At 36.9% G+C, this 128,720-nt stretch overlaps 1 protein-coding gene across 3 annotated transcripts; it reads left to right on the forward strand.

Moving 5' to 3' along the window:
* The first annotated feature begins 48,197 nt into the window (after window positions 1-48,197).
* LOC145684114 (rhodanese domain-containing protein CG4456-like) lies at window positions 48,198-98,820 on the forward strand. 3 transcript variants are annotated; one of them, XM_081756034.1, is made up of 4 exons: window positions 48,198-48,492; window positions 88,704-88,874; window positions 91,572-91,731; window positions 98,471-98,820. In XM_081756034.1, the coding sequence occupies exons 1-4, from the start codon at window positions 48,330-48,332 to the stop codon at window positions 98,532-98,534; spliced, it is 558 nt and encodes a 185-aa protein (XP_081612160.1). In that variant the 5' UTR covers window positions 48,198-48,329; the 3' UTR covers window positions 98,535-98,820. The 3 variants fall into 3 exon arrangements, with proteins under 3 accessions (XP_081612160.1, XP_081612159.1, XP_081612161.1); XM_081756033.1 differs by having other exon boundaries at window positions 48,201-48,492; window positions 94,029-98,820; XM_081756035.1 differs by lacking the exon at window positions 48,198-48,492 and adding an exon at window positions 83,584-83,733 and having other exon boundaries at window positions 94,029-98,820.
* The last annotated feature ends 29,900 nt before the right edge of the window (window positions 98,821-128,720 follow it).

Consider the following 128,720-nt stretch of genomic DNA (forward strand, 5'->3'; position numbering starts at 1 on the left):
TGTACAGAGTTCGAGACCCAGGACACGGTGTGAACAATTTTTCGGTTCCCCGGGATTTGTCCTGTGAACAACAGTATCGCGAGTGAGTTGTACACAATTTCTTCAAAAACATGAAATAGTCCAGTGACAAACAGTGTGTTACTTACACATATTTTAAGTGATACGTCAGTTGTGCTTATTTTATTTCAGTGACAATGGAAGTTTAAAATTTTGAAATCATTATTTAACAATTCGTCCATTGCTCTGAGTGCTACAGTCACTCAGTAGAGCTCACCTAATTTGAAGCTCATTCGCAAACCCATTGTTAATATGGGACAACCCATGTCACCAAATATGAGAGAAAGATACATCCTAACATATCTCAAGTAGAGATATATAACCAAGGCCGGTAAAGCCATTACACCGTGCCTGTCCTTGGACATTTTAGCACAAGGCTGCAAGTAATTAATTGCTTGCTTTTAAGTTGGAGATACTAAACATTTTTTCCTTGAACGCCTGAAATTCAGCATAACTTACCTTCTACAGAACATTTTCGTATAGTGGAATGCCTATCTAGGAGGACACTGTGTTCAAATCAAGTTCAATACTTGTGAATGTCAAGTGAAGTTTGAACTGTGCTTCAGCATATAAAATTATTATCATTGTGTATCATTAATCTGTGTTTGTTAACCCACAAATATAGTGAATATGTTTCTTCGACAGTGAAAATACATCTCTCCTTTAATAAAACAGTTAGAGACAAGAAACTAAAATGATGAGGAGATAATTTATATTGTAAATATTTATACATATTTTTTTTTAATTCTAAAGGTCAGACAGACCTTTCAAAGTTTCGATTCATTCTACTTTATTTCTCATGCATTTTTTTTTCTTCAAGTGTATCAAAATACAAGTAACGAGTTTATGTGATAGTGCACTACAAAGGTGATAAGTATTTAGTGTATAAAGTGTGATATGATCCTTTCATCTACCATGTTGAATGTTCCTGATCCCTCTGTCGGAAATAAATCTGTCAGCTCTTTCCAGAACATCTGTTTATTCAATTGCTGTAGGGTGAGTACCTGCACTAATGATATCTTTGTTTCAGGAGTGTGATTCAAGGAGACATTATCCCCTTTATGTTGTATGTTTGACCATCTCTCTGTATGGGGCTCAGAGAGAATTCTGCCCAAAAGAACAAACTAACAGCCATGTATAGTGAGATCAATACAGGCTGCTACCTGTAAAAATTTAAAGCATAGATTTTTTTTTCTTTTAACCTATTTGAAACTCATAACTGACTCACTATTATAGCATCCTTGAGCATGGTTGTTATGCAGATTGCCCTGAGATCTGCTGTTCTACAGAAATAAATATTTTTGCTCTACCGACCTCATAAGAGAGTGGCAGCCCTTACAGGAGAGAACCTGATCTCCAAGAGGGAATAAATAACTTCTTATAATTTTGATATTTGCATTTTATGTAAATACTTCAGTTAATTAAATATTCCTAGCCACTCTCCTTTCAACATTTTTTTTTTATTTATTGTGTTGGTTTTGTTAGGTAAACAGTAGCTACGGCTCTGGCCACCTAGCACCTCACAGACTCAATTGGTGATTTTACTGTTAGCAACCCTAAACTATTTTGGACTGTAATTAAATCTCGATTGAAATCTCCCGGCATACCAGCAACAGTTCATGACGAGAATTTTGAAGCTAGTGATGGTGAGAGACCCGACTTTTTTTTAATAACTACTTCTGTAAAACATTTACCGCCTTTCCCCCTACAACCCATCTTCCCCCTCTCCTCCCCATTTGTACTAGCACCTTATCAGACCTCTCTACCACCCCGGGTGAGGTTTTGGTTCTCTTGCAGTCGCTTTCTCCACATAGATCTCTTGGGCCCGACAACATTGGCTCTCTCTATCTTAACAAAACTGCTTCATCTATTTCAGTTCCTTTATCCATCCTATTCAATAGATGCTTCAGAGAAGGATATTATCCCACCAGCTGGAAATTAGCTCATGTGACCCCAATAGATAAATCAGGACTTAAAGATCAAGTATCCTCCTATGGGCCAATCTCTCTTCTTTCTGTAATATCTATTATCTGCGAAAAAATAATCAAAGACAGGCTTCTCAAATTCACATCGCCTTACATTCACACTTCTCAGCATGGTTTTCTACCGAAAAGCTCAAATCTCACAAACTTAAGTACTCTTCTTTCCTGTGCAGTTCAATGTATAAATAACAATACTCAATTAGATGTCATTTATTTTGATCTCTCAAAGGCCTTTGATTCTGTCAGTCACATTCTTCTTCTCCACAAGCTTTCCAATAGGTTTAATGTACATGGTAAATTTCTCTCTTTAATCACCAACTATCTAAAGGGACGTAAACAGAAAGTTCTTCTTTCAGGGGCGACTTCTAACCCCCAACCTGTGATCTCGGGGGTGCCTCAGGGAAGCGTACTAGGGCCCCTGCTATTTGTCCTGTATATGGACGATCTCTACTCTCACCTATCAGTTAATCCTAGTGGCTTTTTGCTTTTTGCTGACGATTGCAAATTATATAGAGAAATATCATGTTTCCATGACACAATTGCCCTACAGGAAGACATAAATTATCATGTAGACTGGTGTGAAATGTGGCATTTGAAACTTAACAGTAAGAAATGTGACGGTATTACAATTACTCTGAAAAAGTCTCCTGTTCCCTCCAAATACCATATTAACGATTCCTCTATAACACATTCTGCCAGTCATAATGATCTTTGTGTCATCTTTGATTCCAAACTCTCGTTCTCTGACCACATCTCATCAATAGTTAAGAAGTCAATGCGTATGCTGGGGCTTCTTTACCGATTCACTGAACTACGTACTGTGGCATCATTAACAACATTCTATAAAACTCTTATAGCACCCAAGATCGAATACTGTTCTCCCATATGGGCCATGGCCACACCTACACATCTCTCTAGACTTGAGTCTGTTCTCAATTTCTTTATTGCAATAGTACGTTTTCGTGTTCCCGCAGTTCGAATATTACCTAAGGAGGAAATTTTGCGATATCTTAATATCCAGACGCCGGAAGTACGCAGAAATAACTCTGATTTGAAGTTTCTTCATAAGATTGTAAATGGGAACCTAAGATATGAAACCCTAATTCAACAACTATCCTTACATGCCCCTTCCCGCAAAACCCGGAATACCCACCTATTCCATCTTGCACGCCCTAGGTTGACAATTATACAGAGGTCTCTTTTTTCATCGAGTACCCAACTATTATAATAATCTAACCAGTGAGATGGACATTTTTTCGAGCTACCCGGTGTTTGAAAGAGCAATAAAACGCGTGCTGGCTAAATAATATTACTTGTGCACCCTTTGTTAATACTATTGATGTTACTGTTGTTGTTTATTTTTAAATTGTTTTTCTTTTTCTTTTTTTCCTGCTTGTTCATATTTCCCTGTGTAAAATGGCACAATTATGCTGTAACTGGGAATTTGTTCAATAAATAAATAAATAAATAAATTGATTCGTTTAGCCAGGATTTCGTAACGGGGGAGGGGCTTGAAATTCTGAAGGCCCAAAAGCTCGACCAATCTAAACTATTTTACTATTAACAAATATTGGTTAGCTAGGACAATAAAATGAGGATATGTTGGTAAGTATTTTAATAAACTATGAAGAAATCTCGAGTAAAATAATAAAAAAACGTATTAAAAAAGATTTTACAATATTTACGTCATTCCTCTCTTTATTCAAATATAACAATTTTCCTTTTATTATGACCTCAACTATTATAAAAAGTACATACTCAATAATGTTTTGTAAAATAGTTTACAATATCTGCGTTCCTTTCTCTGTTGAATCAACTGTTAACAATTTTTTTTTCACATAAAATTTTGTTTTTATTATTCCGTCAACTACTGTCGGTTCCAAATGACAGGTTAAAGAAGCACTAGAAAATTGTTTTTGAAATAACATGTTTGATACTGGAAGGATGCGATGACAAAAAAATATGATAAAAATTGTCTTTTATTATGACCTCAACTATTATAAAAAGTACATACTCAATAATGTTTTGCAAAATAGTTTACAATATCTGCGTTCCTTTCTCTGTTGAATCAACTCTTAACAACTTTTTTTTTTCACATAAAACTTTGTTTTTATTATTCCGTCAACTACTGTCGATTCCAAATTACAGGTTAAAGAAGCACTAGAAAATTGTTTTTGAAATAACATGTTTGATACTGGAAGGATGCAATGACAAAAAATTATGATAAAAATGTCCACGCTGTTACACAACGGCATTGTGCTTTCGGAAGTTTTCTAGAAATTTCAAATTCCCTGACTCTTCCAGGTTATCTCGCTCACCTCGCCATCATATATTGCATGTAATAAAATCTCCTCAAAAGAAAGAGTATCCAAAAGCTTGCTGTAGCTTCTTACTTTGCAAGGCACACTTTGGTGGTTTAGGTATTTTATATATAAATGTATATATCTTTTAGAAATAATATGCAAATAGAACTAGTAAAAATACCAGGCCTGGTCTTAGTTATATTTATATTTAATATATATATATATATATATATATATATATATATATATATATATATATATATATATATATATATATATATATAATTAGTAGTAGTATATTTAGGTAACTTGTGTATTGAATTGTAAATTACTTGTATTTTATGTATGTCTAATAATTTTCTTTGGGTGGAAACACTTCTCACTGGGGGTTGCAGAAACGAAAAACATTTTTTTCTCTCAATAGGAACTTTGGTTCCCCGCACTCCGCGGAATGTCCCATAGTTAGTCGTCGTGGACTGCTATAAATACGGACGAGAACTGGGTAACAGGGTTACAGGTTTAACTTAGATGGGTCATTCCTAAATAATTAGTTAGCTTTTAGTTAATTTGTTTTTGTTGAGTTACTTAATGTTTGAATTGTTAGGATTTAGGTTGGGTAATTTCGAGAAGTGTTTAGACGGAATTTAGCTAGGGACTAATTAAGTTTGTTTTGTTTTTAGTTCACAATTCCCAGAAGAGAGGGATTTGGGAAAATATAGAGAAGATTGGACATAAGTTATATTCAGTAGAGTACACAGCGAGTGCTCGGTTTGTAATATTGTGTGTAAGAATTCTATAGTCGGGATTCTACAATATAGAAGCCTAGTCTTGAGACACAGACGAAGCTGACAGAGAATTTCCTTAGTTAAAAATTTTACCTGGGATTCACTGTACGGGTCCAAATTATACCTTTTCTCTAACCTACATCTAACCCAAAGAATTAGCTAGTCTCCTTATGTGGAACGGAATTCAGGTCAGATGAGTTCTACGACAGGGATTTAGGTGAAGCACTCTATAAGTGACTAGTAGTGCTGATAGAAACTAATTAAGGAGTGTACTAACAGCTTGTAAGTGAACGCGAGTTAGTAACTCCACAGGCCCACCCCAGTTTGTGTCTAAACAAATTAGAGATACAAGATAAATTAAGAATTCTAGTCAGGAATAATTAGACACATCTTAGGACTTTCATAAACAAAACACTTTTATTTAGTAAATAAACATATTAAATCTTGAAGTGTTCTATGATTTCTATAGCTAAAAATCGCACCCGAGAGGTTAAGATAATTAAGAGATAATTTTCCCTAGACATTTTAGTATATTAGCGAGTCTAAATGCATACCCCCTTCTCGATTAGTTAAAAGAAGGAGAAAGGAAGTCCACAAGAGAGAAGGTAAGACGGTAGATCAATTTATAATCTCATAGTGAGGACTATTGGGATAGTACTGTGGAAGGTAAAGGAGGGAGAAGAAGAGGAATTAGGTAATTTATAAGAATACCAATTTCTAGATACTAGGTATATTTTCAGTTAATCTCCTCCTTCATTTTGGTTATGGATTTAATTGTGATTCTCTACATAGTGGATTTATTCATTAGATAAGTACTGGAGGCTTATTGTACCAATAGGAAGAATTGGTCGCAAGGTGTGGACTTCATTTAACAGTAAGCTACGCCGCCGGTATATTATATATATTGTGTGTGAGAGAGGGGTGGTTAGCAAATTCTGAGCTCTATGCCGGGATATAGAAGTTTTATGAATAGTTTATGATACTAAGATCAGGCAGAAAAGTTAGGAAAATGGCGAGCCAAGTAGACATTTCGGCTTTAATCGAAGCATTGGGGTTAGGAGAAGAAAGCCAGTTTTCTCAAGAACAAATTTTAGAGAAAATTAGGCAACTAAGATTGAGAGAGCAAGAGCAAAATCAAAGACAGTCAACTTGTTCTTGTAAAAACTTAGATTCAGATTTTAAGATCCCATTACCTAAATTTGAGGGAAGCGATGAAGATGGCCCGTTCGAGTTTATTTCGTCGGTCATTGAATTTTCCAAGAGAAAGGAAATATCGCCGGAAGAAGTGCTGGATAAAATAGTTTTTATTTGCTGTTGAAAAGTAACAAGGTTTGGTTCAATTTTAAATCGCCTTTTGCGGGTTTTGGAGAATTCAAACACCAGTTTTTGCAGGAATACTTTTCGTTTGATTACATTAGCCAAATTCAAGAGGAAATTAATAGTAAATATCAACAACCAAACGAATCATTAGCTAGATTCATTAGGGAAATATAAAATTTATTCTCGAGGTTGAGGGAAATACCAATTGAAAAGGAACAAATTAAATCGATCATGACAAAGATACATCTGAAATACAAGGTGTATTTACACGATAAAGAATTCGTGTCTTTGAAGGAATTTGAGTCCAAAGAGTTAGAAATCCAGTCGGTACTACTGGAAGAATATAATTATGTGAGGAACCAAAATGGCGTTAAAACGAAAACTGAATTAGTAGCGGTGGGTGTTCAAGGCCCTAAGCTAGATAGCGTTCCTTCAATACAGGCAGAAAGTTTAGACCCAGCATTCTTTTCTAGGAAGAAAAAGGAGGCAGGATCAAAAGTAAGCCAACGTAAAGAATTAGTATGTTACGCCTGTGGCATAAAAGTCCATACACGGGCTGTTTGTGTAAGGTTAAAAAAGAACAAAGGGGAGGAACAGAAAAAAATAAGTGCCTTCACGAAGGGGCATAGTGAGAAGTCGGCAAAAAGACAGTTAGAACCTTATGCTTATGGGTTTGTGAATCGTAAATTCACAACACTGTATTTTGACACAGGTTGTTCACTAAATATAGAATCAAAATCCCTTGCACAGGAGTGGATAAAGAGGGGATGTAAAACAGAGAAAATAAACGAAAAAATTTCGTTGGCATCAGGTTGTACATTTTCACACCAAGCGGTTGTGGTAAACTTGTACACAAAGCATAGAAAGTTTAGAACAATGTTCTGTTTTGGAGGATTTCCCAGTAAAAGCTTTACTAGGGGCTCCATTTTTACAAAAGGCCAAAGTTGAAATCCTACTCTCAGAAAGAGGGTGGAAGTTTAAATCGGAGAAAAGAATTTACCGATTTATAGAAGCGGATTTTGTTCTGGTTAGAAAAGGTATGGGGGAAGGACCAAGCTCTAAGGAAAAGAAAGAAAAACTCCAGTCTTCTCATAGTGAGGGAGATGGAGGAAAAAACGGAAGGGCCCATTCAGCGTCAAAGTGGGTCAATAGGAGTAAAATTGACAAGGAGAAGGGAGGGGAGTCGTTTTCTTCACAAATAAGTGAGAGACCATCTTCATCCCGAAGAAAAAAGAAAAAAGTCGAAAAACAAAGTCATAAACCGCGTGCTGGGGAGACACAAGGAAAAAGAACAAAGGATACGTTTTCGGAACCAAGTGAAGTGAGTGGTCAGGGTGAGGTTCAAAAAGGAGGAAGGTTTTCAAATAGGACAAAGACACACCCTCGTAACACAACGAAAGATCAGAGAGAGGATATTACAATGGATCTTTCTGTGAACAGCACGGCTGACAAACAGATGAGAAATTCGGCACAAGCTCATAATTTTTTATTGGTGCTGCAAAACAATCACAAGGAAAGATGGAGGAACCACTCATACGTGTAAACATATTAAACAAGCCGGCTCTTTTATATATCGATACTGGGGCGTCTTGCAGTTATGTATCAGATAAACAGGTTTTGGAATGGGAAAAAGAGGGATGTATTTTGCACAAAGCAAACTTATGTATAGACTTGGCTCCTGGTTCAACAGCTTCCGATGCATATGTGGTTGTTGACGTAAATTTTCTGGGAAGGAAAATAAGGCAGAAATTTTTTGTGGTAAAAAATTTGTTCTAAAGAATTATAGCCGGAAGAGATTTTATTAGGAGAAGTCGTCTTGTTTTATGTTTGTCTCTAGGTGGTTATAGAGTCGAAGATGATAACTCACCGGTGTATTTATTTGATAGATCTTATGATGTAGAACAAAATGAAGAGCTTTTAATTGTAGAAGATAAAGATGTCTTAATAGAAAAATTATTGGCTGATGTTAATATAGACATAGAAAATAAAAGTAGGTTAGAGCAGGTCTTAAGGAGGAATAAGGAAGTGTTTTCCTTTAGGCCAGGGACAACACATTTAATTGAACATAGAATTTTATTAAAAGAAGATAAGCCTTTTTATTCTAAATTAAGACATTTGTCGGATGATAAGAAGCAAATTATGGAAAAATTGCTAATGGAAATGGAGGAAGCAGGTCAAATAGAAAAAATCATCTTCAAACTATATTAGCGCTCCAATTTTACACCATAAATCTAATAGGACTGGATGCGAGAAAAATTAACGAGATTTCGAATAGGGAAAGCTTTATGTTGCCTAGTATTACAGAGTCATTAGCTGAGTTGGGTAGGGAGAAGTTTTATGGAAAGTTGGATCTTTTATATTCGTATAGTGAAGTTCCGGTCCATAAGGATAGCCAGAAATATACCACGTTTATTACCCATAAGGGACTGTACTTCTTCAAAAAATCGTGTTACGGTTTGTCCGGAATGCCAGCTACCCTTGTGAAATTAATGCAAAATATCCTCAAAGAATTATATTTTACTAAGGTGATTGTTTTTTTTTTTTTTTTTGATGACCTGGTGTTTTCGGAGGATAGCCCAGAAGAATTATTGGATGTTTTAGATTTAACCTTGGAACGTATGGGAGAGGCAAGTCTAACTTTAAGTCCGGAAAAGTGTGAATGTCTTAAGACGGAAATAGAATTCTTGGGATTCCGTATTACTAATGGGTGCGTGAGATGTACTGAAGAGAAATTGAGATTGGCGAATCAATTTCAACCTCCCAAAAATTTAAAGGGACTTCAAAAGCTTTTAGGGTTCTTTATTTTTTTCGATTTAGAATTAGACATGTCTTCTATCATTGCCCTCACTAACCTTTTGAAAAGAAGAGTTAAATTTAAATGGGGAGAGGAAGAGAATAAAGCTCTGGAGAGACTTAAGACTGTTTTAGCAGAGGACCCCGACTTGTTAGTTCCAAATTTACACAATTACTTCCACATATATATAGATGGATCGTCGTTAAGCTCGGACTACGCTCTGTCAGAAAAACGAGGTAGGAGAGATGAGGATTATTGCATATGGGAGTAGGAAACTGAATAACGTTCAAAGGAAATACTCTTCAAGCTACCTTGAATTGCTGGCGATACATCTTTTGAAAAGTTCGAAGTGTATTTAGCATACACGAAGAGTGTTCATGTTTATTCAGATCATAGGGCAATTATGTACTCCCATGCGCAAAAAATATTGCGCGTATACTGTAACTCACAATTTTTCGCAATTATTTCATTTTCCATATGTTTATTGGTAAAATTCAGTTATTAGTACGTGGAGATAATAGAAAGCAATCCATCTAAGGAGATATTTCCAAAAAATATAATAAAATAATAAAAATATAAGCAAAAAACAAAATTATGTTCGGTTTTGTGTATACTGGCAATAATGTTTTCGAGGGAATTTTTGGAGTAGCACAGCACGATTGCAGAGGGAATAACAAGATTAGTAGGAGAAGAATTGAATGAAGGAACTGGAAATTGGAGTAAAATATTGCATTTATTGGCTTAAATCTAGGGTGTAAATTGTCTGCCAAATATAAATTAGCTTCTGTAAGCAAGATGTTATAAGGAAATATATAAACAAAGTGAAAAACTGTTGTCTTAAGTTCGGAAGTGACATGCTCTATAGCCATGAGCATTTATTTCTTAAGAAAAAGATAGGCAACAAAAGAAAATCTGTGTGGTCAAGTGGGTAGAGTGACGGACTAGTAATTCTTATACTTTTTTGACACCAGATCGAATCCCATCCGGTCCTGTTCAATTTTTTTTCTTTACAAAACATTGTAGAAAGTGTATAATTTTTATGTTAATAAGAAACGAAATAATATAATAATGAAATAACTTTTTGTTTTTCTGATGACGTATTTATTCAGAATTAGCTTACTATTTATTACTAATAGCGATTGTTTTTAGTTTATGGTATGGTATGCTTAACCGTTCCCTCTCCGTTTTTACACAGCTTCAACTCACTGCGAGTGTCTGTGAGTCAGGACCTGGAAAAAACAAAACAAGAGCAACCTGCAGCTTTACACACAGCGTGAGGAACACAGTCACAGCGATAGCTCGTTGTCATGAAGAGAAAAAAACTGTTCTAGTGTTTCTGTGTGTGTGTTTCTTTGACTCTCTCTTTCTCCTTTGGTTTCATATCCACAAGAACAGCAAATGCAAGTCTGTGTGAAAAAAAATCAAGAGTGCTTTCTTTAAACAAAACTAAATTTTACAGCTCTCTTTGTGAGGAACGCGAAAGCTTCCAAAAGATGCCATGAATATTAACTATAATCGTATCGAACTATACAGTAGCGTGAAAAACTGATAATAAAATGATGTAACATGCATAAGCTTTTTTTCCTAGAGTAACCACACATTAAACATAACAAATTAAATTTTTGGGATTACAAATTATCACATTACGTGTCGGTGTAGGCCTATTCGTTTTCACATTCGAGCGACGAAAGAAGAAAGTGTGGTAATAGTTATGAAAACCGAATACCAGATTTCAATAAATTCAAGTTACATGGCTCCTACATATCGAAAAAAAAAATGATTTTTCGATGTCTGTCCATGTATTTGTCTCTCGGTTCGTCACGCTTTTACACGCACTCAAATAGAGGCCATACTGTTCAACGTATCTGCACCGAATTCTAGACATAACGTTTTAATAACATAATATCTTTCGAATTTTATGTCCTTCGACACCTAAAAGCAATGTTAATTTACTGAAGGATTAAAATTTAAAATAATTCAATTTTCTCAAATAAAAAAAAGCTGTGACGATTTTATTTACTTTTGATAAATATATATTTTATTAACAAATCTCCACCACATATGAATAATTTTTCTAAAAAAATATATATGGTGTAATTTACTGTATGGTATGCGTTCTTTTTGCACAATTTTCTCAACCACATTTCATAAATAAACATATCATTAATTACCTAACAATATGACAACTCGTTGGAAGGAGTAGCTTAATCTTAGGGTGAGCTTTCCCCAGATGGTTTTCCCATTAACGCCTCAGGCAATTTTCTTCATATTTCGTAAAGAAATATTTCATTAATAAACTAACATAGAGCATAAATAGTTTATTCCGATAACATACAGAAGAAGTGGTTTTCTCAAGGGTTGATTTTTTTGGACAATTGTCTCAGTAATAACTGAGACAAATTTGTTCTAATTTCAGTAAAAATATTTTCTGTAATAATCTTACAATATGGTATAACTCGCTTGTTCCGAAAAGAAAAATCCAAAAAAAAAATAGTTTACTTTGACAGTGAAATTTTTCCCGACGATTTGCTTAAAAATTACTCGATATACTGTCAAAATTACAGATAGAAGAGTTTACCTTTGGGGGTAAGCTTTTCCCGATGACCTTCCTAAAAACAACTCAGGATATGTTTGTTGTTCATATTTTATAAATACGTGTTACATAAATAACCTAGCTATATGGTATAATTCCCTCATCCGGAAAATCTAGAAATGGCATATTACTTTTGACAGTAAGTTTTACCCTGCGATTTTCTCAAGAACGACTCAGGCGATTGTCTTCGTATTTCATAAATAAATGTTTTATGAAAACACTAACAATATAGCATAGCTCGTTTGTACTGAAAAGATTCACAAGGGATAATTTATTCTTGGGGGTGATTTTTTGCATAATTTTCTCAGAAATTACTCAGACGCTTTTGCTTATAGTTCACATACAATTATATCCTTTATAATTCTAATATATGGATCAAGTTATTTCTAACGGAAATATGACCAATGGGTACTTTACTTTTGGGCCTGAAGTTTCTTCTAGCAAAGTTTTCCAAAACATTATTTTATTCGCAATTTCCCAAATAAAAGTTTCAATAACAGTTGCAGCCTAACATAAGTCACTGTAAAAAATTCGAGCGAGAAAGTACAGTGCGTTTACTCCGTACCCTCTCTTAAATATATTTTTAAATGTTACACCTAATCACAATTTTCCGAACAAAATCGAAACTTCTTTTTAAATGTGCCTTGTTGTGGTCAAATGGTTCATGTGCATTGGATCTGGATTAGATTTCCAGTGAGAGCTAGTGTATCTTCATCCAAGAGATGCGACACGTCGGTGCAAAGAAGAAAGTGTTTAAATAAGCCTAACCAAGCTAATCAACAAAAGAAATAATACAATGTTACGAAATTATCGTAGAAACGTTGTTAATATTACGTAGGTTCGACTGGAATGTCCAAACAATTGTCAATTCCAAAGGTCTTTGTTTTCGTCCGGCGGGAGCTCATGTGGTTCGGATTTCACGTTAATCAGTAGGTCCACGTCTCATATAGCCTCGCTGCTGAAAGGGACGATAAATTCAAAATCACATCACACATCTTTGTTTTCGCCTTTGTTTTAGCTCATAAATGTCTCTGTTCATAAGCTCCTTAGTGGTTAGCGTACGCGCCTTTGGCGTGGAAGACCCGGCTTCGATTCCCGGCCAGAGCTCACGTGGTTCGGAGTCCACGTTAATCAGTAGGCCGACGTCTCATATAGCTTCGTTGCTGAACGTGACGTTAAACTCAAACTCAATGTCTTTGTTCATAAATGTCTTTGTCTATGGTTTTGCATATACGTGGCATGGACATTAAATTTTGATTTCTACGCCATATGTATCTAATTACATACACACCTATAGAACGAACACAACAAACTTGGAATATCTACATTGTTTGCGTATGGAAAATAATCACGCTCTACTGTACAGGACAGCCGTGTGTATGGAATTCCATACACATGGCAATCAACGTATTAAGAAATGTATAATAATAAGAATTATTATTATTATTATTACTATTAATAATAATAATAATAATAATAATAATAATAATAATAATAATAATAATAATAATAATAAACAGAAAACGATACGATCACTTACATAATTGATAAATATAAGTTAACATTTAATAAGCATATAACTGCAATGGAATTAAGTTGTTTCTCTCTGTCCCTGAACGCTACAGCCCTTATTGTTCTAAGGCGTAGAAGAGAACTTGTGGCACCCACGATTTGGGGCGGTGTGTGGTCACAACTTGGTATCCCTTTGTTGTTAGTCCTAGCTTTCTAAACGGATGCAGTTATTACCGGTAGAATATACAAGCAACTAGGCTTTTGTATTACTATTAAAGTAAATAATTACACTCATTCCTTCAATGTGATACTTGTGGTTGCTTAACCGTATACAGACAGCTGATCCATGGAAAAATCGTTAATAATAATAATAATAATAATAATAATAATAATAATAATAATAATAAATAACAGGAACTCGACAAATATTCTTGCAAATAATAGGAAAAAGTTTGCGTCACACTGTTCACTTTGCTGGACACACCAGTGTGGCGCGTTATACCGATTGTGGCACACTGGAGTATAGGGTATGTTTTTTTTTTTTTTTTTTTTTCAACTATTCCAACTGCTTCAATTGAAATGGATCTATAATAATAAGAGAATGAATTTAGTCTTCTTACCCTTCAATTTAGAAATAAGGTTCGCGAGAATTTCATAAAAAAATAATATACTCAGAATTGTATATAGTAGTTTGTTTTATTCGAAATTACATACTTCCTGCAACTGTTTTTTGATTGAAATGATTTGAAACGAAATTTTTAAGTTTTACGTCCCACGATTATGCCGGATAGGCTAAAGGAGACAGTGATGATAAGAAAAGAATGAAATGGTGGAATGAAAAAAGTGGGATAAAACGGGAGAACCTCGAGAAAACCCACGCACACAGTGTTTGTCCAGCACAAGGTTCACTTGGCGCGAGCATAGATCGAACCAAGGACTCCATGCACCAAAGGTGAACGCTCTACCACTGAAACACCGTGGTCTCTGAAATTACTTATGGAACTACCGAGAACTATGCTGTAATATTTGAATGTGTTCCAAGTTTACAATAATTAGTTTAGTTAAATTCATTATTAACAATTAAATAATTGCATTCATTATTAACAGTTAAATGCTGCTGATGCAAAGACTTAAATCTAGCGATACCGCGAGCGTAAGTATTAAACAGAGGGATTTTAAAGAGCCCCCTGAGCTGGGGGCCCTGGGCTCCATTGGCTCCGCCCTTAATCCGCTAATGCCTATAGATTATAAATTAAAGGGGACGGGCCAGGTCCGTTCTAAAAATTCCGGCTCGTGACGACCTCTAGCTCCTGTGTATATGCTATCTGAAAATACAGTAGAGTTTCGCTTATCCGACATAAAACAGGCAGGCAGAACGCCGGATAATATGGATGTGTTAAGGAAAGACCTATAAAAAGACAAACTATGATATAATTTTACACATTACGCATATAATTATCATCTTTGCAAGAAACAAATATAATGCATTGACTCAGTAACGTATCCAGCGTGAGGTCCTGGAAGCTGTCCCTTACCAAACCTCAAGCACTTTTTTAATAAACCTACTTTTTCCCTTTTGAGGGTTTTTTTTTTATGTCAGATTACTTTGAGTCAGTGTCCAAACTGTGGACAATGCGTTGTTGTTATAATTCTAACAAGTAACACTTCCCAAGTGTAATACTCCGATTTTGATAAAATTTGGCAGGTAGATACTATACATAAAATAAACAAATAAGTGCTTTTTTATATTTATTTTTTTTGGCTGAAAAACGGTTTTAGGGGGCAAAAGCCCTCACCCAAAATTTGAAAGCTGACGCTCGAAAGGCAAAAACAAGTGGACCAAAGTGAACGAAATTGTGAACAGATATTGCGGACATAAAATTAGGGAATACGTGTTTTGTATTTTCCTGGAAAAAACGGTTAGGTGGGGCACAGATCCCTCCAAACCTTTGATCATGAAATATCAAAAGTGCTAATAACAGTATGTCAGAAGTGCCTAAATTTACATGAAGAATTGGAACAAAACTTTGTGTTAGGACAATAAGCAAAAAATAAACAACTTCGGCTTTTTTATTTCCTGCGAAAAAACGGTTTTAGAGGACAAAAGGTCCCCCCCCCCATGAATTTTGAAATTTGACGCAAGAAAGGCAAGAAAAAATGTACCGAACTGAATGAAATTGTTCACAAATGTTGTAGAGGTAAGATGAGGAAATACGTGCTTCGTATTTTCCTGAAAAGAGAAAAAAACCTTTTGAGTGGACCGAGGCGTTGAGTGTCGGAAGGATTGGACCGAAGCGAATGAAATTGTCTGTAAATATTGGATATGAAAAATAAAGCCTCTCGTGTTTCACAAGTGTCTCCATCAGATTTCTTCAAATTTGGCAGATCAACAACAAGCACAAACAGTATAGCGTATTTTGTAGTATTTCACGAGGCAACTTTAACCCTTACAATGTTTTTCCGCATAAACAAAAACACGTGCCGATTAATTTCCTGTTTGCTGTTGATGTGCCAAAATTGATAGGGACATTTTTAAAACACGAAAGTTCTTATTTTACATACAGTCTATACAATATCTACACACAATTTCATTTGCTTCGGTCCACTCCTTCCTGCACTTTTTTTTTTTTTTTTTTTTTTTGGAGGGGCTCTAGGCCTCAACACTGTTTTTTCATACAAATTAAAATGCATTTCATTTATTGTTTTGCAAATTGTCCTATACGAAGTTTCGTTGCAATTCTCCATACTCTTTAGGAACTTCTGACGTATACATACTTATTTGCACTTTTGATATTTCCTAATCAACAGCTTAGAAGGTCCGTGTCCCACTCAATCGCTTTTTTCCAGGAAAATACGAAACACAATTACCTCAATTTACGTCTAGAATATCTGTGCACGATTTCAAAATTTTGGGTGGGGAATTCTGCCCCCTAAAACCAATTTTTCGCAGAAAATAAACCCGTTTTTTTTTTTTTTTTTTTTTTTTTTTTGCGTATTGGCCCTACAAAATGTGTCGTTCCAATTCTTCATGTCCTTTAAGCACTTCTGACATACTGTTATTAGCACTTTTGATATTTCACGAACAAAGTTTTGGAGGGGTCTGTGTCCCACCGAAACGTTTTTCTTTTTTTTCAGGAAAATACGGAACCCATATTCCCTCATTTTTCGTCTACAATATCTCTGCACAATTTCATTCATTTCGGTTCACTTCTTCTTGCCTTTCGGGCGTCAACTTTCATCATTTTGGATGGGGGATTTTGTACCCTAAAACAGGCATTCGTTTAGTTTTTGCGTATTATCCATACACAAAGTGTCATCGGAATTCTTCGTCCTTTACACACATCATTCATATTGTCACTAGCACTTTTGATATTTCATGATCAAAGGTTTGGAGGGGTCTGCGTCCCACCTAACCGTTTTTTCCAGGAAAATACAAAACACGTATTCCTTCATTTTACGTCTGCCATATCTGTGCACAATTTCGTACACTTTGGTTCACTTGTTTTTGTCTTTCGGTTGTCAACTTTCAAAATTTTGGATGAGTGCTTTTGCCCCCGTAAAACAGTTTTACCGCAGAAAATAAAAAACATGTATTCGTTTATTTTATGTGTAGTATCTGCCTGTCAAATTTTATCAAAATCGGAGTGTTACACTTGGGAAGTGTTACTTGTAAGAATATACCGTAATGCCATTGATACCAGATGGAATTAAAGAACACTTTTAAATGGGATTACAATTTCGTTTCCGGTCTGTTTATAACATTACTGTATTAGAACGATACACTCATTGCCATTTGCTATTTTTGTTATGTGATATACGTAGCAGACAGTTTTCCTTACATGTCTCTAGCAAATATTTTTTGATTTCATGTGAGTTAGAATTAAGGTTGACCGGTTCATAAATGACAAGTAAGAAACGTTTAAGAGAAATACAGAACTGTTGCATTATTATTATTATTATTATTATTATTATTATTATTATTATTATTATTATTATTATTATTATTATTATTATTGATATTTTTGAAACATTAGAATTACGTGCTTACGAGGATTCGTGTTGGGGCCCCTCCGAAAAGAAAAGCTGGATATGTGCCTGCACTGAATGATAGACGTATGAGTCAAGGTATAGACGAGCGTGCTAGGCGATCGAGTCCGGAGCATCAAAAACAGACTAAGACCACAACTTGCAGTTCTTCTTGACGATTGATGCTGCTTTTTACCTGCTATGATATGTCGGATAATAATGTGAAATAAACGAAGGTCAAGACCATGGCGTATTGGTGTTTCATGCACCTAAACCTGTAAAATATTTGTGCCGAAAACATCTTTCACTCACTAGCTAAATTTGAGGGTATGATCGCCCATCTTGTCTTATAAAGTATAGTCTTATAAAGAATATATATAGCATAATAAAAACCTTAAGACCAAATTCAATGATTTTCTATAGTTTTCTTTTTTAATAACGGGAACCTTGTTTATTTCATCACGATAAATCACGTTTGATACTAAGATGTCTGTTTCTGACTATATATATTTTTCATACTTTATTAGAGACATTTTTTATTCAAGAAAAGAGGATGATAAAGGAAGCTATAAAACACCATAAACTGAAAGCAATCGGTATTACTAATAGTACACTAATTCTAAATAAATACGTCGTCAGAAAAACAAAAAGTTATTTCCTAATTGTATTGTTTCAGTTTTATTAACATAAAAATTATACACTTTCTACAATGTTTTGTAAAGAAAAAAAAAATGAACAGGACCGGATGGGATTCGATCTGGTGTCAAAACAGTATGAGAATTACTAGTCCGTCACTCTACCCACTTGACCACACAGATTTTCTTTTGTTGCCTATCTTTTTCTTAAGAAATAAATGCTCATGGCTATAGAGCATGTCACTTCCAAACTTAAGACAACAGTTTTTCTCTTTGTTTATATATTTCCTTATAACATCTTGCTTACAGAAGCTAATTTATATTTGGCAGACAATTTACACCCTAGATTTAAGCCAATAAATGCAATATTTTACTCCAATTTCCAGTTCCTTCATTCAATTCTTCTCCTACTAATCTTGTTATTCCCTCTGCAATCGTGCTGTGCTACTCCAAAAATTCCCTCGAAAACATTATTGCCAGTATACATAAAACCGAACATAATTTTGTTTTTTTGCTTATATTTTTATTATTTTATTATATTTTTTGGAAATATCTCCTTAGATGGATTGCTTTCTATTATCTCCACTTACTAATAACTAAATTTTACCCGTAAACATATGGAAAATGAAATAATTGCGAAAAATCGTGAGTTACAGTATACGCGCAATTTTTTTTTGCGCATGGGAGTACCTGTTGAAGGCTAAGAACTTGCATGCTATGATTCACCGATGAGTCACCAGAATATCACGTTTTCCGGCGATTATTCATTTTATTTAAGGGAAGAAGCAAGCGGTCGATTTACCAAGGAGGATAGATTCGAATCATACGGAAGGGGAGGACTTTATCGGTTCAAGAGAGGCTGAAGAAGCCCTCCCAATAAATGCTCCTGATACAGGATTTATTAAGATTGATATGGGGGAAGATGGGTTGGTGGAGCTAAGTGAGCTTCCAACTCCTGACCTTATGTTAATAGATACTAGATACTGTTAGTTACAAAAGAATCAAGGAAGACAAAGGATGAAGAAATTGAAACAAGAAACTTCTCTTGCGTCAGAAACAAAGGAAATTAAGATAAGTAAGGTAGAAAATAAGAAATTGTTATCGAATCTACCTTTCTGGGAGGAAATAAAAGAAAAGGAAGAAGAGGAAACCAATCTGGAGGTAGAGATATCAAATCTGAGAAACCCAAAATGTTGGTTAAGAAGACAGTTGGAAGATAGCTTTCTTAAAAAATTAATATAATATAAGAAGAGCCAAAGGAAAGGAGTTAGAAAAAAGAAAAGGATGAAATTAAAGAATTTCGACGGATTAACTTTCTTTTCCTCAATTGGAATTTTGATGCGTAGAACTTGAGTTCAAGGCCAAGAAGAAAATGTCATATGGGTTCCGGATTCCATCAAAGCTACTTTATGCTACGCAGCTCGTATTATCCCAGAATCGGGACATCCTTCCTTCGAAGAAACGCAGGGGAAACTTCGTAGCGAGTACCATTGGCGCAACATGAGGAATAATATATATATGTTCACTAGGGCGTGTACTCCTTGTAGGGTTTTTAAGGTGAACCTTAACACAAAGATGGGAGAAATGCAATGCACAGTGTGCCGCCGGCCTAACGCAAAACTGTATATTGACAATTTAGGCCCTATTGCGACCAGTAAAACAGGAGGATACAGATTTTGTTTGGTTATGATAGATTCGTTCACTAGATACGTGAAACTTTATCCTATCAGGAAGCTAACCACGAATATCATGATTAAATCTTTACTTAGTTTTTTCTTTGAGTACGGTTTTTACTCGTATATTCTGAGTGATAATCCTGGAATATTCACAAGCAAAATGTGGAAGGTAAGGATGGAATCCTAAAGGTCAAGTACGGTTACATTAGCGCTTACAGAGCGAAGGCAAATAAGAGCGAAAACTTCATAAAACATGTCAAACAATTGCGTGGAATGTATTCGAAGAGGCATGAGGACTGGGAGGATAAGGTAAAAGTGATAGAATATGCCTTGAACACCAGAAGATGTAATATGATGGGATATTCGACGTATCACCTTCAATTCGGAAGACCGGAGGAGCATAGATTTTTGGAAAAATCGAGGAAGAGGAAGAAAGAGAAAAGGATGATGAGAAATTGTATTCCAATTACGTCGCAAAACTGCAGACTGAAATTGAGACGGTTTACAAAAGGGCGAGGTCTCCAAGAGAAGAAACACATGGAATACAAGAAGCAATACGATGTAGCGCCCCAGAGGGCCCTAATCCCTGGCAGCCTACGGCTAAGTTGAACGCTCAGTGCCGGAGCACCGAGTTAATAACTGTAAAAACAGGGTCGCCACCTGTGAACTGCTCAGAACACAGGAAAGAAGTAAACAAACACCAAAAGGGATGAACTTGCGTTTAAACGATCTAAAGAAAGAGACATAACACAATAATACAACGGTTAACGAATCCAACATGTGCGAGACTGCACTCTGTACACTCTACGAGTGCACGGAGAACAGCCCTTTCCTTGTGTAGTGATTTCCTTACCTATAAGTGATCCAAGAAAACTCAGCCGCTAAAAGGAACCTGTGAAGTTTAGTTTTATGGAATATAACACTTGGGATTATATGGGTGGTAACATTTTATTTGCCAAGTATATTCTCACAATTAAGATTATTCATTATTCATTGTACACAGACAAGTGGAATAACGTGGTTCACTAAAAGTGAGACTGGAATACGTTAATGAACTTTCTGTGACATTTCAACTTATACAGTTACATTACTAAGTAGAATTATACTGGATGCAACAAAACACTAACGATAAAATAAACATACTATATAGTTAAACATACACGCAAATAGTATACACTATAATAAAGCTGTTATGTTACTGAGTTCACCATGGTTTCGACATATGTTAAAACAAAATAGCTCGAGCGAGTTAATTTTACTAACCACGACTAGTCGGGTGGACATAGAGTTAAATAATGACTAAGTACAACCATCATACACAAAGGAAATATTATTAGAATACCAATAAACCCCAACGAAACATCATGCTGGATTGGTTTTAATTATGGTGAACGTCGCCGAAAACGAACAACATATTCTGGCTGAATAAAACTTTCTAGGGTGGACACGAGGTAAATAGATTAGACAAATATAGCCATAAAACATTGCGACCAGTCACGCCAATAAACATTGTAACTTGACATAGTGATGTAAACATAGTGACAAACTTAATAAAACCCATGTAATCAATTTGCGGTGGAACACCACTGCGGCTTGGACACTCTCAGGCAGATATTAAAAAGAAAGAACTAGAGAAAGACCATTATGAATTTGCAAAATTAAATCAGTGGTCACACAACCATAATAAACTAAGGGGACAAAACTCTTGACCAATTTGTGCTAGATGGCCAAGCAAACTTTAAACGTGAGAGACGTGCTCATGGCTTAACAGTGATAATCTCGAAGGATAGTAATGAGCTATGCAATTTATCTTACTTGTAGGCTGCTTCTGACATAGCTACGAATTTGATAAATGCAAATAAATACCTGCAAATCAACATTCTTTAAACGTGCACCAGCAAATCCACATGAGGGTGCTATATATATATACACGTTGATTCAACAAATCACGAGAAGTGAAGACAAAAACTCTGTGCAAAGCAGAATTATTAGCCGGCTGCGAAGGCGGGCTCTTATAACACAAGGTACTTACCCTTATGGCAGGTATGGAACAAATGAAACTTACTATAATTTTCACAAATGCACTTTCGACCTAAGCGAGAAACCTTTCCAATAGAACACTAATTACACGAGACACACACACAAATACTGCATTAACCACGCACGTGACACTGAGGCTTGGATGAATTAACCAATCAATACTGCTGGGTTGGTCCCCTGGGTTATTTAGCATTGGAAACTAAGTGTAAGAAAATATCTTCATTTGAAACGGTCTATCCCGGACAGGGAGGAGCTGGTGGCGCATCCGCTTCCTGGAGGTCACTGGGCAGTCCGGATGATAGGGTGATGATACACCTATTTAAGATTATAAGCCTGAATCCAACAGGTGAATAAACGAACACTGGGTTATTAGAATACACCAGAAACTGGGTGCCTCGTCAACATTTTGAGGAGATGACTGGTAAAAGTATGTGCAAATAACTATCACTGGCTGAAACTCCACACATATAACTACATAATACAAGGTTCCACTTTAACTACTTGACGTGGTGCTACCTTTTCAACCTCGAGCGCAGTTAACGAAAGTGACTGCTCACATTGATTAAATGGTTGCACGAGCTTGGGTTGCTGAGCAATAAATTCAAGATTATTATGAAAACATGGTAATCACGCAGCCATACGTGCTGTTCACTTGTATTGCTGAGTTGGCTGTTTCCTGGAGTCCACTCACAGAAGGCTATTTTGTCACTGAAGGTTTTACTATGCGCTCCTGATGCTTCCATAGTAAATAACTGCACTGATGTAAATTGATGAAACAGATGGAGAAGATGCTCGATTATTACATTGCTTCATGGACAGTGAGGATGGGTTGGGGGCCCCGCTACTAAAAGCTTAGCTGCACATAATACTATTTAATTCAAGCCGTAATTTGAAAATGTGTGCAAATACTAACATGATGACTAAACCACTCCAAAAGACTGGACACTGGAAATGTAAATATGCTCTTGCAACGCTATAAAAGCAAGCTTGAAAAATCCGTACACACAATGTCGACTCACGTGGTGAGCTAAGGCGGAAGACTGTTTCCCAACACCATCTGAAAATTGATGCTATTCGAACTAGTTGCACACAAAAAACTGTGAGAAATTGTTCCCTAGGTTACAGAATAAATTAAAACCATTTTGAGTACTATGATGACCACTAATAAGTGAGATGTAACAAAATTATGTTAGCAGGCGAAGATTACTATCACCATCACGTCTTCATGTCCGGAGTAGAGTACCCAGAATCCTTTTCGCGAACCCGCGAACATGATGTTTCAACAGGGTTGCCAAATGCATATAGTTACAAGAAGTACATTATAAGTTATACTAGTAGTACAATTGTAGACAAGTTGTATGGGGGCGTTACAACCTCGCCCAGGTTGAAGAAAAAGAAACTTTGACCAAATGTTTTTTTTTTATAAGTACGTATTCACCAAAAGTTCCTGGCGCTTTTCCAGGGAACAGTTGAACAATTTGACATTATCCAAATTATGAGTACCAATCCATTCGTTATTTAAATTTACCAGGCTTACTGCATTATTTTCTACACCTATAACTAAAAATGGACCTAAATACTTCAAGAAAAATTTGCTAATAGTCTTATCTATCATAGAGCTATGTTTCTGATTCTTTACAAAAACAAGATCACCAATTTTGATTTCAATGCCTTTGGTTTTGACCTTAGAGTTATTTTTCCTAAGACTTTTCCTAGTATTCAACAGTACTGACTGATGTCTAAACTTATGATCTACTTCACCAAACTCTGAAGGCCAGTCTAATTCTTTCTTGAAATTATCTAGAGCTGAAAAATTGAGAAAAAGCTCTGAAGGAGCGTAACCAGTAGTAAGAGGCACAGAATTATTTAATAATGACTGGACCTCTGACAACTTTTGACTCCATTGAGTATGATCCTTATTAATAAATACTCTTAACAAACGAGAAACTTCGGAATGGTACCTTTCTACAGGGTTAGATTTCGGATTGTACGGACTCAATAACAAATGCTGGATGCCATTCCTGCGACAAAAACGACGCCATAAACAACAAACGAACTGTGCTCCCCTATCAGTGATGAGTTCCTGGGGAATCGGATAGTGGTAAAAATACCTTTTAGTAAAAATGGAAATAATTTCTTTGGCATTAGCATTCCTTACTGGATACAACACCAGAAATTTACTATAGACATCCAAGACAGATAATATGTATGAATAAGAATTACTTTTTGGTAAACGCCCTATGAGATCTATACTTAATTTACAATGTGTGCGATCAGCCTCCACATGACAAATTTGATGTACTTTGGCCTGTGAACATAGTTTAGTTGTTGCACAAATTTCACAGTCGTTTATAAATTTAGCAATATCACGCTTCATATTCGGCCAATAGAAAAGCTTTTTACAATGCAAGTAACATTTCCTGGAACCAAAATGTGCTTCCTTATGAATTTCGTCAACTACTACATGCACTAAACTTTTAGGAATAATTAATTTCCAGACATTAGACTGCTTCACATATACTAAATTTAAATGTTTACAGTAATTTGAATTACCTTCTTCCAATTTAGTTAAACATTTACTGACAAAAGCATCGTTCTGCTGTTCTTTAGACATTAGCTGTAAGAAAGAGGATTGAGTTAAATTTCTAAACACAACATTTACCATGTACATAGTATTACCAGACTCATCCTCATCAGGAGGATTACGTGAAATGACGTCAGCAATATAGTTCTCACCAGAGGACAGGTGTTCGAATTTCAGATTATAATCCTGAAGTTTTAATAACAATCTGGTAGTTCTAGAGTTTAGATTGCGTATAGTCTTAAGATGGCCTTGTTGTCTGTGTGGACAACAGTTTCCTTACCAAGGATATAATCTCCAAACCTCTCACAGAGAAATACTACCGCTAACAACTCTGTCTGAAAGATAGACAATGACATTTCGGTGGGCTTGATACGTCTACTAGCGTAAGAAATAACTCTAAACTCGTCACCTTCATACTGACCAATATATCCGCCAATGGCTATGGCAGAGGAATCTGAAAAGATGTGAAAAGTTTTACCCATGTCAGGCAACGCTAGGGCAGGAGGAGAGATTAACTCTCGCTTTAGTGATTCAAAAGCTTTCAATTGCTTGGGACCGAATTGAAACTTCATTTCCTTACGCAGAAGATGCACCAAATCTTCAGTTAGTTCGGCGTAATTGTTAATGAATTTGCGACGCCAATTGGCTATGCCCAAAAATTGACGTAGCTGCTTACGAGTTCTTGGCACTGGAAAATTTCTGATAGTTTCATTCAGCTTAAGAGTAACCTTAACTTCTCGGCCAGATATAATATGTCCTAAGAATAACAGTTCTGGAAACAAAAATCTACATTTACGAAAATTTAGAGAAAAGTTCAATTTGTTTAAAGTATACAAAATAAATTCTAGATGCTCGAAGTGCTGATCTATACAGGGTGAAAAACAAAGAAGGTCATCCAAGTAACAAGAGACGAAGTGTTTTGTGGACAAGTCGAAGATACTGTTCATGACGAACTGGAACAAGCTTGTAGCGGATTTCAATCCCATCACTAGATAACGAAAACAATATTGCCCTCCTTCAAATAAGAAAGCTGTCTTCTCTAGGATCCTTCTTCCAAGGGTAGACAATAGTATCCATCCTTACAGTCAAATGAAGAAAATACCATGGAACCTTTGAGTCGAGCTAAAATATCCTGTATGGGCTCCACGCGCACATTAGCAGTTATTACCTTCTTATTTAGGTGTCTCAAATCTAACGTGGGCCTAATAGACTGCTTATCTGCCTTGTAGACACAATGTACAGGGTTTAAATAAGGTGATAATCTTTCTTCAATTACTCCCCATTCAAGCCATTTCTGCAAGAGTTTCCTAAATGGTTCCCGCATTGAGTAGGCTATTGGGTAGGGCTTACACACCACTGGCTCGTTGTCAGTGAGCTCGATCTTTAAAGGGTTTATTTTTACTGGCCTAGGTCGCTCGGAGAATAACTCTCTGTAACGAATTAGTAAATCCACTAATCTGGATTTAACATCCTCGGTTAAATCAGTTCTGGACAAAATGGTATCTTGAATTTCACTCACTGGCACCAAACAATCGTCTTCTTGGTTCACTTCTTGTATTAAAGGTTCTGGTTCCACTGAACTTATCCACAAGGAGTTCAGGTTCAATTTTGCTGGCTTACCATCAAGATCTTTGAGGGTAAGAATGCGGTTAAAAAAGTCTACAACACAGCTGTATTTGTTCAAGAAAGGAGTTCCTAGAAGAACGTCTGACTTCATACATTCCACAATGAAGAAAGAAACTTCGAGGATATGACCAGAGAATTCTAAATATAAAGTCTTTTGACCTTTAACTCGGTGTTTATTATCACCCACAAAAGCTTGTAAAGTTACATGCTTAGCTGGCACTAACTTGGCGGTAGGCAACACTTCTACGATTCTTTTCCATTTATCATAACTCAAAAGATTAGCCTCACACCCACTATCGATTATGCAAGATAGAGATAAACCGGCTATCTGGCCTGACAAATAAGGTGACTTTACGAAAGTACTATTTTCACTAACACTGTCATGTGAATTTTCATTTAAGATAAAGAAAACTTGGAGAGGAGACTGAGTAAACCAAGTACCGTTAGTTCTGTTAGATAACATAGCTTCTGGTCGCTGACTACAATCTTGGCGGGCTCCAGGCGACCAATCAGGAGTCTGCCCTGTTAATTTAAAGTTGCATTACATGGAGCATAAGGCTCAGAAACAGTTTGTGAATTTACACCCATACTTTCATGGTTGTTCCTAAAATTAGGACAATGATTACAATTACAACAAGAGGAAATAGGTTCAACCTGTTCACAAGAATTTCCTGAGTGATTATTAACATTTCTACTAGAATTTCTATTTCTAACGTTTACTCTTCTTACGTTACGATTAGCCTGTCTGTTATTAAAATTACTATTTTGCCTATTATTAAAATTATTACTACCATTGTTATCATTACGATTACCAAAGCCAAACCTTCTTCTGTTATTACGCCTAAAATTAGCATTATTGTTATTACTATTGTTGTTGCTATTACCAGGAGGATTATTGCCTAAATAATCTTTTACATTGGCATATCCCACTTGAGCCCATTTCTCTTTAGTGGTTGCTTTATTTTCAGAATTAGAACTAGCACCAGAACTACCTTGTTCATTATTATTTTCATTGATCATAGTAGTGGCAAGGTTAACATCGAAATGCACATTGCGTTTCTTACTCTTACTAGGAGTGTCATTATCATTACCTGCTTTACGTTTAAAACTAAATGACTCTAAAGACACTAAAGGACTATTTAGTAACTTGGTTTTGTCAGGTACTTCTAGTCTCATTAAGCGCTCGGCGAGCTCAGAAACAGAAGTTATTTCTACTTGACTTAAGGTGAATTGATACTCTGGGGGTAATGTGTCAATTAGATAATCCACCAACTCTATTTGTGACATATTATTCTTAAGCATTCTCAAACCTTTGGAAAGTTTCCACACAAACTCAGAAGCTTTTCCATGAATGCTGGGGTTATACTTAGTAGACAACAAATATCTCCACTGAGCCCTACAAACCTTTGGATTTAGATACTGCGACAAGAAAAGACGTTTAAAATCATGATATGAGTGAATTTGATCTGAGACCTGCGAGATCCAACAAGCAGCAGAATCTTTCATAGCTCTCATGGCAACTAACACTTGGTATTCGGGATCAAGATTCAACAACTTAAAATTCTGTTCTAATTGTTGCAAGAAATCCAGTGGGGAAATTTCCAATACATTACCTGTAAACTCAGGGAAATGACTTAAGTCTGACAAACGTAAGGATTTCAAACCATGACCATTATTATTATTGCCATTAATGCTAGACAATGGACAACCATTAGACAGAAAAGAGGGGACATCTGGCTCCAAGGTGGAGGTTCTTGGGTAGGCAGAGTCACCTCGACCAACACTGACTGACGAAACGCAAGGCAAGTCCTTCCTATCTTTAGCATGCTGAGGAAGAAAAGGGTTGAATAAATTGTTTTGCTCATAACCAGGAAAACTATCAGCTCTCCGACTATCCAAACCTTTGTCACAACTGGGCTGAGAATGAGCACAACGACTATGCGGCATACCATGAGAAGAGGCAGTGGAAACACAACTAACATTGTTAAAGAAATGCTGTACCTGGGACAGATTGACGTTGGCAGGACGAAAACAGGAAGTAGTGGTTACTGAAGTAGTTCCAATCAATGGACTAGAAACAACCACTGGAATTTCAGACTGACTACTGCTCTCACAAGTACTAGGATTAACAAGACCTAAGAATCTTTCAAAGTCTGTGAAGTGTCTACGCTCCACATTAACAACGTCAGCATTAAGCTGGTTACTTTGTTCTTCGACTTCTTCGTCGTAATCTTGGTCAAAAAGGCTGTCAACCTTCTCCCTCAAGGCTTCGAATTCGTCCCGTAGTCCTAGACAGGAGTTGCTGTTCTGATGGATTTCTTTCACTTGGGTTGACAAGGCTTCCAATTGACGCTTACACATACTATTGTCTCTTAAGCAATTAAGTAAGGTTTCTTCTTGCGACGCTAAATTCTCATTTACCACTTCCAACTGATGATTCAATTCCGCCGTATTATTTTCCAATTGGTTACTCAAGGCTGCTATACGAGCATCCTGCTCTTTAATGTGACGATCTACGGTGTCCTTCAACTCCGACATTTCCTTTTCTACAACTTCAGAAATTTCAGTAATCACTGTTGCTTTAACCTGCGATACTTCTTCAGTTACGGCCGATTTTAATTGGGAATTTTCGTTGGCTACATCCAACCTTAACTGTGTAGTTTCTTCAATCCCCTTTGATTTCAGCTGCACGGCTTCTTCTGTTACAACCACCTTAATGGAATCTATCTGGGCGGTGAGCTGCGCTAGGAGCTCCGAAAAATTAGAAGCAACACCAACTTCACTACTACTTCCGCTTTGACTCTTCTCTACCAAAGATCCAATGTTTAAATCATCTATTTCAATGGTATTATCTGCTAAATTGGGAGATTGTACCAAACATGAATTACAATCCCACGAAACATTAGGCTTGCCCTTTTCGGCAAAAGCTTCTTCACTTAATCCTGAACACTGCTTACAGTACCAAGTATTACAGGAAGTACACTCTAATAAAGTGCCTGAATGGCCACACTGACGAGCTTTCCTCTTAGACTTGTTCATTCTGGCACTAACACTTTAACACATGCACTAAAATTAAAAGAATACACTGAAAAAATAGTTTATTTGACATTAAACACTCAAATAACTTTTACTCCACTGACATATGATGCGGGTCCCCAACCCAATCCGACATTGTCAACAAAGAGCGCTGCACTTCACCTACAATGAAAGCTGACTTAAAACCACAAGATTTTTTTTATAAAATATTCAGAGATGACGGTATCCATCTTCGGAAGTTAAGAAACATACAAGATATACAAGATACTGATAAACAAAAATTGTAACACGATACCGACAAGATTCTACATAGAGAAATAAGAATAGAAATCACTAGAACACAAGAAAAATCGAAAGGTACCAGCTGATATCCTGGCGATCAGGTCGCCAAAAACGAAACAACCGCTGTAGCGCCCCAGAGGGCCCTAATCCCTGGCAGCCTACGGCTAAGTTGAACGCTCAGTGCCGGAGCACCGAGTTAATAACTGTAAAAACAGGGTCGCCGCCTGTGAACTGCTCAGAACACATGAAAGAAGTAAACAAACACCAAAAGGGATAAACTTGCGTTTAAACGATCTAAAGAAAGAGACATAACACAATAATACAACGGTAAACGAATCCAACATGTGCGAGACTGCACTCTGTACACTCTACGAGTGCACGGAGAACAGTCCTTTCCTTGTGTAGTGATTTCCTTACCTATAAGTGATCCAAGAAAACTCAGCCGCTAAAAGGAACCTGTGAAGTTTAGTTTTATGGAATATAACACTTGGGATTATATGGGTGGTAACATTTTATTTGCCAAGTATATTCTCACAATTAAGATTATTCATTATTCATTGTACACAGACAAGTGGAATAACGTGGTTCACTAAAAGTGAGACTGGAATACGTTAATGAACTTTCTGTGACATTTCAACTTATACAGTTACATTACTAAGTAGAATTATACTGGATGCAACAAAACACTAACGATAAAATAAACATACTATATAGTTAAACATACACGCAAATAGTATACACTATAATAAAGCTGTTATGTTACTGAGTTCACCATGGTTTCGACATATGTTAAAACAAAATAGCTCGAGCGAGTTAATTTTACTAACCACGACTAGTCGGGTGGACATAGAGTTAAATAATGACTAAGTACAACCATCATACACAAAGGAAATATTATTAGAATACCAATAAACCCCAACAAAACATCATGCTGGATTGGTTTTAATTATAGTGAACGTCGCCGAAAACGAACAACATATTCTGGCTGAATAAAACTTTCTAGGGTGGACACGAGGTAAATAGATTAGACAAATATAGCCATAAAACATTGCGACCAGTCACGCCAATAAACATTGTGACTTGACATAGTGATGTAAACATAGTGACAAACTTAATAAAACCCATGTAATCAATTTGCGGTGGAACACCACTGCGGCTTGGACACTCTCAGGCAGATATTAAAAAGAAAGAACTAGAGACCATTATGAATTTGCAAAATTAAATCAGTGGTCACACAACCATAATAAACTAAGGGGACAAAACTCTTGACCAATTTGTGCTAGATGGCCAAGCAAACTTTAAACGTGAGAGACGTGCTCATGGCTTAACAGTGATAATCTCGAAGGATAATAATGAGCTATGCAATTTATCTTACTTGTAGGCTGCTTCTGACATAGCTACGAATTTGATAAATGCAAATAAATACCTGCAAATCAACATTCTTTAAACGTGCACCAGCAAATCCACATGAGGGTGCTATATATATATACACGTTGATTCAACAAATCACGAGAAGTGAAGACAAAAACTCTGTGCAAAGCAGAATTATTAGCCGGCTGCGAAGGCGGGCTCTTATAACACAAGGTACTTACCCTTATGGCAGGTATGGAACAAATGAAACTTACTATAATTTTCACAAATGCACTTTCGACCTAAGCGAGAAACCTTTCCAATAGAACACTAATTACACGAGACACACACACAAATACTGCATTAACCACGCACGTGACACTGAGGCTTGGATGAATTAACCAATCAATACTGCTGGGTTGGTCCCCTGGGTTATTTAGCGTTGGAAACTAAGTGTAAGAAAATATCTTCATTTCAAACGGTCTATCCCGGGCAGGGAGGAGCTAGTGGCGCATCCGCTTCCTGGAGGTCACTGGGCAGTCCGGATGATAGGGTGATGATACACCTATTTAAGATTATAAGCCTGAATCCAACAGGTGAATAAACGAACACTGGGTTATTAGAATACACCAGAAACTGGGTGCCTCGTCAACATTTTGAGGAGATGACTGGTAAAAGTATGTGCAAATAACTATCACTGGCTGAAACTCCACACATATAACTACATAATACAAGGTTCCACTTTAACTACTTGACGTGGTGCTACCTTTTCAACCTCGAGCGCAGTTAACGAAAGTGACTGCTCACATTGATTAAATGGTTGCACGAGCTTGGGTTGCTGAGCAATAAATTCAAGATTATTATGAAAACATGGTAATCACGCAGCCATACGTGCTGTTCACTTGTATTGCTGAGTTGGCTGTTTCCTGGAGTCCACTCACAGAAGGCTATTTTGTCACTGAAGGTTTTACTATGCGCTCCTGATGCTTCCATAGTAAATAACTGCACTGATGTAAATTGATGAAACAGATGGAGAAGATGCTCGATTATTACATTGCTTCATGGACAGTAAGGATGGGTTGGGGGCCCCGCTACTAAAAGCTTAGCTGCACATAATACTATTTAATTCAAGCCGTAATATGAAAATGTGTGCAAATACTAACATGATGACTAAACCACTCCAAAAGACTGGACACTGGAAATGTAAATATGCTCTTGCAACGCTATAAAAGCAAGCTTGAAAAATCCGTACACACAATGTCGACTCACGTGGTGAGCTAAGGCGGAAGACTGTTTCCCAACACCATCTGAAAAGTGATGCTATTCGAACTAGTTGCACACAAAAAACTGTGAGAAATTGTTCCCTAGGTTACAGAATAAATTAAAACCATTTTGAGTACTATGATGACCACTAATAAGTGAGATGTAACAAAATTATGTTAGCAGGCGAAGATTACTATCACCATCACGTCTTCATGTCCGGAGTAGAGTACCCAGAATCCTTTTCGCGAACCCGCGAACATGATGTTTCAACAGGGTTGCCAAATGCATATAGTTACAAGAAGTACATTATAAGTTATACTAGTAGTACAATTGTAGACAAGTTGTATGGGGGCGTTACAACGACAAGGGAAGGAAGAAGAACCCGTTCTCAGAAGGGAAGATGGTTTGGGTGCGAGCAGTTAGGATATCAAACCCATCCCAGAGAATTTCGGCCTCTTTATTACCCAAATACCAGGGACCTTTTATTTTGGAGAAGAAATTGGCGGAAAACTCCTATCTGGCAAAAAATATCTGGACTGGGAAGTTATTGAGGGCAAATGCGGACATGTGGAAGAAGGTTTATAACCCTCCGGAATTCGCGAAGCACGTTCCTGAGCTCTGCTATGAGTTCATTCAGGGAATAACAAGTGGAGAAAAGGGGGAGAGGAAAATAAGAGACCCTTTGGAAGGAAAAATTTAAAACTGGATGGATGGGTCTAGTCTGTCCCGCAGAACAGCAACGCGAAATTCAGTCTTATATATAGTCTTATACAGTCTTTTAGGTGGTGCACAATGGATGACCTCTCCTTTTTATTTATTATTATTATTATTATTATTATTGTAAATAATAATAGTTTAATAATAATAATAATAATAATAATACTAATACTACTACTACTACTACTACTAATAATAATAATAATAATAATAATAATAATAATAATAATAATAATAATAATAATAATAATAATAATAATAATAATAATAGTATACATCAGGGGTGGTTTCAGGACGACTTCTAGGGAGGGCGGCGGACTCCTATACTAATATAATTTAATCTACTTTAACCTAACCGCAATTAATCTGAACTAACCTGAACTAAAGTAATGTCAACAGAAACTACCGAAATTGTAAGATTTCTTAGCAAAAGTAGCTGGACCTCGTCTGCTAAACATTGTCCCTCACTTATTTTATCCGTCGTGAAACACTTATAATAATTTTACACTTGTAAACATTAAATATAGGTGTATTACTTTGTATTCAATTCTATTGCTTGCAGAAATGTTTTTCTTTATAAATATGTCTTTTCATGCAAAGTATTGAATTTTACGTATAAATCTTCTAAAATGTGGTGTACCCAAAGTACACCAGTACCCTTCTGATTTTTATACTTTTTCTAGATGTATCCAATTTAACAATGTAACGCCTGGTATTAATATTAGTATAATATGCTGTGAAGTTAGCATAGGAATTCGTCAATTTTGTACTTTTATTAAATAGAACTATTTCATAATATTGAAAAACGTCATTCGGTTAGACAGGAAAACTCCTCACGTGTGTGACGCAAAACGGTAGGATTTCCTACGAGACATGTATGACATTTTTCCGAAGATAAATCCTAAGATATTTCCTAGGATTTATCTCGTAGTGTATAGTTGGCCTAACTGCGGGAAGCGGTTCAGATAAATCGTCTTTTGTCACTGCTTTGCTAAAGTAAAGAAATTCCGTTATCACGTCATGCTGAACTTGACGATAGCATGCCCGTGACAGTCAATTGGGATCCGGAAGTAGACTGTTTTGATTCATAACTTTGACTGCGAGATTGATTGTCGGTAGTGTCGCTCCGTCTCGCGTGCTAATACTCACTTGTTTAAGAATATGTACATCTTTTTCTGATAAGAACCGTTACCAAGATACGACTTTTGGTGAGAAGTAAAATTATATGAATATTGTACACAATAACGACATTTCAACTCTTATTAATATGATTTTCGATTAAAATAATCGGTTGAAAATAAAAAAAATAGTAAATTAGGACTACTAGAAGGGCATCATATTTGTATTTTAATTTAATGGCAAATATTATTTATAAACTACGTCAAGATGCTGTATGGATACACTGCTAATGTTGGTATCTAATTTATACCTATGGATCTACTGCTCGTATTGGTGAATTCTTTAGATGGATAATTACGCTGCTGGTGAGTAGTTACATTATCCTGCCAGCGAGAGTGGATGTTGCTGCAAGCGCGACGAACTTGATACGTTTGTTTTTCCTTATAGGCTTAACCAATCTTGCCGTTAGGCTATGTGATCTGTGACGATAGTACAGAAACTTCGTTTACGATATATTTTGTGTGGAAATTTTCCGCGCCCTAGAGAACTTTGTTGGGGTGGGTTTCATATAATCTATATATTAAAATGTTAGATTTATATAATTGTCTCCAAAAAGAAAATACTACGAATAGACTAAATAAAAGAACATCCTGTAAACAAATATTTAGATCACAAAAATTTTTAACCCTTCCAAACCTTTACATATATAAATCTATACACTTCGTGAAACAAAACAAACACATGTTTATACAAACAAGAGATATTCATGTATACAACACGCGGCAATTAAACGACATTTACGTAGTACAGTGAAACCTCTCTAAAACGGATAGCCGTGGTGAATCAAAAATTGTCCGCTATAGAGATGTGTCCGACTTAGAGAGGTTTCAATATTTTCTTAAGTAAATTAATAAACAAGGTAATATGCAATTAGAAAAAATTTGCATGAATCACGTATTTATAAATATTTCCAAAATGTTACTGGACCTGCATTATCTTGCGCCATCCAATTCGAGGCACAACATGGGAATAAGATGTTATAGTTCTCTGCACTTTACACTTATCGCTACTTACTACGTTTTCGGTGTGTTGCTTTAATTTGTGAGTTAATTGCAGTCCAGCAATGACTTAAAAAAAAAGACAATATGCGTACCCGTAGTCAAAAATACCAAAATTGTCTTTTGTTTGGTTAGAGATTCCAGCGGGACAGTAGAATGATGTGTCATTCCAAACAGTGGGCAACTGTCAATCACTTTTGTTTCTGAAGCAGGTTGGGTGGGAGTGGAATGCAAGGAAAGGATATAAGGGTGTTGTGAAGCAGAGACCATTCCTCTGAGTTGCTGAACATACAGTTGAGGAGGCAAAATGTTGTCACACCCACATGTTCTACCTTGGTGACATACGTATGAATTACTAAAAGTGTATTTTAGTGCATTTTCCAACTTGTTTCTACAGAAAGTGTCCGTAATAGGAGGTAAATAATACCTATAAAAGACAAGAAAGACTGTCCGTGTCCGTACTAGAGAGTGTCTGCTTTAGAGAGGTTTGCCAATATGTTTTTCCTATTACAGTGTTTGGGGATTACAAAATATGTCCGTTATGGGAGGTGTCCGCTTTATAGAGGTGTCCGTTAGTAGAGGTTTCACTGTATAACAAAATTACTCCAAATACAAAAAAAAAATGTTTATTTAAATTGTACGAGACCTTATAATATGTTACCATCACATTATAAAGAGGTAAATTTTAATACCCAAAACAAAATTCGTACTCTGTTACTTTCTAAAGCATATTATTCAGTTCTGGAATTTGCAAATAATAACGATGTATGAATATAGTGTAATAATGTAACAAATTTAATAATGTAATAACGGGAGATACACACCGCAGAACCGTATATTCCAGAACCCAATCGAATAGAAGTGGAAGCCGCTATAAAGAAATTAAAGAAACACAAATCTCCGGGTGTAGATGAAATTCCGGCTGAGTTAATTTTAGCTGGAGGCGAAAAATTGTGGAACAAGATACACAAACTCATTCTCCTTATCTGGAACAAGGAAGAATTGCCACAAGAGTGGAAAGAGTCAATCATTGTTCCAATTCACAAGAAAGGCGACAAAACTGACTGTAATAATTATCGAGGCATTTCTCTTCTGTCAACATCCTATAAAATCCTTTCAAATATTCTGTTAGCAAGATTGACCCCACACGCAGATGAAATTATTGGAGATTATCAGTGCGGATTTAGACGAAATCGATCAACTATTGACCAAATATTTACCATTCGCCAAATACTCGAAAAGAAGTGGGAATACAATACCCCGGTACATCAAGTATTTATTGATTTTAGAAAGGCTTACGACTCGGTTAGGAGAGAAACATTATACAACGTTCTTACAGAACTTGGAATACCGAGAAAGCTAATTAGATTAATTAAGATATGTTTAAGTGAATCCCAAAGTAAAGTCCGGGTAGGAAAATTTTTGTCTACGAGCTTCCACGTCGAAAATGGCCTGAAACAAGGAGATGCGTTGTCGCCATTATTATTTAACTTTGTGCTGGAATACGCCATAACGAAAATCAAAGATAGCAACCAGGGCCTAGAGTTGAACGGCATTCACCAGGTTATGGCATATGCTGATGATGTAAATTTAATAGGGGATGATAGGAGAACAGTAGAAATAAATGCAGAGATCTTATTAAACGCTTGCAGGGACATGGGTTTAGAAGTAAATGCAGAGAAAACTAAATACATGGAAGTGCGTCGGGACCGTAATACTGCAAATTGTGGAGGCGTTAAAATATTAAATAATACTTTTGATAAAGTGGATACTTTAAATTTTTAGGATCAGTATTAACAGACGAAAATCATATTCACGAAGAAATTAAATGTCGATTAAAAGCAGGGAATTCGTGTTACTATTCGGTTCAAAATCTCTTGTCGTCGCGAATTCTGTCGAGGAATTTGAAGCTTAAAATATATAAAACGATAATCATGCCTGTTGTTCTGTATGGTTGCGAAACATGGTCGCTTACTCTGAGGGAAGAACATAGACTGAAAGTAATTGAGAACAGGATCCTGAGAAGAATATTCGGACCCAAGAGGAACGAGAATGGGGAATGGCGGAAGCTTCATAACGAGGAACTACATAGTTTATACGGTTTACCCAACATTGTTAGGGTCGTCAAGTCTAGGAGGCTTAGGTGGGCAGGTCATGTAGCGAGAATGGAAGAAAGTAGAAACGCTTTCAAAGTCTTGACTGGTAGACCCATAGGAAAACGACCATTAGGAAGACCTATACGCAGATGGGAGGATAATATTAAGATGGATCTCGCAGAGATAGGAATACAAAGTAGAAACTGGATCCAATTAGCTAAGGATAGAAGTCAGTGGAGAGCTTTTGTGAACGCGGCACTGAATCTCCGGGTTCCATAAGCCATAGAGTTAGTTAGTTAGTTAATGTAACAAATTTAACATGTGGTGTTTGTTTATAATTTTGTACTACAAATGGTATAATAAGTTGCAATTACAATTTACATTTATAAACATATGACAACTGTAGAACTTATAGGAGATACTCTCCATATTGTAAGTCAAAACAGACAAAATAAATAAATAAAAATAAATAAAAGTTTATATGTTTGTCTCCAATCCCTTTGACAATGAGATCTCGAAAACCACAAGCTCAAGAAAAGTGCCGTTTTGACTGGTCGATTCCAAATTTTGTGTAGATTGTCCCGTTCTAATTCAATTTTACAAAAAAAAAAAAAAAAAAAACATAGTCATTATCCCTTTATTACATTTTTAAGGGATACACTGGAAATGTTGTAATTTTAAAAAATGAAGAATCATATCCAAGGAGTTATACATTCAAACACAACATAGTTGTATACAGGGGTTGCATGTCTCTCATGCGTTTGTTCAGTGCCCAACGAAGGATAACCATTTCTAGAATCTAAGATGAATCTTTATTGTTTGGAGTGTTTTGCCCAATGAACACCATATATCACTGACATTGTAATTAATTGTGTATGTAATGAATTTGCTTATTACATACTGCATACAAGAAGAAAGAAAATACTGATCATACACAAATTAGAAACTCCAACATGAAGTAGGCTCAAATCTTGCAAACGGTGCGAGATATTGAAAAAATAATCATAAAAATATCCCGTTGTAAGATTCATGCTCGTGAATGATGACAAGAAGATTCATGCTCGTGAATGATGCGCTATGTAGAGAGCGCAGGTTCAGCTAGTTATACGAAAATTCCTATATATATATATATGCTGCCAATTTCGCCAAAAATTATTTCTCTCTTTCATTTCGTAATAACCATAGCATAATATGATTCAATTTAAGAATTGAGAACGAAAAAGTTAGTGTGGCGGCCAGGATATTTTCTTTTGTCAGGAACAGACCTATCACACTTGGTACAATCATAGCAAATTCAGCCCTTTTGGTCATTCATCGGCCCTTTGGTACCGCGCTCACATTTTGAGCCTCTTTTGTGAAGAAGTTGGGTACAATTGTATCCAATTCAGTACTTGTCACATTTTCAACGGACGTATTTCTCGTAGCAGGTGTGCTGCCTAAAATCTCGTATAATATTCTATGGCGCTTTACACAGTAGCATTTAGATAAGCATCTTGTCGTGACAGCGCAATTATGACTCCGAAACTAAAGCGTGTAGTAGCTAAAGCTATAGTGGTTGTAACAACAGTTCTCGCCGGTTATATTAAAAAAACCAAAACCACAAAGATGTATGTGGGCAAAGAACTGGTTGTTGCGGAGGATAATATTTCAGTTCTTTCTATGATAGAGAAAGAACTGAAGCCCGAGCATCCTATTGCATTCAAGAATTTGCTGCGTGTGGATAATGAAGCCTTCTTAAAGTTCTTTGTACAAACTAGGATGCTCCTCATATTTTTCAATCAGCATAACAATAGTATCCCTAGTCCAACTCTTTTTTTCTTTAATATAATTCAATTTTCCACACAAAACAAGAGCATGGATATTTGGCACATTAGAGCATGGATATCTTTCGTTTCCTTTTAACACACCACGGCGCTGCAATCGGACCAGAAATGCTACGAAATAGAGCAGGTTCTATCGACAAGAAATGCCATACGATATGCCATGGCATGTGTAATGCTATAGCATTTATTACTTTACACGGTTGGATATCGATGATACGATTTTTGCTACCAGAAATGCTACGATAAATGCTTCCATCTAAAACTAGCTTATAAGACTAGTTTTAGACGCAACCATTTATCGTAGCATTTCTTGGGTAGCAAATGTGCTGCCAAAATTCTCGTTTAAGGGGGTGTCTACCCATCATCAGAGGCTTCAGAATCTCCATAAGGTAACATGTAAAATTTAATTCGTAAATATCTTACAAAATACTGCACCTAGAAACTTGCAATTTTCTATACGAATGCCAAAGAGCAATACAAAGGTGATGGTTATCTCAATTTTAAACTTAATGACTTAGATTAATTGTAATAATTACTTCCGTAATGACGAAATCACTATTTTAGGTAAAGATTCAAAGACCACTTTCATACTTCATAAATTACTACGGGTGACATTCTTTGAAGAACACATGCTGGGGAAGGATGCATTGTGGCAATTTGAACAGCGAAACTCATGTCTATCCCTCCATTTTCATAATCATTTACGCCTTGAGCAGTTTCCCTTACCACTCCCCGCCCCAGACGGCAACTACCTGAATTTGCCTTTTCAATGGAAATTGGAGTGACTCAAGTGTCAACAAAATACTTGGTAGAACAAAGATAATGATCTTTGAAACCTCAGTATCGAACATATGTTTCCAATTGCTTTTCTACATATTTTTCTTTTCTTTTCTTTTTTTTTCTTGAAACGGATGGATTCTTCTTCCAAGCAGTAGCTTTCACCTCTCTGCTACTCAAAACTATACAACGAAGAAAAGTCTAAATGTTTCTTATTTACCTACCTTTTGTTTTCTGGAAGGATAGGTTTCATTTCATTTTATATTATCTATCATAGAAAACAGACAGTGCGACGCTTCTGTGGTTAGAATGGATTAATTGTATGCAGGGGTGGCAAAAACCAAGTTTTCCTTGTCTGGTTTTTGAATAACTAGAATTTGGTTTACCTACTCCTTTATACATTTACCATACCCGTGTGCGCACGTGTGTGAAAAAAAGAAAGAAAAAGTAAAAGAAAAACTAAAGAACTGCTTGATGGATCATCACCAAATTTGGTCAAAATATAGTCAAGGGTAAGGAATTTTGTTTGTCATTAAAACCACCTACCCAAACCGGAAGTGATTTAAATAAACCATTTCTGGTTTGACATTTGATCACCATAGATCGAAAACGGCAATATGTAGTGAGATCCGGTTTTCTGCTTCGTAAGAATATATTTAATCTCTATTATTAACTCTACTACAACCTACAATGGTTCAAATCAACTATAATTTCTGCTTTCAATAAATATTGATCTATATATAGCAAAAACGGTAAAAAATAGATGAAAACGGTTTCTTGCAATCGAGCAGCTCTCAAGCGTCTCAGGTGTACCTTTCATCTCCTCTTGTGGTCTTCAATTGAAACCTCGGTTTCAATAGTGATCTCCATAGAACAGGAATGAAGCGGGTTTTTGCTTTCTATTCAGTTTTCTAAAAATAACTATTATATTCTGTCTTCCAAAAGATGTGGAAATCAACTACTTCCGATTTTAACTGGCTATAGAATAAAAACTGTAATAGATAAGAAGCGGTTTTCTGCAATCAATTAGGCGTAACAAGAATATATTTCGTCTCTAGTCTAATCTCTCTACTGAAACCGGAAGTGGTAGAAATCTACTACAATTTCCAGTTTCAATATTAATTGTGAAAATATCGTACCAGAGACACCAAACTGCTTTGCGTGTTATACACTTGGCACTGCTACTTGTTTTTGAAGCATTTTCTTTATCTTTGGATAATCGTGGCCTCTATTTTTTAAACAATAAAATAAATCAAACTCGAGGTCATATGTAAACTAGTTTTACAAATGATTTATCAGTAGAGCACAAATTATTTACTAGTCTGACCATTCATTAGGCCTACTGTTCAAGATTGAATAAGCCAAATCGAGTAGCGTGTCTGAACAAAGGAGTGACTTAGGGAAACTAATACATAAGATTATTTGCAAGAATAAAACCTACTTTAGATTTGTAATAAGGGATAAGAAATCTTAAACATCTGAGAGGTTATTTGGTTCACACAGTTACAGTTAAGAAATTGATAAGAGAATAAGATAGATTGGGCTAGAGCCTAAGTTGGGATAAAGCGGGAAGTATAAAACACATTTTTGTAATGAAAGTCTTGATTCTGAGCGAAAACAGTTAGTTGACCTTTGACCTCGAGTTAGACCGGTTTGCGGTCACTTGTTAAGATTGAGACCGAGATCAGTCGAATTAGACAGTCGCCCTATAACTTTTAACACTTTTTGGCTCGAGCCTGAATACTTGCTTCTCCGGAACTCAAACCCAGATCCTCGTGAACAACGGCCTTGCCTCCTGAAGACTTCTCGACGACCGAGATCGGAAGTCAACTAGTTTTTAGTATACAGGTACACCCCGCCTACTTTCTTGGTTATACATGATGTTATAATAATAATAATAATAATAATAATAATAATAATAATAATAATAATAATAATAATAATAATAATAATAATAATAATAATAATAATAATAATAATAATAATAAGTAGTAGTAGTAGTAGTAGTATCATTGACCTATTATCTATGTTGGATACTTAAAAATAGTAATTGAAACTACACACGACTCGACTCGACTCGAAACTCGACCTGAATTCGAGTCGAGTTGGAGGAATTTTTTCGAGCCAAGAACTCGAGCCGAGCTAAAAAATGTCTGCTTCGAGTCGAGTCGAGTTTCAAAGAAAACTCACTCATATCCATCCCTACAGTGGAATAGATATGAAGTTCGTGACCTGAGGTCTCGCTATGTATGTTCCCAGGGTGTTCGAAAACGACATCAAATTACTTAAGGAAATTAATCCTTACACGAGAACATAAAATGAAAGTTACGGGTCACCGTACTAAAAACATTCTCGCTTAAATTTCTTAGGTTAAATCATATTATGTTGCTGTCAAATACAACAAAACTTTAGGGAGTTTTCGGAAAACTCCAAAATATTGCTCGAGTTGTTGCTTTCTTATACCGTTACGACCAATTTTCTGTGGACAATATATCTGAAATAACGCAACTGTGCACCAAGGTTGGTCTATAGGCTTTTTCATGTTTTCGTCCGAGGATTCACATCCCGAAGTTATTTCCTGACACCATGTGTATATATTATATTTGCTTATTTTCGAGTAACAAGATCTAGAAATGTTCGAGGCCCTAGTTCCACTTATATTTATTACCATAATGAAAACTTTAAAAAATCGTTCACGTAGTCTAAATTATAGTGACATTACTATGTCCTTTCTTCATTAGCTTGGTTGGTTTGGTGGGTTTAGAGTTTAGTGTCCCTTTCTGTACCGATGTTATAAGAGACGTGAGCCTTCAGTGGAATCCGAGTCCTTAGTGGTCTGTTGATATTTCAAGGCTCTTCCGCCGGGTATCGAACCCGAGATCTGTGATCCAAAGGTGCGCGAGCTAGCCACTAGACAGACGAACGGGAAGGGTTATTGTATTTTTTAGAATGTTACCTATGTATGTTTATCCCTTTCCGGTACCCGGCTTTTTGGGCTATTTTTTAGATTTTCAGTCAAGCAGCTACTGCATCGTCACTATTTATCCTAGGATCATGGTTCATATCTCATTCTCTTCAGAATGGAGCTGGCTTTCAAATGGTACCACTTGCATGCTCATACCATATACCAGGAGCGGGAAAAATTATGTCAAAGGAAAAATTTCGGAGGGAAATTTTTTCTCGCACTTTGGGCCCCTCTGGAGCGGCCCTGTGTGAACGTAGCCATCTAAAAAGAAATCTGGTAAATAGTACTTGGTATACTGAATGTGTGCGCCAAATTTCAAGTTTCTATCTTGAATACTAAGGGCGGGAGAAATTTTATCAGGAATTCCCACCATGCCCCAAATTACCGTAAAACGCCAAGATCTCAGGTAAAAAAAAATTCCTGAGACATCCCTAATTACCCTAGGGTCATGTTTTGCCCATCATTCTCTTCAGCTTAGAACTGCCTTTCAGGCGGTATGACTCACGTGTCTCCATCATGTATCTAAGGCGGGAAAATTCCGAAAAAGGGATTTTTTGGGTCTAAATATCCTTTTTTCAACTTTTAGCCCCTCTGGACCCCCCTGTTTTAACGCAGAGATCTGAAAAAATCTGATAAATACTACTAGGTTGGCTGAATGTTTATGCACAATTCCAATTTTCCAGGTGCAAAAGTAAGCCCACCAAAAAAATGTATACCGACAATGTCTCATATTCCCGCATACAGAGGGAAATTTTTAAACATTCCCTGAGACATCCCTAATTACCCTAGGGTTATGTGTCGCACATCATTCTCTTCAGAATAGAACTGCCTTTCAGGCGGTACCATTCACTTGTCTCCATCATGTATCTAAGGCGGGAAAATCGTGAAGAAATGGATTTGTTGGTAAAAATATCCCTTTTTTCAACATTTTGCCCCTCTGGATCCCCCCCTGTTTTAACACAGAAGTACGAAAAAAATCTGGTAAATACTCCTCGGTGGACTGAATGTTCGTGCACAATTTCAATCTTCTACATGCAAAAATAAGCCCGCAAAAAATAATACCGAAAATGTCCAAAATTTCCCTATACAGAAGTATATTTTGATAAAATATTTCCTGAGCCTTCCCTAATTACCCTAGGGTTATGTGTCGCACATCATTCTCTTCAGAATAGAACTGCCTTTCAGGCGGTACCATTCACTTGTCTCCATCATGTATCTAAGGCGGGAAAATCGTGAAGAAATGGATTTGTTGGTAAAAATATCCCTTTTTTCAACATTTTGCCCCTCTGGATCCCCCCCTGTTTTAACGCAGAAATCTGAAAAAAATCTGATAAATACTACTCGGTGGACTGAATGTTTGTGCAAAATTTCAATCTTCTACGTGCAAAAATAAGCCCGCCAAAATATAATGAACATAGACCAGCCCCGCAATATTAAAAGAAAATATATATATTTTAGAATTATGACGTCATCACCTCCTATGTCTCGACGCAAGAAGGTGTGAAACCATACGTAAGGTCTTCTACAATGCCTCTGGACTTGAAAAACAAACAAAAAACAAAAACAAAAAAAACGGACGAAAAAGCTCAAATAGGAGAGCTATAACGCAATGTACCATGAAACACCCCGTATGGTACAAATTGTACCATGGGATCCCCAAAGGGTTATTCCGGGAAAGTTGGTTCATCGGGTTCAATCCATCGTTTCAATCTGTTGAATTTAGCTTGAAGTAAAGTTGATTTTTTTTATTACATCCAGAAAAATATGTGTTGAATAGCTAATGTTGCCAGAAAGTAAAAGTAACTACATGTCACGAATTTCAAATTTCAGTTACTAGAGGGAATTCTGTAGTTTGTATCCACGCAAACGTCTCATACAAACTTAGTGCTGCAAAGGAAAGCTAAATTTCAACCATGATCTGTATCAAATTGTTGATTCTCCTCTTCAAAGTATATACTCTCCCCTATTTTCTACTGTTGAGGCAGTGTTATTACAAAGAGTTGGAACGTACTAATATGAAATTGGTGGTTAGCATTAATTATCTAACTAGAGTTACTAGTAATGAATAAATTGGCGTTCTCTACCTGATCTTTGCTTTCGCAGTATACATCATACAGCATGAAATGGCAAGAAGCAAATATTTCAAATTGTCTTGGGAGCAAATATTCTTTCTTTGTAACATTTACAGAAAATCTATCCGCTCTGCAGAAACGGAGGAAAGAAATGGGATGAGGGTGGCACCCCGCGGCGTTCTACCACACCCATTGGAAAAGGACTTAAGAGGGGGAGGGAAATACCTGCCTATCAGCAGGACATCTGTTCGCGAAGATCACATTGGAACACACAACCTTCAATATATAGTCCATTACAATGTTACTTTAAAAAGTTTATTACTCTTGATCTACGTCATTAAGCGTGATATTGAAACAATCATTTAATTTCTATTGCTTTTCTGTATACATATGAAAAATTTTAAGTTGTTACGTCACATATTTCGTTAGATATTTATGAAGTAAAGTTTACATGTTATCTTATGGGGACTGGGAAACCAGTGGCAAAAGGTATAACATCGCCTTAATATTCTGTGACAGCAAAAGTATATAATGCTTTTACATGGTAGCATTTTGATAAGCATCTTGTCGTGACGTAGCAAACAAATCACTGGAGAAGAGCGCAAGTATGACTCCGAAACTAAAAACAGAAATTTCAGTCGCGATTTCTTCTAAAGCTCTTTGTCGCATATGCTTATTATGATACAAACGGCTTTTAACTTTGTACAAACAAGGATGCCCCTCCTATTTTTCAATCAACATAATAATAGCATCCCTACACCAACTCATTTTTCTTTACTGCAATTCTGTTTACCACACAAAATAAAGAGCATGGATATTTGGCCCACAATATTTCACTTCGTTTTAATACACCATAGCGCTGCAATCTGAGTAGAAATGCTGGGGAAAATGTTACGAAATAGAACAGGTTCTATCGACAAGAAAGGCCATAGGATATGCCATGGCATGTGAAATGCTATAGCACTTGCTACTTTACACGGTTGGATATCGATGATACGATTTTTGCTACGATAAATGCTTCCGTCTAAAACTAGCCTTATATCTCACGTTACTCAAAGTGTGTGTTGGACTCTTAAAAAATGCTGTTGAACATTTTATGACGTTCTAGTTAGAAATAATAAATACTATTGTGACTTGAAATTATTAATAATGTGTTTTGATGTCTTTCAGAGAAGGTTCTAGGACCATGGATCGGTTATACAATTTTTACAAATGTCAGTTTACTTATCTTGTATTCTTCTTACAGTCAGGGGCGTCATTTAGGGGGCGCAGGGAGGGGCAATTGCCCCCCTGAGTTTGAGATCTATATAGATTTTATCAATAGAATAGTAGAAAGTTAGTGAAAAACGCGAAATTTTGCTTATATGAAGGGATCTTGCCCCCCCAAGCAAAATCTGAAATGACGCTCCTGCTTACAGTCTATCCTCCTCCTTTGATCTAAAATAAACGATAATAAGGTGCAATATTTATTTTTTAACATTTTATTATAATGTACTGTTTAGGCCTATACATGAACTCGGAGATTATTGATTTGTCCCTAGTTATATATATATATATATATATATATATATATATATATATATATATATATATATATATATATATATATATTTTCCAGGGGCAGCTTTAGGATTTTAATTTTGGGTAGTCCCGCTAAAGCCGTCACTGATGTTTTCGTATATGGCCATAATACCGTTTTGGTTTATTGGTCACTTTGAAATAGAGACTCGTTTGGCTTCCTTACAATACATACCGAAGATGATAATTGTTTTTACTTTTAATTTGTGGCCTCATTTATATTTCTTAGGCCGGCTATACACTATAAGATAGATCCTAGGAAATCTCTTACGATTTATCCTAGAGTCAAAATCTCAACGTGTATGGCAACAGATCCCATGTCATTTTCTGTGTTCTGAACGATCCTATGAGATTTCTCTTGTTTAGAGCACGCTCTATTTCGGAAAGAAAATTCGTAAGATTTCGATTTAAGCGACATCAGGTGAGAGAAAGTGAAAACAAAACAAATGAAAACACAAATGATGAGGTATCTTCTGATCGTGCAGGTTTACTTTAGATGTACCACTCGAAATAATTGTTGAAAAATTATAATTTGTCACTATTTCCTAAATGATTTGCGTTGACCGACATGAAAATATCTTACATAGCATAGATAAAATCCCTGAAGGGGACCAACAAAAGCAATTGTTGATAAACTACAATTCTTTTACGATTTGCGTACAAATACGGGGTCAAGATATATATATAGTATAAAAACTATAGTGCAAAAAATGCAAACCAAGTTGTGCTAGGTTGTTTCTAGAAAGTACGAATGCTATTTAACCGAGTCAGAGCAGGGCTTAGCGGAGTCCCGAGCGTTAGTGAGGGGGTGCGAGCGAAGGAAGCAGGCGCGTCAGTTGATGTAGTGAAAACGAGTGCGTTTTGGCAATGATAACGAGTTTGAATAGCACTTGTCATGGCATCGTGGTAGTAGCGCTCCACTCGTAAACATAAATTATAGCTTCTGTAAACTATGCAGAAATACACCGGTGGTGGAAAATAGTAACACCGGTCAACTTTCATATGCACTCACTTACGTAAAAGTTTTGCAGAAGGGGTCCAGAAGTAAGCAGAACATACAAAATTTACAGGAGAAATGGAAGATGCAAGTACTTAGACCTAACACAACCTAACTAAATCTAACCTAATGAAGTTAACTAGCTTAAACTAACCTAATATTAATAGAAGTAAGCGAAATTCTATCACTTTTTGAAAATTGTGTTGGACCCATGTACTAATATAATCTAACGTAACATAACCGTAACTAACCTGAACCAACCTAAACTAAACTAATGTGAATATAAACTACCGAAATTGTAGCATTTCTTAGAAAAAATAGCTGGACCCTTTCTGCTAAACATTGTCACCTATTTTAACCGTCGTTAAAACATTTATAATGGTTTTACACTAGTAACCCTACAGTTGTAAACATAAAATACAGGTGTATTACTTTGTATTTAATTATGTTGCTTCCAAAAAATTTGTTCCTTATAAATATGTCTTTTCATGCAAAGTATTAAATTTTAGTTGTAAATCTTCTAAAATGTGGTGCGCCAAAAGTATACCAGCACCCTTCTGACATGCTTTTTTTTTTTTTTTTTTTTTTTTTTTTTAGAGGTGTCCAATTTAACAATATAGCGCCTGATATTAATATCAGTGGGATGTGCAGTGTGGTTAGCATAGTAATTCTTCAACTTTATACTTTTATTAAATAGAACTATTTCACAATGTTGATATACGTCATTCGGTCAGACAGGAAAAATCTTCACGTGTATGGCACACAAGGGTAAGATTTCCTACAAGATATGTCATAACATTTTTCCGAAGATAAATCCTAAGATATTTCCTAGGATTGATATCGTAATGTATAGTGCGCCTTACGTGCAAGAAAAGTTTCATCTACTTCCACGGTTATTCGGGATCCTCCTATTTGCATTTCTTTTATCTTTTTTTTAAGTATCTTTTAAAAAGAGCACTTTCTGGATTTGGACTTTTGAAAAGAGGGAGAGTATTCTAGAACTTTACTTCTTTTAGTTTCGTGTTATAGACCTATGTATTACACTCAGAGTATAAAATAATTAATGCAGCCCTTTCTGTTTTAATTTGGTACTTTTTTTTTTTTTTCAGCCCACTCCAGAGCTAGGACTGTGGCAACACTGGTCAGGAATGAATCATGAACGAGATATAACGTTCCTGGTATCCAAGTTTCTGGCGCCGTTACCATGAGTAGTTCGTTCAAAGGGATCGTAAACAAATACGAAAAACTACTGGTATAACGCAAATGATTCGCAGCGTGAGAAGTTTTTACTTGTTAAACGGAAGAAGAGTTGCGTGCTTATCCACTAAATTTGATTATACAGGTGTATCGACGAAACCCATAAATATAATCAACAACTCCAGTATCACACGTATTAGAAGGAACAATTTCTGTATCACTCGAAAAGGTAAGGAATATTAATATTTATTAAACAAACAATAACAAAGTTTCGTTGAAAAGCGGTTAATATTGCAGTATACCGTATACTAAGTTATTTAGATCAATTAATCAAAACTATTTATGTACTAATCCAGGGACCACCAGATAATTATTAAAACCACCATAAAGGTACTGATTGAGAATATATGTCTCACTAAATAGGCCTAGTATTCGTACAGGTTTACTGGTAGCAAGTAAACGGGAAGGTTCTAGAACACAGGTCCCCCTTCCCATTTAGCTGTAATAAAGACCGAAAACAACGTGCCCTGCGGGGCTCAAACCCGCCTTCACTCGCTCCCGCTCGCTCGGCTATACTATTTCAATTAAATATTAAACTTTGGTACATCAAGGAACCAACCTACGTACTAACCAATATGGGAGGACCTGTGTTCAGGAACCTTCCCGTTTACTTTTGCGCATTTCACTAATTTCTTTCGTTTTGTTTCTTAAAAGGTTTCCACTGAGCGACATGAAAATATCTCACTTGGCATAGGTAAAATTCATTGGGCCACCAGAAGTAATTGTTGAAAAATTACAATTCTTTATGCGTATAAATACGGTTTCCGTGTGTGTAGAATAAAAAGTACAGTACAAAAACATGAAACCAACCTATGCTATGGGGCCACTCACAAGCACGAATGCTATCGAACAGAGTTGGGACAGCCAAGCTGGGGGACCCGTCCGGTACAGCGATGATGCGTCCGAAGGAAGAGGCTTAGCGATGGTGGGTATGCCCGGATGCGAGGGTAGTGGAAAGAAGTGAGGGTAAGAGTGCACCTTGAGCAAAACGAATTATTTTGGGTATCAATTAGTTTCACCCCCAATTTTGCAAATATAAGGTGTCCAGTGTTACTTCACGAAACAAAACAGCGAGAGAACGGGGGTTACAAGCCCCGCAGGGCTCGTTTTAGTATTGGTTCCTATGAATGTTCTGCTCAAAGTGCACTTTTGCTTAAGTGGTTCTTGGCAATGATAGAAGTTTCAATAGCATTTCTTACTAGGCCTAGTAACATTTTAGTTGTAAACATAAAATACGGGTTCTATACACTGTGCAGAACCATCTCCACATCTTGTTTATATGTATTCATAAATACTCCAAATTTGTTCCGCAACATATCACGTCCTTACAGTATAAATAACTCGCAACAAAGTAAACTACCGGGCAGAAATTTTGCGAGTCAAATTTGATTCGCAGCTTAAAATTTTACGACTCAAAGAGTCGACAAAATGTTAGATTTCCGCGTCAATCGCTAGGAAAACGCGTGGTCTGATAGCACTTGGCTGGGGCCAAACTTTATCATCTCCCTTTCACTAAAATGCCTATCTTAAAGGAATTTTAAATATAAAATCTATTCCTAAAACGGAGTATCTCACGGGCCCTTTATGTCTAGAAGATAAAACTCCCTATATAATCTCCCTAGGGTAAGTGACCACGTACTCTAGCTTTTTAAGAAAATTCCGCTTGTAAAAGGGGTTAAGGGAGAGAAGATATTTTTACGTTATTCTCAATACATTAAAAAAAAAAAAAAATGGACGTTCTCTATTTTATCATTACGACAAAAGGGATGAACATTGGTAATAATTTTTGAGCATAAGTCAAGCCGGGTTTTTATCCTATCACTTTCACCAAAATATATTCTGACGAAGAAGAGGTTCAGAATTAATAGCAAAAATATGTATGTTAGCAATCTTTTCAAATAAGGCAAATGGAACTCTGTATATAAAACCGTTATCGAAATTGCGTTGAGACGTGCCAAAAATGGCTAAAATGAGGACATGGTTCATCCGTTTACATGAATTTTTAAACATAGCTTGGGTCAGGCACGTAGCCAAGGAGTGGGTCCGGGTTGTCCGAACCTCCTTCCCCTTAGAAACCAGAAATAAATTAAGGAAGGATTAAGCTATAAGAAACGAGAAATAGAAGAATCAGCATTAAAATATATAAAGCTACAGCAAGCGTGTGGTTACTCTTTTTTGTGAGGAGCTTTCTGTACAGGAAACGGGTAGGGGGTCAAGTTGAAAATGGATATTATTGTAAGGGAGCATTCCAAAGTCCATCTAGCTCCATGCTAATCCTATAGATTGCAAATGAAGATCTTAAACCGGTTCGATCAGCCAGACTCTCAGATAAAGCTTAAGAAATGCCCACAATCACCGATAATATGAGCCTGGCAACATAGGTTCCAGTTACGCTTGTAAAAGAAATTTTCAATTTCGCGGCAACACTAATCCATTTTATAGGATACCTTTACTGCCGAAAGAGATCTCGTTGCTACCCTTGACGGCATTACACGAAGATAAGAAAAAGAAGAAGAACCGAGTTCGAATGAGTTCGGAAGTCTATATATATCTTTTTCAATACTTTTTTATATTCTCTTACTCGAGATTTCTTCATAGTTTGTTATTAAAATACTTATTAACATATCCTCATTTTATTGTCCTAACAAACCAATATGGGTATGTTGCCAGTGAAATAGTTTAGATTGATCGAATCCCTGGTGTGTAACAACAGTATTTCATGACATGCTCCCGCCTCCCATTACGAAATCCTGGCTAAACGGACCAATACATGTTGCCAGTAAAATAGGTCAGAATGATCGAGCCCGTGGTGTGATAACAACAGTATTTCGTCACGGACCCCCCCCCTTCCCCTATTACGAAATCCTGATTACGTGCCTGCTTGGGTTGATTTGGGTATTTATCATAAGCCAATTCGCTAGAATTCTTAAAATATTTCGAGTTCGCAGAACCGTTTGTTATACTGAGACATAACAGTAATTCGAGTTCGCAGAACCGTTTGTTATACTGAGACATAACAGTAATTCGAGTTCGCAGAACCGTTTGTTATACTGAGACATAACAGTAATTCGAGTTCGCAGAACCGTTTGTTATACTGAGACATAACAGTAATTCGAGTTCGCAGAACCGTTTGTTATACTGAGACATAACAGTAATTCGAGTTCGCAGAACCGTTTGTTACACTGAGACATAACAGTAAATTTTACCGTTATACCCAGAGCCAGTAGATTTTAGTTCAACTATCTTTGTTTTTACGAATTCTTACAGCTGTAGGGTTAAACATATGATTTCTCAAAAGGAGGTATAAGCGATTATTTCTTAATCTCAAACGCTCGGATATCAAGAATGAGAACTGGGATCACATGAGTGTAATGATGAGGGTTATTTATATTTGGAACGCATATATTTATACTATTATCATCAATCATCGATCCATTGATGGATTAAATCATTTAATACTTTTTAACAACCATCAATCTTTCATTTCAAAATATTCACAGTGCTACCTAGTTTCGTCACAGAACCTTGTATTAGGATGCTTGTCACTTGTGGTATGCAGTAAAAATTTTGCTTGTATCTACCTTGTATGGTTTGTTTCCTAAGAGAGTTATATCTATCTATCTACTCTCTCAATAGATAGATATACAAAATTTTACTATAGGCTATCTATCTATCTATCTATCTATATATATATATATATATATATATATATATATATATATATATATATATATATATATATATATATATATATCGAATGTTCTAAAAATTGGGCCGCGGTGGCTCAGTGGTAGAGTGTTCACCTCTGGTGCTCGGGGTCCCGGGTTCGATCCCAGCCCCCGCCAAGTGAACTTTGTGGTGGACAAACACCGTGTGCGTGGGTTTTCTCGGGGTTCTCCCGTTTCCTCCCACTTTCTTCATTGCACCATTTCATTCATTCCTCATCCGCACCGTCTCCTTTAGCCTAACCGGCATAACCGTGGGACGTAAAGCTCAAATATTTCATTTCATTTTTTTCTAAAAATTGCGCCCACGGACCACAACACTATATATTTATATACCTTCCGGATCGTCTTCTGGAGACATGAATTGCACTATGTGGCAACATCGCAGATAAAAAAAACCGAGTAGATCTACCAATGCATCAAATAATTACATCGATTCTTGCCAGATGATAGTTAAAGTCGATAGACCAGTGCCACTTATTAGCATACCAATTGATGTAACTGCTTGATGGATCTATATAGTAATGCTAATGGTTCCAAATTAATCTGCGATGTTGCTGCGTAGTGAAATTTTGATTCCCAATAGCGGCTGAAGGAGGCCCCGGAGGTTATTTCATCATATAACATTTTCGTTTTATTTTGACCTGAAGAATAGTGCTCTGTGGTAGGGTTGCCAGACGTCGCAGTTTTCAAAGAATTAACTGTCCCGAATAGGGCTTTCGGGACGCCTGTTTGTCCCGGTTTTCGTTTCTCAGATTGAAAAAGAAAATCAACGTGGAACAACTAGTATGTCACGCCTAAAAACAGAAGGTTTTCGGAAGATTTGTGTAGCCAATTCATTTTACTAAACAAACAAAAAGGAGTTTGAAAATCACATTCATTCTTTCGTCCTATGGGTTGTTTAGCTTCCAGAGGGAGAAAAAGGATTTTTAAAAATATTCAAGAGGGAGTATATGTTTGGCAATAATTTCTTGATTTTCAGTAGAAAAGAACATCTTTTCCCTAGTGACAGGCTTTAACTACTAGTTATTTTATACTTCAATCGGCAGTGAAAAACTGCTTCATTGCTGGAAGTTTACTAAACAATGGAGATAATGCTCTCGGCCGCTTTGTGTTAAGTGGCATTTAAAACTGCCTGTTTCGTCGAGTTTGCAGTCTTCTGAGGCACATTTAGAACAGTGCCACCTTCTGAGGTCAACTTTAATTTCTTAGGGAGATAAAGGAGGGGCAGCTATATATGCATACTAAAAATGATAGTGTTATGTTTGACTTACATTACAGTACAGCGTGTATTACGGTGCTTTTTCATATTATAAACTAATTTCAAATAAAATTTGCAACTAACAAATAAGGTAACGTATGTGTATGAAATATTCGATTCCCGGTGGGAGAATATTGACATTTGAGCCCATTACAGTGGTTCAAATTCCACCTTAAATGGTATGTCTGCATTTTATGTGTCTTCGGTGCTGATAAAGACATTAAACTCCTATTTAATCAGCCTAACTGAAGATACGTTAGTGAACCTATACTTAACTGATTATGCAACCACCTGTCAGACTTCGAAAAAATGTTTCAATTAAAATTTACTTATTTTTTTTTTCCCTAGAACCCGAATCTGCAATTAAAGTTACGGGCTTCCCATATCAGTTTTCAGTTTCTCCGTCCCACCCCTAAGTGGGGAAGCAGAGGCTAATTTTAGTATACGTAAACTTCTCCCTCCAAATTATTAACTTTTTATTTCGTACATTTTTTCGTCCGATGTTTGTTTCTCGAGAAATTTTGCAGTATGAAGTAAAAAGATTCACTCCAATCTAGCATCATAAATTGTATCTCATCATATTTTTCTCCCAACAAATCAGCTTCTGTAGCAGCCATACGGTACTAACTGTCATGAACTATTGAATATGAAACTGGTCCAATATATTTAGTGCTTCTTTCAGCGCAAACCAAATCGACACCTGTTTCTATGTGACATTTTTAAGTTGACCGCTCCCCAATAGAGATATTCCCGAGACACCGCTGTTTTCGAAAATTGCACCGCTGTTCTTTGTTTCCTTATGTTCATTTTCGTATTTCGTTTTAGTTTCAACCAATTATTTGCTATCCACTTTAAGTTCCAGCATGGGAAAATCCTTGCATTGAAGTAATAGTGTGCTCGTGTAACTCCCAAACGATAAGAGTTATGACAAAGTGTTTTCTCTCGAAGTTATTCATCATTTAAGGATAGTTTTAATGGGGGCAAAATAAATTCAGGTTTAGATTTAAAATTTTTAACTTGTCCCTCCATAGAGGTATTCCTGAGACGCACCTGATGTCAGAAGCATCACAGTGGGAATTTGACATATGCACTTTGGTAATATTTTTATTTATTTGCTTCAAACATTTCTGTGCACTAGGACCTGAGTTAAAGCCCTGTTACGGACTTCGTGAATCACCCCTATAGCCCGGGATTGGTGTCCCTGTTTTTCGTGCACAAAATCTGGCAACCCTACTTTGTGGTCCGTCATGGACGCCATTTTTACAACAAACCGATATGGATGAACTTTTGCAACTTGCAACTAGTAGCATATTGTATACGTGCATATTTAATTTTTGTTCTTTACGTATTAAGATACTTAGAAAGAAATACGTTAATATTATCATCATATTTTTTCATACAGCTATTGTGAAGTGAATTCTGAGGATCTCTGTGACCCCCCCCCCCTCCGCCATTCTTACATGCAGGAAAAAATGATTCTCTGCTACTGAGTAATCACACTTCCGAGAAACACCTTTGAAAAATGTAGATAAATGTTAGGGAACCCCCGATTTTTTTGTTTTTATTCTAACGTACTGTAATAAAAGAAACCTGAAAAAACGTAGTTTACCACCAAAAAAGTGAATATCATCTAAATTATGTAGGTACCGTTATAAAAATCAAGTACAAAGGATTTAAATTTTAAATAATTTGAATGTTTTCCACCCCCATAGAAACAATGGGTCAACTTTACAACGTCCGCTCCAGTTGTATCCTGACATATACACGAAAAATGGCACTGGATTACATTTTACAAAAAGGAGTCTAGACTTACTTTATCCTAACCTAACACTTCCCCAACTCTCCTTTTCCCTACCCTGCTGTACCCTATTCTGTTTTACCTTACTCTGAGCTACCTAAGCAAGTCTGTTTTTTTTTTTTTTTTTTTTTTTTTCGATGCAGATTGGAGCGTGTCATGTAAAGTAAACCGTAAGTGATTATTCTGACAAAAAGCACTGACTAACCCATGCTAGGTGATTACTACAGGCTAGTAGAACATCAAATCTGGTTCAGACCGGGAAATTCGTAGGAAGCAGGCGCGTTAGTGACAGTATGCGTCTAGATATTTACAAGTACTGGCTTTTGCTAGAATGGTCAATATTTCACGACCAGGGCTTGAGTCAGTTGGATATTGCTGTACAGTTCCATGCAGTTGGCTGTCCTTTTAATTTCACCAGAACTCTCACTGTACAGTTCATTCTCTACTATAACTTTCGGTAAAGGATGAAGAGTATGAAAACGAACATGCTGTGAACTGTTACGGCTTCTAAATGATGAAGAAAGAAAGAAAGAAAAAAGAGACTTGTATATACACTCGTTGCAATTCATGTTCTTTATTGGATACAGTATCACCAAGGCTATATAAATTCAACAAGTAAAATTGTTCTCCGTTTTTATACGTATATAGGCTTAAGTGCTGTATCGCCGGACCAATTTTTGGAAATTTACCGGGTGGATTGGATAATTTATTTTGATTTGTGAGGAAGAGGGTGAGTGAAGGTTAGGTGAGGTGAATAGTTTAAGTTAAGAAAGTAGTGGTTGTGGGCTGCTTTTATTTTAAGCGGTACTGTTTGTGGAGGTAGAAGGGACGATTTGGGGAAGAGGTACATTTTTTACGATTTAGTAGTGGGAAAAGCACCGTGAAATTGGCGCGTATAGTCAAGATTGTAACATATCATGTTCGAGTTTTATACAATTATACAAAAATAACGATCGTCAGTTGTTGAAATTGTGTAAGAGACACTGTGTACTGTTTATAAGTGGAGATTTACTAGTATGAAACAACCCAGACCCACCTGGTTTCACTATTCTTGCTGATGCACACACCAACCGTTGCTGACACGCCTGCTCTTCGGACTCACCGCCGTGCTAAAGGGCGGGCCTACCATCTTCGCCCTGGCCTGACTCGGTTAGATAGCATTCTTGCTATTTAGTGGCCACCTAGCACAGGTTGGTTTGTGTTTTTGCACTAATTTTTTTGTCATATATCCAGACGTCGTGTTTATTCTTAGATAGTAATTTTCTAATCCAATTTGTAAAAGGTTACAACCCTCTGTTTTGAAGCTAACTGACTTGTAACTGAACCTAATCTAACGTAATGTAATCTACTCAAATGTAGTACATTTTCGTACCTTTGTTTTTCGATTTTCGTGTGGTTCGGTGGTACAGCACAAATACCCGTATATGTGTTATTCAACCTGGTTGTCTAGACCGATTGTTGAGACTTATTCTCTTTACCTGAAGATCCAGTACTTAGGAAGCTTTTCTATTTTTTATTTATTTATTTTATTTTATTTATTTATTTTTACAATCTAATAGACCTATGTGTGTCTCTACTGTGTTTACAGTTCTACCTTATCGTTTAAGATTGTGATTTGTTCTTATTCTTGCAAAATAGTAGGCTGGTGTAGGCCTAACTCGAATAAATAGTAATAATATGCACATATATATTTACATAATCATTAAGCAATTATGAGTACCGGAAGTAGACGTGTTGCGGACATCTGAAATTCAGTATAGTGTATGTTCAGCTCGAAGGACAGACACTTCCTAACCAAGTTTCAATTGTTCGTACGTCCAGTTCAAATGTTAGAGGTAAAAAATTTCCCGATACAAATATATGTAAAATCAATTTTATAATAATAATATTAATAATAATAATAATAAAGAGAATACAAAGCACTATACTTCATGCTTGGATGAAAGAGTAGTTAAATTAACCTAACCTAACGTGGGCGACAGTAATTGTCAGTGGTAATTTTATCGTTGGTAATTTTGTCACAAAAATAATATGTAAGTAATTTTGTCACCGGAATTGAGCGGTGCCTTTTAGAACGGAAGAAATGCAATGAACAGAAGAAAACAATACAAAATAACGAATAAATATAACTCGTAATAGTGCAATAAATGTTAAACATGTTCTTTTAAATTTAATTTTTGGTTTTTCTTGGAGGTGTTTGTTTCTCCATTTCCGGAAGCTAGTGGATATGGATTTTGAGGTAACGGCAATGCAGTTTTGCAACATCGAACTGAGAAACAGATTTTCTGTACTTCTCATGTGCGACTTCACTTTCACACTGTAGTAAGTTTTCAATGGACCTATAAATATTCTGTTCAATGGCTACCGTGGTATGGAGTGGTAAGCACAAAATGTTGACATTGTTTTCTCGTTCTGAGTTAATAAGTATTTCTGCTATGGGAATAATGTCCATCTAAAAGTAATAGAATAGGTGAATCTGGTGTGTGCTTAGTCTTTCCAAGAAGAATCTAAACCAGTCTGTGAAAATATTTGTTTGGACCCCTCCTGAAGAATAATATACGGCTCTGGACTGTGGTAATGTATCCCTCATCAACATATAATTCATGGTTTTCCTCGGAAATATCAGCATTGGGAGAACAAATGTAATTGCAGCATTCAAACACGTAATGCCAGCAACTAATGCACCGCACTCAGCAGACGATATTGACTCAATTTGGCGTTTACCCGTCAGTGCTGTTAATGGAGCTCGCGATTGAACGGTGCTGAGACTAGTCTCGTCAACATTAAAGACTCGATTCCCAGATTAGTTGTGTTTGCCGAATTCTTCATTTAAGAAAAGATCTACAGCTTCTTTATCAAGTGCTGTCACTTGTGCAAAGGAAGTTTTGGCGGGTTTCCAGACACTGACCCCATTTTTATAATGTTTCATAAATAAATTTATCCATTTTCGACGTGCTCCTCTCTTTTCCTTTAAAAATGGATTTTGATAGACTGTTAGTAGATGCCAGATGACACGCAAGGATTTCAAGTCCTTTCTTCTCAAACCGTAAAACGTTTTTTTCCATTACTAATAGATAATCCACTAGTTGCTTCTCCAATTCTGTAGTAAACACTGCGCGCTTACCCTTCTTCAATACAGCAACTTCAGATGCTTGTATGCATTTTGACACCAACCAGAAGAGTATTGTCCTTCGGACATAAGTCAACGCTTTCTTACATTTCATTTCTTTTCTTCGAATGGCTTCAATGGTCTTCATATTTTTAAGATCCCAGTCTTTCATGATGGTGTTGCAAAACAGAAATATATTCATAATTAGTTTTTCATTAAATAAATGTATAGTATCCGTATACTATTACTAAAGATAGATCATGCAATTAGAACGTAATAAGCCGAACGATTTAAAAAAAAAAGTTTTTTTTTTTTTTGACGAAATGAAGGTGACAATATTAGAGAAGTTTTACTCTGCCAATTATTTTAGCTCACAACTGTATTATATTTCAATATTGCATTAGTTGTTGACATTTTTTGCTCAGTCGAAAATGTGAGATAAAAAGCGTGCGGCTGTGTAACATTAATGCGCATTACTTTTCCATACTACTGAATATTTCATTGCTTGGTTATTATCGTTACCGATAAAAAAATACAGCATCAAAATTTTCTAAATTCAAGAATGTACAGTCCGCAGTAAAAAAAAAAAAAAAAAAAAAAAAAAAAAAAAAAAAAAAAAAAACCTGCAACATGAGCACGTAAGTTTATTGTGAAACTACACGTAACAGCGCAGGGAATCAACATAACGTCTAAGTGACACGAATCACGCTAGGAGAAACCTCGAAGTCCTCCCCTGCACACTTATTTTGGAGCAAAACATGATATTCCGTCGTTTCACAATAAACATACATGTTCATGTTGCAGGTTTTTTGCTGCGGACTGTACCTAGATGGAATATCATGTTTTAGCAGATTTCAAAGTACTTCAGGTACATAGCCATATTTAATTTCACACTCATTTCGCTCCTTCCACACCAACATAAAAGCGGTAGAAATGATCTTATTTTGCAGCAGGGAATTATAACTATTCCGTTGTCAGAATTATAACTCATCTTAAATATTAGAAACCTAACTTTTGCAATAATAAACACTTGCCTCGAAAATGCTCACTTTTGTTGAAAATAAACTTTTCTGTTAACTTCCTGCGCAGGCAGCCATTTCATCACTATACTTTACACTATAGGGGTGGTCATCGTCACACATTGCATGACAGTCGGCGATGCCAACCCTCCGCTCTCTCTCTCTCTTTATCGGGTGTATGTGACGTTTCGTTATATAATTAAGGAAGCTTATAGAAGAGAGAACGTTGACCTATTGAAAGTAGGTCGTCGTATATGAAAAAGAAGTGTGTTACGGTTTTGACTGAACGAAGATACAATTCTCAGAGTAGCTTTTTGAACCAGAGTTGACCATGTGTGATTTTATACAGATATTTGAGGTCATTGATTTTATGACGAGTCTTAGGTAGTTGAGTATTTAGTGTTTGCAACACTGTTTTCTGTCATCGCACATGTGTGAGGTACTCAAAAACACTATTGCAAGAAAGTTTAGATTTGAGTTAAGCCGAGATAGGTTTGTAGGAGCTGCCATTGTCCAGATATATGAACAACATACAGTAACGTAGCGTGAAGTTTTGAAATGGGTAGGCTGAAATTAGATTCGTGGCTAGGGGGGCCCAATCCCCTGAAACTTGCAATTTTTGTTGTATGCATATATGAGTGTAAATTTAAGTTACCCCACCAAAAAAAAAACTATCCCGCCCTTATTTAAACGATCACGTCTTAGTGTTCTGACTAAGCTGTAATGCTTGATAGAAAAATGCTAATTCATGCAATATATTTTTCATACAATGCAAGAAAAAGTATGAGTGGTTCTGCTTCATATTTCCCTTACACATACGGTTTCCTTACATATGCAATACTCGCATATCACACATACACTGTATTACTGTTTCGAAGAAACAAATAAAAACGGATAGCTAATGTTATAGGACGATCTTAAGTGTAACTTTCCCAAATCATAGACAAAAATTAAGCACTTCACCCACAACAACACATATCAGCATACTAATGGAAAACAGTGGAGCAGTAGCTCACAGTCAATTGATGATTTTTACAGAAAAAGCTATTTTTAGATTGAAAGTATGAAAATGAGAAACTATAAATCATCTGAGGTCTTCAGTATCGATCTTCGAAAAACTTGCGGATAGCAACGCAACGCAAAAGATACAACATAACTGCTATGTCAATTATCGAAAACTAAAATGTAAATTTTACGCTGTGTTAACGCAAACCAGTACGCAATAAGGTCCCTGATGAATTAATACTATTCATAATAACATAACATTTTTATTCTCTCTGTCTCTCTCTCTCTCTCTCTTTTTTTTTTCTTGGTCAAAACTCGTTACTGAATGTGAGCTTCCAAATTTTTCATAGTCTCTGTTCTATACTTTCTTCCAAGACCGCATCATGTCGCTTTTGTTTCCCCAAACACCCGAAAGGCTAGCCTTCGTCAACATTCGTCCACTTTCGTTGCATCCAGTGATGTCAGATTGAGGGAAATTTCCCACGGACGTGGGAAAAATGGAGATAATTTTCAAAGTGTGGGAAAAAGGGAAAATATGCGAAAATAGAACGAAAACGTGGGAAATTTCAACATTCGTCTTAAATAATTTTTTTTAGTGGTCAAGTCCAGCGAATAAAAGTTTCTTATATTCAGAGAGCAGGAAATATAATGGGTTTTCTAGAAATAATATTTTAAAGAATCACACTCCTGACGGGTTAAAAAGAAATAGTTTTATTCTCCTCTGTACAATATGTTGAAAATATCTCCTTTTGCTGCAAAAATTTAAGCCAATATAACCCTATTACAGTATTATATTCACCTCAGAATATTTATAGCACATTGTTGGGTTCTGATAAGTAAACGTCAATCAAAGAAAGAACCGCACCAACCGTTGCGATTTCACAACAATTACAATAAGAGTAAGATATTACCTGACCAGGATAGCAGTGCGGTTTTGGGATGATGGCGCTGCTGTTGTGTTTATATCAGTTTCTTGACAAGCGCGGTGAGACAGGGGAGCGGAGAGTTTCACTCTGCAGTGTATCCAACGGTTTTTAAAAGTTGCAGTTTAAATTTTATGCATAGTCTAATTTCTTTCCGCTTAATAAAGAACGCCGTAAGTTGTGATTCATTGTAGTGAACCATTCCTGCAATAATGCAGATGTATTGTGAGTACTGATATATGAATGGAAATTACCAATTTAAGAACAACATAGCACAATTGACAGTTCACTGAGCTTCTACCGTGTATTTAAAAGATTGTATAAAAATTGATTACGTTTTATTCGGTCATTATAAAACAGGAGCAGCCTGTAAAACGCTGCTCTCGCTAGTTTGTTCGCAAGTTAATATGGAGTTATATTTTTTTTCTTGTTACTTAAGATGTTCTGCAAATAACTTCAATAACTTGAGCCAAGGACGGATACAGGCTGAATGTTTGAAGGGGGGGGGGTCGTTCGAAGTCAAATAAAGTTGAGAGTTTATTGCAAAAAAAAAAACAAAAGAAAGAAAGAAAGAAAGAAAAAGTAAAACAACTTTAGAAAAGGAGAAGTAGCTATTGTCTGCAATTTCTAGAACAGAAATGGCCACCTGCGATTTTGAATGTGGACATTTTTTTTTTTTTTTTTTTTTGAGCAAGAACGCCAATGTAAGTAATTTCTTGCAACTTATTGACTTCTGCAACGTAAAACAAAAAAAAAGTAAGGCCTACCTATTTTAGGTTTTATTTTACATTTGTAATATAAAGGTGAAAATTCTTAGGTTTTATTTTTAAAGTAAAAAATATCCTATTCTGGGGGGCAATCGCCCCTCCCCCTGAATCTGCCCTTGACTTGAGTATATGCGTGAAGTGATTTATTACGAACAGGACAAAAAGAACTGTGATAGATTGATTACAAGTAATCTGGTTAGAAACACTGCTACTTGTATTTTAGTTCCGAAACCGGCCGCTCACACTCGTTCGCTGGTCAGGTAATAGATGAAAAAAAAGCATGTCAACACTCAAGAGTGTTGTTTTTTCTTCTTCCACAATATATATATAAACAAATCTGTCAATACTCGAGAAAATTCAACTCACAGACATCTAATATAAGGAGTAGACTTCCAGTCCCTATATCGAAAGCATTATGTAGGAGGAAGCCAAAACTGGAGTAAAGTAGGCGGAGTTTAAACTTTACTATATTCACCTACTGCTTTCCAATTCAATTACCGTTTTCAATTAACAGCCTTCGAAGATAAATTGAAAAGTGCAGAAATGATATTGACAGAACTTAACAATCTATTCACAAAGACATACATGTTTTTCCTCAAATATGTGTTGAGGTACGTTAATACTTTTAATGTACTTTTTCGAGGTCGGAAAATACTTATTCATATCTTAACCGAATCTTCTGTGCGTCTTCTGAGGGAGATAGGGCAGAACTTTTTAGTGTAAAGTACTTTAGAAGATATAGAGACACTGAATGCTTCATGTCCCAGAAACTTTCTTCCCTTGCCCGAAGTGTACCTTGGCCCGGACGCTGAGAATTTGTTAAGTGAGTTACCAACTTCCGTGGCAGAAGAAGTGCGAAAGAGATGTTTGGAATTTTATGTTACAGTGGTGACTGAAATTCAAGTGAATCAACCTCCTCTCCGTGAACTAAGGCTTCTGTCTCCCCCTGTAGCCTTAGAAGTAAATTCTAGAAATGAGCTAAAAGAGCTTACACATTTAGCCAAACATTTCAATAAGCGTATTGACGAAAACGATTTGTTTATTGAATGGAGGGTTCTGCCACACTTCTTTAATGCCAACGAAAAAAGTAATTTAATAGCTATGGAATTGGATATCATGTGGGATTTCATTTCAAAAACGAAAGATTTTAATGATGAACTTAAGTTCCCCAACATAGGCAAGCTTGCAAGACTTGTACTCACATTGCCCCACTCAACTGCTGAATCGGAAAGAATTTTCTTTATTGTGAATGATGTGATAACAAAAAAGAGGAACAGAATTGGAGATGATGCTCTTAATGCAGTGGCAGTAGTGTGATAAGCTTTTCAGGCGAAGAACATAGATTGCTCTTTCTTCAAGGTCAGCAGCGCTCATCTATCCACAACTCCGATGATTTGTACGACTAATGATGCTGAAGGCCCTTCTGCACCCCCTGTTCTGATGTCCCTGTCGTGAGTTAATATTGTTAATTTTTGTCAGATTTCTTCAATATGTAGAACTTTGATTTGTTGTTGTTGTTTATGATTTCATTAATCTAATGACTCATATACTGAATTAGAAATATGGTGTTTTGCATCAACCAATGAAGCCGCTGTTTGTTGCAAATCCAGGTTTATCAGCACATGATAGTTTTAAACTTCGATTTGCGCAGAGCAATGGTTTAATTAGTTAATGCAAACCATCCTCGTATTAATTGCTAATATTTAGTCTGTAAACTTTTCTTCCTGTTAGTGAAGAGGGTTTTGTAGAAACCCATGTTAACTCGGTAATTGAAAGTTATAAAATTGATAAAAGAAATATTGTGGGAAAAATCAGGCAGATGTGGGAAATTTTAATAATTGATGTAGGAAATTCAGCTCTAGGCATCAGGCAACACTGGTTGCATCATGTTGAATTTGTGTATAGCTCAAGAAGTTTGCGTCTGCTGAGGGTAGCGGGAAAGCGATTGGCACTGCCCCATTCTCCTAATTGCATAAGAGAAGCGGAACGCTAGCCGCCGATAGCCTTCAATGCGTTCTTGCAGAAGCTTCGCTTCAACTCGCTTGATGTTTAAACAGCGTATTATAAAATAAATCCATTTTAATTAAATTAATTGTATCAATATCCAAAAGCAACATTTCAGGCTGATGTATAAATAAATGGATAGGCTAAGCCTTATAGCCTTAATGGACACTACGTCCCTGACAACATATCATTTTAGGAGAAAATATTGCCTTATGGGGCGTTTACACTTAGTCGATTTGCGTTCGATTCAGTTGAATTGACGTCACTTTCAACTTAATCGACCGTGTAAACGGGACTTCAACTTAATCGCTTGTTGATCGAAGGCGACTAATCGACTGGCAACTGAATTAAAAGACGTTCTATTTTCTGTGGTTGAAATAATTGAACACATACATCAGTCTGATTCGGCCTAGTTGCTTCGATTTAGTGGCAAATGCAGCGAGTCGATTTAGTCGTGCGACTAAATCGACTAAGTGTAAACGCCCCATTATAGAACATTGCTAAGGAAGAGAGGTTTCCGTATTTGTGTTAATTTGTACCGAAGTTCTAGAATACGTATCGATTACTTAATGATGTTATTTATATGTTCAGTGAAAGTTAATTTTGTGTCAAAAGTAACTCTGAGATCCTTCTGACTATTAACTCGTGATAGGTAAACCATTTATGCTGTATAAGATGTGTATATTTTTCTTTAGAGAAAATGTTATGAAACTACTCTTATCGGGATTAACTTTTAGGAGTCATGTGTTACACCAGGAGGGAAAATTATCTATATCGTTTTGAAGTAGCTTATACTGTTTACCTACCTGAAGATTTTATAGTCTGCAAATAACCTGATTCTGTTGGAAGTTATCATAAACTTATCTAGTTGACTACCCTCTAAAGCAATAAAATTCATTTCTTAGAATGTTCGTTCAGTGATTTGTTAACTAATACCCCAGCTTTCAATTTCATGGAAGAGAGCGATTTCGTACAATGATTCACAGATGAAAGAAAGACCTACATTCCTCATTCGTGAAAATTTTTCTGTAGTTTCTCAGTTGACATATAGTCCTCTATTGATTCGTGAGCCTGTTTGTATAGTTTCTCACCCGCCATCTAAGAATCAAGTTAAAATGCCTCGTAGAAACTCATGTTAAGCTAATATCCAACTACGAAAAAGTGTCTATAATTCGAGTTATTTTAAGACAATAGGAGAAAAAATATATAATTACTTATCCTATTCTTCTATTATCTTCAGTAATTTAATATTCAGTTTCTATCCTCCCACTCTTTCTGTTGATTCTGAAATTAAGAAATCGATGAGTACTTTTTGAAATTACATTTTGCACTTTAAATACAATGAACCAATAATAATAATAATAATGTACTATTTTCATGCGAGCAAAATCAAGTTTGATTCTGGAGGAAGTCAGCGTTTCATATATCGGCAGTGTTAAAATATGTAAGCAAATCCATGTTCGATTCCTGGTAGACACTAGCGTGGTTTGTATCCTACGTTGTTGTAAATCGCTTATCATCTAGCCTCGCTGCTGAAAAGACGCTTTAAACTTCAAAAATATCCACAAAAAATGAAGTTCCTGGTAGAAACTTGTGTGCTTTGAATTTACTGTTAAGTTTTAAGTTCATCTCTCATACAGTCTTGGTGCTAAATTTTGAAGAAAAATATGCAAGCAAATCCGTGTTCTATTCCCGGCGGAAGTTTGTTCCATATAGCGGCGATGTTGAAATGGGACGTAGAATTTCAACAAAATATGTTCGATTCCCAGTCAATACGTGTGGAGTTAGTCCACTTTTCATGTAGCATCGCTGCTGCAAAGCGCAGTAAATTACAACAATAACAATATACCTAGGTAGTCTAAATGTACCTTGGTTCAATTCCTATTGCCTGTAATTATTAAAAACAATATTACCTTTCCTTCCAAACAAATTAGTAATGGCGGAGTTCTAATCACCAAAATTCAGTCACAACAAAACACGTATCGAGTTCCGAAATGCACAGCAAATTAGATCTCGTTCTCTTCAAGCATAATACTTACATAAGTTACAGAATAAAAGTGTGAGAAAAGTAGGGGGCATATTTTCCTCAGTTTTGAAAACAAAATGATTTTCACAGGAATCTTTTAAACAATTCTAGTGCTTTCCGTAAAATTCAAGAAGAGTTAAAATACATCCAATCAGGCACGTAGCCAGGATTTCGTAATAGGGGGGTCCGTGACGAAATACTGTGGATATCACACCAGGGGCTCGATCATTCTATACTATTTTACTGGCAACATATATTGGTGCATTTACCCAAGATTTCGTAATAGGGGGGGGGGGCATGACATGAAATACTTTAGTAACACACCAGTGCACAGTGGTCCGAAAGGCATGATTGTGTGAGCGAAATTCAAATCATGGTGTATGTTGTTCCTATGTGGAAAACATGGTACTATAACATAAACCCAACAAAAAAATCGTAAATTATGTCCGAGAACCAGGTCCGTAGCCATGGGGGAGGTACGGGACACGTGGCCCCATATAGGCGAAATGAATAGAAATAAACAGAAATAGATATATATGTATCTAAGAAATTTGGACCTACTTACTTTACCTTAATCACTCTCACTACTGTGAGAACTGTCTGCAGAGAGGTGTGTATCCATTACGTCCACAGAACTGGAACTACATGAATATGTACTTTTCTCCTGTGTAGGTGAAATTAGTAGCTGAAGAACATCAGAAGAAAATGTAGCAAGCTTCTTATGGGGTAGCTTCCGAAGAATGGAAATAACAGGATCTGATGTTAAAAGCAACCGATGAAAGAGGTCCATATTTCCTTCCGTTCTTGATGTCTTTCTGATATGGTCTTCTCTGAAGCTTTTGACATCTTTGTGTCGCGCTGTCAGAAGCGTACAGATGATGGCCTGGGATTTTGCCAAATGATTGTTTTCTGCTTTGCGTTTGATGACGTAGCGTATAACAGCAACGGAACAAGAGATGTAACAAATATATCACTGTCAATTATAGTCCCTTCAACATCTTTCTGCTTGTACGCAGACTGTCCACTACTACCATCGAAGCCCCATTTACAGAAAAGGGTGAGATTTCTTACTTCACTCTCTTCCATCTGAGTGATAACAGCTATCTAAACTTGCAAAAATCGATTAGCTGTGTGATCTAAAAGATCTTGTAGACTGACTTCAATTGCAGTGTCAGTTGCAGAGACAGACGGAGGATAGCATTCTCTCTCTCTCTCTTTTTTTTTTTTCTTCGAGAACTTGGTGGTAGGATGGATACAGGTCAGCAGCTTTCGCCTTAGCTTGGGTCCGCAGTAAGTTGTATTGGTGTTTGGTGAGCTTTGCTTCTACTATTAGTGACAAGGCTTCATCTGGGGTATACGATACCATTCGCTGATCAGCCGTAACAGTCTTCCAAGCCTCTTTTATTTTCTTTTGGTCTTGTTGGCGATGATAGTGTTATTTCTTTCACCAGGTTTGATGGTGTGACATTTCCTTCTTTACGGAGTTTCATTTGTGTTGCATAAGACAGAACGTCAGAACCATACGACTCACGAAGTTCAACGGTTTTCCCCCTCTTAACAGATTCACTACTTTCTTGAAAACATTTAACAGGTCTCCCGCTGCCAGACGTAGTTGCACTTTCTTCAGCTTCAGTTGCCAGCTCCAGAAATGGTAACTTTGCAGGTACATTAAGCCAATCAGAATATCGTTCAAGAAACCTATCAACCATTCTGGAACAACTATCTAGTCGCTGGAAAATCTTGGTGCAGAACAATTTGATAGCTGTCTTTATCTCCTTGCACGTTTCTTCATTATCCTGAAAAAAGTAGATAATAAACATCACTTTCTGAATTTAACAAGCACATTGGGTATAATCACAAAGGCTAATGTGTACAATATCAAAGCAATTAGGCCTGAAAAGAAAATCTGCGTTATATTGCGATTTCCACTGTTGCACGTCCTATACATACTGTTCTCAAACCATTCTCCCTCGAAAGTACAGCGAACGACGTGCGGTTTAGTAATTCACCTATCTTCCTTCTGATAAAGACCAAATGAAAAGCGAAACGTGTCAAGACAGTACATAATGCGGATCTAATATGGGTCAAATTATGCATTGTTTTATGTACTGACCCATGTTAACAGGTGACTAGTCTGAAAATGTGCAAACATGTGCAACAATTTTTGTTATGTACGTTACCTATACATGTTGCCCTTCACACTCATGCAGGAATCTTACTGGTACCTCTTGGTACTTTTTTTTTATAACTCAATGATTTATCACCACTACAGTGCATTTCTCCTACTACTTATATGCTAAGATTTTATATGACATCATGCCTCCAGGTTCGTTTCTGGAGACCAGTTATATACTTCCTCTCATTGCTACTTCCCTACAGATTCTGTTTCATGGGGTTTCCCTTTTCGTTCACTTGTGTTCTCAAACGGAGACGCTGATTGGTGCTGTAGTATTGCTTCCAGTTCCTGTACAGCAAACTTCTAATTACACATTACACAAACTTTACTTCTCTACATGTTCGTGCTATTCGTATTTAAAAAATACTTAATGCTGTTTTTGAATGCACTATTGTATGGACTAAACGTGTATGTTACTCATACTCCATACTCCAATACTTGACATTTTGGATTTTTGCGCAGGTTTTGCGGCGTTTCGGACCACTGTGCAGTGGCTCGATCAATCTAAATATTTTACTGGCAACATACTCATATTGATTTGTTAGGACAATAAACTGAGGATGTTAGTAAGTATTTTAATAACAAACTGAAGAAATCTCGAGTAAAAGAATATAAAAAAATATTGAAAAAGATATAGTCTTTCGAGGTCATTCGAACTTGGTTCTTTCTTCTTTTTCTTATCTTCGTTTAATGCAGTCAAGGATAGCAACGAGATCTCTTTCGGCAGTCGATATCTAATAAAATGGATTAGTGTTGCAGCGGAATTGAAAATTTATTTAAGAAGTGTAACTAGAATCTATGTTTTCAGGCTCATATTATTAGTGATTGTGGGCATTTCTTAAGTTCTTCTCAGAGTCTATCTGATCGAAACAATTTGTCAATCATTGTAGTCCATAGTATTAGCATGGAGCTAGATGGGATTCGGAATGCTCCATTACAATAATATCCATTTTCAACTTGACCCCCCTCTCGTTTCCTCAACACAAAGCTCTTCAAAAGAAAGGGTAACCAAACACTTGCTGTAGCTTTATATTTTCAACGCTGATTCTTCTTTTTTTCGTTTGTTTTTGTTTTATCTTTCCTTAATTTTTTCCATTTCTGGTTCCGAAGGGGGGGGGGTCCGGACACCCCGGACCCACCCCTTGGCTACGTGCCTGATCCAATGTAACACAATAGATAATGACTGCTGGTTCCACTTCTTGCTTTCTATCCTTTAAATGGTGTGTATTTCACTTTTGTTATCAAAAAAGAGAATTGTTTTCAAAGTGAAGAGTTCAAACACAAAAGCCATGGCCACTGCTTATTACGTTATGTAGCGAACTCTGTGTCATAATAGTTACCTTTCAGTTCTTCTCTTTCCTACTTAATGAGAATGTTTTTCAACAGCCAGGAAATTCAGTACCAAGGTACTTCCTCACTTGTAGGCTCCAATGTGGCGGGACACCATCCAATTGGAGTATCACTTGTGGTTGCAAATGTTGTAACTGGGGCATGGGCGGCGATTAGGGGGGGGGGCAGTTGCCCCCCCACTTTTTTTAAAAGTACCCATTAATGTATATAGTTTAATATGGAAATATATAGTGTTGTATGTATTATTAGTTCATAGAATAAAAATGGTGCCATAAAATATTTGTCGTTCCATGAGTACGTATTGTTTGTCTTCCCGTGGAATTAAGGAAGCTACAGGAATTGCGTTTGAATTGCCACTAAAAATGGCCCAAAAATTAACCTATTGGAGCGCCACAATTCGAGCGTACTTTCATTTCTTCTTACAAGATCTCGATATGTTAGTCAGCCGCTTTGGAACTAATTGAGATAACATTTCGCAAGAAAGGAAGTCCTTCACAAGTTATTCTTTAATTGCACAAAAATCTACAGTTCCTAAAATGTATTTTCTTCTTTCTAAAAATAAGGAATATTTTGATTTGATTTTTTTTTTCAGTTTAACATCCTGTTCAGCAACGAAATTATATGAGACGTGGAGTTAATGATAACGTGGAGTCCAAACCACGTGAGCTCCCCTGAATCCCCGGAATCGAGCCCGGATCTCCCACGTCAAAGGGGTGTACGCGAACCGCTTAGCCACGAAGGAGCTCAGTGAGGAATATTAATTTTGCAGTGTAATATACGAGTTTAGGGGTGTACATAATACAGTTTTGTATATACAATTAAATTTAGTGAATTCAGCAAAATTCTAGGTTTTAGGATTATTTTGTATAACTGAAATGTGGAGTGACTAAGTATTGCTGAGTTTTGATATATTCCAAGAAAGTGAAAACTGTACTTAATGGCAGCGAACATGTTTCGGGAAGCTGCAAAAGTATTTCTTTAAATGTCGTAGCATATGCTTGTAGTATTCACTGTCATTCTAAGAGTAATGACACATATAATAGCATGTGTGGAATAAAAAAATATAAGTTGTTCATTAATTTCCAGTTTCAATATAACTTCTGCAAAACAAGCCTCATTATTCATTACTATGATTGTTTGATTAATATTATCCTTTCTGTTTGTTTTGCAAATTTGTTATTAAATAGGACCCTAATCTGATCACACAATTTTCCAGACAGATATTCATGAGCAAGGAATATAATTTCTTCTTACACCTTCGTTGTTTAAGAGTACAAAGGGCTAGTATCTACTTGCGTTGCTCTTGTCAATTTACTTAATAAATATGAAACAAGATATACGGTATTTTAACTGAAATAAACAGTATCCTAATAGTTATACAACCTTTCTTCAAACAAACTGTTACAAGCAACCAGGAAAACTAACATTGATATAAAATATTCAGATCATGTCTCCCCCCCCCCCACTTTTAACGTCCAACCGCCGCCACTGAACTGGGGAACGGCAAAGTTTTGAAGCATGTATTAGAACACATTTCCTGTTATGGTTTGCTCTATGAAAAAGAAGGGGTCCATAACTGCATTATATGTTAAAGCACACCAAACATTCAATTTGGAACTGTCTCTAGAATGTTCTGTGTACGCATACGGATTCACAGATCCCCATATTCTAACATTGTCTGTTAACAGCCAGAGACAAGTGAAAAGTTGCATCATCAGAGAAAACAACGTTCAATAGGAAATTATGGTAATAATCAATCCTGTCCACAATTTCAGTAGCAAATGCTGCTCTCTGTGGCTTATCATTTGGCTTAATTTCTTGCAACAATTGCACTTTGTACGCTCGCGAACATAATCGTTTGTGTACCACATCGTGCACTGTTGACTTTAGAATTGCCAATTGGCTGCTTGCTGCCTGAATTGACTTCCTCTGGTTACGTGAGAAATACTCTCATTGCTTCCACATTTTCTTCTGATACGCGATTTACCATAGCTGTGTTGTTTCATTACACTGCCCGTTGATAAAAATGATCCTCGCCTGGATACTGTTGCATGATGGAGGATACTTGTGAAACACGTCGAAAGTTTTGTTGAACTTGGACAACATTTTTTGTCTCTACAAACCACCACACGCATTGCGCCTTTTCGATTGCTGACCTCATTTCTGTTTATCGGCGATACTTGCGCCATCACTGGTAGTTGTTCAAGTATGAAAATTTGCTGAACAAAACTTCTTGAGTTTTCCTTCAATATGAATGTTTTTTGTTCTGTATCTCTGACCATATTAAAACTATAAACTTTTAAAAACCGTCAGTCCCATTTCGGACACCTTGTATTTGTCAGTCCTTACTTTTATACTTAATGGATTCTTGGAACTTACGTGCAGTGTAAAGGATACACTTGTGTCTCAAACACTGCAGATGGTTTCAATTGTTACCAGTTCCTACCAGATGCGTTTAATTCTCGAAATTAGATCTCTTGTGGATCAAGACAATAGACGAGGTCTTTGAATAAGTTTTACTAAAGGTTTATACTTCTATGATGTAACGGCCTTCACGAAGGCTACAACAAGGGTTTTCAACATAATTCCACAAAAGCTCTTCCAGCAATCCTTCTACGCACTGACGGCCAGGGCGCAACAATGCAGGAGGGTTGTACTTGCAGGAGGGTTGTAAGGATGCAAAATAAGAAACTTTCTATATTCACAATATTTTTCTACAGCTCCAGTCTCGATTTCAAATTGCTGCATGGGTTGGCCGTTAAAAGCATCCAAGGTAAGGAGTGATTTACATGTGTTTCCAGTTCGATGCACTGTTCGAGTACCGGTACTGTTATTCATCCATTACTTTTGTTAGAATCCGAACACTGGCCATCGGACCTCGAAATACTAGCTTACGGTGGATAGATAAATTTGTAACAGCTACAAGAGACATAATCGAAGAAACGAACCTAGAACTTCCAAGGCCAATATATTTGTAAAAGTGGGGCTCCACTGAATCTCCAATAATTTCATCTGTATATAGGGTCAATCTTGCTAATATGATGTTTGAGAGTATTTTATAGGATGGAGAAATGCCTCAATAATTATTACAATCAGGTTAATCGTGTTTCTTGTGAACTGGAGTAATGATTGACTCTTTCCTCTCTTGTGACAATTCCTCCTTGTTCCAAATAAAGAGAATGTGTTTGTATATCTTGTTTTACAATTTTCCTATCCAGCTAAAATTAACTCAGACTTAATTTCATCTACACCCCGAATTTAGGCTAGTTTTAGACGGAAACATTTATCGTAGGAAAAATCTATCATCGATATCCTACTATGTAAAGTAGCAAATGCTATAGCATTTCCCATGCCATGCATATCCTATGGCATTTCTTGTCGATAGAACCTGCTCTATTTTGTAGCATTTTCTCCAGCATTTCTAACCCGATTGCAGCCCCGTGGTGTGTTAAAAGGAAGCGAAAGATTCTGTGTCAAATATCCATGCTCTTTGTTTTGTGTGGGAAATTGAATTGTAGGAAAGAAAATTGAGTTGGAGTAGTGAGGCCCTTTGCCCACTTACTTCTTTGTGATTTTCGTTTTATAATAATAATAATAATAATAATAATAATAATAATAATAATAATAATAATTATTATTATTATTATTATTATTATTATTATTATTATTATTATTATTATTATAACCGGCGAGAACTGTTGTTACAACCACTATAGTTTTAGCTACCTCACGCTTTAGTTCCGCAGCCATAATTGCACTCTTCTCCAGTGATTTGTTTGCTACGTTACGACAAGATGCTTATCAAAATGCTACCGTGTAAAAGAACCATATACTTTTCATGCCATAGAATATTATACGAGATTTTTAGCAGCACATCTACTACGATAAATGCTTCCTTCTAAAACTAGCCTTATAGCAGTTTCTCCTGTTCGGTTAGGCCCTGGAATATACGGATCCGCTGTGTGCATTTCACTTTCTCTACGAACATTAATTAGTTTTTGGCTGCGTATTAAGTAATTCGTTAAATAAATTTTTCCATCTATTCAGGATGCTATTTGTATCAGTGAGAAATATTTTGTCATCTTTTTTTAATGTATAAGCTCGAGGTTGATCCTCTCTTTCAAATTCGTTGATGCCCTTACATGTCCCGAATATTTTTATTTTTATTAAACTACTACATTAGTTTTAGCTTTCAAAAATTGGGTTTCTTTGTGCTAAAAGTTTGAAGTTTCCCGCCTGGTGACAAGGGAATTGTTCGGATTTTGTAACTGTAGCAGTTTTGTCTGTTTTCTCTCCTAGTTCAGTGCATTTGTAGTCGAACCATGGTATGTTCCTATGTATTTCCGCGTGCCCCAATTTTTCTTTTGCTGAAATTTTAATGCTGTCCCCAATTTCAACCCTCAACATTAGTGCACTCTGAACATTCTAAAACCGAGAATCTATTCGACACTTCAATCTGTTTCTACAGAGGTTGTCTCTCTATATTTTGCCAATTTCGACTTACCTAAAAATTTGGAAGAATCCATTGCGCCAGGTCCGTAAGTGCTCGATGTGTTTCCCTTTGTTCCTAACAATAGCCCGACAGCGTAATTTCCACTGTAATAGGATTCTCTGAAGAACTGGGAGGTGAATCTTGTCCTATTCCCTTTGCACAACTTTCCAAAGTCCTTCCACAGTTATCATACGTCGTTTTCCCAAAGCCAGATTCAGCAATTCAAATCCACAATAGTCCATTGGACTTGCATCTGGAGATTTAACAGGTATCTCATTGAAAGGTATCACCTGTATACCACTTTCCTCCTGCATCTCCCTGTAGAATGCGAGGGACGATCGTGAGGTATGTGATGAGGCCTTGTCCATGTGAATGCGCACCAGATTGGCGTCATTTCCGTACATTGTTGAAATCTCATGCCCGCATGATCTGCTCCTGAAAATACTGCAAATTAATTTTGCAGTTCTTCGCCACCCTACGAATCTTCAGTTTACCTCCGTAACTGTAGCCAGTTACGACCATTAAACCTTTTGGGAAGGATTCTTTACAGATACGGACATACCTTCTGAAGTTTCTGGCGCCTTTCTCTCGTTACATGATGGCTCTCGATTTGCCGCAGTCGGAAAGGTAAATCCATGCTTCATCGAGCATTACGACGTACATCCACCTTTGTTTCGCCAGATGCCGTTCGTACAGCTTCCGGGCGTTACACTTTCGTTCCTTTTGGTGGGCATCCGTGAGAAGATGGCTGCGACCTTTCCTGACTTTTTCCAGCTTGAGTTGATGGTGTAACATCCGGCTCACAGTCCCCAAAGACACGTCAAGACGATTAGCCATACACCTTTGTGTTGGCAGATTTTCTTGCATTGCCTTTTTGCAAAGTTTCCTCTGCATGGTGGAGGTGGCCTTGGTGCATTCCCGCTTCCTAGGCAACTTCGTTGGTGATCCAAATGGTGGAGCTTCGTTGCCCTTGTACTTTTTAATATTTTTATTCCACTTAAACTGATGTTGCAACCATTCTTTTTGCACTGTTTTCTAATGACAGAAACACTAAAGTGGGCGTCATAAAGAGCCGCAACATAGCCTTCCCAAAACCGGCTTAGTTTGGGCGGCAGTTTGGTCACAGAGCGGAAAACCACATACTCGGAAACAAATTTAACACAACACTCACAACAATGGTCCTGTTTTGTGCATTATTGTCGTCCGCGCGGAAAATCAACTCCGTTCCCAGGAAACCACTGCACAACACTGCAGGACGCCACGAGCCAGGTCGGGTGAGTCCATTCTGCCCGGGAGTGGGAAGGAACGAAATCGGCCAAACGTAGGCTTAACAACCTCTGTATTTATTCGACACCTCTAATTTCCTTAAATTAAACCTCTCCGTATTCAGATGTTGAATATTTCTTTTGTTCAATGATAATCTCTCTCTTGTTATCAATGCTACCAGGTAGTGATCAGTGTCACAGACAGCTCCTGTGAACGACCGAACACTAATATGCTAGACTGACTTCTTCTATCAACTGAAACGGGATCAATTTAATTATTTGTTTTTTCATCTTGTGAGGTGCAAATATATTTATAAACATTGCGATGTGTGAATTTTGCACTCTTCACGATTATGTTTTTTTGGATGTTGCAAGTTTTATGGATATCACACCACCGACCCTTAAGAGTAATAAAAGAATGTCTATCATGAACAAATTCAGCCCGTTTAATGGCTGGTATTATTCGTTTGTGAACGAAAATCCCTCTTTCTAGTTAGTGATTTTCATTTCCTTCCCCGTAAAAAAACGTAAAATTTTCTGATTTTACTGCTCCTTTTCCTTCTCATCTAACTTCCTGAACTCCTATTAGGTCAATCCTATATTTTTCTAATTCCCTCGTTACAGATTTTAACGCACCTGCCCTATAATGACTTTTTATATTACATGCTCCAAATATTATGTCTATTATACTTTGTTGAGGCCATGTCATGTTATTAGTCCTGGTCCGAGGGTTCTGTGAATGTTTCTGAACACGTATCTTCTATACAGGATGAGGTTGTTAGTCTTATGCCGAACCCCTTGTCGTCTGTCCGCGACTGCTTATTTAATATAATCGCAGCTAGACCCTGTCTATTCCACCTGTGCCCTCGGAAACTATGCGAACTATACCTCGGCCCAATCCCCTCCGTCCTCTGACGGAGGAAAGCCTCCCTTTGCTTAGGGAAAAGAAGTGAATGACCTCAGCTGTGTTGCCAATTTGTCATTCAGTCGCTTGGTCTTGACAAGTGAAGATCGTAGGCTACTTAGAGTAACTAATAAGACGGACCGCAGCGAAGCCCATGAAATAATTCGTTGTGACAACGCTTCCGCATTTAACAATTGAAAGATGTCAGCCGCAGTAACTTATTCCTCCTCTTTCGAGGGAGGTACGGGAAATCACATATCGACAGTAGCGCCACCAGGGGCACAGTTGAGATAGAAAGGCTCTAACCTCCATATCTAAAGCCCTTCTCCTCGATCCGCGGCCTGAGGTGATATTCGTAAACATTTTCTGAGCTGTTCTCAAGTTGAACCCTGTATCATTATTACATTATTTTTGAGAATGTAATAATTTGAAAGTGGTATAGAAAGCTCAGCAGAAGACAAAAATACAAGGATGGATTCAGGTAATAGTATGGAATAGAAGTTTGTTAATGAGTTAGGCTATTTTGCGTTTGTTTTGGGCACTGTATTGAAATTTCTTTCATTTAAATATGTGATCCTTTCAATATCTCTTTCATTCCCTTCTCGAAGTCCTATCTCGTACCCAACATCGTTTTCTTTTCTTTTCCCCTGCTATTGCTATTTTAATTTCATCTTGTAATTATTCTTCTATTACATAACGTATTGTCACAGTAGCTTTCCACCTGGACATCTTTGAGTTGAAATTGCTGGTTTATTTCGAATCGACCAAAGTAGGACGAGTCGACAGGTAGTCTCCAATTTTGGTTGAATAATTGAACGGAATCCAAAGAATAGATTCGACGTAATCACTTCGATTTATTAGCAACTGCGAGGAGTCGATTAGCCGTGCGACTAAGTTGAACAAATGAATACAGGGCTTTAGATACTATGCACCTTATGCAAAGTCGTTTTGACCGTACGATTAGCGTCATACTAAAAGCCTGACTACTGCAGGAAACATTTGTTAGTCGAACTTTTTAGTATCGCACTAATCACGCATCAGAACAACTCTGCATGAAGAGCTCCCTCGTAGCTAAGCGGTTAGCGTACTCGCCTTTGGCGTGGGAGACCCGGGTTCGATTCCCGGCGGGAGCTCATGCGGTTCGGAATCCACATTAATCAGTAGGTCCACGTCTCATATAGCCTCGCTGCTCAAAGGGACGATAAACTAAATTCAACTCAACGCTGCATGAGGCCATAAATGTCATTACTTCTCACGCCACACTTGTAATTTATTAGTGTTTGATGATAATAGATAATAATGATGCCTGTTATATTTTAACCTGATATGAAAGGAACAAATTGAAAGCTATTTTTCCCTGGGATTTCGAAAGCTGAGATGACACAATGGAATACAATATATCACTTCATGGACATTTTCTGTTCATCTTTTCTTGACACATTTCACAACTCTGTCTAGCTTTCAGATAATTTATTATTCCATTAAATTGTATAAATTCTTAACTTCTACATGAGTTTTGTTAAATATCGAGAAAAATGTTTGCAACAAAAGAATTTGCAACGTGCTATTGTTTGCTGTTCATGTTTATCGTATCAGGTATGCAGTGGCGTATTTAGGGGGGCCTTCCGGGCTTAAGCTCTCCCCGAAATCTTATTTACTATAATAAATTATATGAAATATCTTGCAGAATTTTCACATTTTCAGGCAAAGCACCGCCCAAAAGTTAGCAAAGCCCCTCCGGAAACAAAATCGTTAATACGCCACTGCAGGTATGTAATATTGTATTTTATATCTACTTTTAAAGACAAATGTTATGTGTATATTTCAACATATATTTTGAAACATTACTAACTGTTTCGCTGGACAAAATAGGTAGATGCATTATATGGCAGTGATGGCTAGGGGCAGGAGTTTTTCGCAAGTTGCAAAATCGGGAAAGTTTTCCGACAAAGCCGAGAGTTAGTTTTTCAACGAACTATGTCAGATTGAGTAAGGAAATACGCGTTCTGAAGTTGCGACAAAATTCGATAACTGATATTTTGAATGAAATATGCCGCAAAACGCGACAAACTGCGATTTTTTTTTTTAAAAAAAAAAAAACTTCAGTTTCAATTATTGAAATACAGAAATAAAAAGTAAAATTTTCCAAGCAACGCTTTCTTTTTGGAATTAGCAACGCTTATTACTACTGACTTCCGTTTCAAGTTTATAGTTGAAAGGTAGTTGTGGAATATGGAACATTCAGCGTCGTGTTAAGCAGAAATCCTCACTTCAGTGTAAGAAGAAAATGGTGATATCGTTTAAAAGATGCGGGGCAAAGTCCTTTTTAAAGTTGCATACCTTGAGGGAAATAAAAAGCTGGAATTGAATGAAATGTACGAAAGCCTTGGAAAATTATTTGATCCCTCATTTCTTAAGTGCCTCTCAAATCCTGATATAAAGTATTTGTGCAAGCTTTTTGTTTACATACCAGGATTTTCAAAGGAAACTGCAATGTATGAACCTTTGTATGCTGATTTTCATAAGAGTTTGACGGAATTGTGATGCAGAGTCAAGATGGCAATGTGAGTGTGATGGATATTTTACTTCCACAAAGAACTAAAGGAGAGGAAAATTTAAATTTCAGTAACTTGTGCCTGTCTGCAATATGGCTTTCAATAACGAATACTGACTGTGATTTTTTTTTTTTCGAAATACAGTTTGGTAATCAATAATAGAAAGCAACAAATGAAAGAAGAAAATATGGAAACGTGCAACATGCTGCACTTTTCATCAGAATAATAATTTGTAGACGAGATATACAAGACCATAGTGTGCTAGGAGCTTAGTTCACGAATCTCTGCCGCGGTTCTAATTCTTTTTGCCGTCAACCACGGCAGAGATTCGTGAGCCAAGCTATAATGTATATAGTATGTATGTTTATCCCTTTTTTGCATGTGTATGTGTTTTTGCTGTATAGCTAATACAATGTATAGTGTTTTCTGATGGCAATCATGAAAATACTCTGCTAGGATATTTTAAGTTTGAAGTAATTTGTTAGTAATTGCATAAAGAATATCTTCATTGTCCTAAGCAATATTATTGTTTATTACTTATATTGGGCTTATATTAGAGTTTGTAAATTTACTTAGCGACAAAATGAAAAATTTTATATCTGAAAATGCGACAAAATACGAAATTTTTAATTTCAAATGCGAAATGTTTAATTTCAAATTGCGAAAAACTCCTGCCCCTAGTGATAATCAATCGCACTCATTTTGGATATATTGAAGGTTGAAATGGAAGCAGTGACGATACTCGAGGGGAACAAGCTTTTCGGGAGCATCGTTTGCCCCCAGACATATTGTAAGGTAGGTCAAATAACACGAAATAATTATTTTCAGTATAAAGATATAGCTTCCTCTCACAGATTTTTGTCCTTACTTGCTCCTTCCCTATCCCAACAAACTAGAGCTGCAGGTACGTTTCTTAACGGTTTGCGGCAACGCAATGCAAAATTGGCGATTTAGTAGCGATAATCGACATAGGAGTCACATTCGTTTTGCTGTACGCACAATTTTGCGTATACTGGTACCTTGCTGTACGCACAATTATGCGTACACTGGTACCGAGCCAGCCTCGACTGGTACGAAATGATGTCACTGCATGAAAGACTCACAAGCAGTGCTGCCAAACACTAAACGGAATTTTACTCCCTTTTAGTCTGAAATTTTACTTTGTCAAATATAGCACTATTTTTATATGTTCGACATTAATGTTATTATTTTATTGTAAAGTATGAAGAATTTTGTTTAAATTCGTACAAGTGGTATGCGCAACATTAAGATTGTGTGTCACAGGTATGAGATATCAAACAATAATAGATACCTAGGTACAATTTCGTACTTAATAGTGCATATTTTTCTTATATCTAGTTACAGACGACTCGCTCGGGAGAGTAATGCTCCTGGATTTTTTTTTCGCGCGCTATCCTAGCCAGCTGTTTTAAGTTGATCGCAAAATTTATATCATGGGGGATCAAGGTGGAACAAAACGAGCCCTGCGGGACTTCTAACCCGTTCCTACTACTATTACTACTACTACTACATATCTGCACAAAAGTAAGTAAATCTTTTGTTGAGTATTCATCTACTTTTAATGAAAAAGATGTCATGATTTTTTTTTTAAAAAAAAAAAGTAAAATAAACTTTTCTTGAGCCGGGTTTGAACCCACGTCACAAGCGATTTCCGTTACTAGCACATAGCGCTGCGCTGGCATGCTCGGCCACCAGGGGCGATAGGAGCAAGCGTTTGATTTCTGCTATATGTAGGCTACCTGGCAAGAAACGGATGACGCCAGCCAATCAGAATAGTGTATTTAGTTGCTACTTCCGGGAGTATTACTCTCCAGAGCTAGTCCTAGTTACAGTACTTAAATACATAAATAGATCTATACCAGTAAAATAAAAATTAAGAATTCTATCAGATTTGAAATGAACGAAATGATTTAAAACCTCACGAAGATCGTTTTTCTCGAAAATTACGCATAAGAGTGTATCCTCAAACATGCCATTTGTTCAGCTCGACATGGTCTATTAATTCGTATGTCTTATTCAGTGTTGAAGTGTAAAAAAAAAAGCTGAAGAGATGTTCTCTTACGATTTGGACTCGTCATATTATAGGGAGCTCGCTTTTTTACCAGCGGGGGCTGAGGTAGAGGGGGGAAATTTCAACATTTTTTCTGCCTGACTTGCGAAACTCCCTTACCCTCTTTCTATATGTCAGCGTTGCCAGGGGTAGAAAACTGTCATGTGAATGCCATTTTGAAGAGTTAGTGTGAGCTGGTTATTTGTTGAGTGCTGTTGTGGTTGCGGTTTTGTTGCTTTTTATTCATATGACAATGGCATCACAGCATAAGAGAGGGCAAACTATACACAGCGAACCTAGAAGAGTAATGCTAGACCGCTCCGCCAAGCGGGTGGTTATAAAATATAGAAGGTGAGTAGTATGCAAAATGTACCCAAATACGGTAACTGCTTATGCAAATTTACAAATGATAAGTTTAAAAAAATCTTTCGATTGGGATTGCATAATTTGCATAAACTCTTTGAAGTAAGTGAGTATTAGGTGAATTTTTTGACAACGCACTAGCAACTCTGCCCAGGACCGTCGAGTGACCGTTTCTTGGTGACTGGGGAGGGACACCTTTCAATCAAATCTGAATTTCTCAGCCTCGCATTAAAGCCAGCTCTCTATAATACTGGCTATCTAGTTATGAAATACAGTGAGGGTATGGTGTCTTAAAGATTGCATTTGCATTTACAGAATGATAAAACCATTCGAGAGCTTTTCCGTAATCACGGGGAACACTAAGAGGCTTTGGTCCCCGCCCCCCACCTTTCTGAGGAAAATGGGAAAACTCCCCTCCCCTTCTCGGTTGAGGAGTACTCCAGACTCCCGGCAATTCCGCGTCCCTCCAGCAGACAACCTCTAAATTTGCCCATGCTCGAAACAGAGTATTTATATGCATTAAAGCAAGGAAAATAATTGAATATGGCAGAACAAAATATAAAACGGAAAACGTAATGGGAAATAATATTTTGAACAACTTACCAAAAAGTTTATTGGTTTAAGCAAAATTTTAAAATTCTTTAATGTGAAAGAGATTTCCGCGTCTGACTTCTCTCATGAAATAGGGTAATGGTTTGCACGCGAAATGGTGTAAAACCAATAAACCAATAAATTCACTTATTAACATTTACGACCTCTGATTCCATTCCACATTGCACCAGAGCTGTTGTGAGAGTAAAAGACCTTTTTTTTCTTTTTTATGTGTTTCTAGTATTTTGATTACCATCTGTATACGCTTCTCGGTATCTACCTGTATCACGTCTTTGCTTCATGGCGAACAGCATTGAAACTGGAAATTGTAGATTTCTGTTTTGAATATAAGGATACTAGCATCAGTTACCCACTTCGCTGGGTTAAAATAAGAAAAAGAATTTTAGGAATGATCAAAAGATTGCTATCTTGGTCATTAAGTGGTTTTTGGATCAGTAGCCACAAAAATTTTGAACGACCCCTAAATCGATTTTTCGTATTTTCTACGGAATAAACCCATCATACTGAGTTAATAATAGTTTGGGTTTGGGTACACTATAAGTAGTTCTACAGATATAAGGCCCACAAGAAAATTTTTGATTGAAATATATTGGATCTTTTGATCCAAAAAATTAGAAATATGCTCCGTAAGTCAGTCACTTTTTACTATTACTAAAGCACTCCCTAATAGACGATGTTTTTGTCTTGCTGGTCATTCATGTGGTTCGAATTTCACGTTAATAAGCAGATCCCGTCTCTAGCCTCTTTGCTGACAGGGACGTTAAACTCAAAATCAACTCAACTCGATCATTATGTATTTCTCTCCCTCCTTTAAGTTGCAGGGCTGAATTTGGATTTAAACGGCATCGAAAGCGTTACTGTACCTCTCAGCGACTCAGAAAACTATTAATTCGACACTAATATCGGTCATTGTCGATCATTTTTATATATTGCCCTCCTTTATCCTCTCCTAATTTGCATCGTCAAAGTGAAATGATAACCACCCTAGACCAGAACTTCCTCTGTGTTCAAAATTTGATCGAGATCGGTCGAGTGGTTCAAGAGTTATTTAGTCACAGATATAGTCACTTTCATTTTTATTTATGTAGATTGAAGGAATTTGTCCTTGAGGCGTTGGATTTACGATATCAAAAATGCTTGTTGCGGACCATCGTAGTTGATTCCTTCTTAAACTGTAAATTCACATTTCATATAGCCTAAGTGTTGAAAAGAGCAACAATAAACTATGTGAATCAGTATTGAAACCAGAAAAAGTAGTAGGTTTTTGCAGTTTCCGACGTAAGCAGAGATGGAACCTATTTTGGGGACGTTTAATCTTTATTTAAATAAATAAATATAAATAAACTTCCCGCGATTACCGTTTTTGCTGTATGGTGATCAATGTTGAAGTTGAAATGATTGAATTCTTGACACTTCCAGTATGAATAGTGTTTAAAGTGGATATGAGTAAAAAGTGCGTATCTAAAAATCCTAACCCTAGGCATAACTAAACGTTTATTGAAACTTACGTGAGAAACATGTATTAAAATAAAATTTAGATTTATATTTTATCCCGTGGCATTGATTGAATTCTATCTATCAGTCGTTTCTCAGCTTCAACAGATACGTTACATGTTTTATTTATTGTTTGTTTTGTTTGATTCATTCAATGACTGCTTTGAATTCTTTTTTAATAAAACTCATTGTGACAACAATTTAAAATTCTTTTATACTTGGTTAGACGAGTTTTATTTTTATTGGATAGATCTGGAATGTATGTATCATCTCGGAAATACAAATTCCTGTCACGTTTAGGGTTAAATAACCAGCATTTATGACGTCACAGTCCATTGGCAGCACCAATAATTAGTGTGGTCTTCTAACTTGAAACTTCATTTTGCCTCAAGACAAAAGCAGACCCTGGTTCATGTTAGTAATCAAGGTTGTGTTTGGCTTGAACGATTACTGTGTGGCAACGCTTGTTACGAAAGTGTGGATTTTGTTTGGTAAGTAACATTCTTTACAAAGTAAAATGTCAGAATAAGTTGAAAATTGTGTTGAACGTGATTTCTTTAATTTGGGCTTCTGATTTCATATATAAATTACGTTTCCGTGTATAAATGAGCTATTTAACCTCCTATGCAGTATGGTTGGAATGCAATCGGAAGATGTTGATTACCTGCGTTTGGGGTTCGATTCCCGGCGGGAGCTCATGTGGTTCGGATTCCACGTTAGTCAATAGGTCCACGTCTCATATAGTCTCGCTGCTGAGCGGGACGTTAAACTAAACTCAACGCCTGCGTTTGGCGCTCATTGTTATTGGTATATGGCTTTGAACGGTTAGCGTTTCTCGCGGTCGTTCATTCTGACGAATTTTCCTCAATCCTATCAGACGAATGGTGCACAATTCCTTAGAGTACATAGCTTATATCTAGAGATGCAAGAGTTCAAAAAACGAAAGACACTTTAACCTTTAAACGTTCATTGACGCAACTGCTGCATCGAGGCTTTATACCTCAATAGCTCAGCCCATAATTCAACTAGGAAGATAAATTTTCTGATTTTTTTTTTTACATCAGTTCTTTTGAAGGAGCCGTTGCCCCCTTGGGGTACACTCCTTAAAAATTTATTTGTGAAGCAATGAAGTAGTCCACTACATGGTAATACCTTGTATGTGTAGTTGTTGCTTATACGGGGTTAGGAGGGAGGTAAAGATTTTGCCTCGGTTTTTTAACGTAAATTACATTTGTCTTCTTCCTTCTACGAATATGGTGGTAATTGCACGAATGTTATCTCATTGGAATCTGTGGTCTATAAACTTTCCAATAGTATGACTCACGACTCTGTGATAATTAGGACGGTCACCAGGATCACCAACGCGAAAGTCTACAACGGCCCTTTGAAAATGATATACAGGACGTTTTTATAGAAATTTCATTCTGAATTTTTATCTCGCTTTGTGTTTCAGCAATGGCTACCATTTTTATATTATTGTCACAAGTGTATTACATACACATTACCATCAATTTGTCAGCGTAGGGTGACTGCCAGGTCCCTAAAATTCTATTTTTTCATATTTTTAGAACTTTTTAATGTCTTCTACGAATAGGGATCGGAATTGCAAAATGTTACCTCGTTGGAATCTGTGTCCCATACACTTTCTATCTATGTATCAGTCATGACTCTGTGATAATTAGGGGGATCAGCAGGGTCCCCAATGTGAGAAATGAACTCTTTGAGTTTTACGTCCGACGATTATGCCGGTTAGGTTAAAGGAGGCGGTGATGATGAGAAATGAATGAAATGGTGGAATGAAGAAAGTGGGAGGAAACGGGAGAACCGCGAGAAAACCCACGAGCACGGTGTTTGTCCACAGCAAAGTCCACGGCGCGATCTGGGATCGAACCAGGGACCCCAAGCACCGGAGGTGAACGCTTTACCACTGAGTCACCGCGCCCCCAACGTGAGAGTCTGCGATTTCGTTTAAATCCCTGACGGTTGTAGAGAGGCTAAATAAAATCCACTACTCTTTTAGCCGAAAAGTGGAGCTAGTTTAAAGTTTCAATTTAAATGAAGAAATGACAGTAACACGGAAAAACAATTAATGAAGGTTAAAAAAGAATGGAAGAGTTTAGAAAGCTAAAAAAACCGGTCATTCGATAGGAAAGAAAAATGCAGTTCTGTGGACGCATTTGATTTCTCGTTCCAACGAATTATTCGTAGTCATTAAAGTAATGTTTAACGACAAAAATGTTTAAACAAAAAGTTCAAATCATTAGCAATAACTTCTAAAAATGTAATCATCTCATGGCATGCGCGCCAACTACGTGGGTGCTCCGGGGCTCCGGTACCCACACAAATAATCAAATTTTTAGTTTGAACCGTTTCTCTTGTGTTTAAGTCAACTGTGTTACCGTCTGAGCTAGGGCAGTCTGAACTTATCTTTATAGTACCGGTATATTTTACTTTATCCAGCACAACCCTTTATGACTGTGTTCATAAAAGATTTTAACTAAAAATAAATCAATCAAATATTGAGACTTCCCTGAAAGCATATAGACTTAAACGTCTCGCCATTGATATGCACCCACATAAATTTTGGAAAGTCAGCGCCGTTGTTTCATGGAACAAAATTATCATTTATGGTGTATGCGAGAACTAAAAGTTCAGCTATTAATACGTTTTAGGAGTTAAAGACACATATTGTATAGAAGAAAACATAAAACAGGCGTTTAATGTGCTTTTACTACCGTGTAAAGTGTCATATCAAAAATGGTCATTTAAGGCTTTGATTTTGTAAAAAATAAATGAAAAACTGGAAGTCTTAATAAAATGTCTGAATTTCATTTTTTTTTTTCGACGGGAAAAGTAAGCAAAATTTTAAACATACACAGCGGGGTGCAAAAGTAGGTATATAGTTATAAGACTTCTTGTTTTATTTATTAATAGTTATGTTTTATATGAGTTCTTGATTATGTTATAATCAAAATGATATAGAAATTATAATTAAGCACAATCTCTTAAGTTCTCAAGGCGTCGGCCTTCAGCGTTTAAACATTCCTGCAATCTAGTTTCTATACTCAAGCACACTTTAGCTCAGATGTTCTTATTGATTCCTTGGCACACTGGTGAAATTAGTCATGTCGTTAATAATGCGTGCTTTCCTCGAAAATACATCTTTGACGACACTCCAGCAAAAGTCCACTGGGGTGAGGTCTGGTGATCGTAGTGGCCATTCAACTAATTCTCGTCGACCTATCAGTTTGGTTAATTTGTTGTCAAGAAACTTGCGCACTGTTACAACATAGTAGGGAGGAGCTTCATCATGCTGTAAATGTAAGTCAACATTATCATGTTGTCGCCGCAGTTATGAAATGACAGTTTCCAGTAGTATGTTAAGATCTTGAGTAGCAGTTCTATTTAAAAAAAAAAGATGTCCCCAATGACTCATTTACATGAAGGACTCACCTAAATTGTAACCTCAGGTTGATTCAGTTGTTGTTGAAGTGTTACATGGGGTTTTCTTTTGCGTAATAGATACAGTTGTGATTTTTAATAGCGCCAGAAAGTTTGCAATTAGCTTTGTTTTACCAACACACTTTTCGAATGATGCCATCACCTTGTCTTTCTGTATTCAGCGTTACCTCGCAGAATTGTAATCGGCGGTATGCTGTAGACCATCCTCTAATAATCAATGAAGTAATCTTGGCCGATACGTTTTCAAACCTAAACGCTGCATCAGGCGCCCCAAAAACATACGGAAAATGTCTTACTCATGAGAAACTCTCCTCTTTAATTTTTTATGGGGGAGTTAGATTAATATCTGCGGAATTAACATTTTATTGTCCTGAGTAAAATAACACTGACTGATCGACTACTCTTTAATGCCTTACAGATAGATTATATAAGCGCAAATCCCGGGGAGATGAAGGGGACATGTCCCCTCCAATCTTGGAACTGATGGGAACTGTCCCCCCAATAATTTGATTTGAAATGTGTTTTGGGGGAGAAATTTGATGATTTTTTGTACTATTGCCACAAAGGAACGTGAGATGAAATTGATGTTCGCCAGAATAAGCCTCAAATCTGCCCGCCTCCCAACGTTGAAGACAACTTTCTTCCTCTCATCCTCCACAACATTGTTTTTCAACTTCATAAATATTTTCAACATCGCAAAAAATGCCCCCCCCCCCCCCAATGTTGAAGACAGATTTGCGCCGCTGTATAAGCGAACGATTATGTAGACCTAACTTATTATTGAGTCTATTTGAGGCAAAGAAAACGACGGATTAAATCTGATATTACAAAATGCCAGAATTTTTGTACTTATTTGTTCCAAAGGAATTGCTTGGTAATGGTATACATAAAATTGGCAGTTTGCATTTTATATACAGAAGGAACCACTCATATAATTATTTATATATTATAAATCTACAAGGGATGAAATGTTTAATTTCGTAGGGCTCCTTGTCGTTAGTAATGCTGAATTGTTTCGGGACAAAGCACATTCAAAGCACCATAGTGCTGGATACCATACTTATGATATGTCGTGTTTGTAATAAATGAGAACTAAGTTACAAGAAGTGGAAAATTTCATTTTTTTCGGGCGGCTCTATTGAGAAAAAAAATGCCTAGATAAGAATTGTAACTAACAAGGAGAAAGCAGACTTTGGTAAATGAACTTCGGGTCCATTTTTTGCAAGGTGATAATGCACATTTAAAGTATACATATACAAACTGGGAGAGAGCAATGCACTAATATAGCAGAGGACAAGCATCGTAAAGTTTTTGCCTCGTCTCATATTTCGTACGTTGCGCCAAGTTATGAAGTGATGGCGTGGCAGAAGTCTTAAATCGACAAAGACAAGCAGAAGTACAAGACTTTCTAAACTAATGGCTAGGATTTTTTGAATAGGACTAAATATGGAATAGATTGCTTTTCTTAGACTTCATAATTGTATCTAATATAAACAAAATAAAGAGTTTGTGTGTTTGTCTGTCTGTGTGCGGCCTAGGAACACGACGAGTAGACCGAGAGTTCCCAAAATTTGGTCACGGTTACCTTAGTCCAGGCCCCAGATCAAGACGAAGCGTTTTTTTTTTTATTATTTCGAAGCAGGTTGGTCTCGAGGGGGGCGTTTACCGGATCCGGCCTAGGAACCAGACAAGTTGACCGAGAGATATCAAATTTTGGTCACGGATACCTTGATCTAGATTCCAGCCAAAGGCGAAGCGTTTTCGTCAAAATTCGAACCAGGGGGTCACAGGAACATGTAAAAGTAGCAAAAAATGACCGATATTAGTGTCGAACCCATAGTTTTCGCGGTCGCTGAAATGAATGGTGATACTCCCACAGGCGTTGACTTCCAAATACAGCCCTCATACGAAAAATGGGTATATTCAGCGAGTTGTAAATAAAGTTTAAATGTTTCTGTTACGACTATAATTTAAATCCATAACTTTCTTTTCCTTTCAGGTTGGACGATGCTGACTTCAACGTCGAGGCCTATGTCAACACAAAACTACAATTTGAATTACGAGGATGTGGTGTCGTTGAAAGAGAAGGGAGCCATTGTGCTTATTGATGTTAGAAATCATGATGAGATTAAAGCAACAGGAGTTCTTCCGGGAGCCATGCATATTCCTTGTAAGTAAAGATAGACTTCTGAAACCGTATGGCGCTTCTTTTCTCGTACCATGGCAGAAAACATCGCATTCGCACAGCAAGTGATCAGTGGTGTACGCAAAATTTCACCAAGGTCGGGTTTCAAGTCCTCAATATCACATCCTTTCAGGACAAATGTGACATACAGTATATATACGTAGAAAATGTTTATTTCTTTATACCTTGAGTAAGAGAGGATAAATCCCGAAAGCCCTTTGCGTACGCCACTGGGTATAGTTGTAAGAAATTCGCTTAAAATTTTATTATATTCATAGAATCCTGTAGTGTTCTTTTATGATTAAGTGGCTAACATCTCTGGTTTCAATGCACGTCTCTGTTCCAACTCCAGTGGAAACAGTTAGCCGCCAATTCAAACCGAAAGTACAGGTTCTGATGTCATTTTAACCCATATAACTAGTCTTACATTCTTATAAGTACGTTGTACTAACTAATTTCTCATGCTAACTGTATATCTACTTAGGCCAGGCAAATCAGGATTAAAAATAAGGGATCAGCGGAACTAATTTCGAACAATCTGATTTTTGTGTATACATTTTCAGATTAGGCTAAGAAACAATATTGGAAGCTCCATTGATGTCTTTGGCGGAAAACAGCCGTCATTAAAAAAAAAAAGTTCCTGATTTGAGCGTTTTTAATAGTTTTCGATGTTTATGCAAAAACCGTGGAAGATACGAAAAAATATTACTGATTTTTTTCTGTAGAGCCTCAAATGTTGTTCAGGTGGTGTTTAGGGCAATCGCGCCATATACCAGGATCGTAATGCGCCTATTCATACAGCTGGAACCATTGTGGTGTGCTTTCAGAAACATCGGAATGAAGTTGTATACCTCCCTTGACTTGCCTAATCGCCGGACCTGTATATAATTCAACATCTATGGTCCGTTTAGGAGATACAAATACGATGCATATCTCCGCCTATATTCTCTCGCATACGAAATGGTGTGATATTCTACTTTCTACCAGCCATGATCTTTATAGGCGGCTATAGACCTACACACTTGCATGACCAACGTGCATCAAAGATTTGTTTCATCATGCATGTTGAAAAAATTTTGTGCCCACACACGTACCAACTTGCTGTCCAACTTACTGGAAGAATTAATTGAATAATTTAGTTTGAGAAATGTGAGGGACGAGGAAACGTGTGCTTTTACTTTCTGCAACTGCACTAGTGTTCTGCAAAAAGAAAAAAAATGAAAAGGAAGCAATCTAAATGGACCATTGAGAAAAGCTGCGCCATTGAGAAAAATTTTGGGGGGGATTTTACTCTGCTTTCAAACTAGCAATTTTACTGTCGGAATAGCATTAAAACACGATTTTGAGAAGCTAATTTTCAAAAATTTTCCGGGGTGAACCCCCGTACCCCCTGCTTCGATACTCGATGAATGAAGTACCGCGCAAGTAGCCGTATGAAAGGAAAGGTTGGTTCGTTTTAAGAGAGAAGGGCCGCCCACAGGAGGGATGAATGGCGCAAGTTGTGCCATCGAGAAAAAAATTGGGGGGAATAAAAAAATTGGGGAAGAATTTTACTCTAATGTCGAATAAGTAATTTTGCTGTCGTCAGAATAACATTGGAACACGATGCGATTTTTTTTAAAAAAATCTCGAGAATGAATATCCCTACCCTCTGCTTAGAAACTCTATGAATGAAGTACCGCGCAAGTTGCTATATGAAAGGATGGCGCCAAGTTCTGGTGAACAACAGTTACAAACACTCAAGGAATCACTTTCAAATTTAGATTTGAAACTTGCCTATGTTGTCTGTTGAAAATTATAAAGTAGTTATACATAATTGTGAGCTAGTGGTAACCATACAGACAACAGCCAAGTTTCAAATCTAAATTTGAAGTGAGCCAGTGAGTGTTTGTAACTGTTGTCCACCAGAGCTCGGCGCCTATTTTGTGATTTCAATTCTTTTTAAGGCCACTCGTACTTGGCTCTTTTACAGGAATGTTTTTTGTTGGATATCACTTCCTTTTGTAGGCTAATTTCGAGGATAACATTTTCTTTTGGTATCAAACTCAATAACTTGTAACTTGCGTCTTACTTTTCATGTACAAGGGAATTATATCAATACATTGTAAAGAAAAAAAATAATACTACTAATTGTAAAAAAAGAATACCTGTGCCATACACAGTGTATAGAAGTTTTTATACCCTTCAATATCCTTATAGAACATATTTAGTATTGTACACTACCAAGACTACTAATAAAAGTAATGCCATTTTTATAATTACTACTGCCCCTACTACTACTACAAGCATTCTATAATACTACTACAGGAAATAAAAACAACAATTACTAGTATTATAAAAACTACTGCTACACTGGGCAATTATTTTTAGAGGACTTGAGTTTTGAGGAGGGAAGAGATTATTAGTTTGGGGGGGAGTGCGCCATCAGCTTTGGGGGGGATGGGCACCCCTGTATATATATATGAATGAATTCTCGCATGCATTATTTTTTTCTGTATTTTTTGTGCCAGTGACAGCAGTAAAATATTTTGTTTGCAGAAGTAGCCCTAAAAGCTTCATTCTTAATCTAGTTTTCATGGTATCCAACTTGCTTTGTTGCTACTACTCCTAAGTATTTAAATGTATTGACATCTGCATTTTGGTTGTTAGGAATTTAAAAGTTTTTTTTTTTCTTTTTTCTAGTGGGAGAATTAGAAGAGGCGTTGAAGATGCCAGATGACAAATTTCAAGAGAAATATCACGTTCCTAAACCAGGCAAAGACATACGAATTACGTTTTCATGCAAATCGGGTAATCGTAGTGAAAAGGCTATGAAACTGGCGTGGCAATTGGGATACTCCAAGTAAGAATTTTTTAGACATTGTAATAGAGTTCTTTTTAGACAATTAGTAATAGACAATTGGGCTGCAAAGGAACCTTATTCGGGGTAATATTTTTAAACTTCCGTTTTTCGCTACTTGCTCCAATCAAGTCAGTAGACAATAATTAGAATGAAAATATTTTACCAGAGCAGCAAAGGAGTTAATAGTCCCCACACGTGAAGAGGTCGTTCTTTGCCTTGCAGTGGGTTTCTCTTTTCTAAATGTGGGCTAGACCCTGTAGAGGCATGTAGCAATATTTGGTTGGTTATTTACCTACACTTGTCTTTTGTGATGTAACAGTTTTCACAAATAATAGCCGTGTATTTAAATTATCTCCTTAGTTTGGATCTGCCAGATTTTAACTTTTGCTCCGTAAGTTTCACGTTTTTTCTGTCATGTTTCAGGTTTTACGTTTTTATTTTCCCTTAAAACGATTTCTTCGAGAGTTTTAATAAATAAAAAATATAGTCATGGACACTTTTAAACTGTCTTTTATAAGTTAGTGTGAAAAAAATAATTAGAGGAACTGGTCTCTCACAGAGTAATAACAACGCAACCCGACGATGTAACTTCATATTCATATATAAATTGCAACCGCCACCCGAACCTTATGTTTAATAATAGTTTATTATTATTATTATTATTATTATTATTATTATTATTATTATTATTATTATTATTATTATTATTATTATTATTATTATTAGTTAGCATTTTAGCTTTCGTCTGTCAACACTATCTCGATCATACCGCAAATGGAATGAAGTGAAATGAATTTTTATGTTAACGATCTACGATTATGCTCTTCATGCTATAGGGAGACGGATGATTAACGAAAGTGAACAATTGTGAGATTAAGGTTATTGTGCTCTCCCACCGGGAATTGAACCCGGGACCACTGCACTAAAAACGAGCACACGCTAGCCGCTAGACCAGTGGGAAGAGGGTTATTTCGCAGTTTCGATCAATAGCGATATCCTGATATGAGTAACAAAAGCTCCTGAGAACTAATAAACTAAGCACTACAAATACTTGTGAATTTGTTATATCCTGGACAGATTCTTCCCTAAAGCTGTAAAATATTTATTTTTTAAGAAACATGTAAGCTATACATACACATGTAGGTTTGTCCTTCTTCACCTCTCCATATAATCCCAATTGAGATTCAGCCATTTGTCTCACCGTTACACCAATTTGTCCAAACTCTTTAAAAAGAAAATCAGGGGTCTGTCTATCTAGCACTCTCCTGACATTCTGCTTCATTTCTTCATCTGTTTCGAAACGTTCACCTTGCAATTCAGACTTTAACACTGGAAAAAGATGAAAGTAACTCGACGTTAAATTGAGGCTGTATGATGGAGAGTGGAGCAGCCATTCCTACCCCAATTCTTCCATTTTGTGTCTTGCTTGCGTGTTGATTTGGAGCAGGTGTTTTCGTCAAGAAAAAGAGACCAGGTCGTTTATGTCGAATTATGTTTCCCTGAAGAAGATTCAGGTTCGTCATAAGCGACCTGGTCTCCTGTCAATTGGTGATGAAATAGTGAAAAGGAATGTGAAGCGAGTTCTAAATAGCCAGAACCCTTATTTTTTATTTTATTTTTTTAAAGGGTTTGGACAAATTGGTGCGACTGTGAGACAAATGCCTGAATCTCAATGGAGATTATGTGGAGAGGTATGGAAGGATCCACCTACACGTACATGTATCGTTTACGAATGTATCTTTAAATATTTTTCAGTTTAGGGAAACTCATATGTTAAACGACCCCACGTATTAAAGTATATTTAAAAGGCAGCGAAGATTTGTGTAATATACTTAATTGATTGGATTTGAGTTTAAGGTTTCAGTACAGAAGATATATGAGACAAGGTCCTACAGCTTAACGTAGTATCCGAACCACATAAGCTCCCACCAGGAATTTTAATGTATCTTTTGTGTTTTATGTGTTGTAATTATTTTTAGTGAAACTCCTCCTGTTTTCAATTAAAATTATTCTACTTTATTATGTACATATGTGTTTGTTATATGTAAATTTTAAGTACCACATATCTTCCTTTTTCTTTCTGTAAAATCTGGCAACCCTATCTTAATTTTATAAGATATTGCTTACGTAGTGGAGGGTTATTCTTATTCTCTTGATAATGTGTTCATTGTACACTTAATCGAAATGAATTTTTAAGGTTTATTTTTAAATAAATCTTTTTATAATAGATACAATTTGAGGGTTTGGCTGCAAATATTTTTTTGGACCTATAAGTTTATTATTTATTTATTTTACAGTTCCGCCCATTATCAAGGTGGATTTACGGACTGGGAAGCACATACTCAGCCTCAGCAAAGTTAGGGATGTTCATATTGACTTCAGTTAGTTCGGGGTAGACTATTAGTAGATCTGGATTTTAATATTCTAGGTGTGGATATTATTTGTAGATTCACATATGTAAACCCATTCAACTATTTACACGTCTGTTGTTTTAGTACTTCTTTAATGTTAAAGGAGTTAACGCTATATGGGCACTATAAATATACCTTATACAGTATGCATGTGTGATCCACCTATATCCTAGGATGTCCAACTATTTGCAGGAGCAAGATGGCATGTATTTTGAGAATCTGATACTTGCAGTGTTAATTATAATAATGTAATATCGAATGCTTAATATTAGGTGCAGAATAGTAATTTAGAAAGTAAGTTCCCTTGACCAATTAAGAAAATAGAAAACGTAATGTGTTATTGTACAATGAAGTACACGCCTTTGATTATGTTTCAACGTACTTGCATTTCCTATTGCGACAGTCATCACGACGCATCATCTTTCATATACCCATATCGAAGAACCGATGACAACTAAGTGATAACAAATTTGTTTGGCTGCATCGTCATCGTCGAAATTCTCGCTAACAAAGAAAGCTTTGAAGTGCAAACAGAGATGAAAATAAGACGGGACAAACTGTTGAACTATTCGAAGAATGAGGAAATGATTGCAACCAAAGTTTTTTGAGAAATCGTTGTTTAGCAGCCACTGTACGAGAACAAGATTTCGTGAATGAAAACAACGTATCACGCCATATACTACCACATCGCTTATTTTGTATTACGTGACACAATTCCCACAAAATTTCGCAATAAGTGTTAACATTTGTGATTTCACAGAAATTGATTAACCACTTCATACGCAGAGGCTGTTTTGATATTCTCTAACATTGTTGGAACTTACCACGAAGCGTCTGCTTTTCTGTTTTTCTATAACACGAAACTGTCTTACCATGGGCATTCGCAGCGCGTGCATACTGTAGCGTAGCTGCGACGTAAATGGAAAACAGAACTTACTTTCTAGACATGTTTATGAAACAATTAGTTATATTTAAAAAAAAATAATAATAATACATGCCCTGTCAGTTGTAATAGTATGAAAAATACGAATTGCAGGGAACCTATAACTGAGGAATAGTACAGTGTTTTGCCTAGATTCAAATATTTGCCACTGGAGAGTGATCTGACCACACTTATTCTATTTTTAAAAAAGAAACGAATGCTAACTGAGATAGGCATTCATTATCACGAACTTTCTTCCTTGGAAAGAGTCTTTAAATATGATGGAATTCAACATGTATTCAAATAATTTTCTTAAATGTTTTTGTTTGTTTTATTTATTCAGGAACAATTATTTGTCTTTTTTCTTAAAAAAAATCAATTTTATGATTAGTGACAGTTTAAAACAGTTCATAATTCTTTAGCATGAAAAATTAAAGCTTATCTAAAATTGTGTTTCGATTGTAATGACATTACAATAACAACACTTAAATTATTGTTATTTCAATTTTTCACTGCTTCGAATTATTATTATTATTATTATTATTATTATTATTATTATTATTATTATTATTATCATTATTACAGTATCACCAAAATGGGTTGAACTCGAAAGCTGATCGCGCAGTTTTTATAGGAAGCACGAACATTTACTTGTCACGCGGTGCATATTTTCTATTTTAAACAGAATTCCACTATTATGATTTTTCTGACACTGGTAGGGTGTCAATTTCCATATGGATCTTCTATTAATATGGCAAATTTAAATTATGTATTATTCTTTCTAAATATCTTCCGATATAAACTCCCATTATTATCAATAATTTATACAGAGATACTCATTGATTTTTTTTTTTTTAAATGCACAAGCAAGTGGAAGGGGGCAAATGGTTTTGCAACTTCAGTATAGGAGTTCTTACGGGTTTGGACTGAGCAGAACGCATATTTTTAAATTGTAATTCTATGTAGTGATTTGTATATTATTACAATTCAGATTTATTTTGTTTTGTTTTATAAATGCTGTCCACTCATAATATGAGCTGAAATGACACTGCGTCGCCAAGAATGTGGAAAACTTGTCGCTAGTAAATCTCTTCTTTAAATTGATGCTCGAGGGTATGTTATCCCGTGCTACGAGAGCCTCTGGTACCTCATTCCTTTTGTAGAGTTCAGTTGTACGGTACAGTATAAGGTCCATAATGGAAATCTGCTTAGCCAGGTTTATGATAGGTTTAGCTCAGAATAAGCCGAAGTAAAATTTATTAATCCACACAGTAATAATGAAATATACTCAAATGCGGATGTATAGTACTGGAGACGTCGAGTGTATTGAAATCGACTCTCGAAATATAATAATAAAGGTTTTCAACTTAAAAATGGAGAAGTATAAATAATGCAGTTGGTGGTCTTGTTCACTAATGATCTTCAGTGACTTCGGAATTGGTACTAAAATAAGTTTTTATTGATCTATCATGCAATTCCTAAGTAGCAGGTAAATACGCTACATACTCTATATCATTATTTATGATTAAACTAGAAATGTAAGGTGAGAAAAAAATTGTGGTGCTAATAGAGAATAAACAAATAAATAGAATTCGTCGCCCAGGTTGAGTATTAATCATATCAGAGTAACAAAAGTTGGTGGACAATGTATTTTTATACTAAAAGTTATAAACATAGTCTGGAAAGATATTATTCTAAATAAAAATGGTGAAATAAGTGGAAAAGATTTCAGAAAACATAAATTGAATTCCATTGATGAATATTGAAATCTTACTTTGAATAATAAGTAAAATAAAATTATATAAATAATTCACCGCGAAATACTGAATATTGCACGATATTGTAATGTTCTGAAAATGCAACAGTATGATAATTTTGACTAACAGTTTTTGTTTTGGTGTTCGTAATAGGGAATTTATCCTAGCACTCTTCTATGTAATTTATCCTAAGAATGAATTAATCTACATCTGTACAAATTAATCTATATAAATAAAATGAAATAGGTGAGTTTTATTCCCCTCATCGCAGACAAGTCACTAAACAGATTTTTGTAGCACGAAGATAAATAGATAAATAGGTAGTGAAGGTAAAAATTTTAATTATGTCACATTGGCGATACAACTAGCATATCCGTGGTAATTGACAAACAAAGTATCTCATGAATTTCCAATTTTAAAAATTCATGCGCCCTGGCTAATGCAAAAAAAAGAATTTGTTTTTCTCTATGGGAATTCCTAAAATAATTGTTATAGATTTTGATTGCTTTAACGTCTTGAATTTACACATTTTTAATAATGTCAGCTATCAGAAAATGGGCAAATCTTGGACTTAGTTCTACAGAAGATTGGTTTACCCTATGAACAGATACAACATTGCGATGATAAAACACGTAAAGGTTGTGTTAGATGACCTTGTACAATGTATTTATTTCTTTATGTAGAAACGTGATAGGATTAATTCTGATAATAGTGTTCAAAAATACAACTAATACAAATATTTTCCCTGATTTCCAAATATGTTTATGTAAGAATTTATGTTTCTTATTTACAAGCATTATAATACATAGTTCAACATCTGTTGTTGACGTAATAGGATGAAGTATATGTATATTTTTAATACTCTCATTCTATTAGATAACTTTCAAACATATTCCCATAAGGAATAAGCAGTTTTGAAGGTTTCTTTCAACTTAATGGAGTGGGTGTACTTTTATTATATTGTCTATTTTATTTTTGTTTCATATCTCTAGAATTTTCTATGATTTTTTCTAATTTTGATGTGTATTTTCTGTAATGTATTTCCTATTACTGACTGTGAGTCATATTTAACTTTGGTTGCTCAAAATATGATAATAGTGTAGTCTTTTCGAAGGTCTTATGATACTTCATTAGATCACAGATATTAGATTTTTGTATGACTGTTTTTCTACTTCAACGAGCCAGCTACTTGGCTTATTACTTGCAAATACACATATTATTATTATTATTATTATTATTATTATTATTATTATTATTATTATTTTAAATATCATTCTTTTATATGGCTTTCTTCAGAATAATATATCTCATATATCATTGTGGAGTTTTAAAATGCTTACATAGAATCTTTTAATTGCTTTTTCCATATCTATACTGAGGCCTTTAAAGAAACGGAAAATGACCAATCAGAAGACACTTTACAAATTACTTGAGGTTCATTGAGTCTGAATTTATGTAGACTCCTATTCAATTAAACGATTATCATAACACTATGTCTATTTTGTACATTGGTTAGTAAAACACACACTAGACTGTTGTTAATTCAACTGAATATATATGATTTCCCAGTGAACTCCAATATTCAGAACATATCTTCGTAGTGTTTGTGGTATTCAAATTAAGTTCTGTGAATGTGTCTTCTCTTGCAGAGCTTCGCATTATAAAGGTGGTTTCACAGATTGGCAAGCTCATACGAAACAAAGTAAGTCATAGAAGGTGACAAATATATTGAGTTAAATAGGAAATATTTTGATAACTGGTTTTTTATACTGCAGAGCTTTAAAGAATATTACTAGTTAGGGAGATAAGTAACTGGTTTTGTATTTTGAAGCTTTAATAAATATCAACAGTTGTCTTAAATTGTAGACTTGGTACATAAACAATTTGGTAACTGGTTTTAATATTTTGGAACTTTAAAAATGTTAATAATTGTCTTAATAATGAATTATTATTTTGTTACTGTTACAAAATGCAATAAAAACACTATATGAAGAAGAAATGATGTTTTATATTTTTCTCAGTGTTCTATTATTCAGTCGTGTATATATATATATATATATATATATATATATATATATAATCATGAAGTGAAGTAGTGTATGATGATATGGTGCTCTAGATCGAAACCATCTTCAGTTTTGTTAAAATCGAAATTAAATAGCATTATGTTAAAGCATACAGAAAATCAGAAAGTAGTTACAGCTGTATTTATATAGGCCCGAAAGTAAGTATACACCCCTGCATTAACTAAGTGTAAAATTCTAGTTTATGGGTTTATTTGCTTCGGCTCAAGCAAGATTAAGATACAACTAAAAACACATTAAGAACAAATAATAAAGAAACTAAGTCTACCTGATGGATAATAATAAGGAATTATATAAAATGCAATGAGCTGTACTGTATACCTACTTTTGGGCCACTCTGTATACTGTATATACGAAGGCGGCTTTTCAACCTTCGGTAAAACATGAAAAAAAAACGAATGTAGACACTTTATTGTATACCAACCTTAGGTACAATCCTCTGCCACTTTTCTATATAAGCTGTCATTATGGCACTAATCATACCTTGGTACAGTAAAATCTGCAACATGAGCATATAAGTTTATTGTGAAACGACGAAGTCTTTTGCTCCAAAAATAAGTGTGCAGGGGAGGACGCCGAGGTTTCTCCTGACGTGATTCGTGCTACTTACGCGTTATGTTGATTCCCTGGACTGTTAGGTGTAGTTTCACAATAAACTTACGTGCTCATGTTGCAGGTCTTTTGCTGCGGACTGTACAAGCTTTCCAATGACCCACCAAAGGAGGTTTCTACCTAATCACTGAACTTGAATTGTTGTGAGCAGTTCTTTAATGCATTCTGCACATTTTCCTGTAGCTATTCGCTACGATCAGAATGTTGCAGTAAGCTGATCCTGAATTTGAACCTTTACGACTTACGTAATTCACGCGTTCAACAAGGTAGTCTGTCGCCATAGATTTCTGTCCATGTGTACGTCTTTGCATTATTTTTGTAAACTTTCTACAGCATTCGCACAAATAGTTACAAATAGCTACACTCGCACAAAGCTCTCGCCGTAAACTGCTCATTCGACGACGAAATGCAGCTGTATTATGCCCCTTCTGCCTGGAGAAAGCGATTTACAATACGTTTTTTACACCCAGGTGGGCGTTTCGATTACACTTGAAATGTTTCCTCGCCTGTTACTCCATAGCGACTGAACAGTAAAGCTTCAACAGTGATCAAAATGAACGACGCCCAGTGAACAGTGTTACCGAGTGATTTATTAGGTTGAAAAAAAATAGTCCCCTTATTTGCTATCTTCTTTGCCTAAACGAGAGGTGTAAAAATTCTTTGTTTATTGGGCAAACAGTGGTGTAATTAGTAAGTTGTCTACATACCAACGTGAATGTCCAGGTTCGATCTTCGGTGGACGGAAGATGTTGTCTAAAATGTGTACCTAGGGAACCTGATGGAGAGATAAAGGCAGCGAAGAGTAATGACTATATCATCTATGGGTACCGAAGTAAAGAAAGTGTGGAGCGTTTCTTCATATCGCCTGTGGACCGTCTCTGCCAGTCCCGAATGCGTAGCAATCATGTCCTGTATTGTATTTAATATGACCTCCATTCAAAAGTAGCCAAATAGCAGAAAATAAGTATATTTTAAAAAACAAAACTCTTGTCCAGATATCTTGCAATACCTCGAAGACTTCGATATCCCGACTTCGGAGCACACCTGGAATTTTCGCAAACGCCGGGAGACGTAAACTTATTTTTCGTAAGGAGTTTATGTGCCGAGTTTCAGCTGCCTAACTTGAGAGACGCGTGAAATACTATATTTTTATTGTAACTTGTGGACAGCTATCCCCTTCGGGTACACATTTCAATGAAAGTAATATGATAAAAACTTTTTATCAAGTGAATAATTTTACTAGAAACAAAGCAATAAGCTTACATGGAATTTCATTTAATCTCATTCTAAGTAGTGTCTTTGGCTAGCAAAGCACTTATTCCAACGTTGAATCCATGACTGGAAGCATTTCTGGAAGACTTCTTTTGGAAGGACGTTCAGTTACTCTGTCGTGACTCTCTCAATGTCAGGAATGGTGTCAAAATATTTTCGTTTAACCACGGTTTTAATTTTTGAGAAGAGCCAGAATTCGCATGATGCTGTATCTGGAGAGCACAGCGAATGTGGTCACACAGGAATTTTTTTTTCGGCCAAAAGCTCGCGGATCAAAAGCAAGGTGTGGAACGGCGCATTTCTGTGGTGAAGAAGAAAGCCATTTGCCCATTTAATCGTCGGTTAAAATGTTTTACACAAACCCATACGAGATTTCGTTCTTCGGAAAGCTCTCGAATGGTCATTCACCTATTTGAAAAAAAAAATCAATTGTGCCAGTTTTTGCACGTTTTCGTCTGGTTTTGACGTCAAAGAACGTCTCGATAGTTGTTCGTTTTCAACCGACTCATTGCCTCTTTTGAGTCGTTCATACCACTAGTAAACAGTCTTCAATGCCTCCGCCATACATTGATTGTGATATTCCACGAGTTTCTTTGGCACTTTTTGCAGCTTAGAACAAAGCTTACGGGGGGAACCTGGAAAGTTCATGAAATCACCAAGAAGAAATTTACCTGGAAGAACCATTTTAATACACTATTCAACTTATTCCCCCCGAAGCTCAATACACTTTGCAACATTTCTAACCCTTGCAAATCCTGCTGTGCAAACCAGCCCTCCACCTCTGCAATGAGTGCCTCATCGGAAGGAAAATGTTTACCTTTGATATGTGGGAAGAGGTGATTGTCGCAGTAGGCCACATCAGGTGAGCAGGGTGGGTGAGGTACACAGGTGAAACCCAGATCCATCAGCAATTGCATGGTTTGATGAGCCTTGTGAGAGGGTGCATTGTCCTGGAGAAACTGAACATCACTGCTCACTTTTCCCCGACGTATTTTCTCCAGAGCCTCCTTCAGCTCAATCAAATAGTTGGAATAAATCCCAGCATTGATGGTTTCACCGTTTTTAAGATATATGATAAGGATGACACCGTCCTTATCCCAAAACACTGATGCAAGCATCTTCCAGCTGATCTTTGGCTTCGGAACTTCTTCGGTCGAGGAGATCCACTGTGACACCACTCCATGGATTGCTGTTTACTTAGTCTCTGGATCATAGTAGTGCAAGAACTCACCAGGGTTTTGAAACTTTTGCAAAATTTCCTGTGACATTAGCACTCGTGTTCTCTTGTGGTCATCATTCAAATATTTTGGGATCTATTTGGCACCGACCTTCCGCATGTCCAAATATTCTACTATTATGACACCCGCACGCTCATGCAATATCCCCACATACGCAGCAATGTTTTCCATCGATATCTGCATATCCTCCATGATCATGTCATGCACTTTGTCGATGTTTTCCATGGACACTGCACTTGAAGGCCTGGCTGAGCGAGGTTCATCTTCAGTTTTACCAGTCTTAAACCGCCTCACCCACTTCGCTACTGTCGTATATCCAGGAGCATATTTCCCCAAAGTTTTAAGAATTTCCATCGAGGATTTGTCTTGCAGCACAAAAAAAAAAAAAAAAAAAAAAAAAAAAAAACTTGATGACACTGCGGGGCTCATTCTTTTCGAATTTCCTTAGATCCTCCGCCTTATCTTCTTACAGAACCTGTAACAAAGGAAATAACAATGATAAAATTATCATATTCGAGATGAGAGGCTCAGAATATATGACCTTTCTAATGATTGTAATGATGTTTTAATTTTTATTTCTTCTTGGTGATTTCAAGAATTTTCCATCCCTCCTCCCCCCGCAGGTAATGTTCGCCTGTGACAGACACTCTTATCACGTCCTCACTCTTCTGCCTCTGGAAGCCAACTAACATGTCACAACTCATTCAAACTCGACACTGTCTGTACCAAAGATTTAGGCTACCGCTAGTTGAAATGGATACAACGATAGATGGCGCTATGCAACTATATTCACCGTACTTTTTGATCACACCTTGTAATGAAGAATCTTATAGAAGTAGTCTTCTTAGAAGCAGAATTTTCGCAAACGCTAAGGACGTCTCCGCTTATTTTTAATAACGAGATTATACACTAAGTTTTGTCTCTACAGAGGTTGTTCAGCCTACGTTTGGCCGATTTGGTTCCTCCCCCCTTCCGGGCAGAATGAACTCACCCGACCTGGCTCGTGGCGTCCTGCAGTATTGTGTAGTGGCTTCCTGGGAACGGAGTTGTTTTTCCGCGCGGACGACAATAAGGCAAAAAACACGACCATTGTTGTGAGTGTTGTGTTAAATTTGTTTCCGAGTATGTGGGTTTCCGCTCTGTGACCAAAATGCCGCTCAAACTAAGCCGGTTTGGGGAAGGCTATGTTGCGGCTCTTTATGACGTCCACTTTAGTGTTTCTGTCATTAGAAAACAGTGCAAGAAGAATGCTTGCAACGTCAGTTTAAGTGGAATAAATAATATTATTAAAAAATACAAGGGCAACGAAGCTCCACCATTTGGATCACCAACGAAGTTGCCTAGCAAGCGGGAATGCACCAAGGCCACCTCCACCATACACAGAAAACTTCGCAAAATGGCAATGTAAGAAAATCCGCCAACACAAAGGTGTATGACTAAACGTCTAGACGTGTCTTTGGGGACTGTGTATTCGGACGTTACACCATCAACTCAAGCTGGAAAAAGTCATGAAAGCTCGCGGCCATCTTCTCACGGATGCCCACCAAAAGGAACGAAAGTATAACGCCCGGAAGCTGTACAAACGGCATGTGGCAAAACAAAGTTGGATGTACGTCTTAACGCTCGATGAAGCATGGACGTACCTTTCCGACTGCGGCAAACCGAGAGCCATCATGTACCGAGAGAAAGGCGCCAAGAACTTCAGACGGTGGATCCGTGTCTGTAAAGAATCCTTCCCAAAAAGGGTTCATGGTCGTTGCTAGCTACTGTTACCGAGGTAAACTGAAGATTCGTAGGATGGCGAAGACCTGCAAAATAAATTCGCAGTATTTTCAGGAGCAGATCATGCAGCTGATGTACGAGCATGAGATTCCAACAATGTACGGAAATGACGCCAATCTGGTGCGCATTCACATGGACAAGGCCTCATCACATACCTCACGATCGTCCCTCGCATTCTACAGGAAGATGGAGGAGGCAAGTGGTATACAGGTGATACCTTTCAATGAGGTACCTGTTAAATCTTCGGATGCAAGTCCTATGGACTATTGTGGATTTGGATTGCTGAAGCAGGCTTTGGGAAAATGGCGTGTGACAACTGTGGAAGGACTTTGGAAAACTGCGCAAAGGGAATGGGACAAGATTCCCCTCCAAGTTCTTCAGAGAAGCCTATTACAGTGGAAATTACGCTGTCGGGCTATTGTTAGGAACCAAGGGAAATACATCGAGCACTTACGGACCTGGTGCCATGGATTGTTCTAAATTTTTAGGTAAGTCGAAATTGGCCAAATGTAGACTGAACAACCTCTGTATAACATTAGAGGTACGTGAGAGAGTTGTCTTTTTGGTATATATGTTTAACCCCATTCCCCCTTAGAACACCAATTTTTATCAAAATATGATAAACTCCAGTTCGAGGTACTAGTGGATTCAGAAGATCGTTTGGGGGGAAGCTCCCCCTATAGATGAACGTAGGCTCATGATATGGAATACAAATTTTACATCAAAACAGAATAATGTGATGGATGTAAATCTCGAGCCTTTTATTCATCGGCGACAGGGCCGAATTAAGGGGAGGGTCTTAGGGGGCCTATAGCCCCGGGTGGACAGGGGCCTCCACTCTGATCAAAATCTCTGACTGGCTATCTAAAAAGAATCATGAAGATACAATCATCATCATAAAATAAAATAGGATAAAAAATATGAAACACATTCCCTTAACTATCCTACTGTACTTTCACAGAAATGTATTAGGTGAAGTCAGCAGGGACCACATATTTTTTCTAGCCCCGGGCCTACAGGTGGGTTAATCCAACCCTGATCGGCGATGCAGTTCAAAAAATATATTTTCGAAAATTCTGAATGTGCTCCGTCATGTCTACATGGTTAGGTGCGCATCTTCATGTTTGCGTATAGCAAAGAATTTCGATAAACAAAAGATAGGATGTTCGGAGATATTATGAGATAGGGGGGAATCACGCTATTGATTATAAAGAAAATGAGAGAAGAAAATATATCCAGAGGAATGTCAAAATTGAAAGATGCAGATCTAATAATAAAAGATGCAGGAACGAAGAAACTATGTGGAAATGAAATGTGTGGCTCAGGATAGGGAAACCTGTGAAGTTGCATCAAACCAAACAAGAGATGGCTGACATAAGAAGAAAAGAATAATAGGTTGGGCATTTTACCCCCACATCATACTCTGAGTAACTCCACAAGGAAAGGTAAGAACCATCAAAGTTACGTAATGTATTGTTGATCCCCATCCTACGTATCCCCACTCAATCCCAAAAGTCACAGCCCTGCTTGCTTGATCAAATGACAACTGCGTGTATCTTTAATCCACAAGGTTATTTATTCGATTTCTGGTGACCCACTTTAAACTTTAGGCTTCAACTTACATAGCCTTGCTGCTAACAAAGACTCTAAATATACATTAATCATCCCGAATTTCAGATTTGGTGAAGTTTTCGCTAAGAAATGCTGACGATTTTTTTTTAAATCAAGGCGAAAGAAATTTCACATCTTACGTTTCGAACCCCGCATCCTATTCTTATCCTTTTCTATAAAACGTTAATGTACCTAGGTATATGTTGTACTAGCATATATTACCCACTTCGCTGGGTTGAAATGAAATTTTAAATGCACAACTCCGTGTCTCATGTGTTTAGAACCCGTGAAATATGCTGTTTTCGTTTTTAATGGCATCGATTTAAACAGCATCGGAAAGATCATTGATCATCTCGGCGACACCGAAAACCATGAATTCGACACTAATATTGATCATTTTCGGATCAGACGACATCTCCCTCTCTCCCAAGTTGAGGGCCGAATTTGGTTTTAAACGGGGTTGGAAGTGTCATTCTTTATCTTAGTGACCCTAATAACTACGGATCACACACACACACACACACACACACACATATATATATATATATATATATATATATATATATATATATATATATATATATACGTATATATATATATACAGGGTGAGTCAAAAGTCCTTGGACACCTGCATAAGTTTGAAAATCGACGAGAAAAGTAAAAAGTGATGATGGGGACAGAGGTTTGATGAGGGGCCGCAACTTTTGGAGTGTATATCATTCATGGCCGCCATCTTGAAATCCACCATTTTGAATTCAAGTCATTTTTTTTAAATGTGAAGTGGGGTGTATGACACATCAAATAACACTAGCTTGAGCTCAGGAGTTTAGTGGTGTATTTTTTTTCTATCTTGTACAGTTTAGAAGTTATTAATGTTCAAAGGTGGGAAATTACTGTACCTTGATACTGAATGCTACAACATATGTTCTACGTGTTGTCCATCCCGTGCAATGCACAACTGTAGTCGCCGCAACCACTCTGACTGCACACGAAGGAGAATGTCTCCTGAAATTTTGTCAGAGGCGTTCCTCCAGGTGTCTCAAATCACGGATTGTCTCAGCATACACCATCTGCTTAAGATGTCCCCATACATAAAAATCAAGGGGAGTTAAGTCAGGGGATCTGGGTGGTCACTCCACGGGACCACGGCGACCAATCCACTTCCCTGGCAGTTGTTCATCCAACCATTCACGGACACAAAGTCTATTGTGTGGAGGGGCTCCATCGTGCTGAAAATAAGATGGGAAAATGCCGTCAGCGTTCAGTGTGGCAGGGAACACAAGGTCCTGCAGCAGCATCAGATACTGTGGTGCAGTTAAGGTGTTGTAAATGAAAAATGGCCCAATGATGCGGGTGTCCCATATAGCACACCACACCATCACCTTCGCTGGACTATGTTCTCGACTCGGGTCAACCCAGTTCGGATTTGCGTCACACCAGTATCGACAATTATGTCGATTAACCTCTCCGTTTAAAGTGAAATACGCCTCGTCGCTGAACAGTATGCTCTTGGCAAACGCAGGATCCTGTTCGTGTTGTTCAGTAGCCCACATGCAGAACTCCAACCGGCGATCAGGGTCATCCTCGTTCAATTTATGTTGCATGTGCAGCTTGTAAGGATGCTACTGATTGGCGTGCAATATCTGGACAACGGAGGATTGGCTTATTGCACATGCTAGGGGCACATGACGGGTACTTCGTTTAGGACTTTTCACAAACGACGCAACAACCGCCGTTGCAGTTTCCTCATTGGTGGCAGCCTTTGGTCGCCCACTACGTGCCCTATCTTGAACAGAGCCCGTCTGCCGGAATTTGGTGATCACGTGAGCCACCGTGCTGTGCGATACCGGTTCTCTGTCTGGGTGCCGTCTGTTGTAATTAGCTGCTATTGTTCGATAGCTGCGTTCCCCTGATATAAGGATGATTTCGATCTTCTGTTCACGTGTCCGACCCATTTTAGATCACCTGGAACAAACAGAGAACTGGGTCAGTATCAAGGTAATTTCCCACCTTTGAACATTAATAACTTCTAAACTGTACAAGATAAAAAAAAAAAAAAAACAAATTACACCACTAAATTCTTGAGCTCAAGCTAGTGTTATTTGATGTGTCATACACCCCCTTCCCATTTAAAAAAATTGACTTGAATCCAAAATGGTGGATTTCAAGATGGCGGTCATGAATGACATACACTCCAAAAGTTGCGGCCCGTCATCAAACCTCTGTTCCCATCCTCACTTTTTACTTTTTCCGTCGATTTTCAAAGTGTCCAAGTGATATGCAAGTGTCCAAGGACTTTTGACTCACCCTGTATATATATGCATGTTGCGCGCACGGCATCGGAAGTGTCACCAGTCTTCTCAGCGACCCCGGAAACTATGGATTCGATACTAATATGGGTTATTTTTGATCAGTTTTGTGTATTTTCCTTTTCCCCTCCCCCAAAATGCGGGGCTGAATTTGGATTTTAACAGCATCAGAAATGTCACTGTTCATCTCGGTGACCCCAAGAACCATAGATTCAACACTAATATCGTAATATCGGTCATTTTCGACCATTTATATGTATTTCCCATCCCCCATGTTGCGGCCCATGGCATCGGAAGTGTCACCGTTCATCTCAGCAAACACCCTATCCCCCGTGGATACGGGCCTGCTCCTAAAACTGTGGATTCGACACAATTGTTAGTAATTTTTGATCATTTTTAAATGTTTATCCCTCTCCACTACGTTGTATCCTCCCCCTCCCCAACTATCAGGGCTGGACTTAGATTGAAACAGCATCAGAAGTGTCACTGTTTCTCTCATCGACCCCGAAAACTATGGATTCAACACTAATATCGGTCATTTTTGATCATTTTTAATTTTCTCTCCTCCTCCCCTTCGCACCTCCCGTCATCCCTGCCCCTAAGATCATGTATGTTGATGATTTTGGATTTAAATTGGATGGGAAATGTCACTGTTCATCTGAATGATCCCGAAAACTATGGATTAGACACTAATATTGGTCATAGTTACCCCTCCTACTTGCTGCGACACACGGCATCAGAATTGTCACCGTCAATCTAAGCTACTCCTAAAACTATGGATTCGACACTAATGTTAGTCATTTTCTATCATTTTAAAGTGTTTATTCCCCTCCACTACCTTGTACCCTCACCCTCCCCAACTATCAGGGCTGAACTTGAAATAGCATCAGAAGTGTCACTGTTTCTCTCATCGACCCCGAAAACTATGGATTCAACACTAATATCGGTCATTTTGATCATTTTAAAATTTCTGTCTTCCTACCCCTCCCCTACGTTGTATCGTCAAAGTGAATAGCCTAAAGTAACACCTGCCCCTAAACTCATGTATGTTGAAAATTCGATTGAGATCGGTCGGGTGATTCAAGAGTGATGAAGTCACAAAGACAATCATTTTTATTTTATTTTATTTTTATTTTTTGCATATATCTCCCCCTCCCCTAGGTTGGCTCATCGAAGTGAAACGATAAAAAACACTCAAGGCCCGCACCTCATATATGTTGAAAATTTTATCGAGATTGGTCGGGTTGTTCAAAAGTTTTAGGTTTTATTAGTTTTTATTTATACGCCCCCCTCCCCTCCCCCTTCCCTAGGATCTAGCGTTAAAGTGAAATTACAAAAATGTTTTCAGATCCGGACCTCATGTATCTCGAAAATTTGATTATGATCGGTCGGATAGTTCAAGAGTTATTAACTTACAAAAATAGTCACTTTCAGTCTTATATAAATTGATTTTTATATCTCTCTCCCTCCTTCTTCTCCCCTACGTTGCTCTGTCAAATTTGAATAATAAAAACGATCCCAGGCCTGAACCTCATCTATGTTGAAAATTTGATCAAGATAGGTGGAGTGGTTCAGGAATTACTAAGTTTTATTTATTTTTATGCCCCTTTCCCGCCCCTCAGTTCTACAGACAAAGTGAATAGCCTAAAACCAGCCCAGCCTCGAGCCTCATCCATGTTACAAATTTGATCGAGAGCGGTCGGGCGGTTCAGGAGATTTAGAGTCACGAACATAGTGATTTTCACAAGGTAAAACATACAGTGCTTGTAAATTATATTAAGAGTTCTTGCACAGTCGCATGGAGCCTACATTTAAAAGATGGCTATGTCGGGAACTGTACCCCACACAAAAAGTTTATCCTACAAAAGTTGTTTCTTTTTCGATTACTCTTTTAATAATATATTGTATAACATATCTTCCTATATAAAATTTCTGAGTGAGCCCCATTTGCCCCACAAAAGAGGGCAGTATCCAAAAGATGAATACACACATACACACCCCTTGGTGACTTTTTGTGATTGGTTCAAAAATTAAATGTCCATAGTTCGAATGATGTCTGCATAAGTACCACACTTTTTGGTTAGACCCTGTCAGATTTGTGTCATAGACTCAGTCGAACAAAAAGTTCTATTAGCATTTCCTAATGAATTAATGCCATTACTTCTTCAAGTATATATTTAAAAGTGTCATTTGGGGCAGGGACAGTCGTACCGAGGGTTACCACCCATCCCGATTTTTAGAGAAAATTTCCTGCATCCCAACGTGACTGTCCTAACGTTAAAAAGTCCTGACTTTCATGTTTATTGATAAAGTAGGAAATAATAATTATTATTATTACCGTAATTTAGTTTCCATATTATACAGAACCTTCAAAATTAAAGAAAACCTCACAACAGCGGCAGGCAGACAGGCAAGTAGTAATGTACCCGCCAACAAAGTCTGAGCTATTGATTAGAAGTCCGGTACCTGAGAAGAGCGAAAAGCGTTAACTTTATCAGCAACTAAATAGACCACCCGGCTATGTAGCGTTTGCCGGCATTTGTGCACCACACTGACACTCTTACGATGTTTCCTTGAATTCTGAAAGCTCTGTATTTTGATATTATTTTGTGATGTGGAATTCTTGATTACTTAAAACTTTTAAGTATCAAGGAATATCAACTTATTGATTCAAGTCGATTTCGATAAAATTTGGCAAGTAGATGCTGCACATAAAATGAACGAATACGGTTTTTCTTTTTTTCTGCAGAAACACGGTTCTTGGGGGCAAAAGCTCTCATCGAAAAACTTACTACCCGACGCCAAAAGCAAAGGAAAAAGTAGACCGAAGCGAATGAAATTGCCCACAGACATAATAGACGTAAAGTAAGGAAATATGTGTTTCGTATTTTCCTTCAGAAAACATTCGGGTGGAACAGAGGCCCCTCCAATCTTATTCCCACGAATTAGATTTCTGGGCTGTCGGCATCTGTGGCCATTTAGCCCGTCACGTATATAAGGGATGACGTCTCTCGGCGAGCACACTATCCGATGAAAGGGAAGGAAGAAAGCGGCCTGAGACTATGTTAGGTACCATCCCGGCATTTGTCTAGTGTGAATGAAGGAAGCCCAGGAAAAACCTAACTAAATATGGCTGACCTGAAAAAGCTCTTAACTTTTTCGACCGTGTCCCACCGGGAATCGAATTTGGGACCACTCGCACACTTACCACAAAATATCAAAAGTAGTAATGAAGGTAGTTCAGGAGTCCTAGGGTACATGCAGGATTGTAACAAGATTGTCTTTAGAAACAGTAGAGTCTATGCATAGAAAAAGAGAAAAGTATTTTCTATGGAAAAGGAAAAACGGTTTTGGAGCACGAGCCCTCCCATTAGAAATATGGCAGGAAGCGCTGAGAAAAGAAGAAGAAAATGAATGTGATTTGTAAAGAGAGATGCAAAAGTAGAAAGCAAATACATGGTTTGTAATACAGCCAGAGCCGAATTAAGGGAGGGCTTGGGGGCTATAGCCCCGGGTATCCAGGTAGACAGGAACCTCTACTCTGATCAAAATCTCAACTGGCTATCTAAAAAGAATCATAAAGATATAATTAAATAAAATAAAATATGACCAAAAGTATGAAACATGTTCCCTTAACTTTCCTATTATACTTACATAGAAAAGTATTAGGCGAAATCAGTAGGGGCCACCAGATGGGTTAATCCAGTTCTGAGTACAGCATATACATCTACGCGCGTTTTGATTACTCCACCTGTCATTACTCATTCTGCGCTTCCTCTACGTACTCTAACACTGTCAGTCCTAGAGCCTACAATAAAAATTAATTTAAAATTCTTCCGAACAGTTGGAGGACCGCTTGGTGCAGCCTATCTACGTTCCTGTATTATATTTGTATATCTCTCTATGCATGTGTGAGGAGATATCTATCAAGGTACCCAACACTGCCCCGTCAGGTGTCATCTATGGTACTTCAAACATGCATTCTGGCCTGTAATTTATCAGGAACTAGCGGTTGAGGATGAAGTGGAATCTGATGTTAACGTTGAAATGTAGAAGGTAATTTCATTTAACAAACGTCTGAAGTCTAGATACGATGCTATTTCTCTATGGATTCCCAAAAGCAGTTCTTAAAGTTTTGACCAATCGTATGTATAGTCACCTGTTGCAAACGTCTTGTCAACTGTATCGTGGCGGACATAAGTCTTTGGCCAGGTAATGCCGACTGCTTTGAAGCAAATGCAGAGTATGAGAATTAAATCTGTCATATCCGTAGTTTCGTGAGGAGAAGAAACAAACTTATGAACCAAAGGTTTAAGAACAACTCATGTTATTAATATAAACTTTGTCTAAGATTATTAACATATCATCATAAAAGAAATACTAAAGACTTTTTGAAACGAAGAAACTTTGCAAGCGGAGGCAAAGAAACCTACCGTAACCAGACTAAAGACGAATCACTTACATCGTAGTGATTGTGGTTCAATGGTCAATGCGTGCTATACATTACGAGATCAATCCTTCAACGAGATTTTTTTTTGGCGCACCACATTTTAGAAGATTTACAAGTAAAATTTAATACTTTGCATGAAAAGACATATTTATAAGGAACAAATTTTTTGGAAGCAACATAATTAAATACAAAGTAATACACCTGTATTTTATGTTTACAACTGTAGGGTTACTAGTGTAAAATCATTATAAATGTTTTAACGACGGTTAAAATAGGTGAGACAATGTTTAGCAGAAAGGGTCCAGCTATTTTTTCTAAGAAATGCTACAATTTCGGTAGTTTATATTCACATTAGTTTAGTTTAGGTTGGTTCAGGTTAGTTACGGTTATGTTCCGTTAGATTATATTAGTACATGGGTCCAACACAATTTTCAAAAAGTGATAGAATTTCGCTTACTTCTATTAATATTAGGTTAGTTTAAGCTAGTTAACTTCATTAGGTTAGATTTAGTTAGGTTGTGTTAGGTCTAAGTACTTGCATCTTCCATTTCTCCTGTAAATTTTGTATGTTCTGCTTACTTCTGGACCCCTTCTGCGAAACTTTTACGTAAGTGAGTGCATATGAAAGTTGACCGGTGTTACTATTTTCCACCACCGGTGTATTTCTGCATAGTTTACAGAAGCTATAATTTATGTTTACGAGTGGAGCGCTACTACCACGATACCATGATAAGTGCTATTCAAACTCGTATCATTGCCAAAACGCACTCGTTTTCACTGCATCAACTGACGCGCCTGCTTCCTTCGCTCGCACCCCCTCACTAACGCTCGGGACTCCGCTTAGCCCTGCTCTGACTCGGTTAAATAGCATTCATACTTTCTAGAAACAACCTAGCACAACTTGGTTTGCGTTTTTTGCACTATAGTTTTTATACTATATATATATCCTGACCCCGTATTTGTACGCAAATCGTAAAAGAATTGTAGTTTATCAACAATTGCTTTTGTTGGTCCCCTTCAGGGATTTTATCTATGCTATGTAAGATATTTTCATGTCGGTCAACGCAAATCATTTAGGAAATAGTGACAAATTATAATTTTTCAACAATTATTTCGAGTGGTACATCTAAAGTAAACCTGCACGATCAGAAGATACCTCATCATTTGTGTTTTCATTTGTTTTGTTTTCACTTTATCTCACCTGATGTCGCTTAAATCGAAATCTTACGAATTTTCTTTCCGAAATAGAGCGTGCTCTAAACAAGAGAAATCTCATAGGATCGTTCAGAACACAGGAAATGACATGGGATCTCTTGCCATACACGTTGAGATTTTGACTCTAGGATAAATCGTAAGAGATTTCCTAGGATCTATCTTATAGTGTATAGCCGGTCTTATCAACAAAGGCGAGTATGAGATAGCTAGCTAAAAGCAGTCTCAAATAGCTATTACGATTAGAACACGCCGCATCAGCGAAATAAGATACTATTCAATTTCAGTCAGGGAGTAAAGCTTATCTGTATGTAATGATGCGTTTCTTTTCTTTTGTTTATAACTTCAATCAAACCAGGCAGGGAAGGAAATGTTGCTCTTTCGCAACTTCAAATTTCTCTTCAGTTTCGTTTCGTCCCTTCGTGTTCCATCTCCTTCTGTTTCGATTTTCTCGTTTTCCGAAAAATTTTTCGTTTTTCGTTTCTCGAAAAATTTTTCGATTTTCGAAAAATTTTTCGGTTTTCGTTTTTCGAAAAATTTTTCGTTTTTCGTTTTTCCTTTTCGAAAAATCCATTTTTCGATAAAGTCTTTTTCGAAAAAATGTGGCCATCCCTAGTGGTGGCTCAGTGGTAGAGCGTTTACCACCGGTGCTTGGGGTCCCTAGTTCGATTCCAGCTCGCGCCGTGTGGGCTTTGTGGTGGACAAACACCATGCTCGTGAGTTTTCTCAGGGTTCTCCCGTTTCCTCCCACTTTCTTCATTCTACCATTACATTCATTTGTCATAATCACCGTCTCCTTTAGCATAATCGTGGGACGTAAAACTTAAAGATTTCATTTCATTTTTCTTTTAAGTTTGATTCTAAAGCTGTTTACAGAGACCTTCGGAGCTGTTCTACACCTAATCAATACGACTTTGTGTTCATAAGGAGGATTCCAACTTCGATTCGAGTCCCGAACTCAGTGAGCTAATGAGTGCATTCTCACCTATTCGGCCCGTGAACTGAGTAGAATGGAAGAATAAGAGAGTAAAATCGCCGAGTCAGATTTCTAGTGCAAATTCTCGACTCCATAAAGAACGTATTCATGGTTCGAAACCCTCTCTAAACGAGACGACGTGGATTTCAGGAATTTCAAGATTACGAAAGAACACAACGCATTTTAGGAACAAAAAACGAAAAAAAAATACAAACTAAAACTTAAGGCTACATTTAATATAATATGTTTAACATATCAGTTTCCTCAACGCAATGAAAAATTTGCGATTCTTGATAACAAATACTGATTTTACGATGTGACGTTCAGTGAAAAATTTTGGGCTTTTGAATCACTTATCTGCAGCATTCTCTTTTCATAGACTCACAGCCAGAAGCTCATAACGCAACGTATAATATACAATAAGCAATGCCTATTTCTGCTAACAAGAAGAGAATTTTACATTACGTTGACGCAAACCAGTACATTATGAGGCTCCTAATCAGGAACTTATCGGACAAAGTGTTTGACGGTGATGTATAAGTTTTTCAGAAAGAAAAGAAAATAATTGCTAATTTGTTTATCGATATAATGAGATCATTCATGTAGTTATTTTGAATATTCGTAAGTGTTCTACTTGAAAGTGAGTCATAATGTCTGCAGTTATTACAAAACTGAATTTTTGCGTAATTTTAGTGAACTTTTTGTCAGTTTTCCCATATTACGTTCCGAAGGATGGGGCTGACTCTACACCATTAATGATGTTTTACGAATGTTCAATAACTTGTTTTGCTCTTCTGCTTCCATTACTTCATGGCGGTGCAAAGGACTGCTTCGGATCAAGAAAATCCTATATCTTCGCTTTAATAACAGCTGCGGTATTATTCGTTTACTCCATGGCCTTATTTAAGTACAATATAAACATTTTAGCTACCCTTGTGTTTGGAGCCTCACATCTGTTAGTATCGCAAACACTTCTTTTACTGATTCTATCTTGGCGAAGCGCTCCAGTTAGGTTTAAAAATGTCTTGAATTATAGGACTTTCATGCTTGTTGGGAAGGGGTTAGGGAATGTTCTGGGACGTCATATTTCTTTGATTTTTAGCATTGACAAGATATGTGTAATATACGCGTTAATATGTTGTATTTTATTGACATTCTTGCTATTAAATACAAGTAAAAAATTATGTGATAATATTCCCAAGGATTATAAAATCAACATTGGACAAGTTTTACCCCATAACGCTTCACGGATCATGTTTACAAGGTTATTTATTGGAGTAGCCAATGCTCTGTTTAGAGAACATTTAGAAGTTTATATAACGCAAAGATTTCATCCATCGCTGGAGGAACACTTTAAGCAAATGATATCTTTAGTGCTGTTCATGGTGGTTATTCAGCGTTTTATTGTACCACTTTTCCCTCCTTTACTGACAGGTCAACGAATACAATTCCACGTGTGTGCTACGATGATCTTACTGATTTTATTACCATTAAGCATGTCTGTGTTTCAGTTGCATATAATAGTACAAATTTTGATGGCTAACATCATTTTCTTTCAAACGGGAACATTTATGATGCTTCTACGTAATTCAAAAGAAACAGATATTGGAATTACCATAGGATGGGATAACTTTGTGCACCAAATTTCTACAAAATTGGCAACCATGATTTTGAGATTGTGTGAAACTAATATGAATTCATTCATCACATTTGCTGTGATGTGGCATGCATTTATTGAAGTGCTATACTTGAAGGAACCCACGTTATTAGATACAGTGAATAAGGAAGACACACCTTCAGATCAGAAAGAGAAACAATCAGTTCCTCGTAGAAGCTCTAGGGACAAAATGAGAGATGTTTCACTTTGAGGTTTGCGAAAAGTGAAGAAAATCCTTTTAAGAATATGTTTTAAACATGTGCTGTGTATTTGTTTTCAATACAAATATCAACAGTTATATTTTACGTTTCAATTCATATTATGAAGAGAACTAACTTAATATTCTGCTCACTTGGTTTCCCTATTTTTTTTAACGCCTCAAGCCATCATTTAAACCGCTATTTCCCCATCCTTTTGGAGCTATTTAATAATGCTCTGCTAGTAAGACTTTTAAAGCTTCTATTTAAAGTATAAAGAAAGCATAAATGGCAGACTAATGCTGAATATCTTAATACTGTTCGTAGTATTTAGAGAGTGCGTGCTCGGGATCCCAACCTAGGATAGGCAAAGGGAGTGATTCATTTGCAAGATACTCATCTGAAATTTCTTAAATGTACTGTTTTTCATTTGAATATAATTTCACATAACGGAAGGACAACTATGAACATTCTTCGGTGTCTCCCTTGCGATAGTTTACATTCTGTAAATGCCTTTCCTACAAGTAGTGTATGTATGATCAAACCATATTTGTATTGTCTTTTAAAAAAATCTTAGGTATGTGTTCCGGATTATGAAACACATTAAAGGCTTATGTAAGGGAATAATGGGTTCTGACAAGGGCGCCCATTTCTCTGTAACTTTTTTGGGGGGGAGGTCATTCAGATGTGTGTTTGGTTCAGACAATGGTCTAACAAGGAAGGTGTCCGAAGTGTGAATCTCAGATTTTAAAAATGTTTGTGCAGATCGTTAGGGGGGCTCATGGAATAAAGATCGGCACAACAAATTTCGGCGGAACCTCATATTTGGGTGGCGCAGTGCCCCATTTTCGATTTTCGGCTTTCGTAGTAAAAATCGGCCTTTTGATTTGAAAATTGATGTGCTCCACAAAGAACTTATAATGACATATTTGAATTCAGCTCATCAAAATGAAGGAGGAACATGTATCACACTTGTGAGGCGGACCCCCCACACACATAGGGATCCCTGACCCACAATTGAAGTATCGTTATGCAAATGAAGACGAATGACAACGATTGTCGACAACAATAAGTCAACTTTCAAATCAAAAGGCCGATTTTTACTACGAAAGCCGAAAATCGCAAATGGGTCACTGCCCCACCCAAATATGGGGTTCCGCCGAAATTTGTTGCGCTGATCATTATTCTATGAGCCCCCCTAACGATCTGCACAAACATTTTTGAAATCTGAGATTTACACTTCGGACACCCTCCTTGTAAGAAGGCATATATGAGGATTTTAATACAAATTGAATTCAAATTATGCCAAATATTTATATTCATAAAAATACATATAACAATAAAAAATACATATTCATAAAAATACAGGGGGCCCACATGAACATGATTTATCTTTTTAAAAAACTTTGTTATTTTCATTCCATATTCTTCACTAAAGAAATTGTATATATATATAAAACTCAGGTGGTGTCACGTTTCTGTTGGTAAAACGGATTAATTATACCTTATTTACACTAATTTCAATGTGAAAAATAAGTTCAGTTCACGAACATGGTTACGGAACGGAACAATTTCGTGACACCTGTGCGTATATAACTAAAATATAATGTGTGGCATAACTAATATAACATTTTTTTTTATTTTCGGGCCATATTTTCGGTGGGAACTCGGTCGTAAAAATGTGAAACCTTTCTCGGGCCATCTATCCTGAATGAGGATTTCCTGAGTTTTCCTCATTCACACAGGCAAATGCCGGGATAGTACCTAACATACAGCTGCATCCTTCTTTCCCCATCCATTTATTCTTTTCCTTTCCTCGGATAGTGTGATCGCAGAGGGACGTCCTACCTCATACGTGACGGGCTAACATAGCCATAGATGCCGAAAGTCCAGAAATCTAATTGCTAATCCTAATCATAATCCTAAATTTTTGTTTTAAATTACTAACGTATTTAATATAAAAGAAGGGCTCGAGAAGTTTTCTGTTGATGAAACCAGTTAGTGATAACTAATCAGTTTAGTTGTTTCTTGTGGTCAGTAACAAGAACAGTAGACCTAAAATATATTATTTAATCTTCAATAATAATAAAATAATATGAATGTCTGTGTATCTATCTGTCTGTCATAAGCTTTTTGCATGAAAAGAACTGACCTAAAGCCATTAACTTTGACACACGGGATCTCCACTAGATCAAATTGCCCATGAAGCCCTATTTATTCGAATTTTGGCACGGGGGTCAACGTGTAGGAAAAAAGGGACTATAGTAAATACACGCCGAACATTAGTGTCAAATTCGTAGTTTTCGGGTTGCTGAGATTAATAGTAATACTCTCGACGCTGTACAAATCCCACTTTAATCTCCTTCATCATGAGGATTGTAAGGGCGTGAAAAATAACATGGCCAAAATGATCGATATTTAGTGTCAAATTCATAATTTTGGGGTTCATTGAGATACGTAGTAACTTTCCTAATGTCGTTTAAGTTCAACTTTAGCAGTTATCATTATTGGGAAGTGAGGGTGAAAATAATATGTCCAAAATGGCGGATATTAGTGTCAAATTCATAGTTTCTCGAGCTCACTAATCTGATTGGTTGCAGTCTTCATGAAATTTGAGCCCAAGTTCAAGCAAGAGCAGGAGCCATAACAGTCTGTCCAGGAACTAACAGGGATAACGCAATAACTTATTTATTTATTTATTTCGCTCATTTCTTTGCACAAACCTGATCCTCCCCGTGCGAAGAACGAATCTTTCAGCTGTTAACTAATAAAACTGAAATGAAACAGACAATTATAATGAAAAATCTTACTTGTTTCATGTATCGACTTTATTATTCAGTTTTCTGGGAAAACATAAAAACAACAATAAAACTTCTCACAGAATTAAAAAAAAAAAAGCAATACTGAAACCAGAAATTGTACTAGGTCTTATTACTCTCGGTTTCAGTACAAGCAGGGGTGTGCTCACGAGGGCCGGCTCCTAAACGACTTCCTTCTCCCTCCAAATGAAGTTCGACTGTTAAGTGATTACTTAAACATGTTTACTAAAGCAAATGAATGCTTATAATAGAACAAATAAAAATGACCATTCTTCACACGGGCAGAATAAGATTTAAATGAATATAAAACCAGAAATATGAATATTGTTATATATATATATATATATATATATATATATATATATATATATATATATATATATATATATATATATATATATATAGATAGATAGATAGATAGATAGATAGATAGATACCTCTTTTCCCTTTTAGAAGCGGAAATGTTGAAAACGATACAACATTCTCATTTTTGATTATTTGTTTCTAAATCGAATTTCACTCCTCCAAATTGAACAAATACTCACATTAAACATTTCCTGAATAAAGAATCGAAAATTTTTAATACCATACTGGAAAATGTCCCCTTTAGGAGCCGAAGTTTTGAAAAGGGGGAAACACGTTTTCGATTAATTTCAATTAGAAAATTAGAATTAAATGAATAGGCTACTTACACGAAGTTTTTCTGTGTAAATGTAAATGAAATGAAATACTTAAGATTTATGTCCCACGCTTATGGCGGCTAGGTTAAAGAAGACGGTGATGAAGAGAAATGAATGCAATGGTGGAATGAATAAGGGAAGAAACTGGAGAACCCCGAGAAAATCCATAAACACGGGTCTTTATTCACCACAAAGCCTACTTGGCGAGAGCTGGGATCGAACTAGGGACCGCACGCACCAGAGATGAACGCTCAACCACTGAGCCACCGTGCTCCCTTTCTGTGTAAAGAATCGGAAATTTCAATATTATAGAAATGTTTCCCCTTCTGTATGAGAAGCTGAATTGTTGAAACATATATTCTCTTATTTTTAATTAAGAGTTTAAATACCGAATTACACTCCTTTAACTTGAGTGAATCATCACACCTAGTAGTTTCACAATAAAGAATCGAAATTTGTAAGATAGAAATTCTTCCCCTTCCTTTTCTCTATGTAAGAGCTGAACTTTCAAAAACCACTGAAACATATGTTCAGTCACTTTTAATGGGAAACTAATATGTCAAGTTTTATTTTTTTTTAATATATTTCATCCTTGAAAAAAAAAAGATTCAAACATCGTTTAACCCAGGGATGCAAATAAACAACAAAATTTTACTCGCCCAAGGAAAAAAGCTACTAGCCCACATCTCAGTCTTTACAGTTTGAAATAAATAATAGTAACTCGCCCGCACCGATGAACCACTAGCCCCGGGCGAGTGGTTATTTGCATCCCTGGTTTAACCTCTCTTCGCGTGTGGATTTTTTTAAAATCATTTCTTATCATTTGTTTTTACGGCAAGAGAGCTTCCAGTCCATATTTTAGGCTAGTTTTAGACAGAAGCATTTCTCGTAGCAAAAATTGTATCATCGATATCCTACCGTGTAAAGTAGCAAATGCTATAGCATTTCGCATGTCATATCATATCCAATGGCATTTCTTGTCGATAGAACCTCTTCTATTTCGTAGCATTTTCCCCACCATTTCTGGTCCGATTGCAGCGCCGTGGCTTGTTAAAAGGAAACGAAAGATTTGGTGCCAAATATCCATACTCTTTTATTTCTGTGGAAAGTCGAATTATAGTAAAGAAAAATGAGTTGGAGTAGGGATGCTTTTTGCCCATATATTTCTTTCTGGTTTTCTGTTTTTAATATAACCGGCGAGAACTGTTGTTACAACCACTATAGCTTTAGCTACCTCAAGCTTTAGTTTGAGAGCCATAACTGCGTTCTTCTCCAGTGATTTGTTTGCTCGTCACGACAAGATGCTTATCAAAAAGCCACCGTGTGAAAGAACCATATATTTTCGATGCCATAGAATATTATACGAGATTGTTGACAGTACATCTGCTATGAGAAATGCTACGATAAATACTTCCGTCTCAAACTAGCCTTATGTTTCTAGCTATAGTAGTATAGCCTTTAACATTATGTTGATGAATGAGTCACCTAAGAGCATGACACTAAAAATAATACAAAATTTACCATTTTTCTTTTGCTTGTTTTTCATAAGTGAAAGGAGATAATGAAGTGCAACTTACCACAATTATAGATAATGTTATTCTACAACAGAAAATATGAACCTAAAGAATGTTCAGTCTTGCCATCCATAGAAATAACAGTGTTGCCAGAATAACAACGCCCCTAAAATCTAAGTTAAGGCAGCGGCTAGAGAAACGAACTCAACTGCATTTGATTACGTATAATGTTGTATTGGAATCCTGTGAACTACTTTTTAAGTAATAGTTGTATTTATTTCTAACAAACAAAATAGTTTTAACATACATTTATTAAAATTAAAGAATAATGCTATTTAAAAAGTAATTCACATGATACCAAAACAACATGATACGTAATCAAATGCAATTGAGTTCATTCCTCTAGTCGCTGCCTTAGATTTTGTGAGAAATGTTATTCTGGCAAGACCGTTATTTCTATGGATGGCAACACTGAAAATTCTTCAGGTTGATATTTCCTGTTGTAGAATAACATTATCTATGATTGTGTTAAGTTTCATTTCATTATCTCTTTACTTATGAAAAACTAGCTAAAGAAAAATGGTAAATTTTGTATTATTTTAACATGACAGGCTCTTAATATATGTAATAGTATATATGTGAAGAGCAAAATTCCAAACAGCTTCAACACATAATAATTACGAACTTTCCAAATGCAATAATTAGCGCAACACTGATCAGTGGCATAGCCAGAAATTTATCATGGAGAGCACTAATAATTGCCGTAACGAAGAATTGGGTTTATATATATATATATATACATGAATATATATATTCCTCAAGCATTATGTGGCCCCACCGGCTGAAATATGGTCCATATGGTCGGTCAGAGTACTTCATGGGCTTTTGTGACACAAAGTTAAGTGTTTTATTTCAGTACATAGAGGTGAGGTGAATTGTAGGTGAGACAGATAAGAAATAAATTAAATTCTTTGCAGTTTGCTTTAGTTACACAATATTGAAATTCTGCTGAAATTTGCTAAGAAGTAATAAATTTCCTGATGCTACAGCCATGAAAGAATATGACCAGCCAGATGGCTCCCGTTCAATTGGGTGATAAGTGGCACCGCATCGGTTTCCTCTCGGCATTATTTCTGGCTTTCTGGATGGGTGTTCGCTACCTCTTAACTTAAGTAGCTCCTCAATAAATTGCCTTATGATGGTTGGTCAACACCGGAAAATTTTATTGCTCCCAGCGTGAAGAGAACCATGTGCTATGCACACTGAGGTCGCGTACGCTAAGAATGCGACTAACCGGAGCTTCACTTTCTTTATTAATGCTCTCTATTCGCACCTGCAGACAAGGGCGCCCATCAGGGAGGGCAAGGTGGGGCGCTCGCCCCCATAAGAGGAAATTGTACTTGGGAATATCGAAAACCCAATAGATTTTTACATTAGTTACAGCAAAATTTAAAACTATATTTGAAACTTCGCTTATACTTGCCCCCCCTTGGAAACCACAATATTGGCGCCCTTGCCTGCAGATGTTAAATTTTGATGTCTATGGTGATGAAACGGAGTTGAGAAGATTAAGAATACAGTATATAACTAAGCTGCTGCAATGTGGAAAGTATGTGTCTCTTTAACCCTCAATAGCCCGCGTGCTCAATTGTAACATCAAGGTACGCGCGCGGAATCCCCACTCTGCAATATTTATTTATCTTATTTTAATGTTTTTTTGGAAGTGATATTAAATGGTTTAATATTTTCTTAGCAATGTTTTTGACAATTGCCCACGCATATTTTACAGCACAAATTCCTTTAACAGTTCTAAGAACTTAAAATTCCTCTATCAGCGACGCATGCTACGGCGGGTTAAACATGTCTTTGTAAAAGCTTGTTTTTTCATGACAAATTATCTGTATAAAAGAGTCGTAGTATGCTTATATATATATATATATATATATATATATATATATATATATATATACAGGATGTTTAATAAGTAATGGTCATGAATTAAACCGTAGATAGTACACGCCAAAACTAACAAAAAAGTCTTAGTAAACATGTGTCCGCAAACCCTTCGTAACGGAGATAGGAGCTGTCGAAAGTGTGGGAAAATGAAGTTTAGAGACGAATATCTCAAAAAGTATGAATCGGACAGAGGGCGGTCCAATGAATGACTTTTGAAGTCAGACCTGCGCTATGCAGAAATACATGGTTGATAACTCTGCAATGCGCGCGCAAGGGATTCCCCAAAGGAACAGAGGGATTCCCGGAAAATTGTCCAAGGAAAGGGGGCTCGAGATGGACATCGATGGCGAGTCTATGCACCATTAAGTAATTCATAAGTCGTGGTACCAGGTCGAAAGCTCGAAAAGATACAAAATGGCGGACAATGTTTCAACGTTTACGTGTCATGTGTGGTTGCATAACCAGCAGGAAATGAGAGAGGCAATCGAAGAAAGGTGGTGGTGCATGTTGTGAACTACTTCAGAGCACATTCCTAAGACGAATGCACATGTACAGAGTAGTCTTTTACTGTACCAATACCAAGGTAAAACAAACGGTGCGCGAAAATGAATGGAATGACCGAAGTGAACACTGGTAGAACATGCAAGCCAGCTGGAAATACTGAATCGGGGTTGCAACAGACGTTGAGCTCACCTTGAGTGCATGATGTTGCGGGTTCAAATCCGCTGAAGTGCCCACTGAATGCAGTGGTTCTGATCCCAGATTTTCCAAATCGTAGGTCCCGTCCTTCCAAGCTCCTAAGCTCGTTTAAAGCAACAATAACTCAATCAATCGAGCGCCTGTAGGTTGCTCATTATTTGGTTCATCCCCTGTATGTACCGTATACGTAAAGAAAAAAAACTGTGCACGCAGTTCTTGTCAATCAACTGGTAAGCCAGGAAATATGGAATGGAAGAAAACTACATTGTTTCGATTACAGACGTGAATTGGAAACATGCTCGCCTTTCCACGTTTGTTTATTATGTTTCCTGAAGGGTTCTGCTACAGGTCTACATACTTTCGTCGTACCGGAGTAGTTGTCTTCACTTGTCTTTCTCGCCTACAGTGAATGTAGTAGTTCTGTGTGTTGAAGAGGTGTCAAATGCGCGTGCCTTTACAGTGTTGTGGATGTACTTACTTCACCGTATTGCGGGGAACAGTGGAATAGTTTCAGTAGTGTTACAAAACCACGAGGATACTATTGTGCAGTGTTAATTAGTGCTATTAGTGTGTTGCTAAATTATTTTTTACCCTGCCATTGATACAATGTACAGTAATATTGAGTATGCTGACATGCGCTTTATGTACGGCAAAGCAAACGGGAATGCGGTAGAGGCCGTTGATTTCTCCAACAGGATTTGCCGCTTCTACTCGAAGATATACCTCTCGATAGGTGTCAGCGACTGTGGTTTATGCATGATGGAGCGCCAGCACATTTCTTTAACCGTGTCAGAGAACATTTACATGCCCGATTCGGACGAAAGTGGATAGGACTTGGGGGTCCTATTGCTTGGCCACCGCGCTCCCCGGACTTAAATCCTTTAAATATCTTTTTCTGGGGCCATGTGAAATCGCAAGTTTATTCTACCCCTGTTGCAACATTAGAAGGCCTTCGAGGAAGGGTGGAACAATGTTGCGGACATATTCAACAGGATGCCGATATGTTATCACGCGTACGTGGATCTTTGAGAAGACGGATACGACCATGCATTCGTATGAATGAACGACACTTCCAACATTTACTTTAATGATAAAGGTAAGTTAATTTCTCATGCATCTCTTCTGTGGTTACACATCTGGGTACTTCCTGTTACTTTATGATTAATACTGTACACATTACCAACATGACGATTTCTGTTTGTTGATGTCCATCATTTTTTGCTTCTTGTAATACACTTACGCGTTCAACATGCGTAATGTTTCAGATTCGCCTCCCACACACTCGAATGTTGTCATGCTTTTTCCATTGCAATCCAGTTTGCGGATATTCGTTACGTTAACTGCTTAGCACATAATTCTTCATCAGTGCCTTGCATACCGTTTGATGTATCTAAGTGCTGCCACACTTGTACGTATGCATTAGTTGTAGGAATTTTTCCTGGAGCCATTTACAACGTACATCACCACACTTCGATTGCCTCTCTCAATTCCTGCTGGTTATGCAATCGCACATGGCACCTAAACATTGTCCGTCATTTTGTATCTTTTCCAGCTTTCGACCTGGTACCACGACTTATGAATTACTGGTGGATATACTCGCCCTCGATGTTCATCTCGAGCCCCCTTTCCTTGGACAATTTTCCGGGAATCCCTCCGTTCCTTTGGGGAATCCCTTGCGCGCGCATTGCAGTTATCAACCATGTATTTCTGCATAGCGCAGGTCTGACTTTGATAGTCATTCATTGGACCGCCCTCTGTCCGGTTCATACTTTTTGAGATATTCGTCTTTAAACTTCATTTTCCCACACTTTCGGCAGTCCTTATCTCCGTAACGAAGCGTTTGCGGACACATGTTTACTAAGGCTTTTTTGTTAGTTTTGGCGTGTACTATCTACGGTTTAATTTATGACCATTAGTTACTAAACACCCTGTATATATATATATATATATATATATATATATATATATATATATATATATATATATATATATATATATGTATGTATGTATGTATGTATGTATGTATTTAAAAAAGTTTCAAATGAAACATACCACATGAAAGCAGATTCAATTTCGGTGTCACTGTACTCAAGGGTGCCGGACTTGAGCTAAGTCAGCCCATTGCTTAGCCATTGATATTCATTAATCATCAACTTTGTTACTCTTATTTACCAATTGGATGCATATAGTATTTAATTAGCCTGTTATACTACTGCATAACTGTCTGAGAGTAGTCTATTTTTCTTTTAAGTTTCCCATATTTTTAGCATTTTTACTATCGAGCAAGGTTTGGAGAGAAGGAAGTATGGTAATTGTTAAAATAAATTGAATTCGAGATTACAGTTAATTCACACATTTTATGGCCTGGCTTATACAAGTCGAAAAACGGATTTTTGGACGTTTCTTCGTCTGTCCGTTCTTTCCGATGTAAAGATGTTAACTCGTTTAGAGACCATGCCGTCCAACGTATCGAAACCAAATTTAAAACTTAAAGTATTTGTTAGATTCCCTATATGGGTTTTCTAAAATTATCTTCCTACCCCTTAAATGTAAGGGTAGTTTACTGTAGGGTGAAAATTAAAATGTGCGATTTTCTCAAAAACTGGCCTAATGATTTCGTTCATATTTCCTAAACCAACTTTCCGGTCGTTTTTACTACGAAAAATCCAGAAGGGGTAGTTTATTCTTGGGGTGAGATTTGCAGACTATTTTTCTCAAAAACATCACAGGTGATTTCGTTCATATTTCATAAACAGATATTTTATTAATAACTCGACAATATGGCATATTTCTTTTGTTTCGAAAAAATCACAACTGGTATTTATTTTGCAGCATGAGCTTTTCCCGGACAATTTTATCAAATATGATTAAGGCGACTTTGTTCATATTTCAGTAATAACTGTAGCATAACGATTTATTTTAAGAAATTAGAGAGAAAGAGTTTAGTACGTGGTCTGTTCTTTTTATAAAGGTGCACAAGAAAATTCTGCCGCTTTTTATAGAGGTCTGTGTTCAATTGGCCCTCACACCGTGAGTTGAATGCAAATGGAGATAAGGCGGAAGTCAGTTGTTGGTGTGGGTATATCCAACATACTACCTGGTTGTGGCAGTTCAGTTACACTGTGAACTTGCGTAAGGGCAGAGTGAACATGGAACCTCCACAGGGCGTCATAAGGGTGGATGCTGTACGAGTTCAATCTGGGGTCAAACGCCGTTGCAGCAGGGTGGAAGATACGCCACGCCTTTGCTGAGGGTGTCGTGACTACGCAGACAGTGCAGTGGTGGTTCAACAAGTTTAAAGACGGTGACGAAACACTACAAGACGCATCATGTGCAGGAAGACTAACACATGTACAAAATGAAGATCTTCAGGCAGCAATTGAGACGAACAGTGGCCAAACATGTGGGGAACTGAAACTAAAATTCAGCGTAAGTGGAGAAACCATTCGGCAGCACCTCCATCAACTTGGGAAACACTACACGTTGGATCGATGGGTCCCACATGATTTGACTCCGGGCCAGGAAGGCAACGCAAGCAGACACCTGTATTTCTTCGCTGTCTCGTCCGTGGAAGGAGCCATTTCTGGACAGGATGTTGACATGTGATGAGAAATGGGTCCTGTACGAAGCTCCAAGGTTCCATCATCACTGGTTAGCATCCCATAAACCGGTTCCATAACAGCCGAAACCAGCACTACACCAGAAGAATGTCCTCCTGTGTGTTTGGTGGACTGCTCGCGGAATCGTGCATCGGGATGCTAGTCAGAGCATCAATGCAACTGTGCACTTTCAGCAGTTGAGCCGTGTTCAAGAAAAACTTAAAACTCTGTAGCCAGTACTTCCGAATCGCAAAGGGATCCTCTTGCTACAGGATAACGCTAAGCCCCACATGGCTAGATGACCGGGGACACCATTCTATGCCTTGGGTTGGAAGCACTATTGCATGTTGTATACTCCCCGGACATTACACTGTCCGATTGTCACCTGTTGCATTTCTTGGAAATCACCTCAGAGGACACCAGTTCAAATCCCTAATAAAGGTGAAAAATGCACTTGATACTTTCTTAGCTTCACGACCCATCAAGTTCTACCGCGATGGAATCCATGGCCTTCCAGAACGTTTTCAGAAGGTAGTGGATGCTGATGGGGACTATTTTTGATCTTCCAGGTACGTCTTAGGTGACATATCGATGATCGAAGGTGGTGGGTGAAAAAGCGACAAAACTTTCTTATTTACCTTTATATTACGCACATAAAGGCTAAGTCAAACAAAAGGGTTTCCTAAAATAATTTTTATTTTAGTATGAATAGTTTATTGGTAAATTTCCTACAACCTATGATTCTAATTTTGCTCAGTCTCAAAACTCATGTTTCAACTGCAAAATAATAATAATAATAATAATAATAATAATAATAATAATAATAATAATAATAATAATAATAATAATAATAATAATAATAATAATAATAATAATAAAAGTTCGGTCCCGCTGTAAAAGCCTTGCGGCCATAAGAAAAAGTAGCTGGTTACACCGGGTTCATTTAGTTGTAGTGCGACATCTTCAAATTCGAATTTTAAGTAGCTCAGAATTTTGTCCAATTTTTGTCCATTTTTGTCCACCCAAGAAAAAAATTTGTACCATTAAAATAAACGAGGGAGGGCCATTTCAAAATTTGGCCGAACCATTTAGCTGTAGTGCGACATCTTCAAATTCGAATTTTAAGTAGCTCAGAATTTTGTCCAATTTTTGTCCATTTTTGTCCACCCAAGAAAAAATTTTGTACCATTAAAATAAACGAGGGAGGGCCATTTCAAAATTTGGCCTAACCA

Source organism: Thermobia domestica, chromosome 4 (assembly GCF_964235325.1).
Source record: "Thermobia domestica chromosome 4, izTheDome1.hap1.1, whole genome shotgun sequence".
In the NCBI taxonomy this organism is placed as follows: domain Eukaryota; kingdom Metazoa; phylum Arthropoda; class Insecta; order Zygentoma; family Lepismatidae; genus Thermobia; species Thermobia domestica.

Bases quoted from the DNA above. Each gene is read 5' to 3' on its own strand.
- LOC145684114 (XM_081756034.1), top strand. From the start codon at position 48,330: ATGATTCGCAGCGTGAGAAGTTTTTACTTGTTAAACGGAAGAAGAGTT. The intron at 88,875-91,571 runs GTAAGTAAAGAT...TCTTTTTTCTAG, and splicing joins GGGAGCCATGCATATTCCTT to TGGGAGAATTAGAAGAGGCG. The intron at 91,732-98,470 runs GTAAGAATTTTT...CTTCTCTTGCAG, and splicing joins TGGCAATTGGGATACTCCAA to AGCTTCGCATTATAAAGGTG.